At 44.7% G+C, this 143,462-nt stretch overlaps 7 protein-coding genes across 10 annotated transcripts in view; 3 read left to right on the top strand and 4 right to left on the bottom strand.

The window, feature by feature from the left end:
* The first annotated feature begins 19,160 nt into the window (after window positions 1-19,160).
* On the top strand, window positions 19,161-21,807 carry apof (apolipoprotein F). Its single transcript, XM_018725675.1, has 2 exons — window positions 19,161-19,207; window positions 19,845-21,807. Exon 2 carries the CDS (start codon window positions 19,882-19,884, stop codon window positions 21,124-21,126), a length of 1,245 nt encoding a protein of 414 aa, XP_018581191.1. The 5' UTR covers window positions 19,161-19,207; window positions 19,845-19,881; the 3' UTR covers window positions 21,127-21,807.
* A 1,724-nt stretch (window positions 21,808-23,531) lies between these two features.
* stat2 (signal transducer and activator of transcription 2) lies at window positions 23,532-39,983 on the top strand. 2 transcript variants are annotated; one of them, XM_018725673.1, is made up of 24 exons: window positions 23,532-23,766; window positions 24,302-24,433; window positions 24,787-24,934; window positions 25,374-25,469; window positions 26,127-26,219; window positions 27,231-27,309; window positions 27,842-27,921; window positions 29,145-29,296; window positions 31,531-31,689; window positions 31,772-31,861; window positions 33,020-33,079; window positions 33,697-33,717; window positions 33,981-34,074; window positions 34,292-34,339; window positions 34,800-34,883; window positions 35,032-35,130; window positions 35,382-35,517; window positions 35,621-35,673; window positions 36,122-36,216; window positions 36,441-36,580; window positions 36,687-36,875; window positions 37,056-37,110; window positions 37,968-38,068; window positions 39,522-39,983. In XM_018725673.1, coding segments are annotated over exons 1-24 (2,475 nt in total). In that variant the 5' UTR covers window positions 23,532-23,764; the 3' UTR covers window positions 39,791-39,983. The 2 variants fall into 2 exon arrangements, with proteins under 2 accessions (XP_018581189.1, XP_018581190.1); XM_018725674.1 differs by lacking the exons at window positions 23,532-23,766; window positions 24,302-24,433; window positions 24,787-24,934 and adding an exon at window positions 24,946-24,997.
* Window positions 39,984-41,610: 1,627 nt separating this feature from the next.
* Window positions 41,611-44,601, bottom strand: gpr84 (G protein-coupled receptor 84). The gene is made up of 2 exons (XM_018725824.2): window positions 44,159-44,601; window positions 41,611-43,350 (listed from the first exon to the last, which is right to left on the bottom strand). The coding sequence occupies exon 2, from the start codon at window positions 43,347-43,349 to the stop codon at window positions 42,162-42,164; it is 1,188 nt and encodes a 395-aa protein (XP_018581340.1). The 5' UTR covers window position 43,350; window positions 44,159-44,601; the 3' UTR covers window positions 41,611-42,161.
* A 2,192-nt stretch (window positions 44,602-46,793) lies between these two features.
* On the bottom strand, window positions 46,794-108,356 carry LOC108918501 (zinc finger protein 385A-like). Of its 3 annotated transcripts, XM_018725821.2 has the most exons (8): window positions 108,172-108,356; window positions 72,404-72,549; window positions 66,804-66,914; window positions 60,439-60,607; window positions 54,755-55,069; window positions 50,139-50,323; window positions 49,443-49,535; window positions 46,794-49,138 (listed from the first exon to the last, which is right to left on the bottom strand). In XM_018725821.2, the coding sequence occupies exons 1-8, from the start codon at window positions 108,182-108,184 to the stop codon at window positions 48,896-48,898; spliced, it is 1,275 nt and encodes a 424-aa protein (XP_018581337.1). In that variant the 5' UTR covers window positions 108,185-108,356; the 3' UTR covers window positions 46,794-48,895. The 3 variants fall into 3 exon arrangements, with proteins under 3 accessions (XP_018581337.1, XP_018581338.1, XP_018581339.1); XM_018725822.2 differs by lacking the exon at window positions 49,443-49,535; XM_018725823.1 differs by lacking the exons at window positions 72,404-72,549; window positions 108,172-108,356 and adding an exon at window positions 68,533-68,887.
* A 15,517-nt stretch (window positions 108,357-123,873) lies between these two features.
* LOC108918396 (neurogenic differentiation factor 4-like) lies at window positions 123,874-126,906 on the bottom strand. Its single transcript, XM_018725552.2, has 2 exons — window positions 126,768-126,906; window positions 123,874-124,984 (listed from the first exon to the last, which is right to left on the bottom strand). The coding sequence occupies exon 2, from the start codon at window positions 124,978-124,980 to the stop codon at window positions 123,943-123,945; it is 1,038 nt and encodes a 345-aa protein (XP_018581068.1). The 5' UTR covers window positions 124,981-124,984; window positions 126,768-126,906; the 3' UTR covers window positions 123,874-123,942.
* Window positions 126,907-135,567: 8,661 nt separating this feature from the next.
* On the bottom strand, window positions 135,568-138,881 carry endou (endonuclease, polyU-specific). Its single transcript, XM_018725411.2, has 7 exons — window positions 138,824-138,881; window positions 138,069-138,237; window positions 137,314-137,519; window positions 136,996-137,109; window positions 136,751-136,857; window positions 135,889-136,031; window positions 135,568-135,682 (listed from the first exon to the last, which is right to left on the bottom strand). The coding sequence occupies exons 1-7, from the start codon at window positions 138,879-138,881 to the stop codon at window positions 135,568-135,570; spliced, it is 912 nt and encodes a 303-aa protein (XP_018580927.1).
* Window positions 138,882-142,577: 3,696 nt separating this feature from the next.
* The window catches only part of tsfm (Ts translation elongation factor, mitochondrial), a 4,406-nt gene continuing 3,521 nt past the window's right edge, over window positions 142,578-143,462 (top strand). The window contains exons 1-2 of the mRNA XM_018725515.2: window positions 142,578-142,737; window positions 142,985-143,128. Coding sequence (XP_018581031.1) covers window positions 142,687-142,737; window positions 142,985-143,128 — 195 coding nt within the window. The 5' untranslated portion in view covers window positions 142,578-142,686. The remainder of the gene's footprint in view (window positions 142,738-142,984; window positions 143,129-143,462) is intronic.

The raw sequence follows: 143,462 nt of genomic DNA, 5'->3' as shown, positions 1-143,462 counted from the left end.
TGTTGGAGTGTAAGATGAGAAAAAGCATTTATGGAAGGTATGTGCACATTGCTGTCAATAGGTATCCATGGTATGGTACATATCACGTTCAGCGTCCCTCGGTGGTGCCAGTCAGATTCATCGCACAGCTTTCACTTGGTTTAGTCTCGTTTCCTTTTTAATTGTCCTGCAGAACTGCCTACTTGGTATATTTTTCAGAATGCTTTTGCTTACTGACCAGATCATGTGAGGAGACACTGGTACGCAAAGGACTCAGTTCCACGCTCCTGTCTCACAGACACCACAGCGATTCAGGCTGGAGTTCCCTGTCCCTACAGTTTAGGAACTTCAAAGTACGGTGAACAATTCACAGATCTTTCTGCTCTGTGCATCATTGCAAATGAAGGATCACTTACCGCTACTTCTCCTGCCCATAAGACCCACAAAGCTGTTGTAATCTAGGTCATTGTATCTCTTCAAGAAGTCCTGCGGACGGCTTTCGGCGCTCAGGCCGTCCTGCAAAGAGTTTGTGACAAGGCATCAGGCACTGTCCACATGTGATGTAGAGGCTGTCTGCTCCACATGGTCCAGCTGTGTCCATGTGCCAGACCTCCAGGACATTCTGCCAGCATAGACTACGCTGGGACAAAAGAAAAGTGATCGATTTACAAAAAAAAAAACGGTGCTCTTAGGATGCAGTGCTGGAGATGCCATAAATTAAAAGATAACAAACCTAAGTACGTAATTATTCTCCATAAAGATCAGGATGTCTCATGCAAGCAAAGGAATTTATGCAACCAGTTACTCCTTACTGGAGAATAATGCTGTTTTTTGGGTTCCCCTTTACTATGTATTTATATTTTTGTTTATATTTTGGTAATAACACACCTAGTGGTTGCTCATTTCATCAGGAATTGCATACAGCGTTAATACAGCATTAATACTCATTTGTACACGTTTTACCTCATACGATGATACATGCGGTTCCTGGTCTTCGAAACTAGACTGGCAGGATCGGAGAGTGACCTTGACGAAAAGGATCGCTAGGAGTAGAGTGCGCTTCATCCTCTCTGCTGGGAGAAAGAGCGACGGAGAGAAGAACAACAGCCAGGAGACACAGTCAGTAGAAATAACTGCAACCCTTCGAGATGATCGAGTTGCACAGGTCGTGTATAGCATGTCTTGGATTATACCCTCATAAGCAGTTCAAACAGGAATTCTTGGTAGCAAAATAAAGGGCGAATGCATTTCTTGCCAAAATTAGCCTTTATATAGGAGACATAATATTATAGCGCTGCTTATAATAAATATTTGTGACCGTGTTTGTTTGGCTATGAAACATTTTAACCCCGTCTGTGAGTCGCTGGAGGGGATTCTAAGTTTGAAAATGGCAAATATATGTTTTATATGATTTAAAATAGCTCTTTTTATCGTGAAAGATGACTTTCAGACAACTCTCTCTTTTACGGCATACTGATAGTGTTATTTTGTATAGCAGTGCGAAGATGCGCTTGGTTCCTCTGACTCGGTACCCCGCAGCATCTCAGTATTTCTCACTGCAAACATTTCGTTGAACAAAGAACTTGGGTAACAAAATAAAAGTACAAGATGGTTAACAAAGAGCATTTAAAAAAAAAAAAAAAAAAGTTTGTGTCTTTGTATACCAGTTGGTAGCGCAGGAATATATTTTGTCGCTGCTGCAGAGCGGCGTCGCAGAGCGGGGACTCCCTGAATGAGCACAGAAACAAGTGTCTTCTGTTTTTGAAAAATGAGAATGAAATGTGCCTGAAATGACACTTCCAGGTTTAAAACGTTCCTCCACTTGCCGCTGGAGAGCTGAACATGTCTGCGAAGCACACAACGTGACACTAACTTACTGTCATTAAATAACTGTACTTGGGAGTCACGCGTCCGCATCCAAGTCAAGTGTCTCTCCCTGCTGATGTAACGCACACACTGACTGTATTTTCCATGAGATATGTACACCGCTTCGGAGAAAAAGTGTCTGCTAAATGAATCAATGTAAATGTACCGATGATGGGAGTTTCTACAGAAGCGTGGACTAAGAGGGACTCTGTCGGTGTGCCGCCCGCTGCCCACGCGCGATCTTCACCCCTCTGGGCTAAGTCAGTGAGTGTCCACCATCATCACGTGGCCGGACCGCTAAGGACACTCACTGGTGGAGTAAGTGGCCACGCAGCGGTTCGTATTCGCTGGCAGAGATGATCAGCAAAAGACATGTTTCTGTGGAATCTTTCGTGGCCCAAAGTCTGTCCTCGTGCCCGTGTGCAGAAATTAATACATATGATATATACTGTATAGCGCGGGGCGCCGGGTACTGTAGTCTTTAGGACTGTGGTGTCACAGGTTGAAGGTTCGAATCAGTCTGGGCAAGGTATCTACTCCAAACTGACAGAGTGAGAATAACCAAGACTAGATAAATCGGAAAATCACTGTAAATTTCATTCATTCATTCATTCATTCATTCATTCATTCATTCTCTAATATACTAAGTTGCACTGACGGCCAGCTAAATAACGGTCATCAGGACAACACATTTTAAACATCAAGAAACTCCCCCAAAAAGCAGGTGCTTTGATTAAATCACATTCTGGTGATTACATCAAATGAGTAAATAAGTAAGAGGGGATCCAGGACATAAATAAGGGCACAACCGCACTAACAATGTAAAACAATGTTAAGAACGAGAATAATGTCTTACTGCTGTGAGTTTTTCAAGCAAGCTGTCGCCCAGATGAAGAACTTGAGCTCGGTTTCTTCCAGAAGGGCAGGGAAGCGGCGCTGACCTCCAGCTGTATGCTCGGGCCGCAGAGCAGCGCGTGCGTGCGTTAAATGAGGCTGCGGTGGCCGTTCGCTCCAACCACAGTCGTGCGCGTGGGTGTGTGTGTGTGTGTCTGTGTGTGTGTGTGTATGGGTTGGGGAGGGGGGTCTGCGGTTTCGCTCCAGCATCCTTCATCACTCCCATTTCCTCCTATTTTTTATTATATTACACACCCAACTGGCAAGAGGGTTTTACTTAACTATAGTAAAGGTGGTCTAATGAAAGGTGAAATAGAAGAGGAAGCCTTAGAACTATTATTGCTTTTATTAAAGTGTGACAACTGTACTGGGAGGGGGCGCGGGGGCGCGGTGGAGCAGTGGGGTGGACCGAGTCCTGCTCTCCGGTGGGTCTGGGGTTCGAGTGCTGCCGGGTTAGGCTCCGACTCCCCGCGACCCCGTATGGGGCAAGCGGTTCAGACCGTGTGTGTGTATGTGTGTGAACTCTACTGGTTTGGTGGGACAAGAGGACACAGACACAAGGATCTTCAAGGACGTTCAATTTTATTTTTGACTTGGTGAGCCATTGGGGAGAAGGTATTGAGAAGTGCAGGTGGAGAAGCATACTCGCTGGTCCTTCTCACCTACACTCTCCAGGTGTAACATGTAAAAGATTCTCTCACTGAGGGCAGAAGGGGCTGAAATAGATGAATCATGGTAACACGCTGTTAAAAAATCGTAACCAATGGTGGTCAGACACGTCAGTCTTGTTCTTTAGCTATTAGCTGTATCCGTGGCAGGTGAGCAAGAGGGGTGTTGAGCCATGTGTGTCAGTATCAGGTGTGGCGGCATGCCACGTAAAACTGTAGGCCTATTAAGAGAAGGTTAACAAAAGGTTGATAGCAATGTTTGTATAGGTGTGTGTGTGAGAGAGAATGTGTTTCACGAAAAAGGTATTCTGAGGTAGGAATGTGTGCATGTGTGAGTATTTTCCCCACTTTTCTCTCGTTGGACTTTCTGAACAAGAATTATTGATTATAATTCACATTATGAGAACCAACCCCATTTGATCTCTGAAGATAACCTTCATGCCAGCTTCCCAATAGCTTGACGTAGAAGCTTAAAAATAAACTTAAATATAAACTCTTCCGCTTAACTTTATGACAAGTGTATATGTATGTTTCTGTGCGTATGGGCATCCTTTATTACAATACCCACAGCACAACTGTGACACCAACACTCAAAATACCTGTGTTCAAATAAGCGGCAAAAGGAACCCCATCCCAGTACAGGCACACCGGTTGCCGCCTGCGGCAGAACAGCTGTTAACATTACCCAGCATTCCATATGCAGACCACAACTGTTTATGGTTCAGTACATCACTCCTTCACCTAATGGGCTCTTGAGTAGCATGGAACACTCCCCACTAAGAAAATGCCAGTGGGGGCCAATCCCCACAACAGTCCCAAAAGTAACCCTATGTCCAACTCTGTCCCTAGAAGCACCTCCAGTGGGAAGGAAAGGAGTCCCACGTGTCAGGGAAGGGTATAGGACAACATAGCTAGTGAGGAAAATTGAAAAAATTCTAAGAAATTCCTTAAATCCATGAGCACTTAATTTTCGAAAGAGGGATTTTCAGGCTCGTCAGACAAAGATGCTTAGGAAATTCGGTGAGTCGGAGTCGTGGAGTTGGAACCAATTATTGGATTACTGGAGTCAGAGTCGGTAAAAATGTACCGACTCCGACTAAATGGACCCTACATGCCGGCATATAAGTCGACCCCCACAAATTAGAGGTGTAATATAGGCCTACATTCACCGGATAAATCAACCCCCAAGATAATGTGCAATTTTTGGGCAGTGCTACGGAGTCGGAAGCAATTATTGGGTTACTGGAGTCGGAGTTCAAGTTTCAAGTTTATTGTCATAAATACAAGTACCATGTACATGTATCATGAAAATCTTCCTGAATGCTCCTCCTCAGAATATGGGCAAGGACAATAGAAATACTGCACAGATAAAACAATGACAAGGCAGCGTGTGGTGTAGGTGTCCTGGACTGCTGGTAGCTGTGTGCCGGTGATTCCCTGAGCTGTTTTGGCCACCTTCTGTAGGGCTTTCTTGTCTTGTATGGACAGTTGGAGTTGGAGTCGAAGGTTTTGTGTACCGATTCCACAGCCCTGGAAAAAAACAAAGCTTTGCTGGAGCTCACGGTTAATTCTTTTCTAACCATCGATCTAATTTCAGCTGGGTAGTTATCTTGGAAGCTGTGCTAACAATGTGAACTGCAGCATCCCTTAGCTGTGCTCACAGTCTGCATACCACAACTGTGATGTCACACTGCACAGAGTGTATTAACATTGTTTGAACCTTATTATCTTTTTTTCAAATTGCCTGCTTAATCTAATAAAATAACAACAACAGGAAATGAAAAAAGCATGCAGCGCTCATTAAGGATATCGGTCTTAATAAGGTCCGTCTTAAAACGTGTATTTTCAGGATCACCTAAAAGACTCAAAGGACAGGGTCAGTGTTTGTCCTTTCAGTCATCAGCTGTGCTCTCTCACAATACAGTGTGTGTGGGCTGCTTACTGGGGAGGTCAACTACCATTTTACTTCTGCCTCATTCACAATGCAGATTACTGTTGAAATGTGAAAATAGTTTTTTCACGATGAAAGCTGGATATGGGGGATTGAAACGTGTGTATATGTAAAGTATGCAAAGCTTATTCAAGGGTGATATTGGCCATGAGAAGGGAGACGGTGGAAGTATAAATGTGACTCTAAGGAGACCGTGGTCATCTATCAGCCAACAAAATGAAGCTGGAGCCCTCTGCATCTGAGCATTCTGATGATATTTTATGCTCTTGGCACTGCGTTGAGGTCCTAAGTACGTTAATCTCGTCTGTGAATCTGAAGGTTTTCATAAGATAATAAAATATCACGGCATCCGCAGTCCTTGAATTATTGGAAAACCAAGTAGTAATCATCTCATACAAAGTTATTTAATTTGGGAATTGAGGCTACAGGCATGTGTGTGTACTCCCTAAGTGCAAAGATTGCTTATGGTTTATTCATCCTCACTTAGGCTGCAGCGGTGGAACTCTGGAATTGTCCAAGAGCATGTAAAATAACCTTTACAAATGGTCATGTGAATGAGAGAACTTCTTAATTTCAGCGCCGCTTACGTGGTCATCATGGACATCGATATTTATAAGTACCGCAGAGCTGCTGTATTGCATTCTGTCCAGTTTAGACAGTTGCCATTGCCTTCATTTTTTGGTCAAAACGGTTTAAGCAATCATCCATTTTCAGCAACCATTTAGCTAAAGCTGCAGGGATCAAGAGTGAGTTCCTAGGAGTGGTACCCGGTACACTTTGGACACAAAGGCAGTTCATTAAAGGATACCTGCTTTCACAAATAAAGTCTCCATTACCCCACAAGGTGGGAGGAATGTGGGAGGAAACCCACGCAAACATGAGGAGAACAAGTCTGCACTGCCGAAGGAGACCTGGGGGAGACGTTTCTGAGTTTGTGAGATGGCATTGTTACTCACTAAATGACTACATTCGCCCGAACAACTGTATATTGATAAAATTACCATAATTTTTTTTCTAGCGTAACTTCTGTCTGCTATTGTTCCGAGAGAAAATGAAGTGAAGAATGTTTCCTCCAGAACCCCTTCCATCTAAACCGTAGATTTACAGAAGCTTAGACAGATGGCGATTTGAAAGGATTTAAATCAGGAGTGTCCAACGTGCAGCCCGAGGACTGCATGCGATCCATTTTTTCACATGATGTGGCCCACAAGAACATTTGTAAATTATGTACTATACCAACCATATAGCCTAAAGTCTATTGAATCACATGATAATAAGTTTATAGTTAGACACAATCTTGAGTACCCAGCATACGTCAATAAACTTTGACAAAATTGTATTAAAATTTTTCATTTTAGACATTAAACATCCAGTTTGTCACTTACCATGATTTTTACACACAGCCCTGAGACTAGTTAATGATAATATAATAATAATAATGACTGTTGCTCTTGGCCTAAAAAGGTTGAACACTCCTGCTTTGAATAATCAGAGCAGTTTACTTGAGGTCTCAGAACTGAGAGTGTGAAAATAAATGAAGAATTATGGGTGCAGTTCACCACACTACATTTGAAACAGAACTTTAGCCTCATTACTTGGGCTCAAGCAGTGATGTCTGTCAGTAAGAGACTTTCAGATACAAGCTGTAAATGTATGATCCAGCTTGCTTTAGTATACAGTATCTAAAGGTGAAACAGCACTGATCAATATTTGCCATCAAGGGGAGGTCTGAGGTCTTACTTTTCAGCTCAGTTTAAGGTCCAGCAGATTAACGCCTTAACGAATCTAAATTAAATGGTGATCCAGGAGAAACAGTACAAACAGGCATTGGTGGAGGGGCACAAGGGTGCTATTGCGGGTAGGAAGGAGTCCGCGTCCTCACGTGTGAATAAAGATCATTTGCATGTCCCAAATCATCAGCTCTTCCAGCTTCATTTCTTGGTCAATTGAATTTGTATACCTCAGTCTTTTGATTGAATACAGCGAGATCTCAGGCTTCTGAAGATTATGTTGCTCATTTAATAAACGGTGAATATATTTACGTACTTCCCCAATCTCTGGAGTCACACAGACATCCCGTTAATGTGAGAAACTTCCAGGGTGTGTTGAGGCTTTATATGAGCGCAACTTGTGTGTGTGGTTCCTATCATCAACTAGACACCGTGTCTTCTGTCATCCTCTGCGTTGCCATGGAGATCACCCTCTTGCCAGGGGTCCAGCAAACAGCAGACTTGTTGAGAGAGCGCTATCTGTAGCGGGAATTCTGTGAGCGGAGCAAAGTGTCTTCCGGTAACCCGCCTGGAAGCTGAGACTTATTTTACTGTGTCATTTTGCGAGAATGTGGGCTGAGCTTTTCGTCAAAGCTACGTGCTTTTATGACAAATGGATACGTATCCAACTTAAGTGTAGCTCCAGAGCCGATCTGAAGCTGTCTTTAGTGGTTTAATGGTAGCTTCGCATACCATTCACCACTGAACCCCATTGTTCACCACGTAAGTGCAAAAAACAGGAAAAAAAATTACGGAAACATTCTGTGCCGTTAAGACTTTTTTCCGACAAGTCTCTCGCTCGCCATTTTTAAAGCATACCATTTACCTATCCGCCTATAACATTTGTAAAGAAGCTCTTCTGCGTGACTGTGTGCTGATTACCCATATTGAAAAGTCACTTGAAGCAGTTCTAAGAGTATTGATATTCATCGTTGCAACGCAAAAGCGATTGGCTTTCTGAGAAAGAAATGATTCCGAAATGGAATAATCATCTCCGTGCCTCTCCACCTCATTAAATGGAAATCTGTGGGACACTCTTTCAAATTACCTATCAGGAAGTCATGGAGAACAGCAGAAATTTTCGAAACGACGATAAACCGTCACCCCAGCAATTTGCGGGAGCGCGAACGAGGCCGGCAGAAGCGTGGATGACGGGCGATGACAGGCAGAGGATGTGCCAGGAAGCGGGCAGAGAGCCGTTGGCTTTCGGAGGACAATACTGCAACCTTGGAGCCGGATAATGGAGGCTGCAGCCGAGCGGGAACGTTATGCATGTCTTTTTTGTTCTCGATCTACCATTATCTCTTGCAAGGACACCACTGAAAGGGGTTTTTAGCCATTCTGATTCTTGATACTGACCACCCCTGTCTCAGACATGCTAGTTTAGCCCACGAGTCTTCACAGAGTCTTAGGTACAAGTTTACAGCAAGCTGAGAGGTGTTTTCAGCCTGTTTTCGACGCCGAGATACCTTTCTGTACGTGCACGATGACGCTCGACAGCCTTACCGCGGTATTTAGCCGGCAGGATACGGTCAAGTCAGACGGCTACAGTGACGTCTCACATTCTGAAAAATTTAAGGGTGGTGTGGAAACAAAAGGTTTTGAAATGTGAACACGAATTAGGAAATACTGAGGAAAAAAGGAAATTTGATTGTAAGTTAATACAGTCTTATCTGACATTATTAGATTTCAAAAGTGAATGAACACAATTAGACAAGTTTATTTCCTCCCACGTTTAAGATCAACCCTGATCATTCACCAATAATAATAAATGCCTTTTTTACGCCCTCTGAGTGCACTGAGCATCTCTTCTGGTTCACTTCCCTCGGTTCTCAAGAGCTCTTCACCATGGTTACCCCCTTCTTGCATTTAGTCTGGAATCGTGGCAGCTCCTCACCTTATTTGCATTTACATTTGTAATTATTCATTTAGCAGATGCTTGCCTCCAAAGTGACATGCAAGTGAGGCTTGCCAGCACCAGCATATTTTCTTGTTTTCTTAATTGTCGCTTTAAATTGGTAAGAATGCGATGCGGTCGAGATTTTAGGAGAGCAGAGGTGTGCTTTTTTTCTTGTTTAATTTACTTGTAAATTTTAACGCTTGCGAAGGAGGAAATTGTGAAGAGAGGAAAAATGAAATTGCGATCAGCAGAAAAATTAGCTGTGGGCATCTTTTGGGTAAGTTACTATTTTTGATGAAACCAATGAACTACATTTGCTGAAAAAGCAGGTATTTTGAATCTGATCTGAAGCGGCAGTTTCCATGAAATATTTGTTTCCTGTATTCTCCACCTCCTGCTTTCCTGCTTTCACAACTAATAGAACTACAGTCAAAAGACCCCCCCCCCCCCACCTTCAGGTATAATAAATATTACTTAAAAAGTCTGACCATCTGCAAGAAAGGAACACTAGAATAAATAGCCACAGCGGATTACAGTGTTTTTTTTCCCCGTATCAGAGTAGGAACCCCTTGCGCTAAATTTGCTGAAATGAAACAGATTCTCTGCAAAATCCCCTTTATAACACCTCCTCATCTTCACTCATAATAAAAACTCTACATGCTCTGATTACACAAAATGAGCACACAGCAGCTTTGTGTATTTCAGCTCTTTTGCAGACAGAAAACTCCCTGAAAATACCACAGCTGGCATGTTAATCTGCGGCTGTGACGTAGCGCTGTTTGCTTTCACATCAGGCTATGTGCATTGTGTACGAAAACAACCCTTTAGCAGAAGACAGACACAGCTGTGGGCCAGAAATGGGCTGACGCAGTAGTCATCGAAAGAGTAATCGTAATACTTTCACAGTTGTCTTATACGTTCACGGAGACGAAATGCGATAACATTTTCCCAGCGGTACATCGACCATGACATTTCGAAAGCGGCCGTCAGCAAACAAATGAGGAAATTAAAAAATGATGAGAAAATAATGAAAGAAGCCCATAAAATAAAAGCGGCCTTGAGATGGAGCCTGAGCTAAACGCGGAATGAAAAGCTCGGAGTCTGTGGTGCCGTCTCTGGAATCTACCTGCTCTGCCGCCCTTTAATTAAGTGGCAACAACAGCCCGGAAAAGTCAAAAGGTGAAGGATAAAAAAACAGTTTCTCGCCGAGGAGAAATGCGTCTGCGCGTTTTTCTCAAACAATGCAGTATCTGTTTATTAGCCTCCGGAGCTCCCGAGCGCCCACGGGGCAACTCCCATCTACACCCAGCTAAACGGAGGGAGCGGAGCCAAGCGGAGTCGTTGCGCTTCCGCTCTTTCTGGTTGTTTCATTCTTTTTCTGCCACTCGCTTGTTTTAATAGCTGCCATTGCGTTGTCGGAACGTGATCCTCAGGCTGTAAATACTTGCCTTCCCTGCGGCAATCCATGAAGCTGTGCAGACCTTGCTTTCCGCTATTTAGTGGCGTGGAATACCTAGCTGAGATGATGCAAAATAACAGGGTATCTTCTGCAGTAGCACAAACACTAGATATAGTGAAACACACGCACACATTCTCGGAACCGCTTGTCCCATTTGGGGTCGTGTGGAGCCGGAGCCTAACCCAGCACCACGGGGTGTAGGACTGGAGGGGGAGGGATACACCCAGGACAGGATGCCAGTCTGTCACAAGGCACCCCAAGCAGGACTCGAACCCCAGACCCACCAGAAAACAGGACCCGGTCCAACCCATTGCACCACCATGCCCCCCCTTCTACATATACTAAAAGAAGTGGACAAAACATTGGGACAGCAATATGTTACTTACTTGCCTCAGTTCAGAAATTTAAACCATGAAGCAAAACACTGTCGCTTTTTAGATTGTTTATATTGTTAGTTGAGTTCCTGTCTGTTTCCTTACCGTAGGGAGAAGTCCAGCACAACACTTGGACAAGAAAGAGAAGTCATCAAAAGCAGCAAGACACTTTTCTTCTAGCATGACCTCAACCTTATTTGCAGTATCATTGTGAGAGAAAAACCAGTGTTAATTCCTTTATGCCTTTGTGGAAGAGTTGGAGTCAAGGTCCTCGTGAGGTTCTGCGAATTCATGTAGCTGTTGCATCAATCATAATTGAAGAGGGTTTAACAACAAACACAGCCAGCTCTGAATGTTTACTTGCCTTTGACGAGAACAACTTGAATAGTTTAGTTTTACTGTTCTGATACTAGAGGGGGTGCGGTGGCGCAGTGGGTTGGACCGCAGTCTTGCTCTCCGGTGGGTCTGGGGTTCGAGTCCCGCTTGGGGTGCCTTGTGACGGACTGGTGTCCCGTCCTGGGTATGTCCCCTTCCCCCTCCGGCCTTGCGCCCTGTGTTGCCGGGTAGGCTCCGTGACCCCGTGTGGGACAAGCGGTTCTGAAAATGTGTGTGTGTGTGTGTGTGTTCTGATACTACAACTTTGTCAGAAGAAATTCACCTTCTTAATCTGTATGAACGATAGATGGCTGTAGAGATTTTTTTCAATTCATCATGATTGTGTCCAGCCGCTGCACACTCTGTTTGGGCCCAAGTTTGTTCTGTATGACTCAGTCACACTTTGAAATGGATGGAATCGTAATACATTATTACATAGATAGATAGATGTGGAAAAACTCATAAGTCTGATGATTTTTCCTACCATATACTGGCAAAAAAGACATCAGTAATCAGTAAGAGATTTTTGTTTGAAAATATGAAAATGTCATTGAAATTTCGCTGAGAATTTTAAGTTAATACATAAACATTAGGAAGTTTTGTCAAATGTTGCATGATTTTATCGTGTGGCTGGCTTGTCTTGCAGATAATTCTGCTTAGGTTCCATGTGGAGGCATTTAGTTTTTCCGTGGACTTGTGTGGAAAAAAGCAAGCGCTTAGGAGATATCCTTCTGACCTATCTTTGTTCGAGCACAATCTGGAACAAAACAATTTTCTTTAAAATGTGAGGACTTCGGATTCAGAAGACGTATTTTGTTCTGTGGTCATTAGATGCGCTTGGCTGACTGGGCTGTCTTGGGAACATCAGCGTGAATTTGCGGCGTTGATGAGCGAATGTGTTTGACTTTGGCACGAGGAAGGGAAAGGCACAGCTTGTTTTCACACATGTTATCACATTAGTCTCGGAGCTGAGACATTTGGACTCTTCGCCATTATGTTCCTTCCCTACTGGCATTGGCCATTCTCACGGAGCAGGGTCTCATTCAAGCGTCAGTTTGCATATGCTCCGAGCCAACAGTGCTGACTCGTGCTGTGATGGTCCCAGCAGTGACTGATAGCACAGACTTAGTTAATTGTGCTAATGTGAATGTTTCTTTCCCAATACTAATGATCACATACGAGGTCTTAAAGACATACCCATCAAGACGGAGAAAGCACTGAGGTTAAGAGGATTCTGAGACACCATCTCATGATAAGTTCGGTTTGAGTCCTGTGCAATATGAAACATCAAATGGCTCAAATTGGAACCAGTGAAAGAAATCAGAATGGACACTGGCACCACTATAATACAGTATATCCTCGATTTATTGGACTAACTTGGGGGGAGAGAGTGTTCAATGTTACAGAATGTCCTTTCAGTCCAAATGTCTGTAAAATAATGTCTATATGAAATCAAAGGCACCCCAAGCGGGACTCAAACCCCAGACCCACCAAAGAGCAGGACCCGGCCAAGCCCGCAGCGCCACCGCACCCCCCATCTGTTAAATAACGCATGATAAATTCTGAAGCACAACACTAGCTATATTTCCTTGAGAAATTACAAATTTTACGATCTATTTTATATATCATGCATTATAAAATAAGAATAAATAATAATAAAATAGCCACCCTCTTAACAAAACGGTAGTCTGCAGAGAAGAGGAATACTCCTCTTCCAAGTTTATTGTCAGTTCTGGCTGATGTCATTTGCTGAAAGCGATATTTGTAATAATACAGTATACCGCTAATTTAATCCTGCAACAGAGTGATGTACGAGCTACATGTGCAGCATGACTGACAAAGTACACACATACTGACACATCAGCCAGACTGTTATGGGGAAGTACCAAAGTACTGACATATCAACCAGAAAATAATAGATAAGCACTGACATGTGAACCATGGAATTTTCACCATTAGATCTGAAATGCTGTAAATCAGGGACTGATATACTATAAGGGAAACCTGTATTTCAATAATGAAACATCTAAGTTGTAAATACTAACTTGCTTTTGCCCCATTTCCTCTGTGAATGCAGAACTCTGTCCTTACATTGTGTGAAAACAAAAAAAAAACACTGTTTTCTGAATAGATAATATAATAACATTAGTTATGCTGTGTAAGGTAGAAGGGGTGTGGTGGCGCAGTGGCGCAGTGGGTTGGGTTGGGTTGGGTTGGGTTGGGCCGGGACCTGCTCTGCGGTGGGTCTGGGGTTTGAGTCCCACTTGGGCTGCCTTGCGATGGACTGGTGTCCCGTCTTGGGTGTGTCCCCTCCCCCTCCAGCCTTATGCCCTGTGTTGCCAGGATAGGCTCTGGCTCCCTGTGACCCTGTATGGGACAAGCAGTTCAGAAAGTGTGTGTGTGACTGAGGTTTTGATTTTCATAAAAGTTCTTGGAAATAATATTTGATCTAGAATTGCAATAATAATTCAATCATGCAGCGTGTACAACAAAAACTGTTGCTCAACTGCAGTGCCATTTGGCAGCAGGGCTACTGTATAACTTTACTGTGTAAAGAAAGAGCCGAGGCATCCTGATGGGTGCGATGTGATGCGATGTGAATAGCCAAATCAGGTAATTAATAGAGTAGTGGTAATAATGGGGGGGGGTGTGGTGGCGCAGTGGGTTGGACCGGGTCCTGCTCTCCGGTGGGTCTGGGGTTCGAGTCCCGCTTGGGGTGCCTTGCGACGGACTGGCGTCCCGTCCTGGGTGTGTCCCCTCCCCCTCCGGCCTTACGCCCTGTGTTACCGGGTAGGCTCCGGTTCCCCGTGACCCTGTAAGGGACAAGCGGTTCTGAAAATGTGTGTGTGTGTGTGTGTGGTAATAATGGAGAGAAAATTTCAGATCATATTCCATTCATGGGGGCGTGGTGGTGCAGCAGGTTTGGCCAGGTCCAGCTCTCTGGCGGGTCTGGGGTTCGAGTCCTGCTTGGGGTGCCTTGTGATAGACTGGCGTTCCATCCTGGGTGTGTCCCCTCCAGCCTCACACCCTGTGTTGCTGGGTTAGACTCTGGCTCCCTGAAACCCTGCATGGGACAAGTGGCTTCAGCCGATGTGTGCGTTCCATCCATGCACTCATCTGTTTTCTGTTACTCTTACTCAGTCACGCAGAGGCTCAATGCGAGAAGAAAGACATGGACAAAATTAAAACAGGATTATTTAAGACCACAGAAATCAGGACCCTTTTGAAATGTATTACCTGAAATAGAACATTTGCTTGGCCAGCCAGTTCAGAAGATTAAGGTTGACAGTAGGTGCATAAAGAACAGCACCTCCTGCTGATGCAAGTGCACCAGTCCTTGCAACAGCAAATTGTTCCTAGAGCTTTCCACCTGAACCTGTAGTGCTCTGGACCTGATGGAATTCATCCATGGAATTAACACTGATTAGTATTTTAAACCACATTTATAAAGGAACCTTTTTCTTTCTTTCTTTCACTGACTGACTGAATGGTTGTCCAAGTCAGAAGCACTGTTCATTTCAAATTCAACAATCCCTACTTATGCTACATCTTTCACCAGAGTGATTGAAAAGCCTCAACTGGGAAAATGAAATATGTAATATATATATCTTATTGAAAATGTTATTAGAAAGGTCTTTCTATAAGGACACATTAGTTTTCTTCTAGCGGAGGCCATTCATCTAAACTAATTGCAACGAAAAAAAATGCCAAGGTCTTATTTATTATTATTAGAATGAATGTGAAACCTTTCCACGGTGGTCCAGAGAATAGATGCCTGCTAAGCAATTGATGAATGAAGCTGCTACAGACGTCATTAATTCATCACACCTTATTAACAACGTTATTCTGCAGTGTGGATGCAAAAAAACTCACAAACAAAAAAAAATTATGTAGAATATATAGCTGTGCGCATACAGATATACAGCATGCATAATGAAATGAGTCTTGACAGCGTTCCTTTATGCCAAATAAAGAAATGATTAAATAATGGAAAAGAACACAAAAGTTGGGGCTTGGAGAGACACTGTAAGCATTAGAGGAGGTGATGAGAAGAAGACATGCTGGGTGTCTCCCTGCTAATATATCCAGATATATAGTGTATGTCTTTCACAATCACTGCATTGCTGGAAACCCACAGAAACACAGTACAAATCATGGTGAGAGAAAGCCGGTTTTACATCGCAGGTTTCGCTTGTTGAGTCCTCAGTCTGCCGCACGTGTGCTCGTGTGCACGCCATGTCTTTTGACTCTAACCAGGCTTGAAAATCTTTAAAGCTCAAGAACAAAAAGACAAGACTGATGACCCAGAGCTCCCCTCCCTGCGACTGGCAAGCAGCATCCGTAACAGCGAGGCTGTCTCTGCTGGCTCAGCCGAGTTATTTCCCTAACGCGCTTTTCTCACATCCGTCTCCGGGGGCACCTTTACGCCAAAGTAATAAGTCAGAAAGAATGTTTGCATTTGCAGTCAAGCAGGGTTTGGCCATGTTCGCCTGATCAGGAACACATTTCCAACCGCGCTCCCCGGGATACGGTCCCCCCCTACGAGCACAATCATGTGTGGCTGTGATGAAGATCTTGTGCCTGGACTAACCTAATAAAACATACTCAGTTAGTCCTCACAAGGTATTGTAAATGTAAGACGCCCCATGTTGACAGGGGGTCAGAGGTGCGCAATCGTTCAGGTGTTCGTTGGCACCGAACCCAAAGGGGTCGAGTCACTTACCCTCGGCTCCTTCATTAGCTCCCGAGGCCCAGGAGAGGAAATTTTCGCGCCTCTTCCTATCCTGTTGTCCACGCCAGATGAAACTGAACCATGGCGGATTCTTATTTTTACACCCATCAGAGGTTCTCAACAAAGGGAAGCACAAAAGCGTCCCTTCTGACGCCGTGAGCAAAACTCGGCCGTTCGGAACGCCGCAGTTCAGTTTTCAGCTGATCTGGGAAGACGCGCGTGCATATTTGTGCTGGGATTTCTGATGGAAAGCCCACGAGAATCCACTAATCTAGCCTGCTTTATTAGTTTCTGAAATGAGTTTAACATCACAGCGTAATTTGTTTCACTGCCTGCAACAAGCCTCTCGGACAAGTTATTAAGATGATGCATTAGTCCAGAGACACGCCGAGGTAGGAGCCGTACAGATACAAAGTGTTTGTTTGTTCCATGTAGACCTTGCCCTCTGGTAAATAATTGTTGTTTCCCAAGTCTTGCTTAATGTTGCTCCATTTCTTTGTCAGTGCTCTTTAGCTGTGTGAGAACACTACAGTAATCCAAATCCCTGTGTGCTGTGATTTGCGGATCACTGGCTCGCTGCTTTGTGTTCCTTACACTTTCACCACTATTTTGACGGCACAGTAACCCTACAAGGGTAGTGTCCGTACCGTTACATACATTGTTTTGCTTTGCGTTTTGTGTTTCATATCCCTTTGAGGGATGGATTTAAAACACCAGACAGAAAGCGTTGATCCACATTGTTCCCGTACAATCGTACCATAAACGTAATGTAGAGATTATAGTGGTTATTGCTCTACTAGGACTCTTCCCGCAGTGCCTTTTGACCGTATGTGAACTCTGTAGGGATGGTCATTATTCTTCTATAAAATATTAAAATACACATAAAATCAAAATCTCAAATGTTAAAATAAACATAGAATGAATAAATGATCATGATTTACACCACCTGATTCTACTTACCTACTTGGTTTAATCAATGCAACTTGGGTTTCACTTATTTTTGCACCTGCACTACTACCATGTTTCTACGACACGCATGATTTCCTCTAAAGCAACATACGGAATTGGTCATTACACACCTCTTATGTCACATGAGAAAGACTGATTCTCATTAAATAACCATGTTGTGGTAAAACCAAAGGACACAAGGAGTTCGCATACTTTCGAGCAGCACTGTATGCTTTTTCTGACAGTGACTCCCAAGACAAGGGTGTTTGAGAAGTGAAAAAACAGAATAAAAAAACTGCAGCGTGGCAAGTATTGCACTTGTTGTGCGCTACCTTAACTTATCCAGGACATCAGTCAGTAAGAGCACAGTAACAGCCTTTTCTTTAGCACTGAAAGGAGTAACGCTTCTCCAGCCTTGAAGTGCCACCTCAATATCCTGAAATGTCTGGCCAGTATGTAGGAAGCCCGTACTAAGAAGCATATATGAAGCAAAGGTGCATTTCCTTTTCTCTCGCGCTACCCTCTGCTCCCCTTCCAAGGATCATCAAGCGGCTGCACAGCCTGGAAGGATCACACTGCTTCTGTGCTGCACTTTATCCCTCCCTCCCAGTTTCTCTCTCACCCGCATCTGAACTTCTCCAATCAATTACAGCTATTGTCTCCTGCCTCGGATCTCATTGTGGCCGCTTCTGTTAACCTGATTAATCCTCGCCATGAGACAACACCCAAAGAATGGAAGGAACTGGACCGCTGTCTTAACTAACTGCACTTTCTCAGCAGCTGCAGCGGCACATGGGCAGCTTCCCCATCGCTTCCTTTCCATGTATCTGCCGGACATTTGGCTCCTGGCGCTGGATTGGATCCACAGTGCTTCTGCCAATCTGCACATGAATTAGGAGGGCAGAGTGCCCTCTCGTGGTCTAAATCTTGGACGCGTTCGTTGGTCACGGGACCGAACGGATGGACACACGAGCAGTCGTCCATTTCCGTAGGGAGAAATAGCTTTTCAGGCATACGGCCCTTCAGTAAAACCTCGTGCGCCCCCACCTCCCTGAGTTTGTGTGTTTGTTTTCGGTAACCCCGGACTTTTGTGTCACTGCCTTTCCCTTTGCCCCCGTGTTGAAAAAGTGAACAAGTGCCCAGTCACTCAGCCTGAATGGAAACTAAGTGAGAGTACTCTCAGCGCTGAAAACAGAGGACACTTCCGAACACAAAGCACCTCGTACAACTCGAGCGAACGGGCCACTTGTTCCAACCTGCTTTCCTCTAAATGCTCTTAGTTTAAACCTTAGTCCCATTGGACCGAGAGTCGGCTGCACAAAACTGCTTATCCCTCTTAGAAGTTATGATAACAATACTTTGCGGATTTTTAAAAATTGGCACCCAAACACATTCTGTGACATGAGAATTTTGCCCAGGAAATATTTACTTTGTGCTTTTTGTATCGAGCGTGGAGTATTAATAGAGTCCATTCAATGACAGGAAATGTCCTTGTCCTGCACACAGCAGATATGTTGACAGTTTTTTGCCCAGCTTGCTATAAATTTCTGGGACACACTGCGGACGCTGCAGATGCCGAGGCGCAGACTGTTTAGGATGGAGCAGAACATCTTGGCCTAGATTACGCCAACGGACAACTCGGCTGAACGCTGGAAATGGCGTGAAACAGAAAGCGTAGCTCTTCTAGTTCCGGCAAACGCCAACTCGACAGTCCCGGTCAGAGGAAAGTTGTGATTTCTCCCGAGGTTCTGCTCAAGGACTCTGTGGTTCCTGCTTGTCTTGGAGAAGCTACACCAAACCAAAGTAGCGTGCGGTCCACCTCTCAAGACCTTTTGGTTGTGTTGCACATGATGGGTTGGATTGATGAAGCTGTTACCCTGGCTGGCCCCATCAGACAGTCCACTCCTGGCACGAGGAGAGACCGTTGCCAAGTATCTGGGTCAGAAACAAAGGCCCTGCTCCTCTCTGAGAAAGGGCCGAGTAGGGAGAGAGAGGAGAGAGAACACAGGAGAGAAGTGCAAGCAAACAAAACGGCTTTAGAAAACATGGTGCTTCTCCACGTGAATCAATATTCCAGGCCTGTCCTCCCTATTGAGCAATGAGGCCAACAAAAAAGGGGGAACAAGTTTGGGGATGGATGGTGGGCAAGGAAGGGGGGTCATTACAGGGTTAGAATCCCATTGGTGCCTGAGAGAGAACCAACCTCTATGTGTTTTCGTGTGAGTAACAGCCCTGTAACATACTGAAACAACCTGGCAGTGGACAACATCAGACTCTGGACACTGGACTGTGGTGAGTGTCAAAAAGGATCTATTTACTTAGATGGGACTTTGCTTCTGGGATTTTGATCACATTAATGCTACTGTCACTTCAGATTTTCAGATACAAACCAATAACTGAGAATGAGTTAACCTGGTGCTTGTACTTGGAAAAAATACTTGCACTAAATAACTTCTACTAGATACCACTTGAAGATGTCTTTGTCCTGCCATCTGGATACAGTTCCTACAGAGAAGTAGCCACCACTCTACAGAGGGTTTCACTAAAATGATGGCAGAAGAACAACAGTTGGGTCATGGAAGGAAAGCTTGGAAAGTTTCACATCCTATTAATTTTTTTACACTGAGTTTAGTAAAAATCAATCTAGAAAAAAAATCCTGGCATGCTGCACTACCGCAGATGGCCAAGTGTTTGCAGAACTAGAGGAACCACAAAAAGGGATGAGCTCGGGGAGCTGGCGACCCGCCAGTGGGAGGGAGGGCCTTTTGGATGTTTGTTGTATGTCTTGGATGCGCAAAAGCACAGTAGGCTCTATTTTACCCAAGAAACATCCATTGACGGCGAAAAGATTTTAACTCCTGACAAAATAAGGCATGAACGTGTCTAATATTACACTAAATACCCTGTTCTCATTTCATCTTGCGCTCAGAATCCTTGTGCTGCATTGGTGGGGAGCCTGCAAAGGTATGATGGACGCAAAACTCAAGTGGCTCATTGTTGCCCAGCTCTTGCTGACTGACTGCTGCCGCTCCCAGGTAGACGTTCCACGGGGTCTGGAAAGCACAGCGTCTCAGAACACACGTGTGAGAGAGGGTGGAAAAGGAGAGGATGCGTCACACCTCCCTGGACCTCCTCTGGAGCCTGGCTTTCCATCTGGGGCTGATGAGGCAAAGATTCAGTCCGCTCATCGCCTAGTAATGACTGTCGCAGGCCTGCTACAGGGGAAAATGCGACTTGCCCTGCAGGGTAATGCCAGCTGTGAAGACCTCCTGGCCGCTGCCACCCTTGAGAAGCCTTCTGCTCTTTTCCTCCGTGAGCTGCTGGGGCTCTCTTTGGTGCCTGTGCTGGTGGCTGAAAACTGCCCCCAAGAGGCCCAAACCCTGGTGCTGCAGCTCTTTGACCTGCTGGGTGTTGGAGACACTGAGGAGCTACTGTTGGACCTGGAGGACCTCATGGAGAGAAGCAGCCAGCCACGGGTCACCGGTGCCCCGGGGAGAGAGCGATCGCAGCACCACATCGAGGCCATCATGTTCAACATCCAGCAGCTGGCAAAAACAGGCGTGAGCAATGAGGAGACACGGGACATGGATCGTGGGACACAAGGGGGACACGGGGAGTGCCAAGGCTGGACTAGGGTGAATGGGACCTCACTGTTGGGGGAAGCAGTCGAGGAAGAAGGGGAAGTAGCAGAGGCCGTGCGTGTGTGTGAGAGTCTCGGAGCTCGCTGTGCTGGCGTGTCTCTTGGCGAGGCTTCTGGCCTGTACCGAGCGGTGCTGAGGAAGGGGAGCCGCATCGTACCCTGTGAGGACTCCGAATGCTGGATCCGGGAGTGCCAGGGAACAAGGGCTGGCCGTGCCCGTCGCAGCGCACAGAGGAACTGTGTCAACAAGAGAGAGGAGCGCATATACAGTGTGGTGGAATGGATCCCAGCTGTGAGCACCCTCTACAGCCTGGGGACCGCGGTCTACTACGCGTCAGTCAACTGCTCTGAGACAGCCAAGGAGAGGGCCATCCTGAGTGCCGTGGACCTAGGCACTGACGCTCTCATGGCCGTCACGGGAGGCACGGTGGGCGTGGCCGGCTATGCGCTGGGGGCCGGTGTGAAAACGGGCGTGAAAGCCGGAATCAAGTATCTCCTCAATAACATGAAGCATGAGGAGGACGTCATTGTAAACCAGAACATCTGGTCAGCGTCCATCTCTGTTGAGTAACATTTTCTGCACAGGTACTCTAAGTCACGAAAAAAGGGAGTTGCGTTTTTTTTTTGTCCACTTTTGGACTTGCTGATTGAAAACGCTCAATATTCTGAAAATCAAAGCAATTTCAGTTGCCTCTTGGTTCCTCACTCAAGTCAGAACTTTGTAAAGTAACAATTCATTCAACGAACAGTTATTTGTATTCAATTTTTAACAAGCATGGAAGGAAGAAATCCTGTTATGCTGTCAAGTTAAATTACAGTTTATAAGGAAGTGGACCTTATAAGCAAATATTCTGATTAATTTTAATCTTCGATTTTTGCGTAAACCAACTCATTGCACAATGCAACCCTGGGGACCTAAAAAGACTAGCAGATTGTGCAACGTGAGATTCAAATATGCAAGTCATCTTACATTTTAGCTGGCAGTGCTGCCATTTACGGATCGTGTAAAATATTTTAAAACAATGCATATCAGGAACAACAAAACATTGATGGGTATGCTGCAATCTTCCTGCTTACTCATGTTACTTCTGTCTACATCTATTAAAGTGCCGTACCTGCTGGTGGTACTTTCGCAAAACAAATTGCAAGCTTTTATATAAATGCAGGATATGACGACAGCTCTCCATTAAAAAATACTGCATGTAGTACTAATATTAAATTAATATTTAAAAGATAAATACATGTTAAATACTAAGCAACCACGTTTGATTTCGAAAACTTCAGTCGCAAGAAACAGAAATATTTGTTTTAGCCCCTAAGAAGGTGTATGTGTGTCTGTGTAATTGAACGTTGCATAAATTTCCAGCATGATTCCAAATTAACTGTACTGGGTAGTGACGGTGCTCTCTCTTTCCGACATTCAGGGACCTTTAGACTATTGCAAGAGTTTAGTATTGCACGCATGTCAGAATGTGATCCTGGTGTACTTTACTGAAGCTTTGTGATTTAAAATGAACACACCGTTTTGTTGACAGCGAATATTTGTCTAATTACATTCATTTAGCTGATGCTTTTCTCCAAAGCAACTTATACTGTTAGTCTACCTACCATTTCGTACCCATCTACACAGCTGGGTAATTTTACGGTAAGTACATTTCTCAGGGGTACTATAGCTGAAGGTGGGAATAAAACCTGCAACCTTAGGGTCCAAAGGCAAGAGCGCTATCCACTATGCTACCAGCTGCCTTACTGTACCTGTGCATACTGTATTAGCTTACCACAGTAAAGCAAACCATGCATGATGAGTAGATCACCTTTATTACTGTACAGTAGTACCAGAGATTAATCATATTTGTAGTTTATCCTTTTAAACTGATACACCACTACTTGCATAAAGAAAAAAAGGCTTCATCATTATTGTCAAATGTTATTTACTAGAGTTCACTGCTATATCTCTCCACTGTACGTATTCATTTTCAAACCTAATAACTGATCCATAAAATGAGAAACATGAACATTTATCGGATATATCAGTTTTACAAACACCACATTAAGATATATAGCCTACTACCACGTAATCCCAAAATAAATATAGTACTTTCCGAGTAAACCATTAACTGTGTATGTATCATAGCTGTGGAAAGGTGTGATTCTCTGTCTGTAGGCGGAATAATTTGCTTTTTCTCATTTTACACTGGTAAACGCAAATTGTATGTGCATAACAGTGTTATCAAATAAAACATCTGACGACTTTTGCCTCTGCAGAATTTTTTTTGTGTGTAACAGAAATGGCACCAATGTCAAACGTGTCAAGCCACGAAAAGCTAGAAAGAAGAAAAGGTAAACAATGAGACACGTGTCAAGTCCAAGTGACCCTTCGTCCGGCACCGTCTTCTCTGCGCGAGCCTGGGCGCGCGCCTTTCTTTCTACGCATCATCACACGACACGGCCCTGTCACTCCGGCTTAGAAGGTAAAATCGGTTAAGAAAGATTAACGATAACAGTAATAACGCAGATGAAGATATAAAAGTCCGAAGACAGCGTGCAATCATCGTTTTTAGCTAACAGTTGTGAATTTCGCGATCTCTTTTTTCCGATTCGCCTGACATACTGATACTTCCCGAGCGTCACTTTCGCCACGTCACTCCTAGGAAATCGGCCTCTACGAGTCGAAAGTTTCTAAACACGCTGTTCTCTCAAGTACTCACTCCCTCTGCTGAACGGACGTCACGTCGACGTCCCGCCTCGCTCTCCGATTGACAAGTAACTCGTCCACTCATAGTGACAACGTTGCGGCGCGATTAACCAATGATCATCCAGAAACTGCAAGCGCTGAGGAAAAGCCGAGGCTCATGTAGAATCCATGTTGGCTCAAATGAAGTCTTTAATAACGGCTTTAAACCCTGCATCAGTGAAACAAAATGGTGTCGATATAAGGCGAGCAAATTGGAATATGGGCGGGATATGCTGAGGATGGAGAGCCAATAAAACTATAGATCAGCCCGGTTACCAAAAACTGCAGCGAAGGGAGTGAAGCTAATAGAAGTGCAATGTCTTCTTCAAAAGTAGCAGGGAGGTGTTGACGGTCAAGCTCAGGTACAGGTTCAGTCTGTTTTGTGCGGGCATGTCAAAAATAGCGACACGGTTTTAGCTACAAAAAGCGTCACCGAGAAACAGTTCACTAGAGAGAAGAAGGCGGCCATATTTTCATGTAAGTTTATTGTTGTTCATCGCGCCTACTAGTATTTGCGCTCACTCAGCGACGTGTCAGCGCTTATTTTTTTTTTTATTTTGCAGTTTTGGACCCCGTGTGTGTAGACCTGTTTTCGTGTTAGCTCGCGTGCCATCCATTGTTGCGAGCGGCTGCGGTATAATCATGTCCGCGTGACGCACTGTCTGTGTCTGTGTTTGTCTCGCGCTCTCCGCGTGCGCGTCACTGTTGTGGCCCAGGCGCGACGAAACCTGTCGGCCCTGCGGTCCTCCCTCTGTGTTCTGTCCCCCTTACCCGTGTGTTTGTGTGTGTTGACAGATCATGATGACATGTGATGTTTGGCTTAACCCGGCCTTTGGAATGCGTGTGTTTGTGCACGTGCCCTCGCTCGGGTCCCTCCCTGTTCCTTCTTTTGCGCGCACTGTCACTGTGTGTGCGCGTATTGTTCTCGGTGATCGTCGCTTCTTTGGAGAAAAGCGTCTGCTAAATGAATAAATCATAATTGTAAATGACTCTGTGTGTGTGTGTGCGCTAGGATGAGCCAGTGGGAGCGGCTGCAGCAGCTGGACTCCGTGTACCTGCAGAAGGTGGACGAGCTGTACAGCCAGGAGGAGCTGCCCATGGACGTGCGACACTACCTGGCGCACTGGATAGAGAGCCAGGACTGGTGAGGAGGACAAAACAAGGCTGTGCTCCACATGGCCCACGAATTGGCTTCACACCCAAAACATATCTCTGTATTGTGATTTCGCACTTTACATTTTCGGTGTTTAGTCCCGTAAAGCTGCTGTGCAACGATGTTTACCAAAAAAAAAGTGCTGTGTACATATAAAAACTAAGTTCTGGTGGGCAATTTGCAGAATTGATCAAAGACATCTGAATATTTGTACTTAACCCATGTGAACACTGCAAGCCTTTACTCGCATCCAGTTGCTGTTGTATGGCATTTCCTAGTTACAGCACCTCTGTGTGTGTGTGTGTGTCTCTCTCTCTCTCTCTGTCTGTCTGTCTGTCTGTCAGGGCGCGAGCGTCACAAGACATGTCTGTGGCTAGCATTCTTTTCCAGGTCCTCCTGGAAGAACTGGACAAGCAACACAGCCGTTTTGTGCAGGAGGGCAAGACCTTCCTGCAGCAATGCAAATTCCGCCGCTTCAAGCACAACTTCCAGGTCCGCTCACAAACGTCTCCCGGAATGCCGCGGTCACCCTAGCCGGACAGGAACAGAGCTGCTGTAGGGGATACAAATTCGCAACGCCGAGTCAAATTTTAAAAACGTGAAGTACATTTATTCATTTAACAGACACTTTGCTCCAAAGCGGCGTACATCTCATAGAAAATACATGTGCATTACATTAACGGAAGGAGACACTTAGATGCAATTGCATGATTCCAAGGTACAGTTGGTTTATTTCCAGCATATGAACAATTCCTAATCGCATTATTTTTTTTGAAACATTTACATTACATAAGTAACTGTGTGAAGGTTTATGTTTAACAGTTGTGATCTCAAAGTTATAGAGCGTGAGCATTTACACATTAGTAAAGTACATGATGTTACTGTCACTTCACTGCCCTCTTTGAAGCATATTTGGTATGACTTTTCACAGAGGTACCAGGAGCAGCCTCACAATTTAGCCAACATTATCCTGTGGTTCATGATGAAAGAGAGAGACATCCTGCAGTCTGCTCAGCTGGCTGAACAGGTGAGGAGGTGGTGGCGGTGGCAAAGCTGTGCCGCAGTGCACTGCTCTGAACTCTGTTAACTGTTCCCTGCGGCATAGAAGACAAATCACTTTCTTGTCCTTGCTTAGACTCCTTACTGTGGTACCCAGCATGTGCCCTGGCACAGTGCAGTCCAAGTACCTTGCTTAGTGGTACTACAACTGGATTGTGTCCAAAGACAGCAGCTCTAACCGTGATGCTACCAGCTGTCCCAGTCGAGGGTAGTCTTAGAGTTTAGAAGTTATATAACTATGACCACTAAATCAAGTGTCAACCAGCATCTATACACCAGTACTGGCTCTGCTGCACGAACGCTCCAAGTCCTCTTTAACAGCAATAATGAACCTGACCGTCATCAGCCAGGTGTGGCCAAAAATTCCAAAGGTGAATGTGGCCACGGTGTGTCCCGCATGACATGTTTATTCATTCTGCACTGAACCTAGCTGATCATAAAAGCTTGTTACCTGGGTGATTTTTTTTTTTTTTTGCCTGTCCCAACGATCCCTTTGCTTTATTGTAGGTAACAATGTGTTTGCACTCTTTGTTTCCTGCCTTACTGATTGGTGGCCACCTGTATTTGCGGCTGAGTTGGGAGACGTGGCTCATGCATCTAAAGATACGTTCCCTCTTGATCCCAGGTGCAGCTGCTCCAGGTCACACAAAACACCGTCGAAACGGACAACCAGAGAAATATCGGAAGCCTGATGTCCAACCTTAGGACCAAAGTGCAGGTGGGCCACACCGCTGATCATCAGGGTTGTGCCATTTTTCGTTCACTTCATTGAAAGTATACCTGTCTCTCACCTAATGGGGTTAATTAGTTCTGTGAAATCACCTTGTTAGGAAAATTCCCATAAATATTATTTCTGATTTATCTTTGGATTTTTTTTTTTTTTTCTTTTTGATGTAACTGTCTCTACCTTTTCAGTCTTTCCCACTGCCTAACGCACTTCATTTTCAACCTTTAAAGGAGACATTTTGATAAGTCGACATGGATATTTATGATATGAAGAAATAAAGTTCATGACCATCCCCTATGTATTTGTTTTGTAATCATTTGATGTGTCATATCCATTAATATTTATTCACTGAGCATACACTTTTTTTCCAAAGCGACTTACAATGAATACATGACTTAACTTAATAAATGACTTACCTTTACATTTATTCATTTACCGGGTGCTTTTCTCCAAAGTTGTATTGTTCTCCGAGATGAACATCAAAGTGCATTACACAACAGGAAGAGAAATCTGGATGCAGACTTGTAGTGCTAGATAATATTGCCTACAGTCAGTCACTTATTTATACACCTATGTAACTCACACACTCATACAATGGGCAATTTATATATGCTATGATTATTTCCAGGGTCATTTAGAGGTCAATCCACTAGATTTAGAAAGAAAATAGACTGACACCACTGAGGAACAAAAATGTTTTAAAGCACTAAGTGTGTACCTGCATGTTAAAACAGGATGTGAGGATGCTCTGCTGTGTATTAATATGGTATACCCAATAGTGATGTCCTTAAAAGGCGTGAATGCGTTTAATCCAACTTCAAAAATGTTAGCATCGTTATTTTTGGAATGTTTATATATGTATCGTCTTGGAATAATGAGTAATTTTAAAAGGACAATTTTGTAATTAAGATTGTTGTTATTCATAAAGACAGATTCACATGAAGTTTCACATTTACTTTTGACTATAACCATGTATTCTGTAAATGCGTGTCTGGTCTGCAGGGGATGGAGCACAACATCAAATCCTTAGAGGAGCAGCAAGACGAGTTTGACTTCAAATATCAGACACGCATGATGGAAGGTGGTGAATCACTCTTCCCTTTTCCAAATTAGTTTTTGTCACCTTTGTCCAGACTTAGAGTACTGCTCTCCCTCTCTCTGTGTATGTGAAAGGTAAATGACCTCACAGTTTCCACAGTTCACTAATTGTTGGTTTTGTTGTGTAAAGTAATACCTTTGCTATTTATGCTTATATTACTAAACCAACATTTGTATAAACTTTGCTTTAAATTCATTAATAAATTTAGTGTTTTTTTATTTTTATTATAAATTGTGAAATTTTTTTATGTGCTCCAGAGACAAGTTGCAATGGCTGCCACATAATTATTGTCACTGTTACGACGCTCTCTGCTGAATGTTACGGAGAAATGACTGCTAGACAGTTAAGCGTTAAATTAATACACACAATAAATGCATTATCTTAGAAGATAATTGGCCATGACATTTTAGTTGTTTCAGATGCATTCTGTGCAGGAAGTGTCCAGCCATGAGCTTTGGAAAAGGCTGCCTGTCATCCAGCGGACATGTGACTGTGGTGCTCACTGTCCCCACAGGGAATATAAATGCAGAGCAACATGCTCAGCAAATGAAGATCCTACAGCACCTGCTCAACAGACTCAACAGCTCCAGGAAGGTGAGATCTCAGGTCATGTATCTCTCTCAAAACAAGTCCTTGGTCACAGGACTACCATTTTCTACAAAATTTCTGCACAAAGATTCTTAATTTGAGTTCAGTCAGCTTGGAAGGTCTTTTATTAGCTAGGACTAAATTGCAGTGCATAGTTCAGTTTTGTGTGTGTGTGTGTGTGTGTGTGTGTGTGTGTGTGTGTGTGTGTGTGTGTGAGATATATATACATATACACATACATACTACATAGCCAAAAGTATGTGGACACCTGACCATCATACCTTTGAGGTTGTTGGACATCCTGTTCCGAAGCCATGGACGTTAATATGGAGTTGCCTTCGGCTATGACGGTCTCCACTCTTTTGGGAAGGCTTTCCACAAAATTTTGCAGTGTGTCTTTGGGAATTTGTGCCCATTCAGCCAAAAGAGCATTTGTGAGGTTAGGCGCTGATGTTAGACAAGAAGACCTGGCTCAGATTCTGTGTTGCAGTTCATCCCAACGATGTTCAGTAGGGCTGAGGTCAGGACTCTGTGCAGACCACTCAAGTTCCTCCCCACCAAACTTGTTAAACCAGGTCTTCGTGGACCTGGATTTGTACACAAAGGGCACAGTCATGCTGGAACAGAAAAGGGCCTTCCGCATACTTGCCACAAAGTTGGAAGCACACAATTGTCTAAAATGTCTTTGTATGCTGTAGCATTGATAGTACTCTTCACTGGAACTAAAGTACTTAGCCCCAACCCTCAAAAACAGCCCCAGACCATCATCCTTCCTCCACCAAACTTTACAGTAGGCATTATGCATTCTGATAGGTAGTGTTCTCCTGGCATCTGGCAAACCCAAATTCGTCCATCAGACTGCTAGATAATGAAGTGTGATTCATCACTCCACAGAACACATTTCCACTACTTCAGTCCAGTGGTGGCATGCTTTAAACCGCTCCAGGCATTTGGGCAAATGAGTGAACCTGCAAACATGCGGAAACAAGCAGAATGACACAAAATAAGTAGGATAAGTTATAGCAAAAATTATGCGTAGTTAAAAAAGGTAGAAACCTCAAAACATCACAGGAGAGAAAGCAAAACTCCTAAAATCTCCTAAGCTGGTAAAGGGGGAAAATGTCAGGGGCTCCTGGGCCACCAGCATCTTCCAGGGGTTTAACCTGCTATAACTGTCTGTCTTTGTTTCTCTCTCTCGCCTCTTTCTTTCTTTGGATCTGTCTGATTAGTTGCTGATGTCTGACTTGACGGAGGTGCTGGGCCTGGCTGAGCAGCTGCTCACAGTTTTGGTCAACGTGGAATTGCCAGAGTGGAAAAGGAGGCAGCAGAAATTCTGCATTGGAGCCAGAGAGGATGTCCAGTTGCAGTTGCTGGAGAGCTGGTACATTACACCCCCCACAGTGTGCTGCAATTTATTTTTATATGGGTCAGCAGGTATTTTAGTTCTGATAGCTGTTTCATCATAATCTGAAAGTTGCGGGTTTGAGTACTTTAGTGCGGGAACAGCTAACAGTGTAGTGGATAGAGCTGTTGTCTTTGAATCCAAAGTTGAAGGTCAAATCCTGCCTCCTGCTGGAGTACAGACGTGTTGCTTGACGACGGGGATATGGTCTGAGAAATGCGTTAGGCGATTTTGTTGTCGTTTGAACATCGTAGTGTACTTATACAAACCTAGATGCTTTAGCCTCCATGCAGGTAAGCTTGTTTTACAGTAAACTTTTTATACGTAGAAAGAGTACACTAGTAAGTACAGTATAGTAAATGCATGAACCAGTAACATAGGTGTTTATCAATTTCAAGTATGATGTATTGTACATAACTGTATGTGCTATACGGGCAGTCTCTGCCTTACAAACGTCTGACTTGCGTACAACCCGTAGTTACGAACCACCCCCTTACTGACTGGAAGGGTTTTTTTTTTTTTTTTTTTTTTTTTTTTTTTTTTGGCTCACCCTTAAGTAACAATCAAATGAAAACTTCATAGTGAAGCCTATTATATAAAAAAAAAAATCAGTTGCTGTACATACAATGGTTTGTAATAACAAACGGGCGTTACTTTGCCGCACGCATCAAGCATTGCGCGACTGTAGCGGTTTGTCAGCTCGTGGGTGTGTGAGCTCAAGGTAGGACAAAAACTTTGTTCTTTACAGTTGGACTGTTACGCCCACGACCTCGCCCCGAACGTCCACACTTGCCCGAAATCAGAGCAGCAGGGTATTAAGAAGCCGCACCTGCACACCCTGATTGCGGAATTTCATTTAGAGAAACCCATCTTTCCAGCGTTTTCAAGCGAATCATTGACCGCCTACCCAGCTGTCCTTCCTTCTCCCCGTTCCCGACACTTGCATTACATCCTCGACTACAACATCGGATTCTCTCCAAGACCCACGTTTGTGCATCGACCGACCCACACCTGTCCCCGACCACAAATCTTGCCTGCTCCCTTGTGTACCAACTCTAAAAATCTGGCGATTGGGTCCGCACACGCACCTGAGTCTCCTGCCCGCTCAGTATAAGACGGACCACATTGCTGTTAAGTGTCTCGTGTGTTACTGTATTTGGCTTTCATTTTTTTTTTTTACCCTCCTAACCATAGCACCAAACTGTAAATATGATGCAAGTGCTGCTGATGCATCAAAGGAAAGGAAAATGAGCACGATTGAACCTAGAATGGAAATTAAAAAAAAAAAGGTGAAATGCCAATGAAGATTGAAAAAGCGATTGAAGTTTCTTTATTGTTTTCATACCTACCGACACACAACATTCTCTCTCCTCCTCCCTCTCTATTATATATATTTTATATAGATATATAAACAGTGTAGTTACATTTAAAGCTGTATTATGTTAGATGTTTGTGTATCGAAGTTTCTTTAATGTTTTGTATGTATAGAAAGTTACACAATATACTATATTCTAAGACAAATATTTGACTTTTTTTTTTTTTTTTTTTTTTTAGATACCAGCCGCACCTAACAGTTCTGACTTGCATAAAAATCCGGCGTAAAGACAGACTTAGGAACGGAACTCATTCGTAATTTGGGCACTGCCTGTACTTTTATACGACTGGCAGTGTGTAGGTTTGTTTACACCAGCACTACCACAAACACGAGTAACACGTTGCGCTGTGACGTCGCTAGCCGATGAGAATTTTTCAGCTCAATATAACCTTATGGGACCAGCATCGTATACGCAGTCAGTCGTTAAGCGGCGCATGACCGTACACTTGAGCAATGTACTTGCACTAAATTGCTCCAGTAAGCTTTCCAGGCTGTATAAATCAGTAAAGAAATGTAGGTACGTTAACAGTGGAGTTGTTTTAGAGAAAAATTTGCTGAATGAATAAATGTAACTGTGCTCTTGACCAGTGTACTTTCCCTGAATGGATACGGTAAGAATACTCTGCTGTACAAGTAGGTACATAATTGTCATGTATTGTACAGACTGAACACTAAATTTCCTTGGTCAAATTTCTTAGTAACATGAGAAGTAATAATGATACTTGAAGTTTTGTTGTGATGCATTTTGTACAGTTTATGTGTACGTGTTCGTGTGCGTTTCACGTCTCACGCCTGAAGGTTGTCCATTTTCACCATGGTGCCTTATGTTTGGATACAGGTTCACCAGTGAGGCAGAATGCCTCTTCCAGGTGAGGAAGTTCCTGAAGAAGGTAGAGGAACTCACAGCGAAGGTGTCCTATGAGAACGACCCCTTTAAGATACAGAAACCAGCTCTGCAGAACAAGGTGGACTCCCTGCTCACCACGTTGCTGAAGAGGTAGAACACAGGAGTACTTACTCCTCACGATGAAGCTTTAATGATTCCCCCCCGACCTGACACGTGTCTCTTGTTTTTCCAGTGCTTTGGTCGTGGAGAGCCAGCCCTCCATGCCACAGGGGAGGGGGCCACTGGTACTGCGTACCAATGTGCAGTTCTCTGTTAAAATCCGGTGGGTTTCGTTGTTCGCAGCAAGGTCTTGCACACATCATGCCGCTTCGTTGACTTGGTTTCATATAGTCCAACTTGGTTAAGTGCCTGAGGATACTTTTATGTGAAGTAACGTTCACTATTCCTGTGTAGTAAATGAATGTATTACAGGTTATATTCTGGAAAAATTTCTCAAGAAATACTGAAGTTTGTTCTTTTGATGTCCTTCATGTCCATGCACACCATCATGATCACCTTCACACGTAGAAGTAAACCTTAAACATGTACCAAGTAAAATGTGAATATGTAGTAAAATGTAAACGTGCAGCAAGGTACTTGTCCTCAACCAATTGAAATACAATCGTTTATCTTCAGACAATAGGTTTACGTGCAATTATAGTTTGGCATATCATTTATATTACATTTATTCATTTAGCAAACACTTTTTTCCAAAAAATGATGTATATCTATAGAAAAAAAAGCAATGTGTGCATTATGTTAGCAGGAAGAGATACTTATATTTATTCACTTAATAGATGCTTTTCTCCAAAGAAACTCACAATGGATAATATGTCATGCTACTATCCCATACACCTTATTCACCATGGAACACACTTGCTCTGTGGCACTCGCACACTATGGGGGAAACCTGAACAGCACGTTTTTGGACTGTGGGAGGAAACCCACACAGACACAGGGAGAACGTGCAAACTCCGCACAGACTCAACAAGCTTCGAACCCACGTTCTCTCGCACCATACGGGTGCTGTGAGACAACAGTGCTGCTAGGCTGCCCAGCCACAGAGCTCTGCTTCTAAAGTACAGTTAGTGTTTTACTCTCCATCATATAACCCAATGTACATCACCCAAGTAGCTGCATGAAACTTTATCCGAAATATCACTCACCTAGGGGCAGATGATAGTATAGTGGTTAGAGCTTCTACCTTTGGGTCCAAAAGTTGCAGGTTTGATCCCCATCTTTCCCTGTAGTACCCTTGAGCAAGGTACTTATTCTGAACTGCTCTGGTAAAATTACACAGTTGTCTAAGGGGTAAATAATTGTAAGTTGCTTTGGAGAAAAGCGTCAGCTAAATTTAAGTATCTTTTTTTTATTATTATTATTAAAAAATTCACAGAAATGTGCAGCGTATGACAAAATTTGTATTTATTTTTTCTTGTAGGCTCCTTGTTAAAGTGCCCGAGCTGAACCACGTAATGAAAGTCACAGTTTCCATGGATAGGTACCTATGTGTAACTGGCTCTGTCACACTCTCTCTATATCTTCTCCTGTTACTGTAAGGCTTGTCTTATCTAAACAACTGCACTGTGCAACTCATTTACTGGCATTTAGGCTTACATTCATCACACATCACCCATTTCTGACCTGGTAGTGTTTGTACATTAGCATTCATTCACTTGACAGGCTGCATTCCTCTAAAATGATGTACAGTGACTACTATGCAGTGTGTAACTGGCACTCTTTTCCACAGTGAGTTACAGTGCTAGATATACTACAGTAAACTTGCCGCAGTCATACACCCATCTATACAGCACAGCGATGTAACACACACACACACACACACACACACACACATTGTTGGACAGTTCAGAGTTAAAATTCCAGCTGAAACATGCGGAGGAAACCCGTGTGAACACAGGGAGGACATGCAGACTCCACGTAGAGAGAGCAGGGTTCGAAACCATAACCAGTCGTGCACCCCACGGCACTGTGAGACATCAGCACTATCTTCTGCCATGCATTTCAGTTTTGAATCCTCTGTCATTAGGCTGAATATGTGGTTTTGATTGTACGGTGTGTACATTCTGTGAGCTGAAATTGTTTCTTTGCCTCTTTTAGCGACGCCCCGCAGATTAAAGGGTGAGCATGCCATTCATCTGTTGCTGTCATGACTAGTTAAAGCAAAACAGCAAATAATCTGCATGTATTACTCAGGAAAAGAGGTATTTGTTTGCGAAGTAATGTCAGTATGGTACTAGCCTTGTTTAAATGATAGGAAATGAAAACATGAGGCATGCAAAACATTGTACAAGCTTTCTGCATTATTGTACTTCTCATTGTATCTAAGCACACAGTGAAGCACTAAAATGTAGTTTCGGTGATTAACATGTCGTACACTCTAGGTATCGAAGATTCAATGTGTTGGGCAACAGCACCAAGGCCCTGAACATGATAGAAAGCAATAATGGTGGCATGGTGGCTGATTTCAGACATCTGGTGAGTTTTTATTTTATTTTTTATTTTTTTTTTATTATTAAATATAGCCTGGGGTGGGTTTTGTGCCCGTGCATTCCAGATTTCTTTAAAGGACCTACTAATTTGTAGGACTGCATTCACTGGTTGGTTGAAGATTCGTACGTAATTAATCAGAATCAGCTTTTCGGTCTTTCTGTGCAACGCTCTCTCCTTTTTGTTCCCATCTTTCTTACCCCAGACTCTGAAGGAAAAGAAAGCAGGAGGCGGGGGCAAAGGAGTGAATGATGTGAGTTGTGGTACCCATTTTGACACAAACTGCATAAATTGTACATCCACACACTGCCTCTATACACTGTACATCACATCTGTACACACTGCGTTAAAATTGTTGAAATATAGCTGGTTAGAATTTTTTTTTTTTTTTTTTTTTTTCCTTCCAATTTTCAAACTAGTCTTAGTTTTAAGAAGTAGGCTTAACTGTGCTGCTGGTAGTGTAGTGGTTAGAGCTAGTGCCTTTAAACCCAACGCTGGTAGGTTTCGAATCTGACGTGTAATTTGCTCCATTAAAAATGACCCAGCTGTATAAATGAGTAATAACTGTAAGTATCTCAATATTGTGAACTGCTTTGGAGAAAAGTCTCGGCTAAATGAATAAATGTAAATTGTGACGGCGCTATTTGAACTCGTCGTGTTTTAATGGAGAAGTGGATTGTGTGGTTTCCTCACGACATTTTAATGTGCCGCAGCTCTCGCTTTGTGTGACCGAGGAGCTACACGTCATGTGCTTTGAGACAGTGTTCGTTCTGCATGGGTTGTCTGTCAGTCTGCAGGTGGGTCTTCCTGTCTTTCTGTGCTCCCTTGCTAATCCCAATATTCTATTTTTGAGCGATAGTTGTGCAGTCTAACTGAAATAATGAACAAAAAAAAAACAAGGTTAGGTTCCAAGAAATGTAATAGTGCATCTGCCCCTGTATGCAGACGACCTCGCTTCCAGTGGTCATCACCTCCGGTACCAGCCAACAGCAGAGTGCCTGGGCCTCAATACTGTGGTTCAACATGCTGTGCACAGACGCTGGGGTATGAGGTCACTACAGAGCATTTCTGCATGACATGCAAATTACATGCCACATTTTAACTGACTGGCCGCCAGTCTGAGTGGTAACTAATTTGTAGTGGTAAGAAAACAGCTCATCAGGTGCTGATTCATTACTACACATTGGACATGCGTTGTGTATCGCAGGTCGTGAGATGAGCCCTGTTTTAATTTGGACCCCCCCCCCCCCCCCCCCTTTTTTTTTTTAACTGTCTGTGTTGTTTGTCTTTTTCAGAATGTTAACTTTTTTGCCAACTCTCCAATGGCTACTTGGCCTCAACTGGCAGAGATGCTCAGCTGGCAGTTCCTGTCCATCACAGACAGGGGACTTAACTCTGACCAGCTCCACATGATCGCCCAGAAGCTTTTCGGTTAGTGGACACGAAGGGATAAATGTATATACTGATAGCTTACCATCTGGATGATAGTCCTTCCAGATATATCATTAAGCTAATGTTCCCCCCCATTTCATAGGTCAACAGCAAAACTATGACTCTTGCCGAATTTCTTGGAGCAAATTTTCTAAGGTGAGGTGTTTTTTTTTCCACTGATATTTTGTGCAGTGTCTTCCTTTTAGTTTCTACTATGTTTTTAGTTAAAGTCTAAATCTCAAAATACGCTTGCATCTAATCTACATGACAGATGTGTTATTTGACTGTGCAGACCTTTTTGTGTTCAGTTAGTGTTAGCCTGCAACATGTGCTATTCTGCAGCTTCCTCAATAAAAATTATTGCCTAAGTGATGCAAACTATCCTAGCATTTTCTGAATTGTTGGGGCACCGCAGCAATCTGGGCAAGTTGTTTACATGCATAGAGCGAGGTGCTTTCTTTTATCCTTGAGTGATATAAACACTCTTCTAAATGTTTGTAAAGATATGGGTAATTCCAGTTTTTAAACAATAAGACAATCTCTTAGTACATGAACGTAAGCGGAAATGCCATTTTGTCACACTTTATCCAACCTTGTTTTCCAGGAGAACGTCCCCAACACAAACTTCTCCTTTTATGTTTGGTTTGATGGGATCCTTATGCTCGTGAAGAACTATCTTGAGAACCTCTGGAATGACGGGTATTAACTACATCAGTGCTACATTACATTTGTTATGCTTTGTTGGGAAATTTCTTGACAATAAAGCGGTCAGGTGATGGTAGTTATTTTCGAAGTTAAAATTAGATCTCAAATGCAAAAAATACTCTTCCTTCTTGGTGAGATGAAGCAAAAAAACTTGAGGCCATTAGGCTTTCTGTGATTTGCTGTTGTAAGGTGCCTCATCACTGACTCTTGTTTTCCAGCTATATTATGGGTTTTGTGAGCAAAGGCAAGGAGAAATCGCTCCTGAAAAAGATGCAATCGGGGACTTTCCTACTGAGGTTCAGTGAGAGCATAAGAGATGGTGGCATCACCTTTTCCTGGATTGAGTACTTTGATGATGGTGAGTCTACAGTGTGGTGGATGCCTTGGTGCTCAAGAACCTAATGACTTCAAAAGTTGCAGTAACCCTCTGCTGCATCTGAATGCTGGCTCCTCTAAATTCTCAGGGAAGCCCAACGTACGTTCAGTGCAGCCTTTCACCAAGGTGGACCTCACCCAGATCCCCTTCTCTGAGATAATCCACAATTTCCAAATTTTGGAGGCAGAAAATGTCCCAGAAAACCCCCTCAAGTTCCTCTACCCTAACATCCCCAAAGATGACGCCTTTGGGAAATACTACACAGTGAAGAGTGGAGGTGAGGAATTGGGGACCAGAATCTCATTCTGCTAATGCCGCAGGGTGTTTTCTGTGTGGCTGTGCCACCCTTCAGTTTTTTCACTTATCTTCTCTCATATTTTTGCTGATATATAAATTACAAAGTACATATGCTGGAAATAATATTTTTTTTTTTTCTCTCTTTCCCTATTTCTTACAGCCAAAAACCCATATTTAGAATACATCAAAACCAAGCTGGTCTTTGTTTCTAAAGAGTAAGTGTGTGTTGCATTGGATTTGTTTATGCCTGCATTAAGTTTTGTAATAACAGAGTTACAAGTGTTTTGCAGTCAGGGATGTTTAATACTGTATGTGTGATGGTTGTGATGTTATGTGCTGCTGACTGCAAGAAAGCAAAACGGGCAGTTATATTCCTGTCTTGACATAGCTGTAACTGTGTGCTAGTTAAACCAGAAAGGAACTAAATTAGTCATTCACCGCTTAATGACATTTCGCTTAATGACTGACCACATATACGACGGTGGTCCCATAAGATTGCAATGGAGCTGAAAAATTCTTATCGACTAGCGACGGAACTGCCGTAACGTCGTAGCGCAACGTGTTATCCGCGTGTTCGTGGTGGTGCTGGTGTAAACAAAACCTGCTGCTCTGCCAGTCGTATAAAAGTATAGCACATACAATTATGTACAGTGCATAATACTTGACAATGATGATAAACACTTGTGTTACTGGTTTATGTATTTACTGTACTGTACTTTTTATCGTTATTTTAGTACTCTTTCTACTTCTAAAAAAAGTTTACTGTTTTACAGTAAATCTGTGAATACCTTATCAGTCGTATTTTCTTTTTTTTTTTTTTTTTATATTGTCCAAAAAAGGAGATTTGAGACCATCTCAAACGACGTTTCCAGAGATTTTCTTGCAGTCGGTCTTTATTCTTGTTCATTTTTGGGTTAAGCGGAGTGCTTGGATATATTTGGGATTTTCTCCAGAGAGCGGATGCCTTCTGTGTACATGTGTATTTGAGCAGGTATTGTCACTTAGTTTGCACAGCTCCATCTGGACCATGGAGTGCTGGGTGTAATCAGATCTTTATCATTGGTTGCTTTAGGAACACATTGGAACCTAAGGCTACTATGAATTTGCTAGATGAACCTGAGGTCGAGCTGCCAGTGAACGGTCTGTGTGACGTGCATGGCGAAGAGCCAGCTGGTGAGTCTCTTGTACCCCTGGCAGCCAGAGCCATCTCTACAGATGCCTTCCAACACCTCTGGGCACACCGTGTTTTCTCTTTCATGCTGAGTTGTTTCTCTGTCATTTACCTTAGTAGGGGAAAGCGCTTGTTATCTTTCTCATTATCTAATCATTGCTATTGTATAGCATGACCGCATATTATTCTTAAATGTCCTTATGGCTCAATTCATGATAAGTGTTTATAAATGCAAGGGGGCGTGGTGGTGCAGTGGCGCAGTGGGTTGGACCGGGTCCTGCTCTCTGGTGGGTCTGAGGTTCGAGTCCCGCTTGGGGTGCCTTGCGTCGGACTGGCGTCCCGTCCTGGGTGTGTCCCCCTCCCCCTCTGGCCTTACGCCCTGTGTTGCTGGGTAGGCTCTGGTTCCCCGTGACCCCGTATGGGACAGGCGGTTCAGAAAGTGTGTGTGTGTTTACAAATGCAGTAATAAGACATGTCAGCACACTATTTAGACTTCCAATGTGTATTGTTGTGTTGTAGTCTTCCTGGCTTGGGTGTTTGTGTCATCTTCACACTTTGCCTCTACTAACTTTGAGGGAAGAAAGCTGATTCTGTTAATGATGTTCAGGAGCATGTTCATTAACAAACTTTCTGTGGTAGCAGTAAGCATGAATGCGCAACATGGCCTTTTCAAATAAGTCAGGTGCTTTAGTTATTGCACTAGTGTGCCTTCTGTTGTTCACTTTGCAAAGCTTCACAGTTTAGAATGAGAAAGAGTGCATGTCTGGGTGTCTGTGCAACTCAATGTGGACTGGTTGGAGCTCTAGTAAGCAGAAGTGCGCAGTGCTTCAAATCTGAAGGATGGAACAGTGGCACAGCGAGTAGCGCTGCTGTCTCACAGCTCCTGAGTGAGATGAGAGAATGGGTTTGATCCCCGCTCGGTCTGTGGAGTTTGCATGTTCTCCCTGTGTTTGTGTGGGTTTCCTCTGGGTGCTCTTGTTTCTTCCCACAGTCCAAAGACATGCAGTTCAGGTTCCCCCATAGTGTGTGAGTGACAGAGAGAGTGTGTTCCACTGATGTATGGATGACTGACCGAGTGTAAGTAGTGTATCTAGCAGTGTAAGTCACCACGGTGGATAAGGTGTTTGGGCTGATAACATGACATAATATGCAACAGAAGTTGCTTTGGAGAAGTGCATCTGCTAAGTGAATAAATGTAAATGAAGGGTGGAATGATCCTTATGTGGACTAAAAGCAGGATTCTTACCACTGCAGCACAAGCGGTACCTGAACGCCACATGGTTACAGAGTAGGATCGTGCCTCACCCCACATCCTTCTTTGCTGTGTCCTTTCAGATGGTTTAGAGTGGGCCTCTTGTCCTGCCTTTCTTTTGTGTGTGAAACATTAGTGATCCTTTTAGGTGTGAGGCCGTGTGCTCTGTCTCATGCCTTCTCTATCTGTTCTTTTTACCTCAGCCCCAGATGTGCTGGTACCCTCTGATGAGTTAATGAGGGAGTCTCTGCTTCTCGATCCTGGATCTGTGGAGATGCTCTGCTCTGACCTGCCCCCTGACTTTCCGTCATCTACTGAGGAGCTGGAAAAAAGTCTGCAGATGTACCTCAGTGGTGACCCCATGATCCCTGCCAGTGACTTCACGTGTCTAGACCAACCGCCCAATTTGGGTGCTTTCACCTCTGACCTTTCCCCACATGGCCACACTGTCCATATGCCTCTTTACTCCTGAGCTGGTGCTTGTGAACTGTGCCAAGAGCTGCCAGGTTGGGTAGCGGGGGGCTTTGCTCCACACTCTGCTGCTTAACTCAGTTTTACTGTACAGTGACAGTGCAGCCCATGTGTAGCGCATGTATCATGGCTGTGGAACCTGGCACTTCTGAATGGCCACAGACAACCACAGCAGTCTCTTAAGAAGGCCTCTCAAGAATCATATGTACTCAATTCATTGCGTTTTCTTCAGCTGAATTACTTTGTCTATTTTCTGACCAGTAATGTCAAGTGATAGCCCTGTGAAGTGTTCGTATAGTTTAGCAATGGGTTCATCTGAAGGTTACACTTCTACCCTGACCCCATTCGCACAGCCGCGTCCTTAAATGGCCCAGTGTACCGCTCAAAGGTACATGAGCAGGACTCCTTCGAAATGAAAACTGGCAAGCTTTTGATTGCACCCTGCCTGAGGTGCCGATTGTTCTGATGATTTAAAATAAAGGCCATGTTTAGGATAGGTTTGCACGACTTCATCTTGAACATTTTACAGAAGCGCCCTAAAATCGCGATACTCGCTATCAACTTTGAATCCGTGGAGGTGTCAGCGTAAACACAGAGCTCATCAGTCCAATGTACTCGTGCTGTAACCGCAGTCTGGCTTCTTGCATCAGCAGCACTCCTCTTCACTGCACTTGAAACAATAATAGCAGCATGATTCACAAGTACAGACACATCTACTGCATATTCAGTACTTTGCTCTTGTAGAGGGGGGGAAGAAAAAAAAAAAACATTGATTTTACCAGGAGTCTGAAAGGCAGGCTATAACTCACTTTGGAGAATCTTTCCCAGTAGAGAAGGTCATGTTTTAACTCAAGTTATGTGTGTTCTGCCGCTGTCCCCTCACCCTCAGTGTTTTTTGGTCTTAACGTGTTTTTAACTACTGAAGGTGAAAGTAAACCATGCGGATGAAAAATGAATTATGGATTGTGTCTGATTGGAAGTGAACACCTTATACTTCATCCTCCTCTCAGTGTTTTACACCGATGCAGAAGACTGGAAGGTTTTTGTCCTGCCCTACTTTTTAGTAAATTTGTGCTGTTTGGAACAAGGATTAATCTCCCTGGGAACAGATTATGTGCACTGACAGATTTGATGTTTTTTGGGTGTCTTTTTCTATTAATACACTTTACAATTAGTTCGGCAATGTTAGTATAGTCTGTGAGTGTACTGTATTTAAAAAAAAAAAAAAAAAAAAATTATGGCTTAACATCTGCCAATCTCAACATGGCAAATGTCACCCAGTTTTGTGAAGCCCATTTCTTTCCTGGGGTAGCCAATAAACTTCTCTCATATTTAAACTTATTTTGGTCTTTGCTCTTAAATGTGTGAAAATGTTTTCGAGTGAGAAGAGATGTCTATGCCGTCGTATGATTCACGTGCACAGGGTACAGTCCTGACTCTGTCCGCATGCCCCCCCCCCTTTAGTATGTAATGTGTACGCGAACACTGAAACGGAACAAGGAAGGAAGTCGCTGTGCTTGATGTGGTGCAATAGTCAAAATTTCAGTGAGTTGCTACATAAAGTCTTGTGCAAGGAATTTTTACTGCTGAAGGATGTACGTTTTTTCACTAATTATGGAATTTAAAATGAGTAAACTTTAACAATATGAGAAGTCATCTGTTAGATGATGGGTTTTCTTTGATAGAGAATCAGTCCAGATTTTTTTAGGTTTTGTAGTAAAAATATATTTATTGATGAAACTTTTACACAATGGGACAATAAAACTGTACAAAAGCGTAGTTTTTTTTTTTTTTTTTTTTTTTTTTTTTTTCCCCCCCCTCTCCCCATTTTCATGTCTTTTTCAGTTCCTTCTAAAGCAAAAAAGCGTAGCTCAGGTCTGATCATGGAAGGCAAGGTTGATAATCATATATGGTGACCTGGGCCAAGATGTCAAGAATTCTCCCATGTCTTTAGATTCCTATCTGCTCAAACCCAGACAATAGTTTAATATTAATACTTAAGTTGCTATTACTACCTGGGCTGCTGTTTTTCATCTCTGTCAATGAGGTTCCTCTGCTAAGAGCAGGAAACATTTGGAAGATAGATGGAGAAATGAGCCGCTGCAGGCTGACAATATACATTTTCAAACAAAAATTGCAGTTCCAGCTTTTAAACATCAAGTGGCTTGTAAAGGTACTGTATGCTGTCTCCTGACCATAATCATAAGACATAATTTTTCACTAATTTTGCTTAAATTCATAATGAATGGTTAGTTTTTAAACAACTTTGGTGTACACCTCCTACCTTTTTTTTTTCCTTTTTTTATTAGTTTTTTATTAGGCTACACACTTGAAACAGACCTAGACTTTGCCTGGAAGACACCGGAAGATTCTCATCGCCTACAAAGTGCTGTTACTGGCCACAAAGCGCGTGTCAGCAGGGCGCGGTAGGCCTGGCTGAACTGGCGGTTCATGGCGGCGTATAGCACGGGATTGATGCAGCTGTTGAGCCAGGTGAGGTTGGCGCAGAGCATGTGCACAACTTGCGGAGCGCGGTTGCCTCGGTCTAAGATGTTGAGCAGGATAAAGGGGACAAAGCAGCAGGTGAAGCAGACAAAGACGATGAAGCACATCCTGGTGACACGGGCGAACTCCCCATCGTCGTTCGGCGACCCAGTTGGCCCAGCTTCGAGTTTCCCTCCTTGTGATGTGGCCCTGGGACCTGGTTTTGAGATGGGATCAGAGCTATGATTGGCCTGGGGCTTCTTGGGGAGCTGGTTCTGGGCTTGTGTGATGGACCCCTCGCTGGGGCCGCTGATCTCGCTGCTGTGCGTCACCGTGCCACTGACAACACCGCTGTCACCCTCTGTGGTGTCCTCGCCACCCGCCGGCTTCTTGCGCGATGAGCGCCGGCTGAGCCTGTACTTCTGAAGTGCCCCGGCCGCCACCCTCACCCGCCGGTAAATGAGAAGGTAGAAGAGGCCCACGCAGCCGAGGCCGAGGAAGAAGTACAGGAAGAGGAGCACGGTCGTGTAGGGACGCCCACGGCTGCGGTGGAAACTGCAGGTGCACACTTGCGGGGTGAAGACGTAGAAAGGCCAGAGCGGGCCAAAGCTGGCGAGCCCCACGGCCCAAGTGGCGGATAGGAGCAGGGCCAGGCCGAGACCCGAGAAGACGCGCTGGAAGAGCGCCCGCTTCGCGATGAGGATGTAGCGGCCGGCGGCAATCAGGCAGAGGGTGAGGATTGACACCGAATTGGAGAGGAAGAGCAGCAGGCCGAAGACCCGGCACCAGCTGGCCCCACCGCGCCAGCGCAGGTACAGGTAGGAGTCAACGCTGACCGGCTGTAGGACGCTGCAGTACAACAGGTCCGCTACGGCCAGGTTCACGATGAGCACGTTGAAGGGGGTTCGCAGGCGGCGGTCGGCGACGAAGGCCAGCATGGTCAGGATGTTTCCCACCGTCCCCACCAGAGTCACCAGGGAGCCCCACAGCACGCCGAAGTAGCGGTACTCCACCACCGAGGGGTTATAGCAGGAGAACGTGGCGTTCTCCTCACCATCGCTGATGTTCATGAACATCCTGTTGGAGAAAAAGTGTGTCTAAGTCGGGGTGGCACGCACACCTTTGTCATCTTTTGGTTCTACCAGAAATCGTTCTCTGAGGCGGTGGCCAACGAGCGTGGACGAGAAGTCACGGCCGGCTCTCGGCGGCACAACCGCACCTTGACACTCGAGCAAAAGTAGGTCGCAGGCTGTCAGACGAATCTTTCTTTTTTAATGGTCAAAGCGGTGACCTCCTGTCACCCAACGAGTGCAAAAATGTGTCATTTTAATCCCGTTTTCATTCGTACGCGACACGGACCAACGTGCTGCAGCCATTCAATTTCAGTGTTTTCTGAGGCGCTAAAGCTGCGCGTTTACTGTAACTTCTGACAGTTTTTTACAAACCGAGTGAACGTGCGAGAGCAGAAAAGACAGTTCGAAGCAGGGTGAAGCAAATCTGCGAACGCTCCAATTAAATCCGTAAAATACGCGTTTTAAAACTATCTCCATTTACACCACTAATTTATTTTATTTTATTTCACCAAACTGGGCAATTTAATACCAGGTGTCTTCTCAGTTTGTGCCGCTTTGACCAGGTGCGTCGGCCGAACGATAAAATGACCGTGTAATGATGCAACTCATACTGGTACGTGAAGTTATTATATTTGCATCGTACACTGGTTGATGTAACAGTACCTTAAAGCCAAAGGAAATATCTCGGGCCACTAAGACAATGGATAAGTGCATAAACAAATTTGATGCTGACTCTGCTTTCCCAGGGTCAGTGAAGTACAAAGGATGATTAAAGCTTAACGGGTGAGTTGCGATGAGAGTGAGGAGTTTACCTGCTTCTCTTCTTTCTCGCTGGCTGCCGTCGCTCTGTGCTCCGGGGGACTGTCGCTCACGTTCGGTCCTCAGCTTTAGAAAACCCGTCGGCCGACGTCATCGGATGAGCTCGTCTGCGTCGGCGTGAGCGCTGCGCCCTAACGTTCTATTCCTGTTGCTTAATTTTGGAGGATTTCAGACAGTCTGGTGCTCATTTCTCCAGCAGGAAAGGCAATGTGTAACAGAAGGGGGAAGGAGCTCTGTGACAAGAGGGAAGTTGCCTTTTTTTTTTTTTTTTTTTCTGTCATATACAGTGAACTTGGAGATTCTTCAGTTGGTTTTATGTAGATCTCATAATTTTTTTGCTCATTATATAATTTCCACTAAAATTAATAGCCCAAGTAGTTCATTCAATTATGTGGACATTACACTTTTTTTGAAGCCTCATATTAATCCATTACCCCACACACACACACACACGTCTATAACCGCTCATCCCAAGCAGGGGATGCAGACCAGCAAACCGGAACCTCACTCAACAACACAGGGTACAGGGCCGAGGACACACCCAGGACGGGACGCCGGTCCATTAGAAGGCACCCCACGGAGGATTTGAACCCCAGACCCACCACGGAGCAGGCCCTAGCCAAACCCCCCGCACCACTGTGTCCCCCTACTCTGCTGCTGTTCATTTTCAAATGGTTGTTGCTAATTGGTGTTGCTTTCCGTTAACATGATCAGAACAAAGGGTTTTGCTACAGAATAGTGTAATAAAATGAGATTGAAGCAGATACTCCCGACTCAAATCTTCATCATTCTTGCGCCACCCCTGGTCTGGTGTTCACCTTCTGCACAGAGAGTAACACTCCGTACCTCAGCACCTCTCGCATGATGTTGCACATCAGGCCTTGGGATCCAAAGTTTTAACTCTTAAAGCCTGTTTTTCAGTCATTTATTTCAGTTCCTGAGGTCGTCGGTGTCCGGGCTAGACGTGCAAACCACAGGGGTTTCACCTTGGTACAGAATTGTTCTAAAAACATAAGACTGAACTAAACATGATCTAAATGTTTTCTCTGAGTTAAATACATTTGATGTATTTCGCCCATTTAAAAATGCTTATAACGTACACAGTATCGATTGAGGAATCTTCATTGCTACGAAGGCTGTACCATGTCACAGGCTGAACAACAGACAAGAAGTAAGAGATGGAGGAAACAGAACATGAAAGTTCCTATTGACCCAGTCAGAGAAAGAACCGCAGACCTCTCAGGTAAATAATGAAGAACTAAACGCCGTCAGTTTTGAAATGATTTATTTCCTCGTTTTGAAATCATAAAGAAGGAAGCGCTAGAGATTTTAATAATTCCTTTACAGTATACACAATCAATAGTTACTTATTACCAAGGTAGTCTCATGTTGCATTTTATACCAATAGTCATTCAGTTAAGTTTTTACTTTTAATTTACATTTATTTTTTTTTAAATCCTTTATTTACTTTATTGCAATAACGAAGAACTGCCTCTTAGTTTATGTTATGTATTGCTACAATTCGGCAAATTTCCCCTGTAAGAATTTCAGAAAAGCTTTGTTGGCATTACTAAATTCTACAAGCTTTGCCTTAGAAGATATATAATATTTCTATATATATATTGGGCGGTCCAGGTGGACTAAGTAAGGCTTACACATCGGTCGGACCAAATTCTGCTTTCTTTACGCGTCCTTGTGCGTGTTGACTTTGAACTGTTAAAATCAGGTTAGAATCCATCGCTTCACACCTTCATGGAGCTTGACAGTCCATAAAGAAATCAAGGTCAAGTATTCTGAGGTTACAGTAACGGTGCTTCTCCTTGTCGAAGTCTACAAAAATGCTCACGGTAAGTTCGATTTCTTCCTGTTTTCTTTCCAATCTTGCGATACGCTCATCCACATGGCCGTGCATAATTCTAGCTGAGGCCTGGAGGGCATGCTGCTCGAGAGGAGCCGTGGCTGTGAATGTTAATTATCCTGAACGAGCGGAAATGGCGTCCGCAATGACGGAGTCGCCAGGCTCCCTCACTCTCGCTGCGTGGCCACGCAAGAGCGTGACAAATGAGTGCGTTACAAAACACGGTGTACGCGGATCTCGCTTTCTGCATCTATTTCCATCACTTCCCCAAACAAGCATTTCAACTGGCTTGTGCGAGTCGACGGCCTCGGGAACTGCCGTCCCGTAAGCCGCGAAACTCTCGAGCGCACGAAATTACCTCTACGCATCAGCGACTTCGTGAATTTTGATTTATTATTTAAATGCAAAAATACGTGGATGCAAATTATTTTGTCGTTCTGCGAAATTACGATGTCGTTTATGTGTTTTTTTTTAAGGCTGTCTCAGCATCATTCTGACTCCCACTGTTTCTTAGTGCGTGGAGCAATTCGACAATCTAAAAAAGCCTAAAATGGTAATCGGGTTTTTCCGGATTTGTGCCGACCCAGCTAGGAAAGTACCGTGTGCGCACATCTACGCTGGGTTGGCATTGGGGGCAAAGCTGTGACTCCAAGTCGAGCACCTTTCCTGAATCGAGGGGTTGGGACGGCGTCTGGGACGTCCCCTTCGGAGAGCATCAGCAGGCAAATACCACAGTATTGCGCAATACACCCTGTAAGACTTCAGACTGAATGATTTCTGACTCTGGTGACTTAAACAGACATGTTGCTTCTACCAGGCAGGAGGAATCAGCCTCTTCGTGTTACAGCTTCAAGACAGATGGCCTTTGTTACAGTTTGAGTGTGGTGAAAGTGCACCTTCAACCTAGTTTCATTTACGCGACGGTCTGTTCAGCAATAACTGACAAGCATGGAAGAGCCACAGTGCTGCAGTCTGAATCATATACAAGACAAGACAACAAGATGGTATTACTTTGTGAACATATTCCCAAGCAAATGTTTCATTTCTCAACAGAGTGCACAATAAGGCTGCAGAGCTGTAATGGACCTCGACCTCCTCTCACTGCTTTTCTTTTTCCTTTCAACATTTCATTCGTACGGGTCGCTCGTATTAACAGTTCTAACCGTTATCTTTGCTCGTTCCTCCATTCCGGGAGCTACGAATGTCATCTACCTTCAGAAATGTGCTTCATTGTTTTTTTGTTCAGTACTCATATTTAAATTGTTTAGAATCTGACAGCAAAACCACCAGATGGAAAATTACCATAATACCATAGATATGATCATCAACAGAATTAAAAAGAGATTCATGGCTTTAGAGTGAAGAAGGATATCAAAATTAGACGACGGAACTCACGGATCTTTCAGACGGAGTTCTGCGGACTCTGCTGATCTTTTTACGCGTCTTTATTCATCTCCTTCTGGCTTATTGTGTGTTTCTCAGCGGCGCTCCTGATATTGCTCTTCCACAACATTGTGGGAAGGAAGGTCACTCATGCTGAAGACCACGTTGGGAAAATCACACGTTGCAGGAAAAAGCTAGACCTCAAATCCCGCGCCGCACGAAAACGGTTAACGCCTGGGACCCCACTGCACGTAACGCCATCCGATCGCCGGGAATCACGGGAACTGTTCTTCGGCTTCTGTCCCTAAGATCCTCAGACATGAAACAATCACCCAACAATCGTTGAGGAAGCAGCGCTGTGAGCAGTCATCCCAGGAGATCACCTTCAGACCAGCCACGGGGGGCGCCAACGTCTATAGACTATAAATGCACGTGTGACCTTTTCAGAGTTTTCCGTTACACCGAATCTGCTCGCTGCTTCGCTCCCGCGAGAGCTCACGCTTGTCGGCGTAAGCGGCTATTCATCATACAAAGTCATCTTTCGGCCTTCTAGTCGAGCAGAGAGACAGACGGGGCGGTCCAGCGCCTTGTAAAGCGTGGGTTCTCTGACAGAGCCGCGAAGTTCTCAAGGGCCAAAGCGAGACGCTGAACAGTTTGATTCCGGGCATTTCCGTTATTTGTTACATTTGCGTGTAACCGACCGATCGTATCGATTAAACGCAGCGAGCGTCTCCTCCTCCCGATGGTTCCCTCCCGCCTGAGGCCCGGGTGTGCAGGGGGCCCTCGGCCGAAACCTCCTTTCTCATGACTACGCAGTGCCATCGCTCGCCACGTTATTACTCATGGGGCACCTGTACTACTCTTCCCCCCCGTTCTGATCTAGCACCCAAGGGATTTTGTGCAATGCTCCTCTCGTTGTACCGCGCCGCATCTTGGAGGCCAAAGCTGTACTCGGGCACAAAATGACATGAGCCACGATCACTTGAAGCAGCTACCTCACATACCGTACCTAACGTGATTTTTCTGGGTGTCGGACTGCACGGGGTGAGAATCCACAACACCAGAACGACAGGAATACCCACGTGAACTGTGGCATGATACAGTACAGAACAGTAAGCGGCCATCGGCGTTGTGTCTACTGGATCTACTGAGCTACACGACTGGTCAAATATACAGTATGACTGGTTTTTCCTCTATTTGCTACAACGATGATCTCAGAGTGAGCAGAAGTGACACAAAGCATAGACATTTACAAGGAGTCCCACCAGCGTTCGTATTGCACCTTTCCCTTTCCCCTCCCCCGTACTCTGTCCGTCAGTCACTAAGAGGGAGAGGGAGAGCATGGGGGTCTTCTCATGGGTGACTTCTTCCTCGTCACTCATTTGGGTATTTCTGACTTATTTCATGTTTTTTTTTTTTTTAAAGATGTACTCCTTCACAGTGTGCTTTTGGAAGTTCCTTGCCCAGCTGCTCCCAGCTGGAGGGTATGTCAGTAAGGAGAGAAGAGGATTGGCCCGTGGGAGGTGCGGATGGGCCCAGGAGCGGGTCTTAGGAGGGTGTGGCTGAGCGGTGGACCCTGGAGCAGGTGGTGGTGCGGATGAGGACCCGCTGCACGCAGAGCCAGCTGGTTCGATGACGCTGCAGCCGCCATCGCTGCGGCGACCGCCAGCGGGCTGGGAAGAAGGCTGGCGCCCAGAGCTTTGGAGAGGTCCTTAGGGAAGGACAGCGAAGACTGAAGGACATGGTCGGAGCCAGAAAAAAAGGAAGAGAGATGGTTAGTGATGATGCTGATCTGTGATCTGGTGGTGATCTCTTAACATTTAGCGAGCGCCCCAGTGAAACGCCCCAGTCGGAATATAATTGGATCCTGCCAAAACGAGCCGATGTTACTGTCCACTTTAATGACGGCCACTAAACGAACCGTAAACGTGGAACACGTCTATTGCGCTCAAATCTTTGCACCTTTAATCATCCTAAAGAGCCTGGGGTGAAAGTCAGACCGAGGGGCCTGTTCGGAACAGGGAGCAGACAGGTACCGTGATGTCGGAGTTCCGATGCTTCTTGTGCCGACTGAGCAGGGGGTTGGGCTTCCCAGCAACCCCATCCCGGTGCCTTCGGCTCGAGATGTGCTGGAGATCGAGAAGCAGAGCGTTTACGGAACCGGGTCGCGCGCTTTGACGCGCGATCGGCTCTCGCCGTGGGGTCGGCTAACGGGGAACCCTCGTTTCCCAGAGCGGCTGCTCTCCCGCGAAAGCCGCCTCTCTCGCATGCGGAGAGCCGCTTTATTTGCTCGCAAGCATTTTTCCGCGTGTTTACAAACGTGAATTATCGGCACAAACGCTGTGGTGGGAAACTTCAGGAAATCAGTTTGCGAGTTGGCTCGATGTTTTCTTTTTCACCGCTGCGGATGTTTAGGTTAGGCAGCGAGGGGCAGACTGGTGACAAAGGGCTGGATTACGGCTGGTTCTGAGTGATCGGGTACAGCTCCTGGCCCATGCTCATACGCGGTTAGGAGCGACGTTGGTTAAAACAACACACTTTAACATGCAAGTGCCAGCTGGGCTAAAGGAAGGCAAAGGTGGTCAGCCTTGCTGCAGCTATGTGTGTCTCCCTGCAGGAGCAGGTGATGGGTTGTCTGCTCAGTGAGGAGTGGTCCTTCGCCCAGGGTAGAGCTAGAGCAACTCTGCTTCTACTGACCTTGCACCCCTGAAGTGCCCTCACGAGTCTCTCACCTGTTTGAGCTGCAGTTCAGAGTTCACACGCACATTGCAAATCTCACAGTGGAAGGTGCGTTCCTGAGTGTTGGGGTCCACAGAACCCCCTCCCTGCTCTGTGCTCAGTTTGGGCCCCAAGCGAGGGTACGCCTTGATGGGTCCAAGGCCACTCCGGGCCTCCAGGATGGTTTTGTGTTTGGTTCCTGCGGTGCACATGAAGACACTCTGATGAAATCGACGGGGTTCCAGTCCTTAACGCCAGTGACTGTATTGAAAAGGTCAGATGATTATGAAATTACCTGAACTTTTCAACTCATGAAAATTGTGGCTTCTCTTCAGAGCTTTGTAGTCACCCAGAAAGAAGTCATTTTAATGTTATCAGTTCCAAGATAGTGAAATTTGCCTTCAGTGGCAGTTCACATTTTTTATTATTATTAGTATTAGGTACTTTTCTCCAAAGAAATATACAATCACTCAATACAGTATTCAGTAACAAAAAGCTTTAGATGCAGAAACATGACTGTCAAAGCACACCTTGTTTTTTTGCTGCTAACGTTTTCCTGGTGCACATTTCTCAAGTAGTTGCCTATAGAAGTGATATTCACACATCAAATACATGCAAATCATAGCAGATTGTATTAAAATTAATATATGTATCTGTTGGGAGATTGGGAAGAGATTAATTTCGAGACTCTTCTTAAATGCAAGGAGGGATTCAGCAATTCTGAGGAAAAGAGGGTCAAAACTGAGCATCAACAAGCTTTTGATTTCAGTGTGTGTGTAGTTCTAACTACTGGACCTGGCCCGCTGCCCGAGTATATTGCTCTTTATTACTGCTAAGCTCTTAATGTCTCTTAAATGAGCAGCTCATCAAATCAATAGTATAATTAAGAATTAGTAAAGTAAATTTTCAGCGATGGACTGGTGTCTATTTCAGGGTCTACCCCACCTCAGCCTTTGGCCCAGTGATTCCAGGATAGGCTCCAGGCCACCATGACCCTAACCAAGACAGGCGGTTAATGCAAATGAGTAGAGTAGAGTTAATTTTCTGTAAATTTTCTCAAGGAATATTTGTTATCCTGAGGGTAGAAGAAATTTGTGTCAAGAGGGTTTGTGGTTATAGAATATACCATTTAATTCAATCATCTTGAACCGTAAAACAATAAATTCTTATTAATCATAAAATAATGATTCATCTGAATAAACCTTTGTAAGCGATTAGTGTAAAAAATACACGTATTCACTGTAACCCCTAATCACCCACATTGTATTTTACATGACGTTTATGCTTTTTTATCTCATACATTGTATTTGTATGAGCAGGAGAAGAAGCATAAAACTAATTACCTGTCTTTTCATCATTTTAGGTACTCCACCACTAAAACTAATTATAGCGAGCCCTCAAGTAATCCATTTACTTTCAATAATAGGTCATTAAATGCAAGGGCCTTCCTGGACTAGATGTCTCTGCTGTAGTCAAATAGACAGATGACACATTATATTGTGTTCTAACTGTTCTACCAAAGGGAAATGAGTGTCTCTGCACCCTGACACTGTTCCACCATGAAACAGCCAAGGTGATTCTTACTGCCATCAGCAAATAAATGGAGTGTAAAATGTAATTGTCCCATTGGGTCCAGTGTCAGCTTGGAAAGCGCTGTTTTCACACTGACCACTAGGGGGCGGTACTGTGGCACACAGTATGTCCAGTGCACTGCATTTTCTGGCCACCTTTTTTTATTGAACACTAGATTGAGAAAGTCACTTGCTAAGATTTTTTATTATAAAAAAATTAAGAAAAAGATTATAGTATATATTCCCTTAGCTGTTTTCAGCTTTGGCTCCATTATATATTACCTTCATTACGTTCAATCTGCTTTAACGGCAGCAATTTCGTGGTGTTCTGAATGGAGAGACCATTCTGCGCATCAACACTTAGAGCAGTTAAAGCATGGATGTGAACGTAAGGGTTTAAGAATCAGTTCTAAGTTTAAGCTCTAATTACAGGCAAACTCTGGGCAACTTGGCCATCGCTAACTGAATTTTTTAATAAACTAATGTCACAATTTTTCTGCTGTAGTGGAGCCAGTATGACACATAAAACAGGAATTTGTTTTTAACCAGTGTCAGGCTCATAAAAACACAACGATAAAAACACAATAAATGACTGGTTTCATATTGCCTAATCACGGGTTCATGCCCGCCTGGGTGTGTAATTGACAGAGACGCATGAGAAATGAACGGCAGCTGAGTGGTGTCCTGGACCTTACAAGCGGCAATAATTGCCCCTTCTGTCCGCGCAGAAACTCTGGCTTTTCGGACGTCCCAGAGCGACAGGTTGGGTTTCGAACAAAATAGAGGCTCGCAGACATTCGCAATGGGGCGAAACAGCACCTAAGAGTTGTGGAAATGAAAATTGCCTACACATTTTTGTCCTTTCAGTGCTCGTGTATTTTGGTGGCAGAACCTCTGATCACGAGTTTTTTTTCCGGTTTGTCTAATACCGATCAGATGCCCCCCACCCCTACAACTCACTTCTTTTTACCCCGCTCCCTCTCGCCACCCACCTCAAGCTCTTGCGCAACATATGATTTCATGCTCCTATTTTTGGAGGGATTGTTCATTTCAGATTTTTCAGAGGGTGAAGGATAAGTGATTGAAATTAGTTCCAGACTCTCCTCTTTATAGAACATCATTGGGATCCAACAAAATCTTTTAACAATAACTTGCCTCGAGGCAGTGGCTCATATGTTCATACTATCTGATGCAAATTCACCCTGTACACCGTGAAGTGCAGTTTTTGTGTGTAACATATGCTTTATTACACCTGTGTTTGCTACATCTGGAAATCTTTGTCTGAAAAACCGGTTTCAGAAGGTTAACATGCAATTTGAGTTGTTTGGCCCCATTGCGTGTGTGTTTCCTTTTTACACCAGTTGGTATGTTTGTGAGTAAGGTGTAAAAGTTGCTCATGTTAATTTAGAATACATTGCTCTTGAAATGCAAAAACCTTCAGATAGTCTTTTATTACCTTTTGTCATCCACAACTGCTGTTGTATAGTGAGACCCTCCCAATGTAACATACACACACACACTCATCATCATCATCATCTGAAACCGCTTGTCCCATGCAGGGTCACGGGGAGCCAGAGCCTAACCTGGCAGCACAGGGCGTAAGGCTGGAGGGGGAGGGGACACACCTAGGACGGGACACCAGTCCATCGCAAGGCACCCCAAGCGGGACGCGAACCCAAGCCCCCCCGGAGAGCAGGACCCGGTCAAACCTACTGCGCCACCACGCTCCCCTCCAAGCTAATATAATAACTGGAGAATATACAGTATTAAATGTGAAAAAAGTACATGTAGAAATACACACACACACATTTTCTGAACCGCTTGTCCCATACAGGGTTGCGGGAAATAAGATCTGCATTTTCACTTCTGCTCATTTTTACATAGCGCTGTACTCAAGTGACCCAGAGCTCTGAAGAACAGACTGCACACAGCTGTTACAAGTGACAGTGAAAAGGAAGCAAAAAGACAACAAACAGAGAGCTCAGCCTGTTAATGCACTGATCTGAAATTAAGCATCTGGCAACTGAGGAAAGGAAAACAAAAAAACTCCCAGGCTGTGCAACTGGGAGAGAAATAAATCTCTGAGTGCTCAAATACCAGCAGATGCCCAGCCCTCCTGGGAACTCGGTTGTAATACACAGTGTCAGCTGCTTCTATAGCTAAGAAGTCCAGTCGAGCTGAACAATGCACAACTGGCATCACTGTGGACAGGAGGCATAATACAACAGTCCAGTATTTGGCATAAGAACTTCCCTCCCGTCAGATGTGTATCGAAACATTTTGCTGAACAAGGCCAGGAGAATGTACCCATCGTCCGCTAGATTCATACCACCACATAAGGCAAAAGCACGGCTGGGAAAACTTGAACACAGCCAGAACATCAGCATCGGAGCTTTCCTCATTAAAGAAGCAAACAGCCCTATGAGTGTACTCCGGCGCTTGTGATCTGAGTAAGAGCTATTGGATGCATGAATAATGCAGCCCAGTCTATACCTTTGAGGGATTAAAGGCTCCTCTGTCTTGCAGAAAGGAATACCGTCCACCCTCGGTGATGTGCAAGTCATAAATCAAAGGAGGGATTGCCGTGTCATTTGAGTTATGCCCGCCGATGTCAACACGTACACTCTGAAAAATTAATCACTGCATCTTTTTCCTTGCCGATTACAATGTACTGTATCGCTGCCCTTTCCCAGCCTTTCCTGGAGCATACGTTGCTGTCATAAATCTTTCAAAGGCTAATTTTTTTTTGACATCATGCACAGATCATGCCAGCCTCTCAGTTCGCTACAGGCCGTTGGTCATTAACCTAGCAACATACACATTTCACCTAGTGAAGAGCTGAGCATCACACTCACACTTACCCCAGTGAAGTACCCAAGATGATACTCTTACATCCCCCCAAAGCAGCACCCAACACCATGGGCACACTGCCCCTCCTTGAGTACCCAGCATCATGCACTCACTTGCCATGTTGGTGAACACTTTGCCGCATAATGAAGTAGTCAGTACCGCAAACGCACACTTGCTCTGGCGGACTACAAAGCATTGCTGAGGCTCACCTTTGTTGTGCGCCTCTAGCTGCGAGAGGGAGTTTACAGCCACTTTGCACAGTGAGCAGTACAGCAGCTTCTTAGCCTTGTCCTCTTCCGATTCGGAGGGACTTGGAGCCGGGGAGGGGGCCCCTGGGGGTCCCTGAATGGGCTGAGGGGTTCCACATCCTGTGGAAGAGGATGAGGAGGAAGAAGAGGTGGTGGAGGAAGGGGTAGGGAGGGGACAGGGAGGGACAACGGTGACGTCTGGGGTCGTAGGTCCGGTTAGAGGAAGGAGCCCAGAGGCCAAAGGCAGCCCGTTGGACGGATGGGGTTGGGCCTCATCTGCAAGAAGCAAAAAAGGGAAATGAATCATGCTATCAACAGAAGACAAGAGAGGGCATCACCGTTTCCTGTTATGCTCATGGGGGACAGAGTTAATCTTCTTGCATCCTGCAATCTGATGTTAAGTCAGAGCAGGAGGATGAAATGTGCGCACAGCCAAGGGCGCCTTGCAGACGTGTATGGAAGCAATGTCCCAATATGTTTTTTTCCCCCTTGAACAACTTAGTCGGTCATTCCAGTGAGTCATTCCTGAAGCGCAAAGTGCAGAGTAATGCGGTATACCGCTTTTGATTTCTGCAGGAAGTGGCATCAGCTTTGTGGCAGAGCTGTTACACTCAATGGTGCAGATTTATCTTAGATAGTGTTCCTGACAGGAGTTCCTCAGCACTGAGACTTTATTCACTTCTCGACGTTGCTTTGGGACGGAAAATGTGTTATTTTAAGCAGCATAAGAAAGAAAAGGAGCATGATTTTATTTATTCATACGCGACCAAACCCGAAATCAAAGCAGCTCTCGGCTTCGCGAGAGCAGAGAACGGCGTCGCTGCGGAGACCTTGCGATCTTATGCGATGCTCGCGGCACGTGTCGCAGGTTGAGGTGCGCGAGGCACCCGAATCGGGAAGGAAATTATTTCCAAGTTCTGTCTGTCGGCTTCATTTAAACCGAAATCTCTGTGGACAAAGAGAAAACTCACCAGACCGCAGCTTCAAGTGTTTCTAGAATGAAGAACTATTTTCTGTCAGCTTGGGAGCCCTAAAATACTTCGGTATATGTACACGAGAGTCCATCCATCCATCCATCCATCCATCCATCCATCGTCAACAACCGCTTGTCCCGGTTATAGGTAATGGAAAATCTGACACATATTTGTGTCTTTGCACTGTCAGCACTTCACTGAAACGAGCGGAGGCGTAACAACAAAAGCAAAAGCACATGGAATGGTTTTTGGGTGACTTTTCCACTTTTAGAGGAGTAAAAAGCAAACGCTTTGCCTGAATGCCGTTCAAAAGCCAGGCTGGTGGGGGAACCTGCGCTTTCCAGGCCAAACGAGGTCTCGCGATGGTGGATTTTTCCTGCATGTTCCTTTCCTGCATGTCACAGAAGATGTGCGCTGGAGGCTCACCGACCGTTTCACATTGACGGGTTCAGGAGCTTGAAAAACCCCACTGGATGAAAGCGGTGGGAACCAGAAGCAGATACGTGAACAGACCCTTCCCTACATCTTGGTCTCGCTGGCATAGGTCGGCAATGGCAGCGGTAACGCCTGGGGAACGGGGGGCCTTGAGAAGGAAAAGGGCCAAAAGTGTGAACGCGCACACAATTCCCCAAGCTCATTTATACAGACACACACACACACACGCTCGGATTTTTGATGCGAATAAGCCATATGGCTTGAGTTAAGCCACCAAGGGATGGGAGTGGCAGGACCGGGAGAGGCAAAAGGGGATGAGAATTTGACCTTCGAACACATCGCTGTGGGAACCGTACAACATACACGGGAGGGAGTGAACTCAACAACTTCTGCAATATTTGTCCCCCTTTAACCTCATATACTGCAGAAACGTAGGCCTCTTCGGTGTACTCATTGTCATCACGAATCCCCAAGACAGCAGGATAACGGTCTTCGATGTGCGGAACATTTTTCACCCTGTCATGTTGCCTAATTTCAAACAAGTATTTCTCAGGGGAAGCGGCTGACGTACATGGGATCGCTTAGCCGGCGTGCAAGCGGCAACCGGCACCCTGTTTCAGCCACAAACGTAAAACTGAAACGGCTCAGATACCATTGCAGTTCAGCTGCCAGCATTATGCGAACTAGCGTTTAATGTCTGATGAAATAACAAACCACGCCGAATGCCGTGTGTTAATGGTATGCCTGACCGAGCTAATCTAATATTGATGGCCTTCACCCGAAACCACGGTGTCAACACTTTATTGTGAATATAAAGAGTATCATCTTTTATGGCTCTCGGGGGTGGCCGCCTTCTTCTTTTAGCTCTGCGATTGATCGTATGTTCGGTCTGAAATGGACCGCGGCGATTAGAGCGGTTCGGATGTGTGATGTGTTGGGATAAACAAGCACAAAGCAGCATCTCTCCAGTGTTTCGAAGGGTTCAACGGTGGGGATAATCCAGAACGCAGGAGCTCCGCCCCCCCGTCCTCCGCGACCCTCCGTTGCCTCCGCCGGCACCCCCAGCGGCACTCGTGTGCGGAGTTAGCGGTTAACAAGCTGTGCAACCTGACGCCGGCGGATCGCGGCTGTGACGGGCAGCTGATTAATTATGGAGCGCGGTGTCCGCTCTCTTCGGCCCCCGGCCTCGGCCGATCGCCAGGTTATGACAGCTTGCAAAACAATGCCTGCAAACGGAGGAGTTCTGAATAAATAGCAGGTACGGAGCTTGTCATTAAATGAAAAGTACCAAATTAGCAGGCTGTCCTTGAAACATGCGCTTAATGTCACGACGGCAAAAACTGTGCCGAGGAGCTCATCGGACCCGTGCTGCATTTCACCGTCTTCCGCTTCTCTGTGGAACTAAATTAAGACATTTTCACGATCTGAGATAACGATAATTTACAGGAAAAATTCGAGCTAATTTTGCATAAATTCATTGCTGTTGTTTCCCCCCCCCCCCCATCAGTTTAACGCAAATCTGTTCGTAAAAATGACATTAATTCTTAACTCTGTATAGCCTGTTATTGGATGGAGCTTGTTTGCTTTGCTACACATTACCAGCCGTTACCCTCCGGTGCTCATGTTGTCATTTTATGGCCCTTTTACAACATGTGAAACCACTTTTTACACATTACCCAGGCAGGACCGCGTGCTAATGTGCGTCAGTGCACACTGACTTGAGGCAGGCATCAGTCAAAGAGACTGCGGTTACGCTTAACACAGGGACCAGCTCTGCTGCACCACCCAGTTTAGGCCAGTGTCACAACCCCCTCCCCCCGAGTCCCCTTCCATTGGGCCCCTTCCCTCATGGATCTGTTTACTCCTGGAAGACTTGCGGTGTTTTTCTTCAGAGTGATACTCGGTCTCATTTCATTTACTGCCAACAGTTCAGAGAAGTTACTTTGTTGGATTCCAGCACTGAAACAAAGTGGGTATAAGTAGGGTGTTAGCGGGTCCAGATTTTAGTTGACGGCAACACAGTCGCAGGTCTGCCTCTTCATCCGGACCGAAAGCATCCTTGGATCAGTAGTTTAAGAATCTAAACAAAGCATTAGATTCCACATGAAGCATGGGAATACTTCTCACTCCTAAGCCCCCGGCCATGGCTTTGGCTCGATAAGAAGGCCATGTAATTCTATCAGCTCTGCGTTACATGACCGACTGGAGCCTGCACTGTTGAACCTCTACCCTACACCCCATCCCCTCCCTTCATTCCACTCAATGGTCTTTTTCATGAAGACTCATTCCAGATGTGAGCAAGGTCACTGGCTTCCAAAGGCCTGTCAGATCTGTGAAAGTTTTGCTTTAGAGCTGGTTTTACAGAAAGACAAAGAGTACAAGGCTCAGATGTACAAACAACAGTGCGAGACCACGAAAAAGAAACTCGGGCCGGCGAAGGCGTTGCTTCGCTCATATCGGGTTTCGTATCGGGACGGACATATGTTACATCTGGCATGAAACTGCTTCTTCCATTCAGAATTCTTTCAGACTGACATCACTGCTCAGCTGGATTCCATACAACTGCAAAGTCTATATGAGCCAAAAACATGGAGTAATTCTTCAGCGCTAATGATTCTTGACACTTGGGCAAACTGAAGACAAACAAACCAATCATTTAATATCAGATGGATGCATTGCCATATCGGACACATCTCTGAGCGAAAAAGCCTTAATCGCAACCACATCCTGTTTCCTGCAGTCACTAAATTCTTGTCAGCGCAGTTTGAGCAATGGAAGTTTTTACCGAGATTGAGTTGAGTTGTGTTGAAGAGAGCGGGGCGGCGCTCAGAGAGCACTGAAAAATTAATCGAGTTGTCTGGGAGTTTGGTAAGCAAATCCTCACGGGTTGCCTGTGACAAGCTACTGCTTCGCCACTATGGATCCCGCTCCGTGAACCCTCATTCTCGTATCGGTGCCTTTCTTGCGCACTGGGCCCCTGCGGTCCGAGAGATGGTTGGAAAGAGATGGGGGACGACACTAGCTGGCATCACCAGGAACCCCTGCAGCATCCTCCATGCTCCCTGTCAGCCCACATAACTATCTGCCACCGTTTTTTTGGCTGCTGTCCATTCAGACCAGTTCTATCAGTTATATCACTGCTCAGTACCAGCTGTGTCAGTCGTATCAGTGTGCCGTTTCCGGGCCCCTACTCTGACTTTCTTCTGTTCTCCATCGTCCCCTGTAGTGTTGTTTCGCCTGTTTCTCTGTCCACTAATTCAGTATTTGCCCAGCAAAAAAGATCTTGTGTGCCCCAGTATTTTTTAGATTTTCATTTGAGCACCACAAGCCCTTGGAAAAGATCCCGATAAGGACAAAGACGGGGATGTCCAGGCTACCAGTCGTATGGCTGGCTCTGTAGAGGACAAGAGCCTAGTACCAGCTGACACACACATGTACGTGGAGGACATTGGACCCATTCCTGTGAAAGATCAATAGGAATCACCAACTGAAAGTTCAAACTGTGTCATCAAGAGCTGTGAAGGACAAGGTGGGTGCAGTCAACAGGCCGCCCATGTTGTGCCCTCTGTCCATGACTATTACCCTGCGATCAATATTTATGGAGTTGTATGTAGATATATAGTTATATTTTTCCCATACACAACACCCAATAACTTAATAGCCCTTCACCGACTGAACACAGCACAAGGAGTTTTTTGGATTTCTTGCTTATTCTCCTCTGGTGTGTGTGTCAGACGTCGGTCCTTTGCGGTAATGACGGCAACAATGGCAACGTGTTGTAGTAATTAGAAAAAATTTAACAGCGTTCTTGTTTTAGATGGCGGCCAACTTCAATATAGCTTAAATTAAACATTTACAAGTTTGGCTAGAGCGGTACTCTGCAAAAAGTGTTTACCAAAATACCAAGAAATATTGCTTTTCTAAATGCAACATAAAGATTGATGCACTGACTTCTCTCTTCCTTTTTAAAATTCTAACATATTTCAACAGTTTTACGTGAGTTTTGTATGTTTGGCCAACTAATAGTCGAAATAGTTACAGCATTTGTCTTTCATTTAGAAAATCAAACAACTTTTCAATCCTTTTGTTATTATTTTTCGAGTTTTACACAGATATTTCAAGCCCGGCGTACAAAACGCGACTAGAATGTACTACAGAAAACAACAGGATGTGGTTTTTTTTCTAAAGGAGTCACGTGCTGCTTTGCCAATGAAATGATGAGTCATGCACGCTCACCTTGTTTGCTGGGGTCAGCATCCGAGGTGGCTGGTGATGGTCCTGGGGTGGAAGGGGAAGCCGTGGGGGGAGGGGGCTTGTCGCTCTCCTGAGGGCGACCCTTGGAGGTCTCAATGCCTTTGACTCTCCTGGCATGCCGGTTGCCTTTGTAGTGAGCCTCGGCCTGACTCTGCCCGCAGTGGAGGGAGGGGGAGGGTAGGGAATGGAGAACGGGACGCACTGGTCAGGTTGCCACAGGAACAAGTGACAAGCAGCGGGCAAAGTGCACAAAACAGACAGATCCGGTAGAAACCCCAAGCGTGGCCATGCAGCATTTGGAGGCAGAGATGCGCGCTGCACCCCGACATTGCTGGAGTACCCTGAGAGAACCTGCAGCGCCGATCAGGATCTGGAATCCTCCAGGGAGAGAGAGTCCGCTGCACTCAGCCACCACTTGGATGATGAAAAGCACAGCTGATTGGCCTCTTGCCCAGACACTGACCTTATTCCAGCCACGAAATGCAGCAGGTATCGCAGTGGTCAGAGCCGCTGCCTTCGAATCCCATCTCCCGCTGTAGCAACATCGAGTAAGACACTTACCCTGAATCGCTGTGGTAAAAATGACCCGGCCGTGTACATGGATAAATCATTGCGAGTTACTTTGGAGAAAAGTCACAGTTAAATAAGCACATTTAAATGTAAAACATTTGACTCAGAGCTTCTTAACCTTTTCTAGGGCAACACGCCCCTTTGAAAACACTGATGGAAGCTAAGGACCACTCCTAAAAAAGAACATCCAATTAATTAAGAGGAAATATTACACAGAATTTATTCCACCGAAACTTGATTAATTTCCAACAGAATTATGTCACAGAATAGTAATAGCATAGAAATATTTTGCATTTGATTTATTTTTTTTTATTTTCTTAAATTAGTGTGATTTTCAAGGCCCGTCTACAATTCACAGACTCCCAAAGCCCATCCGCCTACCCCCAAGGAATCCCCGCACCCCGAGTTCAGAAGCCCGCGCTAGAGAGATGAAAACTAAAGCTGTTCTTCAAGGCTGAGGAGCAGCCCGGTTTTACTAATGACACCAGTGAACACGAGGGACACATTCTGTCTTAAGCAAGGAGCCATTTGTCCTATAGGCCGTACAAAGCTGCCTATAGCGACACGGCTCAGCAGTCGGACACCAGAGATCTTATTAGCATGAGCTGAAAGACAAGTCTTAGCAACAGAACACCGCGTCACCTGCCTGCTTGTTTAAACTCCATGAGGGAACTAGGCTCCCCTGCCACACCGCGCCCGCCCAAGTGTGGTACATTATTAATAAGCGGTTGGTGTAACTCTATCCGGCCAAAAAATTCCAGTGTTGCCTTTCAGCTGATGCTGAAAGAGAGACAGATTGTCCGACACAAACACTCTGACTTGATTATTCATTCAGTATGCAGTTTCTGGATGTACATAGCATCAGATGGCAGGCCTGCAGGCTATCCATTGATATGTGCAAAGTGTGTTTGTTTTAGGGGTGCGGTGGCGCAGTGGGTTGGACCGCAGTCCTGCTATCCTGTGGGTCTGGGGTTCGAGTCCCGCTTGGGGTGCCTTGCGACGGACTGGCGTCCCGTCCTGGGTGTGTCCCCTCCCCCTCTGGCCTTGCGCCCTGTGTTACCGGGTAGGCTCCGGTTCCCCGTGACCCCGTATGGGACAAGCGGTTCTGAAAATGTGTGTGTGTGTGTGTGTGTGTGTGTGTGTGTGTGTGTGTGTGTGTGTGTGTGTGTGTGTGTGTGTGTGTGTGTGTGTGTGTGTGTGTGTGTGTGTGTGTGTTTGTTTTATTTCACCTTCACCCGTAACCCCCTGTTTGCTGAAAAGCGAATACATGAATTCTTGTTAAAATATTTAAAATCAAGAGGGAAGATCTTGAAACTACTTTCTCGATCTTATGCAAGGCGCGGAAGTGTTAAAAACGTAGCAAACTAGGATATGACCCAACGGATGGGATATTTTTGAAAACATTACCGCGGCAAAGAGGGTGCTCGCGGAGAGATTGCCGCTTCTAAAATGAAGGTGTTGGGTTTCCATTTGTCAGCATACAATCCATTTCAGATCACCGAGCGGCATAAGCCCCTCCAACACATAAGCAGGCTGAACGAGAGGGCTGCTGCGGCAGAGATTACCACTAAGCAAGAGGGCCACGGTGACACCTGCATCTGCTTTAGCTCTCTGAGCAAATGAAGCGGCACAAAATTAACAGGGCAGATTTCACATGTCAAGCAGCTGTAGCTCTATATATATAAACCTCACTCCTGCAGACCCTTCTCCTCATGGTAGGGCAGCTGCTCCAAAGTCTGCATATTAAAAAGGCGAAAAGAAGTTTGAAAGCTGTAATTCAATAACGGCAGTGTGATCTGAGGACGATTTGAAATGTAGATGGGAAGATCTTTCCGGGGTAGTCGTTTAAACAGCAGAGCCTTCTCGGAGCTCAGCATGGTGTCATGGGAGATCATTGAAGTTTATGATGATGGTGCTTAGATAGATGTCATTATGTAAATGCGACGGGGATATTTTGGAGCGAAGGGCATCATTCCCACTGAGGATGGGGAGGCCATGACAGGAGGATTGCCAAAGCAGGCAGCAGAACATAGGTGAAAGGAAATGGTATGGAACACGGTTCGGTACGGCGTTCTGCACTGCGACACGGAGCTCCATCTCAGCGTGTCTGACCGGTTCTGAAAACAGGATTATTTTCTGGTGAGGCGAGCAGCGTTTTGATCTGGATTAGAGAGAAACGGGGAGCGGATGGGCAGATAAGAGGAATGTGGACGAAATGGGAAAGACATTGGAAAGTAAGAGAGAAAAAGGCTGCCAAAGAATGTAAGGATTGAAAGGAGGGAGGGAGGGAGGGAAAATGCTAGGAGATGAGGAATGGGGAAAGATATGCAGGAGCACAAATGAAGGAAGGAGAGACAGATAAGAGCGAAAGAGCTGGGAGGGAGGAAATTTTCATTTAATTCATTTGTCCTCTTGCATAGCTCTCCAACACGGGGGGCTCTTTGGCTCTTTGATGTTTCACAGCAGAGCAAAGGAAAAACGCGGAAAAAGAGAAGGGACCGGCACGACGGAGAAGCGCTCGGTTTCCAGACGGTTGAGCGGCTACGGGAGAGCGGGCCGGGCCGACGGCACTGCGGCAGCGCCACGCTGTGCTCCGATGCGGCGGAGGCCACGCTGTGACGTCAGTCCTGCAGCACGGCGGGGTTACGCCACCCCAACAGCCTGCACACGCCTGGGAAGGACCAGCTCCGCCGCTCTCGCGAAGTAGAAACCGATCGCGCTTCATTTCGTCCATTAAACGACAGCCCTCGCAAGCTAGAAGCTCATATATCTTTCATGGGCTGCTTTCTTGCGGCAGATTCCCGCAGAAAAATGGGCAGAGCAGTTCTAGGGCTTTGTCGCGTCATGAGGGTGTTCACGCGTGATCATAAGTTGCCCCACCCTTGACATGCAACACGAAAGCTTCTGAGATTAGACTCAGCCCGTTACCCTAATGTGTAATTGATGGCTACAGGAGCCAGTCGTGCAACTGGGTGAGGCAGATGTGCTGTGATAGGACTGCTGGGTAGTTTTATTTTGCGATTTTATTCCAAGTGCCTCTCCTTTTAGTGCTTTTTGGTGCTGGTCCTCTGCTGAGATGTTGCTGTTCTGGTGATTATTGCTACAAAATCTGCACAAAAAAGCTGTTTGAACATTCTTATTTCAAATCTGGAGAGATTTTGGTGGCTAGAGTCTACCCGACTACATAAGCTTCGGGCATCTGGTTTTCTCAGAGCGAATGAGTGAGGGGTTTTGGAATGCTCCTCCTTTAGCATCCTCAATATTATGTATGGATGTCTGCTCAGTTCAAAGGCAATGGAGTGAGAAGAAAATAGAGTGGAAGGGTTGTTTAAATGAGAGGATGTCTGTAATACGTTTGACTTTCCCTTCCTGGGAGAGAACACAGATGTCAAAGGTGTTGTACTGCCAGCCTTTTAGCTCCAGAGAAGAAAGATGAAACCAAAAAATGGAATGAGATGTATAGATCACGTAATCAATAAATCCAAAAAAACGAAAACAAGTTTGGACTATTTTGGTTATACGCTCTTCTGCTTAGTGTGACTTAATGAACTGGACATTTATTCTGAGGCCAAAATGAGCAACATCCAAAACGTCATTTTGATTCTGTACCATGGATCTCAACCTCTTTGCTGAGACATTCTCCCTTTTTAAGAATCCCTTGCCGAGTGCAGAGCTTCTCCTGCAGGCTTGCGTTTGGGCTTTGAAATCGGTTATCTCAAGCCATTCTTAATGGTTTTATGCCCCGGTGAGGTCACTTGGTGAGGGTATGTTGGCTTTCCACTACTATGTCTTTATGTGATGGTGCTGCCGAAAACAAGAAAAGCTGGCTCTGCAGCCAGGGGCAACACCCGGCCGAAATATAACCCTGCGCTAACACAAATCTGCCATCGTGTTTTCCCAGATGAGGAATGAAGAGAGACGTCTGTTTAGGGGACTGGTAACATCTGAAGGCCTGGTAAAGAGCGGGCAGCTGTTGCGAAGTTCCAGACACCCAAACCCCCTCGCTCCAGCCCCGAGGCAGGGTGAAGCATTTAGTGCTTTATTAGACGGCATGTGTCAATGCCTACAGACATGCTTGTGTGTCAAACTTGTTTGCCTGCAGGATGACAGACTGGGAAATGAACGAATTTGTTTCCTGTGGAAAAAACCGACAACCATGCGTTAGTACCAGAGCTACTTCTTATGCATTTATGCTCTGGGGAAAAAAAAAAAAAAAGAAAAAACCTTGGCTATGCAACATTTATTGGTGTAGAACAGTTTCTCTGTGCCTCTCTTCATTCCCTCCCCCTCTCTCTCCTTCTTTCCCCCTCCATTCCCCCTTCTCTCTCGCTCTCTTTCACTTTCTCTCCCTCAACCTCCCCCACTCTCCCTCCCTTCCTCTCGCAATCCTCCTTAGCCAGGTGGGTATCATTTTCACTCCCACCACCTCTTCCTGCAGATAGTCACATGCACCACATGGCCACCGCTCCGCTCAGCTCACTGTAACAGTGGTACTGTGCTCCAGAGCATCGCATTTTCTCCACAGTCGTAGCCCGTCCTTAGTTTTAGTACATGCCGCCCCCAGAGCTGAAAGTGCATAAATGTGGATTATGATCAGCATAATCCGCAAATATTGTTAACAAGCAGTACGCGTAAGAGCGTACTTACTCAGTCCATGATACACATAACATGCAGGGGCTCCTATAATATTATCCTGTTTGTGTACAATAACATATATTGCTTGCTTTTTTCATCTGTAAAGCTCCACAGGCCTAGTTTGATGTTTCGTGTCTGCTAATTCTTTCCACAGCTAGACAATGTCGTAAGTAAAATATTGGCACACGACTCTGGAACCGTTTTGTGATCGTCCAAGAGCTTAATCAACTTTCCATGGTGATGAAACAAACAGTTTTTTTGGCAGTCCCCAAAGTCATTCACCCTTGTAGTTAATCAGACAAGGAACTGACACACTTTTGGACACGAGTGCCAAGTGTTTCAATGAAAGGCCACCTAGGTAAACACACTGTGCCCTTTGACAGGGACACCCGAGACTCTTCGGCGAATCTGCTTCATCGGCAGGCAGAGCCTCGGCGAGGCCCCCGAAGCCAACCTCAACCGCCTCGCACACATCCGTAAACCGCCATCCACTTCACCGTGCACCACACACACCGCTGACACCGTAGACGACGTGCACAACGTCACAGATGCCAGTTCGCTCTGGCTCTAATCTGAAAACAGAACATTTTTCCAACACAAACCAAGAAATTGAAAAAACACAAATACATAAAATGTGATAGCAACCGAAAAACTTTGTCCCTTTTTAAAAAGGGCATTTTATGTTATGGTGTCATCGCCGCAATGTCCATTTCCATGGTTTACCATCCTAATGGGGACATTGCGCTCCGCGGCCCGTTGGACAGTCCTCGGCCTTTTTACTGGAGGGAGCGAGCACGTGCGGTCAACTGGTTGGGCCGTGTGGTTAGTTATCTGCAGCAGCTGGGGGTGCCAGTGCCCATTCCCAGCAAGTCACACCCACAGCCAGTTACCCACAAGGAAAGCAAAACATTTAGTCACCACACATCACATGCAAACACACACATACATATGGGCATCTCTGCATAAGCATGATCAAGCCACCCTGCTTCAGGGTCCTGTGTGGGTCAGGGAATGTGGTCCTGTCAGGCCCTGTGACTAAGGTAAACAACTCCCAGTCTACTTCTTTAGCTTCCTCGAGTAAAACCTAGCATCCCTTTTGCTCACAAACAGGTGAAAGAAGATACATGAAGACAGGCACATACCTCTGAATTGAAGCGGATTTGGCAGACGTTACAGGAGATGACTGGCCGCTTTGTCTTCACCAGCGGTATCCCAAAAGTGTGGTTGATCACAGCCTTCTGGACTGGATCCATCTATCGAGAGAAAGGCACACACCAACACATACAACTGTCAAAAGTTGAGAGGCAAGCTGTATCAGGTGTGGAGAGCCCTGCTCAACACGCGTGACCCCGATCCAAGCACTCCGTCCATTAACAACACTCGGTATCCTCTTCGGTTGACATCTTCCAACGATGCAAGAGCGCAGCTCCTGACGGAAGCTCGTGCTCCGCGGCCCGTTGGACAATCCTCGGCCTTGCTGCCGGAGGGAACGAGCGCGTGCGGTCAACTGGCTGGGCCGTGTGGTTGGTCATCTGCAGCAGCTGGGGGTGCCAGTGCCCATTCCCAGCAAGTCAGTGTGACAACCAGGCGAGCAGACTCAACACTGGGCCATATGAGCTCTCAGGGAAAACACACCGACAACACACAACACGCCGTCATCCTTTGTTAGATGCACCACTTTGGTAAATAGCTGCATGCATGTCATGTCAAATTCAAAAGTACATGGAAAGAATTATTACTGGAAAAGGGGAGCACTGCTCTAAATACATTTATATCTAAGCTGCCGAGCACATCTTTCGCAGCCAGTGGGTTGACCTTTGACCCTGCGTTTTTATTATTAGATTTATTATTAGATTGGCGGGTGCGGTGCTTACAAAACCGAAAAGAGAAGTTAGAAGAAACGGATTAAAAGCAAACTTGGTGAAAAATCAGCGTAAGGAGAAGTAGACTTAAATGTTTTAGATGAAGCAAATACGTAAAATGTTTCCGGATCGGGTTCGGTTTATTCCCGTTGCCCGATTTGCCGTTTTTTTTTCTGTCGAGAGGAAAAAAGATTTTCTCTATTCCCTGCTTCCAGCACAAGCTTGCAAAGCTCTGACGGTAACAAGAAATCCATAACCGTACATAAAACCACAGTTTTGAGTCCATTAGTATGAGCACATTTTAAATCCTCCCGCACACGGTGCACCCACATCCTCCTGTGGATCCTCACACACACACTGTAGACCCCCTTTTCCTCTGGGGCCTCAAACACACAATTCCGCCACATCTGCACCTCCTCTGCCTCTCACCTCACAGCACTACAGCTGGAACAGCTGCTCCCTCAGCCCCCACATTGCAGTGTGTGCCACACTCAGCTAGAGACAATTCCAATGTCAAACTGATGCCAGACTGACCATGCGTGACCTCCTCTCACACGCACGGTGGGGTTCGACCGCAAAAGCTGCTTCCGTCAGATCCTGCGTTTTCCACCACCTTCATCCAGAGTCCTCAACTCCAGCTCCTACAGACATTCTGCGGACCTCTGCGCCGGCACTCCAGAAACACCTGCCAGTGTCCGATGGAGACGCACCCAGAAGAGCCCTGAAAAATCCACACGGCAAAGCCCTTCACGGCCGCGGTTGCGCTTTCCTCTAAGCCCTGCCTACATCAGTCAGTTTCCCCTTATCGGCCAAGCCTGCGTTGCTTCAGCACGCTGAATTCCGGCTCTGCCAAAGTTCCGCTCTGCCTACCAAAGCTGAATTCCAGCCTCCGAGGACAGTCCGGTGACTTATTGTGCACTCGAAAACACCTCCTCACCCTGCCGAACCTCCGGCGAGCCCCCGCATCTCCTCGACCGCAGCTCCCACCGCGGCCGGTGTTTTCACTCACCTCCTTCTCGGTGGTGTCTGCTCGATCTCTGAGCTGCATCAGCCCCCGCCTGCTTCCGCTTCTGTCCGTGAACCTGTGTGCTCACCTGCACTTCTGGCGTTTTGCTCTTTCCTCTGCCTGTGTGGGCCACTGTCTGCCCACTTGCTGTACTGTGCTGCTGCTCTTTCCTCCTCACGAGCTCTTCTACTCAACTTGACTGGCTCTGTATAACAGAGTATGTCTGTAAATCTGCCTTCATCTCCTTTACACCCTCTCTCTCTCTGTGTTTGCGGCTGCGTTGTGTCACCCTCTCTAAACTCAGAGATCTCTATTTATAACCAAGTCATTGAAGACGTGGAGACTTGCATTCCTTCTCTTTCCCTCCTCTTTGAAACTTGACTGTGCTGCTTCATCTGCCCTCTTCTGTCTCCTCTCTCTCCTTCTTCCCCACCCTCTCCCGCATCTCTCCCTCTCTCTGTGCTCCCTGTCCTTTTAACGACAACTTCTCTTGTCTGCCTACAGCGGTGTCATTGTTCTTTTTACCTCCTTGCTGCCTTCCTTCTCTGATACCACCTCATTTGATTTTCCATCCAGTTCATTTCGTCTTTCCACCCCGCTGCCGGCCAAACGCTGCACACAGCACCTGACAGCCGGCGGTTTTCCACTATAAATCCAGCTGTGTGCAGCTGTCTGATAATGGTGATCAGTGAGTTGTAAAAATAAATCTATGGATATCTAAATGACATTTACAGGTGAAAACCTTGGTGTCGTATAAATGTCAGCGTAAATGACAAAATCACACCGAAAGGGCAAATACAGTAAAGTCATATTGAACAAGAATAACACAACCATGTGTACTACGCCTTCGGTCGATACAAGAGTGGCAAAGTGCATCTGCGCGTGTCCAAGCGCCGTGGCAGGATTGAAAGTGTCGTTGCGTAAAGTGGTATAAATTATGATGTGGATGCAACACCGAGGACTGCCCATTGTGAAGAGTCAGGCAGAAGAAGAGCAGAGTCATACAGATGGAGTGCGAGGCAGCATCTTTCCAAGAAGACATAGGGTCGTATCAAGAGAAGGGGTAGGGTCGGTGTAAAATTTAAGACCAGACACATTGTCCTTCTGAAATCCAGGCTTAGCGGCATGCAGATCCACGGCTGCACCAAAAACGATGTATCTAAAGTTCGAGGCTCAAGACCATCTCCTGAGCACATTCATGCTGGTGGACCACAAAGGCCAGTTGTGTGGAGGGGGCCCATCAGGCTTCACTTTGTACCAACAACACTGTCATTGTGTAGGGACAGCTGGTAGTGTAGTGTAGTGGACAGAGCTGCTACCTATGCAATGCAGAAGTCATAGGTTCAAACCTCATCCCCAGCTGCACTACCCTTGAGTAAGATACTTACTCTAATTGCTCCAGTGAAATTTCCCAGCTGTATCATGGATAAAAACAAGTGGTATGATATGTAAGTAGTTTAACACTGTAGGTTGCTTTCAAGAAGCGTGTCAGCTAAATGAAGAAGCGTAAAAGGGATCCCAACTGGCTTCTGCTTCAAGAACCAGACTCTCACTGTATGTGCTCAGAATTAGCATAAACATGGAGCAGCTCCCCACCGTGGCTCTTTAACAAATAATGGTGAAAAAGGGAACAAATAACCTTTCATAGGCAGTCCGCCACTGCGGAGTGCAGTACAGGACCTGCGGGACAGATACTTCCGTGCGTGGAACTGCACGGTATAATGAGCGGCTTGGATTCATCTTCTCAGCAAAACCTCAGCTACTGTACACTTCCAAAAAAAGAACAAATGAAATTCTAGCTTGAGCCCTTGAGGAGATGTCAGGAGCCTGCCGTCAAGCACCGGTGCCACAAACAGCAAAACGTTGTCCAATTACACTACAATTTACCGTAAAGAACAATGCTCAGGGGTAAACGGCATCCAAGGGGGAAGGTTTTCCCAAAACTTGTTTGCATATTTCATTCCGCATAAAACTTCTCTGGTAATAAAGCCTGAAGAGGGGGGATTCAGAGACCAAAATAACTGTTGTGATTTAAGACTCTGATGGTGTGTTTCACCTGCAGCTGAGGATCCCCGCTCTGTTCTATTCATCTGCATCGCACCCCCACCGCCGGAACGTCACCCATTCACGTGGGCTGGCGCATTTTCCCCACCTGCCCGAACACACACTTGCGTGAATGTGCATGCCTGAGGCATGTGGATTCTGCGCCGCCGTGAATCCACCTGCGTCACACCCTGTGTACGCTGCGTGAGCGCATCGTGTGTGAAATGAAAGCGTCACACGCCGCCACTGCTCTCTGTCCTAGCTGGTGTCCTTCATTTCTTCCCACAAGACCTCTACCATGTCTCCCTCTGTCGACCACTTGTAAAACAACACCTGTCACATTCCCTTTCTGACTGGCACTTTGCACTGTGGGAATGGGGAGTTGCTGCCGACTATAAATGACCCTGTTGTGGCATAGGTTAAGGGCACCGGGTCAGGGATTGTGGGTCTCGTGTTATATCCTTGTAGCCTTTTCTAGGTCCTCTGGGACTTCTCAAAAGCGAGTTGCAAAGGGCTGCCCTGCCCTATGACAGTTTGTCGACATTCGCGTGATGCAAAGTGGAAATAATGCGGAAAAAGAAAAATGCTGAATCTACGACTTGCTCGCCATGTCCCTAATAAAATGATCATCCATAACTCATGGGACTGTAGAAACGTAAAGAAGGCCTTTCTTCCAGAACACAGCGAAAGATGGTGACATCACTATAAAAGATTGGCTCAGCCGGCGGATATAAGGAGTGTGTGTGACGCCGGGTGCTGTAAGGGGACATGGGTTCAGTCCCTGTCCAGTCTGCGTGGAGTTCACGTGGGTTTCCTTCCACCGTCTGAAGACTTGCTCTTCAAGCGGACTGTTGACTCTACACAACCCATGGTGTGTAAGAGGGTGTGTTGCTCTCTTGCCTCTAGGTAGCATATTGTAGCGTATCTGCCGTTGTAAGTCACCTTGGGTGAAAAGTGTCCACTAAGTTCTTCATTGTAAGTTGTTTTGGAGAAAAGCGTCTGATAATTGTTTCCCTTTAACAGTTTCATAATGAATATAGAGGTTTGTTCTTTCATCCCTACTGGTACATCCTATCATCCTGAGGAGCTGGTGAAATATTGACTCCCCATAGCCAGTGGGTAAGAGCTGATACCACTTCCAAACTTCTTGGAGCTTGGAAACATTAGACACACCCTGCAGGGTTCCTCTGTGGATTTTTTTTTGGTATTTGGCAGTGTCTCGCTCAGACATCAACCACACAGTTCTGTCTAACCCTGGGGAGACTTGGTCATATGATTACTACAACGACAGCTGGGAATCTTTTACTTATACCTCTGAATATTTGCATGTTTGTTTTTTCCATTCTTCTAAATTCCTTGTTTTGTCTAGGTGCAACACATGAAATATTGGTTAGTACTGCTATCTATGCCTTCAACACACACAGGTTCAAACCCCACTTCCTGCTATAGTACCGATGAGCAAGATATTTAACCCAAATTTATTCAGCGTTACAGTGGAGGAAATTGTCTAGATGGGTAAATGATTGGAAGTTGTGTTGGGGGAGCATCAGCTAAACAAATAAATGTATTTCTTTCATTGTTTATCTGTTTCTTCAGATTCAGGGTGTGGACGAGAGCAAAGATTTCTTTCGTTGTCTAAAAAAGGGGGTTATTTATATGTTAGATTCCACTTCTATATATGTCACCATGTTATCCCCTGTAAATGTCCAAAACAGAATGATAAAAAAGAGGTCAGTGAGCTGATTCTGGCGAAGGTCTGTTACAAGGGGAAGCAATGGAGTTCTCAAAACTAACCCTAAACCCTGTCTCTCACCGAAGCCAATGAGCTCACCGTACTGAAGTTGTGTAAGAGCCCAACACTGTGGGGGGGCGGAGTCTCCAGGGGGAACTGCAGGAAGGGTTTTATATCCAAGTGGGGCTGGATCACGGCAGGGGTCCGCAGGAATGCTGGGACGACCCCAGTCCTGTTGATGCTGCCTGCAAACAAAGTGGGAAGACGATGGAAAGTTTAAAGGAAGTTTCATAAATGTATTGATTACAATTGCTTTGGACCTACTAGATGCGGACAATCTAATTCTGACCATTATATTTTGGGGAAAAGGAATAGAAAACACGAAGCCAGTTATCCACTTATTATCCATAGCTGCTTTTCCCAAGGCAAAGTTGCCATGGTCCAGATACTCATTGGACAGTATACCAGTCTATCACAAAGTTATCCGTTTAGACATAATTTATAGTAGGTGTTTTATGTTTTTAACTAGAAACTGTTGTTTTTTTCTAAGACAAATATTGTATTTACTCATTGGGACAGCACCAGCTGTGACAAAGGGTCCTAGCAGAGGGACTGAGAGATCAGGGCAAAGTATTTTGTGTGGAAATGTCAGATGAACCTGAGTTGCTACTTGTCTAGTCATCATATGTTTGTAGGTCCTCTGGCAAAGAGGTTTACAGCGAGGCCTACGATGTACTTTTGTGTGAATCAGAGTGATTCCGTGCTCAGGTCGCCTACGTGTTTCACAGTTAAAGAATTGGATACACTGGATAGATTCCTTGATCCCAGGACCAGGAAGAGCTATTCACACACACACACACACACACAAAACATCTTGTCACAGTTTTCACTTGCTGACCTTTTGGATCTGGAAGCTCAGTGATGGATGTCAACACCAAATTGCACACATTTTCCCCTATTACACAAATACCGAATAAATACAGTCATAAAAATTTCCCAGCGCAGCACGTCTTCTGCCTTGTCGGTGCGTGTGGTTCTCATTCTGACTCGGAGCATGTCTCTCCTCCTCTTCCCTTTGCTGCTGCGATCGGGGCTAAGTCTCCGAGACAGGCTGCACTTAAAGATTCAGCTGTGGCAAGCAGCAAGGCTAAGCTGCTTAAGCCTCACAGCTGGATGGCTGTAGATAGGAGCCTCACCCCAATACGAGGTCTTTCTTCGGTCATTGCTTTTCTCCGTCTATATATTTCACACTCTCCTCTCTCCCCATCTCCGCCTTCTGCCTCCTTCTATGCGCCTCCGAGACTTCCCTCCTTCTCCTCCGGCATGCTCCCTCTGTCTTTATTGTGACGTCGACAGCGCGCTTAAAACCCAAGTATTCTTGTGCAAAATTTTCCGTTTCCTGGATTATTGCTGTTGATGTGCCGGGCAGCAGAAGACAGATCTCTGAGCAGCCATTCTTTTTGTCACCGGAGGGGGGTGGGAATGTGTTTGAGTGAGATTATACGCAGCCGTCAGTTCACCTGTGGTGAGAACGACCTGAATGGTCCCGTGTGGCATCGTTTGTGACCGAGCACAAGAAGGGAGCTGGAAATGGAGGAGGTGGGTGGGAGTTTTGGTGCCGCATAGACCGAGCGCCCCAGTTATGGACTGTCCCGGCCCACCACTGTCTGCTCTTCTTTGTGCCTGGATCCATCTGACAGCAATGTGTGTCTATTTTCAAATCAACTCCTGATCAAGACCTTGGCCACTTTTGTTCTCCTTGAGCTGTCTGTCATTTTTCTACCACTTCAGCTTTTTACTCTGTTTCATCTGGCAACCAAGAGTTTCAACCCTTGCATAAGCTTTTTTTTTCTGAAAACTTTGCTGTATTTCAAAGTCAAAAAGTGCCATTGAGCCAGAATTGTTTTATGTTTCTTGGTGAGTACCCTGAGGTCTCTGGTCTCTCACTTCTTTTCGTTCAAGTGAATTTGCTAATCGGCATATAGTTTGATAGGTTATTCATAAGTGTGATTCACGTGGTCTGTCCATGGATGTCATCGAAAGGAGGAGGGAGGAGAAGAGGAAGGGAGAGGACAGCCACCCAGTCCACAGCATGCTTCAGTGCATCTTTTGGGGGCGTTTTGTAACATGGGTCTTCCGGATCTCCTTCTTCACTAGTGAGGCGGTGAAGCACATCAGCAGCCGGTTTAGATCAGCATGCAGCAGCTTCTGCTCCCCCACGCTCCTCAGCCCCCCCCCGCCGCCTATAATTACTTCATTAAATGAAAGCACGCTCTGGGGCCTCATTCATGCTGTAAATCAGCCTGTCCAAGGGGCTGCACTAGGAGCAGGTGAGGCGTTCCTACATCGGAGAGCACTGTCTTGCCACGGGGGGCATTGCTGTCACCAAGGTTTCACAGAAGACGTGTTTGCCTTTAATCACAATGGCCCTTAACCCCTGTCCTATCCACATTAGCGAGCGCAGCCATCAATCTCAGCAGTGCAAACAAGGGCTCAATTATCAAAGCCCTAACAAACGAACGTGTGCTTAATGAAAGCAGTGAGTGTTTGAGTAAAAAGAGCAATATTTTGAGAAATACCAAAATCCAGTGAAAAGGGGAATGTTCACACGTCATCTGAAACCACTTGTCCCAAGCGGGGTTGCGGGGAGCTGAACCCTAGACCAGCAGCACGGGGTGTAGGGCTGGAGGGGGAGGGGACGCGCCCAGGATGGGACGCCAGTCTGTTGGCAGGCACCCCAAGCAGGACTTGAACCCCAGACCCACCGGAGAGCAGGACCCGGTCAAATCCACTGCATCACTGCAGCACTGCACCCCCCCAAGGGGAATTTTTTCCCAGCCAAATTACAGAATAATAGCAGATAGTGTCAACATCTCAGTAAGGGTGCAGGTCCGCTTCTGTAGTCTCAGTTTTTTGCAAGGGCAAAGCTGTGCTTTTGCCTCTGCCTGTATCACCTGTCCTCCACTCTGCCTCTGCTTCTGCAGACCTGGAACCCTGGGCGAGCATGATAGATAGAGCGATCTGAGGTGGGGGTTGATTGTGAGGAAGCAGGAGCTGCAATTTGGTAGTCACTAAGGCCTGCGATATGCACGGAATCCTGCACCACGTACTGGGCTGTAATCTGAACTCCTAAACAGCTCGCTACGCCTGCAGTGTGGCAACACAGCTCACTGACTTGTTACTGGAGATAGGAACCCATCTGTAACCTGACTGTGCCACTGAGCTGGGTGGTTCTGGACAGGCGTGGCATGAAACTAGGGGGAGCATCATGCAGGATATGGGCCGCTTTTGCTAGGAGAAAAAGAGATAGAAAACAGGAAAAGAGAAGATATGAGAAAACAGGAAAGCAGGTAGAACTGGAAGAGAGATCGCTTTTGAAAAGACAACAACCAAGGTACCCAGGTTAAAGGAGAAGAGAGAAGAAGGACAGGAAAGACCATTACTAACTCTGAGTGATGGGGAATGAAAGAATGAATAACAGACCAATCTGCCATCTGAAAAGATTCAGTTCAAGTATATTCATTGCAGATCCATTAAATTGCCACATCCCACGACTCTCACTTTAAATCTCTGCAATCCTATTTCACAGCCTGGCACAAAAACAATCTGCTGCCTGTTCCTGTTCTAATGTATATATTTACATTTGTCCCTGCAGTAACTGATTTGAAATACCTGAGAACTCCCTGCTGTACTTCAAATACAAAGGTCTCTATACAACTGCAAATCATCACCTGAGAAACATGAACAATTTCACCTGTAAATACTGCAGCTTCAGGCACAAATCTTCTTAGCAGTTTTGAAATACACTATTGATTGGACCTCACGGGCATGAATGTGTTAAAAGCCGTTAAGTCCCCATAAATCCTGCCAACCTTCCTTCTTTTCTCATCCCTTCATAGACTTGGCATCCCATTTCCCTTGTGCGTTTCCTCTTTCCTTTTTTAATGCAAATATTTTGCGTGGACAAGATCGATTAAGACTTAATAGCTTATTGGATTTTATGGAGATCATGGAGGTGAACACAGGAGTGTATTGACTCCTCCATTTGCTTCTCTCTGCACCTCCACGCTGGAGCTTAACCCCCCATAGCTATGACCCCCGGTTCTTAAATCTTCACAGCATGAAAAAAATGTTCTCCAAACAGAATGTAATGAGCTAGGCTAGACCTTGCCCATGAGCTCCTTCTACACTTTTTTATGAGGGAAGTAAACAAATACAGTATAGTCATAAGATGTATGATGGTGTTTTTGGGACATACTGCAACCTCAACAAAAATTACACTTCCAAACATGGGTTGTGGATACATTTTGTCTGGCCTAACATGAATATATTCTTCAAATTAGTGAATGGATAAAGTATGTTACCCATAGGATATTTAGAATGGAAAAACAACACCAAAGAAAACCCAATGTGCAGTGTACACTACATCTGGTCAGCAGGCACAAGACCCAGCCTACACAACGCAACACAATGTTTGGGCTGGATTTCTATGAGTATCTCTCAAAGAGAAGGTCTTCAGCAAATTAGGCGTTTTGAAGTTCTGTACACTTGGTGCTTAAATTCTAGTTGACTGTGTCTCAGTCATTAGTTAGTGTGAATGTGTGTTCAGATAAAAGTTTGCATTTGTCCTTTACCTGCATTGTCAGAGACTAAGGCTGAACAAAGGGAAAAGGGAAGGGAGCTGGAGCAAGTGAGAAAAATGAACAAATGTAATGGCACTTGAAAGCTCCTGAAATTTGTACACATGCAGCTGATGCCCGAATTCTTGTCCATTGTCTGTTGACACAGTGATTTGTTGACCTTCTCACTGGTTAACTAACACAGCAACCCAAACTAGTACATTAGCTGACTTGCTGATCAAATCATCAACGATTATGTAAAAATGACTGTCTGTAATAGAATGTTTGATACATTGAAAAATTAAAATTGGGCTGTTGGTCTGATTTTAATGGCAGCTTAAGAAATTCTGACTAGCAGCCAGATTTATTATCCTCTTATGATGTTGACGGAACTAACTGTCAGCAATCTGTCTGTCCGTCCTGACTTAACCTGCTTTTTTCCCTTACAAGGCAAAGAGGGATGTAAAATGTGTCGATGTAACCGAAACGTCTGTCTGCACAAGAAACGTGATATGGAATATCGCCATTTCTCATCTGCACAAAAGAGGGATCTATCTTTCCCTGAGGTATTTTAATTGAGAAATCAGATAGGGGCTTATAGCAACCTGGGCTGAGCTGTGAGATTAGCCTCAAAAGTCAAAATATAAACCAAATAATATAACTTTTAACTTTGCTGTTGTTGACTTTAAGATCTTAACGGCTGTCTTAGAATCCGAATGGCACCTTCAAGATACCGATCTTGTAAGTGATCTTATATTTTTAAAAAATTTTTTCATTCTATATTTTTTAGAAGATCTTCTCCATATAGTATGTTTTTAACATGCACGCACTTTCATTACAGCTGCAGTAAAGAGCAAAATTAGCCAGTGTGAAAGGCCTAAACCAGATACTATATTGCTATTTAAAATCATTAAAGTCAAAGTGAACTTTATTGTCATTCCCACAATATGTTTAGGACAGACATAGGAGTGAAGTGAAATGCGAAATGCTGAATTTGTGCAACCTGTCAAATAAACGTATTCATAAAAAGGTTGTACTGTGCTTTCAGGGTCAACATTTTTCATCAAAATGACTACGGCCAATAATGTGACTTGCTTTCATAGGGGGGTCAAGCTGGAAGAACACTGCTTTTGTGCTATGTCATCTAGCCGGTTTATCCGCAAGAGCCTTCTGACATCTCCACCTTCATCTAAACTGACTGCAAACTTCTTTTAGACATTCAAAGGCTGTCTGTCATCTTGTCAAACACGCAACTACCTTTGGACCCACCATTCATTCTGCATTTTCATCAAATGTACTATACCCTCCAGGAGCTGACCGGATCTGCTGCAAAGCAGGTCCTCTTAAATGCCTGGAGGCCTGGTGTCATCAAGTTTCGCTCCTGTGACTCACCTTCAGTGACCATCACATTAGTTCTCTACAAAATCTGATGTTAGTTCCTCTGCCTCTCAGTTTCTATTGCAGTTCACCTTGTAATTCTACTATTCTCCTGTGCCGTGCAACATGCCTGCGGGGGCACATTCGAACAGAAAATCACTGCCTCTGACAAACTTGGTATCTTCCTTGTATGCAGGACCCCAGGCAGTGTTTGCTGACTGAAAGCCTTGCTGACAGACAAATCAGAGGATTAAATATAAATGAAATGATCATCCTCTCACTCAAAAGTCTCACCTCCTCCTGTTTGATCCACCACCTTCCCAGGGCTCACGAAGATAGCTGATTTATTAACGATAATCTGCTAAACGTTCACTCCCTCAAGGCGAACCCCTCCTGCTGTTAAGCTCAGAAGTAGCATGTCTTGCATTTAGCCTTTAAATACATCTTAAGAGCATCAAAGAACAGCCAAACACAACCCAAACATATGAGATACTTGTTTTTATTTTTTGGTCACTTATTTGTCACACTGTTCAATTGGTGAAGGATCAAATTTGGATGAATGGAACTGTGGCCCCCAAAACTCTATTTTTTTTTTATTGTAGATAGAGTGAAATATAATCAAATGCAGAAAGCCCTCATACTAAACATGCTACTGTGGATAATGTTTTTACAAAGTGTATTATGAAAAGCGTTTTTCTATTGTTCTGTGTCACAACTACGTTGCTGTTCCAAGTCTGCTTAATGTTTTAGATTTGATAGGGAAATTTCAAAATCTCAAGATGAACATCGCCTGGGATAGAGGCATCTGCCAAAAAAAGAATAACAGTGAAGGTATCTATTCCAAGTTTACTTATGTAACCAAGAAAACCATTACCACCCAGGAATTTGTTTTGTGCATCAAATAGTCAGTTATTCATTCTTTCAGAGACAGCAATAAGATACACCAGTATTCCTTAATGTAAAATCATACGGATCAATGCTACAAATGCAATAAGAGAGTCTCTGACTCTCAGTAACACTCTGAAATGAAAATAACCCTTTGCAGGTTGAGTAGTGAATCTGAAGACCTTCTAAATAATTGGAAGGTAAACTTTTGACTTTATAAGCGCTGTGATTCTCTCTAATTGCCGTTCATAGTCTCTAATGCTCACCTCAGAATCCAATGTTTATACCTAAACTGAGGTGCAACCCAGCAAGCCAGAGATAATGAGTATAGTGTGGTGGGTTTCCGGGATTTGATTGCAAGTCAAGACCAATGAGGTTGCTCACTCATCCACTCATTCAGTGAATGTAAGTATGTGTCATGCTTAATCCCCATGTGGACCTCACCTGGCTCGTGCACACCAAAATGAAACCTAGACCACATGGGGAGGTTCTTCAAAGCCACCAAGGATCTGTACAACTAGGGTGTTGTGATGCAGTACCTTCTGAACCCAATGGAGAGGGAGGCGTTTTCAGAAATATTAAATACAGTACATATACATTAGGGAACAAAAGCAGTTCATTAAAGCATCTGAAGCTACTCTTCATCTTTGTTTGATATCTGAAACACAATAATGCTGTTGTGTAGTCTACCTTGTGTCCCATTCATTCCCTTTTACTAACAAACACAGTGGCATTCCAATGACACCCCTATTATCCAAACTATCCTAGTGCTCATCCATTACCTGCAGTCAGTTTTATATTTTTCTTCAGGCCTTTTTGCTGAATCATGTTTTTTAAACCTCATTCAGTGAGAACAAGTAAATTCAACATGCCACAGTAAAGCAGTGGCCATTGTTTCCTTTGTGGTCTTTCTAATGCCATCCCTTGAGGCCAAACGATTCCACAGGTATCAGGTTCACAAATATTCAGTCACGCTGAGTAGTATAGGCTTATAGCAGAAAACGGGTAACAATGCCTGGATTAACTTTAGTTCAACATGCTTGAGAGTTGTGCACCGCTTCAATCATTATGAGTGGCCACTACTATTTCTTTTTAACTGAAAAAGCATGCTGTGCTTGGGGAAAATGTGGATTGTTTGCTTGTTGGTTTCCAGGTGGTCGTTCTATTATTTCCCAGGAGTCCAACAGATAAAGCTTATTTTCACACCCGGTTCATTTGCTGTGGCCCAAATCCCAGTTTGATTCTGAGAAAAAATGATTTTGTTGGGTAAATTGGGTGCTGCTGCTTTTCAACTCAAATTTGTTGGATTTGGATCACTGGATGTACCATGTTGCAGACCCAGGGGAGCAGGTAGTGCAGTGGTTGGTGTTGCAACCTTTGAACTAGAAGGGGGCTGGTTTAAATTCTACTACTTGCTGTAACACTCTTGAGCGCAGTGTCGTTTCTAAAGTGTTCCAGTAAAAAAACTGCTGTACAAATATGTAAATAGCATAAGAGCTTAAAACTGGAAGTTGCTTTGAAGAAAAGCATCAGCTAAACGGAGAAATGAACTAAACATGTTTATTTTATATCAGCAGGGCAGCAAATTGTGATAATGGAGCACTGACAACTTTAGAGATCAACAGCGTTGTTCTTTTTACTGTTGCTATGCCCAACCAGCTATTTTGGACCAAAGAAATTGTTTACTGACGTCGGCTATCTCTGCAAAACAAGTTTGTATGTTACCAGAAAGCAGAACCTCGTATTTTTTTCACTTTTTGTTTTTCATTTAAAGTTGTCATTAAGTAGCGCATTTTCACATTAAATGAACCCAAGACCACCCTATTAACTTACGTACATTTACATTTATTCATTTAGCAGATGCTTTTCTCCAAAGCGACGTACATCTCAGAGAAAATTACAACTGCTGTGATTTCTTGCTGTGCTACTGGGTACAAATTATTCTCTCACAAAGGTTAAACTAACCAAGCTTTAGTGTCAAATGCACTGGTGTCCAGAAGACATTTAAAGGCCAGAGTAGCAGAGAAGAGAGAAGTAAAGAGTTTTGTGTGAATTAAAGAACACCAACTCCCCTCAGACACGGCCGTTGTAAACCAAATTCATAAATTCATACGAATTTTGAGTTGAATGAAAGGAACGTTATACCAGCTCCCTTAACTTGCGAGGTGTCCTTGCCTCTCTGTCAATGTTTCAGGGATCTTAGAGTAGCACTGAGGATGGAGGGAAGTTGTAACTTCTTATGACTCCACCTGACATCATGTTGTCAGTCTCAAGCCTCCAGGATCCTCTTTCCCTCTATACAAGTACACATGTGCCATTTCTCTTTCCTCCCCTTTTGGTCTTTCACTTATTTGCTCATCCATGTTCCACCATATTTGACCCTGTTCCACCCATTTTCTAGCTGGTGACTTTTAACAGTAAGACCATGATCATTTTATCAGTGTGTACATGACTAAATTCATTTTCTGTACAAGTCTTGCAACAGCTGCTTGGAATCACCCACATTTTTTCTGAACCGCTTGTCCCATTGGGGGTCGTAGGGAGCCGGAGCCGGAGCCTAACCCGTCAACACAGGGAAGAAGGCTGGAGGGGGGAGGGGACACACCCAGGACGGGACGCCAGTCCGTTGCAAGGCACCCCAAGCGGGACTCAAACCCCAGACCCACCGGAGAGCAGGACCTGGTCCAACCCACTGCACCACCACGCCACCACGCCCCCCTGGGTACACCCTGCCATTATAATTTTAATCTGCCTCTAGATGAACAAAACTTGAGAAAATGACTGAAATCTTTCCTTTCAGCATAAACCATTCAGTTGACAAAACAACAAGGGCCTTTATCATCCTTTCTGAAAGTCTTTGCCATTTTAATGCAAATGAAAAACGTTTCATTTCCTCCACTCCTTCCTTGTATGACTAGTCTTCACACTCTGTTTCACATCTATCCCTTATATGCTGTTGTAATGAAGACTTTGAAATACAGCACTTTAACCTGTAGTCCTTTTTTGTTCTAGCCATATGTCAAGCCCTCTCTATCTTTAAATTGGTGCACTATGGCCTCAGGGAACATAAAGGTCAAGAGTGACTACTGCCCTCTTAGGACACTATGATTAATGCTTGCTGCATATGTTTAATAGAGCACTGCAATGAAGTGGAACTACAATGGATTTCAGCTGTGTTACAGTTATTTTAAAGCACTCACATTATGCTCTTTAGATGATCAATAGCATGACACTGATTAACATATTACAGCAAAATGATCCAAGCAGTCTTGCTGTATCTCTTCAACATTTTCATACGTTTAAACCCTTTCCACAGTTTATTAACTAATTCTCTTGTGGCCATAATATATGCTGTGCATGGATGCAGTTGCAGGAGCATATTGTACACACACATAGCAGTAATCCAGGCTAATGTGTGTCTCTGAAACACAGGTCTTAAGTATAGTCTTTCTGAACTCCTGTACTTTGGAAAAAAAAAACCCTCAGGGGCACATAGAAGGGTGATGTGGACCAATGTACAATGTGTGTGCACCTTTGTTAGTGCTTGGGTAGAACAACGAGTAGCGCTGTTGGGTGGTGTGAGAGGATGTGGGTTCGATTCCTGCTCAGCTTGTGTGGCGTTTGCATGTTCTCCCTGTGTCTGTGTGAGTTTCCTCTGGGTGCTCTGGTTTCCTCCCACAGTCCAAAGACATGCAGTTCAGGTTCACCCAGTGTGTGAGTGACACAGAGAGAGTGTGTTCCACTGATGTATGGATGAGTGACCCAGTGTAAGTAGTGTATCTAGCAGTGTAAGTCACCTGGGTGAATAAGGTGTGTGGGCTCATAACACTACATAGAGTTTTTTGGAAGTTGCTTTGGAGAAAAGCATCTGCTAAATAAATAAATGTATATCTTTGACTGTGGGAGTGTGCTATTTGTGTATGTTCATGAGTGCATGTTTGTCTCTAAGTGTGTGATTATATTTCCATACCTGTGTCTGAGTGTCTTTCATGGATACATGGAAGTCCTGCAGAGAAACACTTTGCATCAAATGACACTGGAAGCAACATAGGGCTTCTGCATTCAAGACATGGCAAAGAAGGCAGAACCAAGAACAGTTTCTGTTGTTGCTTACGTTTATATTTCATAACTACAACATTTATCGTTTTATCTGCTGCTTACAGATCAGCCTGTAGAGCCATTGCAGAGTTCACAAGTACGGAAACCTGACCTTAAAACCAATGCCTGTGAAAAGTTGTCATCCTCATATTCAAGCAATGACTGATAGTGGTAATCCATTTGTGTATTTGTATGTTTTTTCAACTGAAGTGTCTTACAAGAAGAAAAAGTTTAGATGAAAAAGTTGCTAAATCAGTACTTTGCACTTTCTCCATAGGGTAATAGAGGCTCCGTCTCCAACAAAGGAGCAGTGCCTTGTTCTTGGTCCCCGTCCAAAGGTGCAGCCCATGGGGATTTTCTGGGGTGGGGCTTAGTGGACTAAGGTCTGTGTGTGCTGGAGAGGTATGGGTGCATCAAGTTGACTGAGGGCGGGGGACTCATGTATTGTGGTTATTTCTTTTCTCTGTGGATCTCTCTTCCTGCACCAAGCCCCGATTGAGGCTGGCATGCCATCAACATGCAGGGAAGCCGCCGCTTCGTTTGGGAGCTGCTGACGGATGGCCGATACGATCTGAGTAATTGGTGCTCAGCGGAGACAGAGACAAAGGCCTGCACAGTCTGCCTGCACCAGGAGTGGAGGGCGAAGGAAGAGATGAAAGGTTTCTGTAGGTACTTTTGGAGAAAGGTTCAAGGTCAGGGGCTACTGGGTCTCCTAATCCATTATTCTGGTGCATTTGTCTGTGTTGAAGGACGTTGCGCGTGTGTGTGTGTTCCTTTAATATTATGTACTGTCCTATCTAGACTGCTGTATGGGACAACAGGTAACACTGCAGCCTCACAGCTCCTTCGCTGTGGTTTCAGGCCTGGTTCGATCCTCTCTCGCTCGCTGTGAAGTTTACATGTTCTCACCATGTTCATCTGCGTTTCTTCACACACTCGAGAAACATATGTAGAAGAAGTCAGCGATTAACCACTTCCGTATCGTTCCCTACGGTGGCACGAGTGGTTGCCCACAGTCAGTGTCGGCACACAACAAACCCTACGTTTAGTGTCCTGTAAAGCCCAGAGTGACGACATAATCATAAAGCATTCAATAGAGCAAAAAAAGAAAACTGAATATGAGTACATTCAGTGTAAGACAAACTACCTGACTCATGAATCAAAACAGCTGCAATTCAGTACAGACGCAAACTATGTGTTCCGGCTCTGTTCGTACAGCTTGTGTCAAGTAAAAGACATATCGTCTCCGGATTCTCCCTCTCTTAGTTATTCTTAAACAACTGGCTCTCTCCTGCACTCATTTTCAACCTGTCTCATTCATAAAACAACAACGCCCATTTCCCAAACCTTTCCCCAAACCCTCTCAATTATTTCCCTGATTTCGTCCCTCGCCTACGCTTCACCGTGCACCGCTCTCCGTACCTCGCTGCTCTTAGTCTCTTCTCCGTTTTTCTTTTTTTCCTCATTCTTTCTCTCTCTTTGTCTTTCTCTCTCTCTCTCTCTCTTTCTCGCTCTGCGGTAAAGGATGATTGTGAAAACTGCACGCCACAGAGGAGATGATTATCTTGATCCCACGTGCCTTGCATCCCAAATCAGCAACCCTCCCAACCATTCTTCAACCCCCAGTTCACATCCCCATTTCTGGCTGCGCTACAATGAATCTCGTAAACACACAAAGGCGCCCGTACCATGCCGTAAATGTGCTTCTAGAAGCTCAGTGGATTCAGTACCATTCACTCTCACCAAAACCAGCAGTAAACAAAAATCTATACCACGCTCGGGCCTGTTTTAATCATGCATGCTAAAACTTAAACACAACGCACATTTCTCCACCTCCTAAAAAATGAGAAGAAGCATTCAGGTCATATCTCACACACCGAAAACGATGACGACTATACATCCAAATAAACAGCCGAGACAAACAAACAAACATATCAACAGTTTGACACGTTTAGGGATCCAGCTTTGTTTTCTTATTTCGGTTCACTGACTGTCTAATGGGGCCTGCGGACCTATTTATTCATTTATTCATTTATTCAACTAACGTGCCAGCGCAGGTGCTGAGTTGGCAAGCAGACACAGCATTGTTTTGTGTCATGAAATGTTAATAACTTGAAAAAGCAGCAAGCAAACATTTCTAGTTTCATTAAATGAGGACGCAACACCGGACCTGCAGCAAAGCAGAAGACAGCAAAAAATGCAGAAGCTCAAGCCAAGGCGATGTGTTTCCCCCCAGTATATTTTAGTCATAACGGTTGGCAATCAGGAACGTGGTTAAGGCGCTGGGCTTCAGAACCTAAAGCTATAAGATTATGCAGTATATAAAAATTGGACCCGTCCCGGGTGTGTCCCATCCTCCTCCGGCCTTACGCCCTGTGTTGCCGGGTAAGCTCCGGTTCCCCGTGACCCCGTATGGGACAAGCGGTTCAGAAAATGTGTGTGTGTGTGTAAAAATTGGAAGAAATTATTTAAAATAAAGTGGTTACACTAAAAAATAAGCCACAGGTACTGAAGTCAGAAGAGCCCTGCAACACTGGCAGTATAACCATAGTTACACAGTGAGGTCTTCCAGAAGGCATCGCCCTCATTTTCTCAGTATTTCAGAAAAAATAGCAGGTACAATAATCACACAAGACATCTAAATTAGCAGCTGACTTGCCAGTAAAACAAAAAGAAATTCCAAGAAAAATCAGTTTCAGGTCAATAAGGGTTGATTTAGCTTAAATGTGTCCTGTGATGTTAAGTGGACTGGAAAGCATTAGGGTGTCTGGATGAATGCACTAAAGAGATGACCACTCAGTGGAGATTAATCTGCGGTACAGGTAACTAGGTCTTTAATTGAAGGACTGCAGACTTCGAAACTGATAGTCAAGGACATCATACTTTGTAAATTAAATTAAAACACTTGGCTCCGTTTGTGATTTACAGGAAAATCCAGGGGCGAAAGGAAAGCGGAATACAATGGAGAACTGTTTTAAGTGTTAAGCACTGATTGATTTACACTCAATAAATTGCAGACAAACATTCTCCTTTGGAAAGATTAAGCTTATATGTATCTAAAACACTAGGGGGTGTGGTGGCGCAGTGGGTTGGACCACAGTCCTGCTCTCCGGTGGGTCTGGGGTTCGAGTCCCGCTTGGGGTGCCTTGCGACGGACTGGCGTCCCATCCTGGGTGTGTCCCCTTCCCCCTCCGGCCTTACGCCCTGTGTTACCGGGTAGGCTCCGGTTCCCCGTGACCCCGTCTGGGACAAGCGGTTCTGAAAATGTGTGTGTGTGTGTGTGTGTGTGTGTGTGTGTGTGTGTGTGTGTGTGTGTATCTAAAACAGAGGGGTGCGGTGGGTTGGACCAGGTCCTGCTCTCCGGTGGGTCTGGGGTTCGAGGACTGCTTGGGGTGCCTTGCGACGGATTGGCGTCCTGTCCTGGGTGTGTCCCCTCCCCCTCCAGCCTTGCGCCCTGTGTTGCTGGGTTATGCTCCGGCTCCCCGCGACCCCGTATGGGACAAACGGTTCAGAAGGTGTGTGTGTGTGTGTGTGTGTGTGTGTGTGTGTGTGTGTGTGTGTGTGTGTGTGTGTGTGTGTGTGTGTGTGAGAGTGGGTTTTCTCCCTAAGTGCAAACACACTTGTTTCAAGTGATTACTATAAATTGCTCATAATGTGTGTTTGTGGCAGAGTCGGTTGCTGTGATATACAGATGAGTGATTGACTGTATCTATAGTAGTGTATCTATATCACTGTAAGTCACCTTGGCTGAATAGGAGGGTCTCTGCTAAATAGTATGCATCGCAAGTCACTTTTAAGAAAAGTTTCTAGCAAATGAATGAATAAATATACAGTAGACTTTTGCCAGCTCCAGCAGACTGCAAACTATGTTTTCAAACAGTGACACAATTCCTGCTCTTTGCACTGTTTCCAGGAAGTCTGAAATCTCTAGTGACGGAACAGGGTTTTCGAATCAGCTTTACTGCGGCGCTCTGTCTAGTTGAAGGCGGTTCCACAGGGAGCATGATTAGCGAAATTCATTCACGCGGAGGAATTATAGGGTAAGCCTCAAATGTCGACAGAAGGAGAAAAAGGTCAAATGGAAATGAACGAGCTCACTTCGTAAATAGGAGCTTGCTGGGATATGTAGTGTGTCTCTGAGGTCCCAGAAACTTATTGCCATAAAAACTGGCATTTAGAACACAGCCACAACAAATTACTTAAGTTGATTAAACCCCTGTTTTATCTCCAGTCATTTTTACGTGCCGGATTACGGCTGATGTTCTCACAGCGTAAACAAGCTTGCGCAGATCTCCTATGTTTTCTAGTTCTAAATGTCACAGTTTGTAAGAGATGTAAAAGAGGGCTGTCTTAAGTACAATAGGCAGTAAAAGGGCATTTGCTCCGTATTATGGTCTTTTCAATCAGTCTATGAAGCAAATGTTCAGAACGTGCTTTACGCTGTTAAATTGGCCAAGCTGCCTTCCTTCCTCATCACGCTGAATGAAACGCATCGTGTCGCCCTTCTGTCGTTCCCCCTTTCATCTCCTGCAAAAATTTCCCTGGCGCTGCTTCTCACTCTCAGTTCCATTTCTAGTATGATATTAATTAGTGAAGAGGACTCCCTGCTGAACACTAAACACAGACAAAGTCTCCTCTGCCCTTTTTCAGTATATGAATTTGCATCATCCGGGTTTGTACTAAATGAATGATATATTCACTGTCAACCAGTGAAGTCCCTTTGATTTGAAGTGAACCTCAGACATTACTATTTAACAATAAATGAACACACAGAAACCAAGATGAGGAAATTTTAACAACTCTGTATCCATCTCACTTCTGTATTACTTTTCTCTCCTCTCTCTGTGCGTGTATGTTCGTTTCCCAGTGGACACCAAAGCGCTTATTTTAGGATGTTGCTTAGAAATTAATGAAATGTGAATTTCAACATGTATAATTTAGAGGTCTCCCACACTGTTTTTTCTTCTTAAGAAATGCAAATAGGGGTATTCCTGCCAGGGTGTGAGATCTTCAGCCGGTGTCTGTCGTAATGTCACATGGCATTGTTCCAGTGTGCTGCATTCACGATTGCTGGTGCGCAACGTGTACGTTCTAGGAGCGCTTGGGTTTGTGCTAAGCCTTTATCCAACCGCTACTCTGGCATTGTATTTGCTTGTTTGTTTATTTTATATTAAAAAAAGAAAAATGGTAGGAGGGTATCAGGATTTGTCTATTCTGTGCTTTATGCACCTAATTGAACGATGAACCTCGGTGCAGCTATGTCTCTTTCTCCCAATGTAATGCATAAATTGTACTTTTGCTGAGATTTACGTCGCTTTGGACAAAAGCGTCTGCTAAATGAAGAAATGTAATGTTTCACCAGGACCCTCAGACCAGAAGTAAATGCGCCACAGTGCAGCTTAGCGTCCCACTGTCTCTCCTGCTTGCCTCCACTCCTCCATCCCTATCATTCACAGCCAGCTCTCTTTATCTTCCTCCCCACTCTCTGTATCTCTCCCCATGTCTTTGACAGTGGTAGCGCAGGGCAGTGAGATGGAAAATCCAGTGATTGTTCCTGTCAAAAATAGTGAGGCAAGGAAGGGAGAAAAGACAGGAAAAAAGCAATGTATACAGAGGGAGCAGAGGAAAAAAGGAGCAATAATTATAGATTTCAAATAATATATATTTTTTTAAAATTAACAACTTACTACAGATTTATTGCTTAGCTAATGCTTTCATGGAAAACAATTTTCAGGATCTATCCCATACAGCTTATTATTTTTGGGTGCAGTAATAATAGCGGGAAAGGGAATTCAAATTGGTCACCATCAGTTTACATGTTTTTACTGCACAACATGTTGTTCTAAAGAAGGTTAATTGCTGTGCTGGCTAAATATTTTGGTTAGAGGTACCCATCTCTGTCTGAGGTCAACAGTTTTTGATGTTTAAACAATTGTATTTGAACACTGCTCAGTCTATGCCTCTAATGTGCCTATTGGTGAATCTTTATGCACATGAGTACATAGCACTGCATGCCCATGGCAGAATAAGACACAGGAACAATTTCTGCACAATATGCTCTTACTTAGATGTACTGGCAATAGTGGCTCTTTGTCCAGTCATTGTGCTTTTTTTTTTTTTTTTATTAAATTACAAAATGTGAGCTTGGACATTCAGCTACAGCTGAAGAAATCAAGAACCAGAAAGAATTCTGGTTACATTCAGGTTAGACACTTCGAGGGGCTATCATTTTCTGGTGTGAAATAGAGTGCTGAGGAAGGTCAAAAGCAAGTGAAATATCAATGCATCTATGAATGTATGCCGTTTTTTTTGCTTTTGAACTGTATTAGTTTGCCATCATTGTGCCACTCCAGTTGTATGAATATAGTCTGAAAATGTATTCCAGTCAGTTCACATGGGAAAAACAGAGTGATGACTTGGGGACTGGGGGCCATGTGTAGACGGGGAACTAGAGCAGGATATAACATCTAGCAAGATTGAAGAAAATAAGGTTAATAAGCTAGAGGTAAGGAGTTGTTGGGAGCAGGTAGTGGCATAATTAAAGGCTATTCAAACGCTGGGTATTTACACAAAGGCAGCTGCGTGAGGCTCAATGAACTTGAAAAAAATTTGAGTTGGCTGGTCACTCTAGTCATCAGTAGGAGCCACTTGACCATTAATTATGGTCAAATGTTGGCTCTTTTGAGCTGCATTTTAGGTCCATTCAGCATTCTACCAGATCATCAGGAGATTTCACACACACACACACACACACACACACGCTGTCTGAAGCCGCTTGTCCCGAGCAGTGTCGTGGTGAGCCAGAGCCTAACATGACAGCACAAGGTGAAAGGCTGGAAGGAGGAGGGGTCACACCCAGGATGGGATGCCAGTCTGCCCAGGCGAAGTCAGTAGTCTCTAAATCCTTCCCACCCTGTCTCTTATCACACCAAGAAGGTGGGCATTCTGTAGATGCGCATTATCCAAAGAAGACCTAGATGCTCCGCTTGAAATGAGTGTTTGTTGGAAGTGACTCATCTTTACTGGAGGTTCAGCTTTAATCAACCAAAGAGGGGTTAATCATAGGATGTGAAAGCAGCTGCCCCACACCTGATCTCAGTACACTAAAAAACATGTGCTGTTTATGTCTCCTTCTGTGGAAGAGGCAGCTGCCAATGCCTCATCTAGTTCTCAGGGGCTGTATTATCTCTCGTCCAATCTGCACAGGGCCCGGGTCTAAGAATCCCACAGAGTCCTGTCTGCAGGAGTGGAGGGGAGATAAAACATGTATCAAAAATACAACCATGGTGCCATATCTGGGGTCTCCTGGTGCTCTCTGTATTGGCCTTAATGTGTCTGTGGTGAATCATGATAATGTAGGCAAGGGAGAGGTTTGGTTCTGAGCGGGAATGACAAGAGAAATGAAAGAATCACACTGAGAGAAAAAATAAAAAACAAAAATAACAGCAAGCCATTTCCAAGCCATACAGGTGAGCTCCGGTGTGACATTGACAGCTCCACGAGAAAATGGTATTTGTGGGGGAAAATCACAGGCTACCCTTTAGGGCAAAACCTGACAGAATAAACAGAGGCATGTGGATGAGGGGAGGTCTATTATATGGCTGAGATGCATGCGAGATGAAGAGTAATGAGGGGTGGTACCTACAGCAGCCCTGTAATACAATGAAAACTGATCACCTAGCAGACAAGCAGCTCATTGGAAAGCAGCTCATTCAAAGAAATACAAAGCACTGAAAGAAGATGTATTTTGTACTTGAACGTCTTGTTTGCTTCTTGGGAATGCTTGTCATTAATTGACATGTTATCATTAATTGGTCTGGATGAATAAAGATTCAGGAGGGACGTTTCTAGGTAACAAGGCTATTTTAGTATGGTGTGATCCCCTTTCAGGATGCCCAGCCAAAGGAAAAAACAAAATCTTTTCCTCTCTTATTTGCCTCTCTATTTGAAATAAATTATACATTAGAGATTATCACGGGATTAAAATTCTGATGTTTTGGCAACCGCTCTCCTCATTCCACCGTCTATTTAACAATGATAAATACGTGGTTAAAAACACGAGTCCGAGTATTTTACACAATCTCTGTAAAAGTAGAAAGGAAAATATAACATTTGCAATTCATTTCAAAGATGCTCTGAACAACTTAGAGCTCAAGAACAAATAATTTATATCCCTTACATCAATTACATGTGCATAGATACTTTATTATAGCATAAATCTAAAGTTAACTGATGTTCAGTTGATATATTATCAGTCTTGTTTTCTGTCATAGAGAGGCTTAATGGCTTTTTTTTCATAAGTGCTTAAAACAAATCTATCAGTTCATAACAGAGCACAGCCCATTAGAATAGAAGTCTGAGTTCATATTTAGTACTGAAGGCAGCAGAATTAGTGTAGATTATGAATTAAAATGCAAGGATCGGGTCAACAAGCCATTATGCAGGCTTAAATAGCTTCGAAGGCGAAATGAATGCAAAATAAGGGTTGTTTTTAAAGCCCGGCTGTGCCTGCATCATTTCACCCCCCTGAACAAACACATTATGACTATAAACTAGTTAGATTTTGAGAATTCGCTGTGGAGCTGCCTGTCCTTTGTAAGAATGAACAGATCACACGCCTGGTTACCTTGGGGATCTTACAGAAGTTCCTGGTCACCCTAAAAAAGGAGAAAGAACAGCCACATGTTTGTAGGTCATAGCAGAACCCAGGCTAGTTTTCGACAGCTAATTTCCTGGCTGCTCTCCGTGGGGATGACAGGTGTGCATACCAGGTGCTTGTTAGAGATCCACCAACTAAAATTCGGGCCGACTTCCAGAAGTCATGCTTGGTAACACTCATCATTCAAATCCTGGCTGGTGTTTTAAGGCACATTTGAGGTTCAGTCCACAAAGGCTCCTCAGTCACCTTAAAATGATTTCACTTTGTAAGACATCACCACCTCTGTGTTTCACTGCTGATCATTCCTGATTTGTATCCACTCAACAAAGTTAACTCCCTCATGCCTTCTGCAAGTGCAGACTGGCTGTGTGATACATTTATTTATACGCTTATGTCATAGAGGCTCCAGTCAGGATCCTGTTTCCAGTTTGTTGATGGCTCAGAGGAACATTTTGTCACTGGTGTCCTATTCCATAACCTTTCCCCCCAAAGTACATAATTTTTTAGTTCTTATTTTTTTTTCCCCAGATCCTCCTTAGCTCAGCAATGATATAAAACCAAGAAACTACATTCTTGCTTTTTAAATGGAACAGTCCCTATGGGTCAGTTCTCTGTCAACTTACAAGAGGAACAGCTCTTTCGGATATGCCCACAACATTGTACTGGGAAGAAAGTGACAAAAAAGGCAAAAGTTCATTGTCTTCCAATTTGATCTGTCTGTATAAATGTTGACTTGTTCCATAGTCCAGATGTTTGTAATAGAGCTCCTCAACTTCAGGACCAATTGCACCTACCTATCCAGGAGGTCATTCTTTACAAACAGTTTCTGTTCCTAGCCTTGGAAAAAGGAGCCGAAAGCCTTTGGACACACAGTTTTGCCATTTTGTATGAAAAAGTACATCAACAATGCTGCAGCAGACTCCTTAATGTGTAACTAGATTCAAGAGTATTGACTGAGGAAAACCAATGTCCAAGAACAAGCATGATGTTCATGACCAAGCAAGGTTTTTACAACATAGTGCAGATATAGTGCATATACTGATATGTAGAGTATAAAGATGAGATTAAACCTTCATAACTTGTCAGCAGATGGGTATTCACCTCCAAACCACAGTGAAATATTGTGAATGTGATCTTTATCTCCAAATTCTTCTTCTGCCAATTTCATTTTCATTCTCACTCTGTTTTTCTTTTTATGTGCTTTTGCTGCCCTAATGTCTGAAGTACAAATGTGCACAAACAGTTGCAGGATCAGGTGAACAAGAGAGTGCAAACAGGCCCTGGAGCTATGTTGCCCCAGGTCCACTAGGCTGGAGAGCAAGTCATTGACAAGCAGCCTTTCACTGGACAATGTGTCTGGCACTCCTGTTTGTCTTTCCCTTTGATTGTGTGCATCGCAGTATGGACTATGAAACACCTGCTGCGGGTCTTAGCAGGAGAATAATGGAGGGCAGCTGGCACAGATAATCCTGCTCTCTGCCCATAATGACAAGCTGAAACCTGATCCCTTTACCTCCCAGGCCATGGCCCAATTGAGATTAAAAAAGGATGTGCACAGTGACAATAGATGGGACACGGTACCTTTACTGGGGGTAGGACATCACCAAAATTGGAGACAGAGAGAGTTGAACTAGGTCCAGTGGCCTCAGGAACAAATTTACGAAATGTTTCAAGACACCGGTGTGCTTAAACGCCATGGTGTGCCTCAGACTCATCATCTCACTGGTTTCTCTCTCTCTCAGGACAGTGTTTTCATGTACATTCGTCAAGTTCAGAACTGTGGCTTTAAGCCTTCTAATGGCTTCCATCCAAGGGTATGGGTTCCACCTGGTTCAAAATTTCCACTGATGTGCAGTATCTTAATTGTGCTATAAATATTGATCCTTGGTCATTTTCAAGTCCACTCAATGATAGGTCTGGCTAAAGTGCACCAGGTGTGACGATCCAACTGCTGGACAGGGGATATCATATTCACCTGCATATAGAGGTAATACAGCATAGCAAGAAAATGATGTTGCACGTTTTTTTAAACCTTTTTTGGCAATCTTCCTATTTTTATTTGTAACGCTTAATTTGTTTGTCTAGTTAATTGTTCCATATCTGTCTCCATTTTGACTGATTCTCCATTTAGTTTGATGTGTTTTGTCATGGTTTGTTTTTATTTTTTGTTGTAAGTTACATTTTGTCCATCCCTTTCACATGTTGGTCCATTGAGTATGACTTTATTTCCCATTTAATAATCTTAGAAGTGTATATATGACATTCCTTTTGTAACGTATGGGTATGCTGATGAAGGCTTCCCACCAAAAAGCCTTCCATCCCAAAAAGTAAAAACCTTATTAGGTTAGCTTGAGTGGGCTCTCTAATTTTTGCTAACAAATTAACATTTTTTAAAATGGAATCTATCACATTCCTGAGGGGATTATTAGAATTGTAAGGAATTTTTGTAATCCCTCTAAGCTATATTTTTCACACTAGTTCAACAGGGCAAAAAAAGCTGTGAATGCTTAGTTAAACGTCAGATATCTGTAGGAGAATTATGGACCTGAGCATCACTGGGTTTTGCACTTCACTCCTTTGGCACATGTTACCCTTATTTATTCAAAAATAAAGGTCTTATGCCTTCAGAACCTGAGGTGTATAAAGAGTCTATGAGGAATCACCTGCTCAAAAAGTCTTCCGATGGCACAAAATGCAGGATGCAACGTTCCAAATGAGAGGCCAGAGATACTGCCGTCATTACACAGGTAGGCGTGGACATAAATTTGCAGGAAACCAGCGGTGCATATCGGGCATAAGACCCTATTAGCACTGCAGCACAGCCGGCCGGTAAACCACAAAGTGCCACACATTCACTTCCCCCAGCCAAACACTTATAGCCAATTCATTAATGTCCATTATACCCACCACTGACAATCCACTGAGCCCGCTGAAAGTCACATCAACACAAGCCGTATGGCCCGCGGTTTGTGACAAAGCGCAGCATCACTCAAGCTTTGCAATCCAATCATGGGAGGTAGAGCTGCTGGACAGGCCTTTGTTGACAGCATGGCCATGTGGGTCCAGTTTCAGAGGTCAAATGGGTAACGATAAATCCCTTATAGCTGCAGTTATCTGCAACATGATAGCAGTGAAATAAGGAAGCTCTAAGAGGCCCAATGACAAGCGAGGATGACATCACAATGCACAATAAATACAGCTCGGCCCACAAATAAATGGACGTCATTACGCTGAAGTAAATACTCATCTCGAGCCAATTTGGTGGAGAATCAGAAGAAAAAGACCGACAAACAATTGCCCTTGTTTGATCTGATTCTAACAGAGCTGCTGTAACATCACAATGCGAAATCGCACCACAGAACAGCCGGTCAATACCTTTTCTAATCAACTGCACAGAGCCCAGAAAATAAACCAGAAAAGCTACTTTATGAAAAAGCGGCTCGAGCTTAAATAAATAAAACAGCCTCAGCGTTGAATTTTAAATGTCCATTAAAAATTTACTGCAGGTTAGAGGAAAGACATTTCCCATTTCCTTCATCTTTGAAAGCAAAGTAGACAAACTTGCCCCAATTCACATGCGCAGGTGGATGCGGAGGAAAGACCACTTTACTCAAAAAGTAAATCCTTGGAAGAAAACAGAGTATTTCAGGGTACAAATATGCTGAGGAAAGGAAATGCTGCACTGCTTTAAATTTGCTCAGCTATACAGAGGGAAAAGTGGAATTTGAAAAATTGCTGCGTCACTCTGGAATGGGCAGACAAAAGAGGAGACAAAATGTTTTTGCAGCACTTATGGAGCCTATTTCACTCTAGCGTTTAAAGGATGCGGGAGGGAGGCTAGAAGCTACGGACTGTTGCGAGTTTCTATTCGCAAAGCACGGCGATACCTGCATATTTCAACTGGGAAAAAAAAATGTTGTTTATGAGAAAGATGATGACTTCTTTAATTGGGGGCAGACACGTCAGCAAGAAGGAAAGCATCTCGAAGCTTTAACCACGTGAAGCTGCCAAAGCTGTCAAGGTCAAGAGGAGACTGATAAGTTTGAGGAGCGTTGTTCCTTTACGCCACTCCTTGGCGGTCAAAGTGAGCGAAAAGCCTCAGGAGGTGGAGATCTGAGCCGCTGGCCGGCGGAGAGCCATAAACCATCGCTGTGTCATTCGGGTGTCTGAGAAGGGCACTGGAGGAAAAGCAGCTGAAGGGCAAACTCTCCAGAATGCAAATGCAGTCAAAATGAAGAAATTCATGACTTGGATCTAAAAGTAATAATAAGCGACCGTTCGAACAAATACGTCCAATCACTTAACGCTGGTCTGTCTTTGACTCGTGCCTTGAAGGTGAATTAATTCACGGTCTGTTAAAAGGGACATTGCCTCTAACTAGCGGAGCACGTGCCGCACCGATATCGCTGTTAACCATTTCACGCCCACATCTGATGTTTGTATTTACCGCTATTTTACCTGTGGAAGCTCTGAGAAGTATGACACAACCAAAGCAAAACCAGCTGCGGTCTTTTAGCCGCAGGTCATCCCCCCATGAAGCAAGGAAGATAACAACATGAACAAGGAATTCTCAGTTGGGTCTTTCGCCTGAAATTTCATGGCACGCCAGCAATCCAAAGACGATATTTAAAATATAGGTCTTCCTTTACCGCATCCTGCGTATGGACCGGACAAGCGTTTGTCAGATGGACATTAAAGAGTCGTTCCATGCGGTCTTACAGACGCCGCTCTGTTCATCATTAAAGCACCCCTGTTTGGCAACAACATCGCATTCGTTTACAACGTGCAATTACTCTGGAGGGAAGACGTCAGACCTTAAATGGTCCATGATGCTCAATTAACTCATCCTATTTCACAGACCAGACTACCTCCTGTGATCTGTGCTAAAGACAGCACAGAACTATATGCTTGTCAGACTGCGAGGCTAATTCCGGGGAAAAGACACAGCTATTGCTCCTGCGTCACACTTTGTAAGCGTAGCAGCCGGCAGTCGTCTCATCGCTGCTTTACTGTCACGCGCAGGAGGCTCAGAATCTCCTTCACAGCACTCCCCATGATGTACGGAGCAGACAGAAGGAGCAGAGCAGGCTATACGCACCGAACAGAGAGGATGCGCACGCACGCACACGCACGAGATAGAAGACACGCATATTCTAAGGAAAATGTGTCCTTACGCTGTATACAGAGAACACAGCTGGAAGAAAGAATACACACATACATAGTACACTCTAGACAACACATACACGCAAAGAGACCTGACATTACGCAGAAAATGGGTAAATAGCATGCAAAATCAAAAAGAAACTTCTGTAAATTCAACAGAAATGCGCGCAATCCGCGCATTCATAGAGGAAACGCAAGTAACGTGAGTCAAGACACGATAGATGTTTGCGCGGTGCGAATTGCGTGAAATAGGAAACGCGCCGCATCCAGTAGGAGCGGTGCGCACGGGAGAGAGAAATTTCGCGCAGAGTAGCACGCAGAGCGAACACGTGAAGAGGAACGCTGCGCACGTACGGACGCTGCGGGAGAAACGGCAGACACGCAGATGCCGAGTGCGGCTGCATTCGAAACAGACCGCCGGCACACGCAACAGAGGGTGGAAAACAATACAGGAGGAGGGCATCACCCAGCAATGCCTGTTACAAAGAGCGGTGGAGGGAAAGAGAGAAAAGGAGACATTTATCGCAGCTCCGTCAGGCCTGACTGGACGCAAAGTCAATTACGCCCCCATTGCGGCTGTGACAGCGCACAAGAGCCGCGAGCAGAGAGTCGGCACAATGGGGCACCATATCCCGTGCCACAGCCTCTCGGTACCAGCTTCTGTATCTAGCGCGGCCCGGCACTGCGGTAGGGTTAGTATGGATTATTCCTGTGCATCTGTAGGATGCAGGTAGGATCAGGATCTCTCGGATCGCAAAGGGAACCCGTTTCACTCCCCGGCGTCATCCTATGATTGTGGAAAATGGCCCAGTGATACAATGCAGGCACACATCCCTGGATGTGGAGCATTCCCTCCTTGGAACGGTGTGCTCACGTGCACGCCGGGTGTCGAGGGATGAGCGCAACCAGAACAAACTTCAATCAGCACCTCGGTGTAATAGAGAAGTAATAAAGACACGTTGCCCAGGGGCCAGGTGTTCCTACTTTTCCCGTGTTCCGTCTAGGAGCTAGGCACACAGCAGGTCACTAAAGGCAGTTACGCAGCGTATGGAAATCATGTAGCAACAAGGGTTAGACTTGCTTCCTAATACATTTCCACATAGCCTAACCGGGCTCCGTACACTTGCAAGCCACAGTGACCTTGCATGTCAAAGTGCTAGGCTGTTAGGTTAAGATGACCTGACAGCGAATGAAGTCCACCTGTGGGATCAGTCTATGCAGATGAATGGATCTCATAGCATCCTTGGCCGATGACGAAGGATTGCAAGTCATCCGCGTATATTGCAAACATCTGGTCTCTATGGTCCGGTAGCAAATGGTTCCAGGTTGTACAACTTACCCAAAATCATCCTGAAACTTTTCTGTTCTCCTTCCTTGTTAGCGTTCCCTCAGTCCCTTTCTTACAAGCTTTGCCCGTTCGCACTTTTTCACCCAATTTTTTCCTTCCCCTCAAGCAAATGACGACTCCAGGTCTTCATCGAACGTCCTCCCTTTTCGGAGCGATCGGAGACCGTAAAAACAAAACTTTAAAAATCAAAGTTCCCGCTCTCGGCAGGCCTCGCCTCGCTGCCCGTTATAGGTGCGTGTGAGAGAAGGTGCCTTCCCGCTCACCGCTCTTCTGCCCCTGCTGGGATGGAATGGGCTGTCTTAGGTATGGGGGATCGGAGGAAAGTTGTGAGGGTTACAGCGGATATCAGTCTTCAAGCCAAGCAAGCGATAAACCAGATATAGATTGGAAAAGAAAAGAAAAGGAAAAAAAGGAACTAATTGAGGCAAAATATATTTTGAGTGAGAAGGAAGGTTTGAGAGGGGACTAGCCGAAATGCCTGAGAAACATTGGCAGGCTGGTTCGAGCCTCGCTCCCTCGCTCCCCCTCTCTCTCTCCTTGTTTTTTAGGGTTGGGTATAACCTAAAGGCACCTTACATGCCTGCGCTCTGATTGGTGGCAGCAGTAGCCAATCGGAGACCCCGGCGCTGCATGTTATTCTGCAGAGGTAAAGTCATGAAGCCAATCTCATCCATTCTTCCCCTCACTTGCTCATCTCTCGGTCCTTCACTTATCCCCTCTCTGTCACTCTCTCCATCCTTTTGCAATAGAAGCGTATAAGTGTTAGAACTGTCATTTTTTTTAGGGTTTTATTCAATCCTGTGACCCCACCCCCACCACCACCACCACTACCACCATTGCCCACCCCCCCGTTGAATTCCATGATAGGGGTTAGTTTATCATTTAACAGCATTCACTCACCATCTCTGCTCTTAGCTCCCTTTCGCGTCTTTGCGTGCGCGCCGGACGCATATTCTCACAGTCCCTTTCGTTCTTTGGACGATGGGTTTTCAAAAGAGGCGTAATGAGGAAAGCGGAAGGGGGGAGAAGAAAAAAGGGAGACGGAATGGAAAGCGACAGAGCAGGGGAAGCAGAAGGAGGGGGAGATTAAATTGGAACTGACAGAGGGATGAAGAGGGTCAGAGTGACGGGGAGGAGGCTGGAAGCTGGAAGACAGGCGAGGCATTTCGTTGGGGGGGTCGGTGGGGGGGGGTGTGCACGGTTCACTGAAGAGGCTGAACCAAAACACTGAAAAATAGTGTGTCGTATTGAGCACAAGGTTATGCACCGAACCCCCCGTCCCCATGCAACCCTCATTTAACCAAATAAGTTTTTAAAAAAATTCCAGTTCGGAACGGATAAAGACAGGCAGACAGCCAGATTGTTACGGAGGCACGAGCAGAAAAAGGCAAAGCTTAGCGGAGCTGTCAAAAAATTAATAACCTCCGGCCAGATTGCTGCAAACACACACATACGCTGAGGGCTGCAGAAAGATTCCTTTTCTTTCATTCCTGCGATATTTCCTGCCTTTTGCTCGCCTTTTTCTCTCTCTCTCACCCATTTCCTCCAAGCCGTCCCCCTCCCCTCTTGTTTCGGGTTTTTGCGGCGTGAGTCAATGAGCAGTGAAGAGAATATTAAAGAAGCTCGTTGACTCTTTGCATCCTTTGGAAGACAGCTGTAGCACTGCGCGCATGTACAATAACGGGCTCATGCGAAAAACTGCAGCTGGAAATAAGGTAACACACACGCACCCTCAAATCCATAACACACGTACATAAACGATGAGACAGATGCGCATTTATTCGTGAGGGAAAAAAAACAACGAGAACAATAGAATTGGAGCGTGTGGCTTTTCATCACATTGAATTCTCGCTTTAATTTACCTTGAAATTCTCATGTTTTTCCATCGCGCCCTTTTAGTTTCTCATTCGGCAGGACCTTTGACAAACTGTCAAAATTCAGGGGATTTTTGTCCCAGTGTTGAACATTCCCATCTCCATCTCTGCCAACAGTCGCCAAGGTGTACAGAAATGGTGCGCAGGTGCGCCCAGGTTGGACGGGGGGTCCGGACCCCCCGCCTACGTCCGCTGTTTCGGAACGCAGCTTAGTGCCTGTGTCAGCGGTAGGTACGGAGGGGTTGGGTTTCCTCATTAGTCGCCTTGGTATCAATAATTCAGGCCCAGGTCGTGTTGTGCTCAATGGCCCAGGCGCTAATGGGCTGTCCTGGCTGGGAGGGCTGGGCCCAGCAGGACTTTAATGGATGTCATGATGAGAGGGTGAAATCGGACCTTCGGGATCTTCTGTCACACACTGGCGGAGAATCGAGTGCGAGCGGAGAGGAGGAAGGAGAGGCCCGGGTGCGGGCACATGGCCGAGTGGGAACGGAAGGCCGGCGTCGGGGGAGAAGACAAGGGACGGGCCGTGGGGTCGGCGTGGACTCGGAGGTGAATAGAGACGTGGGAGATCGCAAGAGGAGATAAGGACCAGGGAGGGGGAAGGAAACATGTAATGAAGACGAAGAGAAAACAAACAAACCCAACGCGGTTCCGTTGTTCAAGCAATAAGAGAGCTTTCTGAAGAACCAACGCTGTTTTTCTGTGTGTTTTGCAAAAAATAGGAGAGTAATCCATCTTCCGTACCCTAAAGCCAACATTGGCCCTGGAGCAAAGGCCTTTCATTCCTCCAGACTTGGAGTTGCTGACATGATCTTTGACCACATTCTTTGGTCTTTTACATTGCAGGGAGTCAGTGAACCTGTGTATTTGTACAATACAACAGTCTAGTTTGTTCTGGGTTTTGGTGTTTTTTCAACGAGGGTTTGGATTGTTTGCAAAGGGGAGTCCAAAAAACATCACCGTTTGGACCTGCTGCAGCTTTCAGTCTACGAATGAGGCGATGACTCTCAGTCCGTTGCTCTGGCGATGCCTGCTTCTCTGCCCAGTCATTTATTAAGAAAACATGACTGAGAATTTCTGTGGATTTTTGGACAACAGCGAACATAACACACACACACACACTTTCAGAACCGCTTGTCCCATACAGGGTCGCGGGGAACCGGAGCCTACCCGGCAACACAGGGCGTGAGGCCAGAGGGGGAGGGGACACACCCAGGACGGGACGCCAGTCCATCGCAAGGCACCCCAAGCAGGACTCGAACCCCAGACCCCCCGGAGAGCAGGACTGCGGTCCAACCCACTGTGCCACAGCACCCCCCAGCGAATATAACATAATTCAGAAAAGCATCGCATACCGAGTTGTCCCTATGCCTGTTTGAAGTCTGCAGATTTTTTTAAACTTGTTTCTGAACAACAGAAAGTTTAAAAATTTATGAAAGTATGCTCTGTGTCTTCATAGCTGCTTACAAGACATCTTTAGATATTCTTAGATGTATACTCCAAAGAACTGCTATGGGATTGGGTCAGCACTAACTGAAAATGGATGGGTGGATGGTGCAAGAGAATGTGGGTTCGATCCCCACTCAGTCTGTGTGGAGTTTGCATGTTCTCCTCATGTCTGGTTTCCTCCCACACTCCAAAGACATGGTGTTCAGGTTCACCCAGAGAGAGTGTGTTCTGCTGATGTATGGATGAGTGAACCAGTGTAAGTAGTGTATGTCACCTTGGTGAATAAGGTGTGTGGGCTCATAACATGACATAGAGTTCATTGGAAGTTGCTTTGGAGAAAGTATCTGCTAAGTACACCTTCCAAACCACTTGTCCCATATGGGGGTCGCAGGGAGCTGGAGCCTAACCCAGCAACTCAGGGCATAAGGAACACACCCAGGACGGGATGCCAGTCTGTCGCAAGGTACCCCAAGGAGGACTCGAACCCCAGACCCACAGGACAGCAGGACCCCGTCCAACCCACTGTGCCACCGTGCCGCCACACCCCCTCTTGTCTGCTAAGTCAACAAATGTAAATGGATAGATGGGTACTTGAAGGAGGTCTAGTTCATATGTACACTAGATGTAAGTTTTTTCAAAATCCATTTTTTATCTCTAAAAATTTATTGCCAAGACCCTAGTATGACAGTGAATGTCCATCAGGTTTAGCTTTTGATATAAAATATTAATGTATGCAACAGCCTACTCTGGTCATATTGATGAAGCAGGCACAGAACTGAGCCCAGGGGCTCTAATGCACGCGATGCACAATGCAAGTAAAATATTTGTCAACAGGCAGTATGAACTCTGAATCTCTTAACATTTTTTACCTGGATTTACTAAAGCAAAATGTACGAAACATCAAGGTACATCAATACTCACAGGTCCACAGACCACACTTCCAGAAATAATTTCACAGGTATTTGTAAGTTACTCAGTTGTTATTGATTTTAACAATTTAAATTGCCAGCATTATAACGGATTCTCGGCCAGGGAGCACGCGAAGGGAAGCAGGCTTAAAATCTCTAGTGTAGTACATTTTTTTGAGCGGCGGTAAATACAGTAACTTACTAAAACGGGAGGGGATTTGTGTCTGTCATGTAATCAGCGGTTTTACCACAGTAACTGTTTATGCAGAGAAAATTGTAACTCATACTGCAAAAAAGTACTTCAACCAGCAGGAAATCGGACACGTATGCAGTTTGGGATTTTATTGCCAAAACTTGCATTTCGGTTCTCGTCACATAGTGAGTGTACATTCACTACATTAATTACGCTAAACCCCTTTTTTAACGGTTGCCAAAATTAAGCGAAAAGCAATCAAAATTATTTTAAATATAACATGTCTAAGGGTTTTACTGAAACACTAATTTATGTTTCTTTTGCTGATGTTTTTCTCCAAAGCAACTTACCATGTTAAGCCATGTACAGCTATTTACCCATTTATACAGTTGGGTAATTTAACCTGAGCAATTTAGGGTAAGTACCATATGCAAGGGTACTGCAGCAGGAGGTGAGATTCAAACTAACAATCTTCGGATCCAAGGGCAACAGATTCAACCACCACACTAACAGTTTACTCACTTATGTAAAAATCTACGTATTCAAGCATGCATATTCATATACATAGTATACAGTATATTTCATTAATTTAGGTTATTCATAACGTTTCTTTATCACATAAATGCATGTAACATATGCACATATGCATATGTTCTTTTATATATGCACATTCAGATATGTAAACACTCAAAGAATGTAAAATTATGAACAAAGAATTCTGGTTTTTATTGCTGCAAGAGCAGGTCAGGTGGACTGTGAGTTCAGTAATCCGATTCCGCTCTCTCCACAGCAGCTGGAGGTCACAGCCCCCTGTTCCGGAAGAACCATGCTGCTTCATTGGTTTAAGGTTCAGGAGTTATCGTAACCTCTGTCTCAGAGAGCGCAGGCGCCTCATCCCAGCTCAGATGGGGGGGCTGGTTGAGAAGAGGGTGATCAGACTTCTACCAACATTAACATAAACCTCAGCTCACACACACACACAGACACACAGACAGACACACACACACACACACACACACACACACACACACACACACACACACACACCGTCTAAACCGCTTGTCCCATTTGGGGTCGCGGGGAGCTGGGGCCTAACCCGGCAACACAGGGCCTAAGGCTGGAGGGGGAGGGGACACACCCAGGACGGGACGCCAGTCCGTCGCAAGGCACCCCAAGCGGGACTCGAACCCCAGACCCACCAGAGAGCAGGACCCGGTCCAACCCACTGCACCGCCGCACCCCCCTATGAGATGTTAAAGCAGATGTGTCCAACATACAGCCCGCTGTTTCACGTAATGTGGCCTACAACAGGAGGCTGCGGTGGTGCAGCAGGCTTTGCCGGGTCCTGCTCTCTGGTGGGTCTGGAGTTTGAGTCCTGCTTGGGGTGCCTTGTGATGGACTGGCATCCCATCCTGGGTGTGTCCCCTCCCCCTCCAGCCCCACACCCTGTGCTGCCAGGTTGGGCTCCAGCTTGCCGCGACCCCACTTGGGTCAAACGGTTTCACTCAATGTGTGTGTGTGTGTGTGTGGCCTGCGAGAACATCCGTAAAATGGTCAACGCCTGATGCACCTGCCATGAATACCATACATTCTACTGACTCATGATAATATGGCTAAACACACCACAACTATAGAAAATAAATAATAATTTCTGAGTTACCTTAGACATTTAAGATTCAGTATGTTCTTTACAATATCGGATTTACTTTTTTTTGTTCATTTTTACACTTGCGACCCTCTGACCAGTTCGCGATGACCGCGGCCCTTGGCCAGAAAATGTTGGACACCCCTGTGTCAAAGCATTTTTTTTTAAAAGTGACTTTCTGTTTAAATGGAGATTTGCAGGTACCCTCTCGTGGACAAAATGAGGCAGTGTAGCACCTTCACATGACTGCAACCTAGAGTGGAAACCGCTGATGGCCTACAGGTAAACTGTAAGAACAGAGTTAAAAATAAGCATCTAAAAATCTCAACACACTACGCAACTGGAATAAAATAAGGCTTCCAGAATTACGTACCAACATATTTTATACAAAAGTAGGAGTGGTGGGGAAACCTGGCCGACCTCCGTTTTACTCCCAGCTACATACTCTAGTTATTGACCTATTGCTTATAATTTTTTCAGTTAATTAACGCAATAAATTGGAGGAAGGGATCAGTACAGCAGGAATTGAGAGTCGCGGTAAATTTTTTCTCTGTGCAGGTTGCCTTAATGTTCAATGGAGACGGAGGGATGCCTTCTTACGTTGCGTCCTTGCTCACACGCGCATTCTCGTGCACGCGTATACACGCACACACACATACCGCGGTAACACAACACTGTCACACTTGTGAGAGTGAATGAAATTGTCACTAGCGTGGCAGACCGATTCCTCAGCTGTCGTTCCAAAGTACGGATAAATCTTATTTCACAGGCGAAGAGGCAGAAACCTATCGGATATACGGACCGACGTGATATATTTTAAGTTAATCGCGTCTAGTTCGATGTGTTCTTCGGCAGAAGTCACGCCGCAGCAGTTATTTTTGGCGCAAGAGTGAATGTCATCTAGTTCGGTACTTGTTTTTGTGACGTGGCCCCGGTTGATTTGTTTCGGTACACAGCGGAGGCATCGTATGATGGACAGGGTGTCATTAACGGGGACCAGATCCAGGAACTCCCTCCAATATGTGGTGAAAATCCCATCATTTTCACTACCACCGACGTTGCACGTGATGTTTATGGAAAGCGTGGGTTTCGACCTCATCGTCCCTTCTCATTTCTCTTCCCTTTCGCACCTCACTTCCTTCTTTTCGCGTCATTTTCGCAAACGGTAACGCATCGCCTTTGTCAAGCCGCATATTATTTTTGGCCACGGCGGCAGTTTCGTACGAGCGGACGGCGACGCCTCGGCCTTGCTGAGCTCCTCTACCTCTCGCTTTCGGCTCCGGTGTCTCTGACACCATGCTGCAGAATTTCGAGGCTACTCGGAAAGGGCAAAGGGGAAGTGGGTGGGTAGCCGTACAGCTCGTCTTCCACCAGCGTTTCATCTATATATACCACTAACTATCTTTCCACTGTCAACACACAAAAGCACCGATTCCGCGGGATCTCTCATTTCACGGTGCAAACCTATTGAATAAGTTACTGTGCAAAAAACCGAGCGTTTCGGTCCTCGCTGCTCACGTGCAAATAGAAAATTTGTGCCTGCTTGAAGAATGGATGAAATGTATAGGAGAGTTTAGTATCTTCCCGGAGAAATACGTGAACCTGCAGATGTCCCGGAGCCTCCGTTTGTGTGTGGAATATAAAAGTTGACCGACAGTCCCTCGCACATCTCTGCCAGTTTTATACCTGAGGTGGAACATCACTGCTCCCCATGAGACTCCGCACTAACTCTGCACTCTGGTCTGACCTTAATCACAACGGAGAAGTTTGTTTCTTTGGTAGTCTGCCTCTAATGCACGCATGCACGCACACGCTGGCTGAACCGCTTGTCCCATTTGGGGTCGTGGGGAGCCAGAGCCTAACCCAGGGTGTATGGTTGGCGGGGGAGGGGACACACCCAGGACAGGACGCCCGTCCGTCACAAAGTACCCCAAGCAGAACTCGAACCCCAGACCTACCGGAGAGCAGGACCAGGTCCAACCCACTGTGCCATTGCACCCCCACTGATTTTAATGGATTATTATTATTATTATTATTATTATTATTATTATTATTATTATTATTATTATTATATGGGGGGGGGGGGGCGAGGGCATGGTGGCGCAGTGGGTTGGACCAGGTTGTGTTCTCCGACAGGCCCTGAGTTGCCGGGTTAGGCTTCAGTTCCCCACGACCCCATATGGGACAAGCGGTTCAGAAAGTGTGTGTATTATTATTATTATTATTATTATTATTATTATTATTGCTGCTGTTGATTTCACTGAAGCAGTTTGGGTATTTTTGTTAAATGCACAAAGGGGGTGCAGTGGCACAGTGGGTTGGATCAGGTCCTGCTCTCCAGTGGGTCTGGGGTTCGAGTCCTGCTTGGGGTGCCTTGCAATGGACTGGTGTCCTGTCCTGGGTGTGTCCCCTTCGGCCTTACGCCCTGTGTTACCGGGTTAGGCTCTGGCGACCCCGTATGGGACAAGCGGTTCTGAAAATGTGTGTGTGTGTGTGTGTGTGTGTGTGTGTGTGTGTTAAATGCACAAAACCACAGGGCCATTCCTGGGACTTAAACCTATGACCACTTTGTCAAATGTTGTTTTGGTTAACTGGCTTCTACTACGATTCCACCTGCCCTATATGTTACAGAAAGAAATAACCCAATGAAATGAGACCTATGTCCGGTCACAACGATGTCTGAAAAGTGGTGCATTTCGCCGTATTCTGCTTCTTGATCATTTTTCCTCCCAGAAATCAATATCCTTCTACTTTAGTTTCTTTTTACTTTCTCAAAGTTGCAGCAGTTTCACAGGTTTGCGTCACAGCGGCTGCGTCGAAGCACAAGGGGGCCGGGTGTCAGTAATCAAATGATCTCGAAATATTCAAGATACAAAGACATAACAGTGTGACTGGGTCTATAGGCATTTGGTGTCACTCGTTTTTTCACACCGTCTGCTATTTGTCCATAGACCCAATTCAACCACTATTCACACTTGCTGCTGAATTGCTGTTTAAGAGCCAAACAAAGTCTCTGACAGAACAATATTCTTGCATCACTGTACATTTTTCATCGTTTTAACGTAGATATCACAACTCCCTTCAAATGTGCATTAATATTTTAAGCATTGCATTTGGTAGCAATTAAATGATCATTATTCTTATTTTAAACTGTTATTATTTTACTGCGACTTTGCCCATTGCCATGGGCAAGTTTTACTTTTTTTGGTGGGGGGATTTCTTACATTAATTTCAAAGCTGCATTTTAGAGTACCTATATACTTACCAATGTTTTTACCAATGATGTTACGTGAGCACCAGTTCTACACTTGTTTATTTTTATAGTACCACGTGTCTTGGGGGGGAAACATGTTGGCCTGACGTGCGGTAATAAAAAAACTCTCCCTAATACACCATTTGAAGCTCGGATGATGTCATATGAAGTAGAGAAGTACACAGTGCACTGGACAAAACTGATTTTTCCTACTGTAAGGTGTGAATGGAGTTATGAGCTCCTCAAGGGGGTGCTGGGAAAAGGCAGAAGCGATTTTGAATGAAACCTTGCAGACAAACCAGTTTCAACAGTAAAAACGGTAGTAACTGAAAGCAAGCGAAATCAACAGACAACTTTGGCAACTCTGGGAAACAAATAAATGTTTGTTCTCCATACCTGAGCTCCACATTGTCCACTGTCTTCTCTCACTCTCCTTTCCTCCCAGACTGTTCCCAACACCTTAAATCTGTGAATATTCCCGGAATGAGAGCGCGGCGTCTTGTAAGGGACAAAGATGGAGAGTGTATGGCCCCCCGGTGAATCCTGAATCAGTGCGAACCGCTGTGGACGCACACGCTCAGTCGTGCACACAAACCGCACATGAACACACGCACAAATGTACAGGGAAGGTGGGAGAGCAGAGAGCGAGAGGGCTGGAAAAGAGACACGTGTCCAGAGAAACATGAGGGCACTCCCCCCCCAGCACTCTATCACTGTATCCCACTTGAGCCTTCAAGCCCTGGGAGAAGAAGAAACAAGTGCGAAAGATTCCAGTAGCTAATTCTGCTTCCTCGGATGAGGAATTTAATATGTGAGGACAACTGCGTGGACGGCCGGGGGTGCTGGGGCGCGGGAGGACGCTTGAGTGTAAAGTGCAGAATGCAGAACGAAATGGCCAGGGAGAGGAGGAGAAGGAGGAGGACTGTGATGTCCTTTGGTAACAATGATACAGGGAGCTCCGCACTCACCACATTACTCCTGACCGATGTCAATCTTCGAGTCGCACGCTGCGAGAAACGACAAAGTTGTGCCAATAGCTGCGTAGCAAGCGTCTCAGGCTGCCATCTGAATGAGCGCAGAGGAGTGGAAGCCGGATCAAGTGAAGAGAAAGTTGCTGACTGACAAACAGCACTTACGGACCCCGCTAATGACCCGCAATCAGTGCTGAGATGACAACGTCTCATGTAACATGCGCAAGGGCAGACATCCACGCAGCCGTCTTCAAGGCGACTCGCTGAACCTGAGAAACAGCTTGCTGGGCAAGGAAAGCACAGAGTGGCCCAGAGGTCCTCCGGCAGTCGTGATAGGAAAGAACTTGTCAATACAGCAGCAAACAGGGACAAATACTCTACAAAAATAATGTACCGGATAGGTGACCTTTAAGAAGGCAGATTTAATTAAAGAGTACATTTAGTAGCTGAACCGGGCAGCACGGGTGCACAACGAGTAGTGCTGCTGTCTCACGGTGCCTGGGTGGTGCGAGAGGACGTGGGTTCGATCCCCGCTCGGTCTATGTGGGGTTTGCATGTTTTCTCCCACAGTCTAAAGACAGGCTGTTCGGGTTCCCCCATAGTTTATGAGTGAGAGTGTGTGTTCCACTGTTGCATGGATGAGTGACCCATTGTAAGTAGCGTATCTAGCAGTGTAAGTCACCACGGTGAATAAGGTGTGTGGGCTAGTAACACTACATAGAGTTCATTGGAAGTCACTTTGGAGAAAAGCATCTGCTAAATAAATAAATGTAAATGAAGTGAAAGGTGAAGAATAGCATGTACTTTGTCCCACATCAGCATCATGATCTACTAACCCAGTGATCCTGCTGGTTGTTCAGGTTCTTTGAGCGAAGCATTCATTCGTTCTTTGATTTGTTCTGGTTAACCTGCTTCTCCTAATGGAGGGTCCTGGGGGGAGCAAACCCTACACCGGTCTATAGGTAACAAAGCAGGGTGCACCTTGGGTGGGGCGCCAACCCATTGCAGGACATCATTAAAGGTGAACCTGGACTGCTTCTCTGAAATGTCCAGCTGTATGAAGGATGTAAACTGTAACTGGAGCTGAGAAACTAAATATTATCTGTAATTCACCACATTTCTGACTAATGGAAAGTTCGGGGTACTTCACTTTCGGCGTGAAATCTGTGGGACTTGGTCACTGGAATTACCATTGGGACGTTTTCCTTGTGGCGTTGGGGTATTGGCGGGATGCTGCGAGCAGCACAGGCAGGACAGCAGAGGCCCCTGGGAGTTTATCTCTAATATACAGATTGTTGCCGGGGGTGGGAGGTGGCCTAATGCTTCACTCCTGAACCTCTATTTAAAACTGCATCGACTGCATTGCACCATATCTTTGCAGTGTGATAATTGCGTCACGATTCTTCATACAGATGGGTCCTCATTATGGATGTTTGTGCAAGATGATGTTTGGAGAACTGTGAGGAGCACATGATAGCCCCCTAGCCGTAGCGCGGGAGCGTTCCCCTCCCCAGTGAGCACATAACAAAGGGGTCTTCGCAAGAAACGAGCAGCAAACATTCAAGAGCTTCTCGGAGAAGAGTAGCAAGCCACTGGGATGTGAGCTACATATTACATAACATTCATCTATGCGCGTGTGTGCCGCAGCCTAGTGCACGCTGTGTGACTGCGCCGTGTGTCATAGCGGGAGCGAAAAGCGTCAGATGTTCCGTCTTCATTCCAGACCAAAAGATGCCGTTGAAGCGGAAAAGATGATGAACAACTTTGTGAGCCCTGTGTCATTTTTCTAGCGCGCTCGTCATTTCTGGCATTTCCCCCGTGGCGTAATTTTGCGAAAGATCCTTCGCCCCCCCTCCTAACTGCATTTCTTAATTTCTCAACGCACTTATGCATTTGCAAACATATCTCGTCTGCGCAAACACAAAGACTGCTTTTGACGGACCTCAAATAGAGAATTATAGCCGTTTTGTGAGTTGGACAGGTATGGGGTAAACAGCGTAACGAAAGAGGAATTTCACTAGGTCCTCCTCATCCCGACTAAGCTGAAGCACAATCACACACAAGCACAGGGCATTTATGTGCACACACACACACACGCACATAGATTCACAGCACTAGAAACACATATACATGTGTACACACACAAATCAATGTCAGCTGGTCACCCCCCCCCCCCCCCCCCCCAACAACTGGCCATCTATCCAGCTGGCTCCTAAAAGGACAGGGAGGGGACAGGGAGCAAAGAAGAGGTAACAGTTTGGAGCAGTAAGCACATTGCATCAACTCAAGGCGCTGGGGTAGAGTTACAAGGAGCACTCTCCTTCTCCCTCGCTCTCATTCCCCGATATAAAGTTCACGCCATTAAAATTGTCATAATAAATACCTGTGTTTGCGTTCTCTTATTTCACTTCTCTGAGTACTAGTGAGTGGTACGTTATCTATCCACGCATTCACCACTCGAGCGTGTAAGTGCGTCTTCGGAGAGCGGAGCGGAAATAGAAACAGTCTTCGAACCGGCACCGTTTCAGAGAAACTTTAAAAACTGTTTCAACCTGAAAAACACCTAAAAGACTCAAGCTCAAAAATTAATGATGCAAATTGATACTGAACAAAACAAAGAGCTCTGCTTGAGTTCCACAATGCCAAAGCATGTTTAATAAGAACAATGTATTGCAAACAAAATAAATAACTGTGTTGTTATAGAGGCCAGAAGAGTGAACTTGAAATAATAATGAAATCACTGAGCAACAGTTCGTGAAATGATGCCGTACACAATATCCTGCTGTATCAGTTGGTACAGCACGGTAAAGCTGACAACTGAACGTTACGAGCTGCCTGGTACAAAGGTGAGAGCTGACTAAAGCGTTCAAAGATATTTTTAAGTTTCTGAACAATAATTATGGAACATAGTTTTAATTGCAGTACAAACAAATATGATTTAAAGACCTTTTGGATGAAATGTTGACACCAAAGTGGATTTTGGCTTGTTTATTGATCTTACCCCTTGTCTGGATGATACTGTATCAGAGGTATTGGATGATGTTTCATGGATCAAAATGACATTAGTCTTGCTCTGCCATCTAGTGGAAAAATTGAAGATGAACACCTTCTAGTGACCTTAAGTCCAACCTTACTCACTGTCCTTGACTGTTTGTCTAAGTCAGGATCACCAAAGCCCATCCCAGAAGCACGGGGCACTGAGCCGGTCACAGTATACCCTAGATAGGGTGCCAGTCCATCACGGGGGGGGGCTACTCACACACACACACACACACAGCAATTTAGAGTCACCAACATACTGTACACGAAATACAAGTTGGACTTTGGGAGGAAGGACTAAGCACCTGGAGGAAACCCATGTGAACTTGGGGAGAACATGCCAGCTGGAAAGACTGAGCTGGATTTAAATCAAGGAGGATGTAGTGGCGGGGTGGGTTCGGGTGGTGCCTCTTGTGTGGTGGGTCTGGGGTTCGAGTCCTGCTTGGAGTATCTTGCGACAGACTGGTGTCCCGTCCTGGGTGTGTCCCCCCCCACCCCCTTTGGTGCCGTACCCTGTGTTGTCGGGTTAGGCTCTGGCTCACCGTGACCCCCCTTAGAACAAACAGTTGTTGACGATGGATGGATCCAAACCTACAGATCAGACCGTACTATTCATAACAGGACCATTAGTTTATTTGAGAATGGTTTTAAGTAACCACCAAGAATGGACTCTTCAGACTCTTCTTCTGAAGTAAGAAATGTGTTAGTTGGTGCGGTGTAGCCAGCTCAGATGGTCCTTGTTTACGTATGACATTTCACACACCATTAAATTCGCAGTTGCAATGTCATGATATATGTAACGGAAAGACTGTTATGCTGTAGGTGTATAGCGGTGCGGCACGAGGTAGTGTAGCGATCAAAGCTGTTTCTGCTTCAAATCTTAACTATTTAGCTTTTAGGTATGCGTCCGCACCGGATTCGCACAGAAAGAATATTCTTTTGCCTGCGTTTGTTTGACTACATTTCTACCTCCTCTTACAAACACAAGTAGGACCCGGAGTCTGTTCAAATCTGATTGCTTGCAAGTCCACCCATCAAGTGACAATCAATAAAAGTTTAATAGCACAGCATAATTCTTCAGTTTATTAACTGTTAAAATATGAGAAAATATACAAATAATAAATTATAGATATGGTGTAAGTCTTAATAATTCTATTTTCATCAACACCTCATACAGTCTCAGCACTCCTTTACACTGGACACATCAGGAATACGACGGCACACCATGGACAGAAAGCCACTTTATATTATTTTATTAAATATTTATTCTGCTTTATACATGTAACAATACAAATGCTTATCCTGTACAGGCGATGGCACAGAAGAGTACAACGGTGGAGTATCAGACATATTTATTGTCTGTCTGTTGGTGCTCTACTTACTGTCTGTGTATTTGTTGTTTATTATATACTTTATTACTACAGTCTGCAGGAGACTTTCATAGGTCACCGTCTACATGTACTACATACACAAGGCAAGAAACTTGAAACTAGAGAAGGGAGAGTGAGTTGCAGTGTAATCGAGGACTGCATGGTGAGAACATATTAAAAAGAGTTTCGCCTTAAATTCCTAATACTGTACGTGATTCATGGTGAACTTTAACAAAACTGGCCAACAATTACAGGAGCACATTTGTCCGTATCACTCTCAGTTTCCATAATAATAATAAAAATTGATTATAAAAACATACCTGTATTAATTCCCTGTACAAGATGTTTCTCTTCAGCTCCAAGATGCTGCACCCCCCCCCCCCCCCCACTGTCGTTCCATCCAACTGTAGAAAGCGGAAACGCGCTCCATTTGTGCTCTGTTACAGGGTCATTTTCAGAAAACATAACAGCGAAAAAATGGGACTTAAAATTATATTAACAAACCAGGAAATGTTTGCATCGTTGAAAATCTGCAACTCAGTTTATAGCACAGAGGATCGAGTGCTATCTTTCGATAAAGATAAATAGAAGATTTTCATGAGAAGGCAACACGTCCATCTTTCAAATCTGTTTTCTTACATTAATAAAGGCCGATGTTAAACCTCGACCACATACTCTTCATTTTTTCTGAGCTATTTGAAAAGGATCATGTTGTAGACAGACACTGCTGGTTTACTGGAGCGTCTTCATGGAGGCACAGTGTGTCGTCAGACTATGTCAGCTGTCTCCACTCCTCCTGGTCTTTCTTTCATGTGTTGACAACTCTCTAACTGACTTAAGAACATGAAGTGACCTTGGGGATCCGTTTGCACATTAGTCTCTACATATAACCGGCTTAACTGTCAGGCATTCGCTTGTGGACGTGTCAATCTTTCATTTCAGTTATTGATAGGAAATTGACACAGTGGCATTTTATTACTTTACATAAACACTCAGCCATTTTATTTATTTAACAACTTTAACTGGACATTCAGGTACAGTTTTTTTTTTTTTAAGTCTGGCTTTCATTCTGTCACAAACATGGTGCAGAAAATATCTTTTCTGGTTGAGATATATGCAGTATTGCCGATAATTAAATTATTCATAAGGCATAGCCGTTCCGCACACAAAAGGGTTCGTTTGTCCGTAAAATCACCGAGCAGGCAAATCCACGTTCCGAGGAGCTCAAATTACCATTATGTCTTATGGAAAAATAGCTGGATGGCGCTCAGGAAATATGTACCTGTGAGCAAATTGCCCTGCTGATGGTGGTCAACGGATGCCTGCTTGGTTCCACTACCGCGGCGGCCTTTATTAGCTACTAATGAGCCCTGGCGGAGAGCTGTCTTTATCCCCAGAAATGTATGAACTTCTTTAGACCTCCAAAATGAAGCTGTTCCGCACACACCTCCAAACTGTAGTAGTTCCTTGGGTGTGAAAGCAGAGAAGAGCACATACTTCCCCCACCCCCGCCCCCACACAAACCATTGACCCTAGACAGATGGCTCTCATGCCCCTCCCAGCACCAACTGTTGCCCTAGTAACATCTGCTACACACCACGTAGCTCCCAGGGCAGGAGGAGACGACTGGATGGAGCGAGGAATTGAGCAGCGATGGCAAGAAAGAACCAGGAGAGTAACTAAAGATGGAATGAGGACGGGAATGTGGACGTGAGCCTGCTCCTGTCACTGTAAAGGAGCTTCTTTAGTTTTTGAACAGCAACAGAGAAAGGTTATGTCACGTGATTTAAAAATCTGTGCTATTTTGTTTACTTTGGTGATGTGAAACAACACTGATTATTTATTGAAACTATAAACTGACACTATGAATTCACTATAAAAAGTCATTATATAAGTAGAAAGTGTGTGTTAATTAATTGCACAATATAAAAAAATTGTTGTTTTTTGCATTTTGCATTCACTTCTGTTAAATTAAACTTACTTTTGGTATTAGTTTGTACTATATGTCAATTTTTAGAAAAATATTCCACATGTTTGAAATCAGCTAATTTTGGCAAATTTTAGCACTGGGATCCAAGCACCAAATATTCCAGTAACTTTTAGGATGTGATCCTTTCCTGACTGTTTTTGGTACTTTCTAGAATGTTCTGATGCTTTCTAAAACCTTCCAGCGGCTGTAAAGGAACAAGCTAAAACTGAAACTCTAGAAGCGCTAGTGGTATTTTTGTAATCAGTAAACTTTAACTATTCATAATCAATGCAAGAAATTGACAAATCAATTAAATTTTAAAAATTTTGCTGTGTTGTGTTATGAACTAAATCTGCAACGGATGGATGGATGGATGGATGGATGGATATAAGCCATGCTCACACTCATTGCTATTCACCTAAGCAGACTGCTTCAGACATAGTGTAGACACAACCTGGACTGCACTGAACTCATTGAAATTGAATCACACATACAATCCTGTCTGTCAGAATGACATCTTGCTGTATTACAGACTTTGAAAAAAATGTGTTGATGCATAAAATATATTTTTTTCACTAAGGAAGTGATTTAATCCAAATTATGCCTATAATAAACCTCTTTACAAATGTGTGTACATTTTGGGAGTGAGAGGATGAGAGAGAGAGAGTGATTTTGTGTGTGTGCGTGCGTGCGCGTGAGTTTCAGATCGAGGGTGGGGGATTAGCAGTCCCCTCTCTACTCATTCCCCTCTCTGTCCTGGATTAATGTCTAATGCAAAGCTTTGGAGAACAAGCTCTGATCAGTGCCCGAATTGTCCTTTATCCCCTTGCAAAAGAGCAAGTTTGGAAGACAGTGTTTTCCTGCTGCTCTGCAAAGATGCCAGAAATATTAACTGCCTGCAGAGTTTATCATGTCCTTTCTGTCCCAGCAGTGTACTGGAATTTTTACGCCAAAGGTTACACGAGGTCCTGCAGCAGACTCAGAACCCGGTGATTAAAGTACAACATCCGCACATTAAATTTTATCACCCTACCGTAAAGCCTTCGTTTAGTACCTCGGAGCAGAAACTACATAAATGCACCTTGTAACAATCTTCATCTGTCATTGCTGTCGTTTTCTTTGCTTTTACGCAGAAATCGTGATGGCAACTTGAAAGTAAAACCAAAAGGTGAACTGAGAACGTGTTTTTCATGCGCTATATGTTTGTTATTTACCTGCAAATATTTATACTTTGGAATGATCCGCACGATATGTGAGCAGACTTGTGTAAAGTGCCTGTGTTCAGTTAAAAAATGATGGAAGTATATTGGTTCTCTGTAGTCGAGACAGCAGCTCCATCCATGGATGTCCTTTGTAGAACGGAGCTCTTTTCTGTGAATGGTCCCTTGATGAGAGGCGTCTTCTCGCTTGCGGTGCGGCGTCATGTGATCCGGCGTACGTTGGCTCCAACCGTGGCCCGAGTCCTGTGGCGCGGCAGATGGACGGTTGGACGGACAGATGTCGCCAACCAGAAGCTCACAATACAGCCCATCTGTTCTTCCGAGACCCGGTCCGTCGCTCTGACTTCCTTCGCCGTGCCCGTTTTCTCAGACGTTCTGTTCTCCATCTAAATACGTCCTTTCAGGTTTCGCTCATTCCTCACGCTGGCTGGTGCCTCCGTGTGTCTGCCCTCCAGAATGGGTGCCCCCCCCCCCCCCCCCCCCCCTTATTCTTTTATATCCTTTGTTTCGTACTACAACAAGTGCGTAAAACCCACAGGATTAAAGTAATCCACATAAAAACAAGTGACTTTACTTTTGTCCCAAACAGTAATCAGCTCTACCGTAATGATAACAGGCATATTTTCAAAAGCATTTGTCAACAGCGTCATTGAACGGAAGTATTTACACATAAGTACGCGCGCCGTTACTGTCGCCAGATGAGCACTCCAGTTCCAAACTTGAAGAAGGCGGCACGGTGGCGCAGCGGGTCGCGCTGGTTCCTCACGGCTTCCGGGATCAGACGTAGGTCCGAATCCGGCTCGGTCTGCGTGCGTTTTTTACGACCTTCTCGCGTCTATATGGGTTTCCTCCAGGTACGCCGGTTCGCTCCCGCAGTCCGAAGAGGTGTTCCAGGTGAACCGTGACCCTAATCGCCCACGGGACGAGTGAGAGTGATTGTGCGTGTGACACGGCCCTGCTGCGGAGATGGCCGAAAGGTTGCAGGGAATTTAGGGCATCTCCCATCAAAATTGCCTTGGACAAAAACATTTAGTAAATTCTAGTCAGTTGCAGCTGCTACCAGTATTCTAAGGCAGTTTAGAGAGAAGAGTCTACTAGAAGAAGACACGTAAATATTCCAGCACAGGTCGTCTGTCGCGCAGCCTCTGCGTATGCATGCAGAAATGGTGCGTACCCCCGAGCACGGTAGTTGCGGCAGGCTTTGTAGCACGCTGCAAATTGTAATAAAGGTGAAACAAGCCTTTTGTTGGCCTTCTCTCTTTCTCGCTCGGCTCTTGTGTCGCTTACTTTCCCACACGGGCAGCGACAGAGCTGTCAGTCTGCGCGCTGTGCTACACTCCCCCCGATCCACCTCTCTTTCTTTGTATGCCTCCCTCCGAAAGACCCTCATCTGCCCCCTCCATCACTCCTTCCTCAATAAAGTAGGTGTGGAGAAAGGGGGATGAGGGCAAACATGAGAGTGTTCGGGTCCCATCAGTAGCTCTTTAATCCTTGATCGCTAAGTATTTCGAACGCAAAAGGCCGAGCTCCGGAACACCTCCACGCGACCACTATTCAACATTCATGGATGTTGTGACATTCGAGCTTTTGCTACAACCATGATTTAGAAAACACCATTTTGCACATTTTCCGCACTTGATATAACCGGTATTATTTTTATTTAAAAAATAAAATCCAGGTTTATTTACATCTTAGAAATTTTGCTATGTATTTAAAAAGGTGGTGTGTGCAACACCGGGTCTTCCTGGCTATGTCTCGTACTATAAGTACGTTCCCTTCAAAGCATATTCCCCTGTATATCACTGTAGCACCTGCTGTTCCCATTTTCATCCATGTCTCATATGCTGCTTATTTTTTTACAGTTAAACACTGAAATTTTTTTCATTGCTGATTTTTTTTTTATCTGAAGCACAGCGGATGACACGATTCAATCTGTATTTCCTGGCCATGTGTTGCTGTCCGGGTCATTGCTACGCGAAGTTTACTTGCGTGAGAGTTTCACTTTTAAAGCATCTGCCACAAGCTCAAATGAAAATATAGATAAAGGCGGTATATTAATATTAAGACCGTAGTGTAGTAGTTAAAGCTGCTGCCTTTGAACCCAAAAATCACAGGTTTGAATCCCACCTCCAGCTGTAGCACCCTTGCGCAAAGTACTTACCCTAAATAGCTCCAGTAAAAATGACCGAGCTGTGTAAATAATTGTGAGTAGCTTAATATTGCAAGTTGCTTTAAGGAAAAGTGTCACCTAGACTGAAATGTGTAAATATATGACACTCGCAGCAGTAGACCATCGTGGGAAACTGTAGTCAGCAGTCTTCCAGTAAGCTCTTTTGCCATGAAATGGACTATCCGCTCAAAAACTTTTATTCAGGTGCACTAAAATCACACCACAGTCAAGGACTCAGGACCAACGCTACAAAATAAAAAAAAAAAAAAAAAAGAATTATGTTGATATTGTCCGGTACCCCCTGTATTTCATGTAGCCTCTCTGCGGAGGAGCACACTCTCCTCTCTCCAGGCTCTTCCAGTTCCTACGAGTGTGTTACCCCGGTGTTAACCCCAGTTTCAAAGCAGGGGATTATTACAACACAGACACTGATTAAAGCCTTCCAGCCTTCTGCAGTCTGCAGTCTGAATCACAATGCTTTATCCCCAAATCCAGCCCTTATACAGCTCTGAATCTTTCATCTGCTTCTGGGTGCTGCTGTGTGGCCGGTGGATTACTTCATCTAAATGACAAAAGCAGAGAGGATTAGGTGGTACCGAGAAGCTCTGCCAATCCACCTCGCTTTATTTTATTATTCTTTAAACAATTTGTTTTAACTCTTTGAGATATTCTTGAAATTTTCACAAACGCCGAACGTGCGTCGAGAATATGTCAAAAGCATATCGGCGAAGCGGGATGGATGGGCAGCGGGCGCAGCGGGCTCTGAGAAAAGCTCTCCGTTCGTACCGGGGAGCGAGAGAGCAACAGTCTGCAATTTGGGGAAAAAAGTGTTGCTTTCTGACACTTCTTACCTCTCTCAGCTTTTCCGGTGGGCCTTTATGTGTTCGTGAGCTGAGGGCGTACAGATTGAGTAATTCGAGGAAAGTACCTTGCTCGAGGGTAATACAGCAGGAGGTGAGGTACGTTTCAATAAATTAGGAGAATAATCTGACAGTATTTACGTTACTTTCAACAGTGCGTTATAATAAATGTTCTATAAATTCACAGAATCAGAAGTGAAAGGTGTGCTATGAAGGAAAACATCACAAGAGAAAATTTGGCGTAATGCTACCCTGTGTATAGCATTTTCAGTAAAGGGAAATTCACCAAAATTAAATAAAATTAACTTCCAAAGTAAGCAATGCTCACTGCAATTGTTGACCATCACAATCTTTTATTTTATTACGTATGTATGATTATCATTTTAATGAATGTAACAAGGTGTGGGGTGTGGTGGTGCGGCAGGTTTGGCCTGCGCCTGCTCTCTGGCGGGTCTGGGGTTTGAGTCCCGCTTGGGGTGCCTTGCGACGGACTGGCATCCTGTCCTGGTTGTGTCCCCTCCCCCTACGCCCTGTGTTGCTGGGTTAGGCTCTGGCTCCCTGCTTGGGACAAGTGCTTTCAGACTCTGTGTGTGTATGTGTGTGTGTGTGTGTATAGGTGGTAAATCTCTTAGTGGGGGGTATGGTGGAGCAGTGGATTTGGCCAGGGGCCTACTCCCTTGTGGGTCTGGGGTTTGAGTCCTGCCTGGGGTGCTTTGCAGTGGATTGGCGTCCTGTGCAGGGTGCGTCCCCTCCCCCTTCAGCCTTACGCCCTGTGTTGCCGGGTTAGGCTCCGGTTTGCCGCAACCACGCTTGAGACAAGCGGTTTCAGACAGTGTGTGTGTTTATCTGTAGTTCTTAGACCCCTTTCCTCGCAATGAAAGAACATGGGTTCAAGTCCCTGTACCCTGAAAAGCAAGCAAGGTCATTCCCTGAATCGCTCCAGTAAAGACAACCCTTCCGTATAAATTAGAATAGCGCGTCTGGCATTTTTCAGTTCGCCTGCTAAATAAAAGTTAATAATCATCTTTCCTGTATTTCCTTTCCATCCTTTTTCTTCTGCCTTTTTTTCTCACATTTCTTTATTTTACAATGTGAGCTCTGATTGATATTACATTTTTCAGTAACTTTTCTTCAAAGCAACCAACAATTACCATGCAGTATTAAACACCTTTATCCAAGGTACATTGTAATGCCAGATATACTACGCTAAACTCCCAACAATCAATACACTAGAGTGATGTAACACGCATACACACGGTGGGCAAGTCAGAGTCACTAACACAACCGAAACACACTGAGAATATGCAAGCGTCACGCAGACCGCAAGGGGATTGAACCCACATCCAATTGCACATCCTGCTTGCTGTAAGACACCGGCGGTGCCCTTAGTGCCTATTGTTGCACTATGGTACACAAGCAGACCATTTTGAACTCCGTGTTCAGAAAGGGTCTTTGCGGTCTCCATCCAAATCTCTCCTTGATGTAATGCGCTCATAGTTTTTTCTCTGAGATGTTTATCACCTTGGTAAAAATGTGCGCTAAAGGATAAATGTAACTGTTACATTTTAAAACATAACCGTGCCATCTGAAGTTTTCCGAGTATCATTTCAGTGAGATCCTCTCCAAAAAATGAAGCAGAGACGCAGCAGTCTTAGAGACATCATTTTCCTCCCCGCTTGCCTGTCTGTCGCCACAGTCAGGGATCATTCCAGTGCTGAGGGGGAGCCCGTTACACACCCCATTAGCCCCCTCTCTGCATCTCCCTCCCGTTTCGCCCCAGCTGTCCGTCAGGCAGCCCTTCGGCTCATGTGTCCCCGCTGTTCGCCCAGCTGTCTCGCCTCTCCGAGCAAGCAGCCCCAAAACAATTGGGTTCAAAGGTCAAGAGAAAGAACAGGCTGTGCTCATAATAGGACAGGGATGCTCACAAGTGCAGTTCCCACTTTGGTCCCAGTCCCTCTACTCACCTATAGGGCAAAGAAAGGCAGCTTGAGAAGCCAGTCGCGAGTAGGCCTTAGCAAGGCAGCACTGGCCTCTTAAAGTAGGACCACCTTATCGTGTCACTCGTTCCGCTTACTTTGCTTGCTGCAAGCCTGTGCTCTTTGTGTTCTGCTCACAACTTGTGTGTCTTTATATATCAGTTCCAAAAATCAAGTGTATTGTCACTGATTGCCCTTCTTTGGTCTAAACAGAGATGCAGACTCGTGCTGGGCAGGTGGTGGGCTCTCTAATATACCGTGAATTATACTGTGGAAGAGAGAGTTCATGCTAAACCGTGTGACAATCCCAAACTGCTAGGTCACTGATACCGTTTGTTAAATAGCCTTACTAAGTGAAATGTTTTTACACCGTCTATGGCTTTTGCGGTTTGACCTTGGCTATTTCACACAAAGAGAGAAAATGTGAAGTGTCACGTTCACCTGTTTCTCCGTGGCCGTGTTCCCATGCGTGCCATTGAGAACTCTGAGAGAGAGCAGACGGAGCCCTTTGGCAGAGCCTTGACTAATCATTGACATTTGCCCTAATGGTTTTTCACTAGCTTATGTTCAGTGCTCTCAACAAACCTGAGCGCCAGACGATGCTCTCATAATAAGTATCGTTAAACCCCAAAGCTTTGTTTACATCAAGGATGTCATTGTGTCATAAATGGAATTTTTGCATTTGCAATCCTCTTAAAATGTTTCCATGCAACTCTTGGTAGCATCTGTTAAATATCTGGTACAAACTTTTCTTCATACAGGAGCACTGTTTTATTCACTGAACAGATAAGTTGTTGTCCCAGATAAAATTTGTGTTTGTTCGCATTTTATAGTAACGATTGAATTGAGCAAGCTGTTGTTTGATGTTTAATTACAGAATTATTAGATGTAATCTTTTCGACGTATAGCATCATTATGACAACATGGACGACAATCGTGCATGTAAAAAAGTACAAATTTTCGTTAAAAATTTATTTAATTCAAAAACATATTTTATCTCAACCTACTCCTTGACGAAATTTTCACAAAAACAAATGGCGAGCCATGTATTGCAGTATTTTGTAACGAAAAATGAACAACTGACCTTTAAATTTTGGCAAGAATGAAAGAGAATTAGACAACCGGATAGTCTGATGATTTAGTTCCGAGACATTTGTCTTTTTATCTGAGGTTGCATAGTTTGAAAAGTATTGCTTAGTATAGGTTACTCTGATGTTAATGGAGCATCAATTTGTCACCAAAGCACAGCGATCACATTGTATGCCGGAGTTGTTCACTTAATCTGTAGCACTCTTAGATCTTTTGTTCCAACATGAAGTCTGAGGACACTCTGGGACACTAATGTAATTTTTACAGTTTGTCTCTTGGGTTCCTTGTTCGTTAATTATCACATGCATTGCCAAGTGGTTTTGTCAGATTCATCTGCCGACTGTCCTCCGAGATTCCTGCTCCTTTCTCCCAATGCCAGTCCTCCGAACCACTCTCACTGCCCGCGGTTTAAGCGGCTTAGAGATGTAAATACTGGGGCTGAACAAAAGAGGCTTAAAACCAAAATCATTTTCTTTGCTGTGCTCGGGTGAGTGTTTGTGCGGTTCTCCTCCTCCCTCTCTGGAGGGTTACAGTCCAGGGATGCCCCTTCTCACCAAGTCTCTGTCATCTGGGAATACAGAGCTAATATAAAAAAATAGGACTTTGAAAAAGACCTCTTTCGAAGCTGCCATCTGAGGAGCATAGTGTTTTGTCACGTCTTAGAGGGACCCCAATTTCTCACCTTTTCTACACAGTCAGACAGCAGCTGATGTCCACATTGGTTCTCATCTCCTAAAAATTTAAATCGAATGGCAACAGTGGTGAACAGGCAGAACTGTTTTGAATTTACCAGCAATTTGCAGCCTAAGCCATACCTTTTCAATCAAAGTATCAGTTCTTAAAAATGATACGCTATGTATATTTAGTCAGTTTAAATTTTAAAACAACGGCGTATGCCACAAAATGTACAGTGGAAAACGAGGACAAATGTTTCAGCCTGTAAGTGCAAGACATTTACAAATCAACCAGTTCAAATAATATAAATAGGCAAATAAGGTACTGAAAATAAACAAAAATGTAAAACATTAAGTTAAATAGTTTAAATCTGTTGTAATGGTAGAAATGCTCAAAGAAAAAAAACATCCCAAAAGGAACTAAAAACAAGATTATTTCAAATAAATATAAATACTTGATAAATAAATGCACATTAAACAAAAATACAATTCCCTGTATTTTTTTTATCCAATCCTTGTTGGTCATAGGGAAATCAATTATGAATTGTCCTCATATTCAGTGTAACATTCTAAATATTCATATTCATTGCCAAAAATTGATGGCTGTACATACTGTGTGTGAAGCCCTTCCGTGATCAGTTTTCTCAATAACTAGAACCTGAGCCTTTCTGAGACGACCATAAGTAAATAAAACACTAACAATAACAGGAAGAAATCCATGACGTTCATTTCAGTCTCGCCAGATCGGTCAGTGCTGCCACAGATGATGAAAAGTTTCGTACTGAAGGAGGCCTACGGCCGACCCCCTCTCCTTCCTACAGACCTATTCTCACAGGCTGAAACTGGTCCCTGCCTGTGGCGTGACCATGTGGGACGAACCAAAGGAGTCAAAATTCATATCCAGGGGCACGTCGTAATGGGATGCTTGGAAGAGTGCTTGGCCCTGGGGGAAGACAGGCTGCTGGTGATGGGAGGGAAGGTAGCGAGCAGCATGAGTCTGCCGTGCCACGTGGTTCTTCTCTGAACCCTGCGGAGAGGGCTCCTGTTTCAGGGACAAACTACTGCTGATACTGAGGGGTGGAGTGAGGGGACCGTCATAAGGAGGAGTACTTCCATTGCACTCATTTGGGGAGGTGCTCTCATATGCTGCCCCCTTGAAGCCCTTCAAGTGCAGAAGGTGACTGGCCTCTAAGGAGCCGTAGGGGGGGCTGGGCAGGCCTGGAGAGGGATAACTGAAGGTTTGTCCTTGTGGACCCACCCCCAGTGGGCTAGTTAGTCCACCCTTGTCATTTACCTTCTCCAGCAGAAAATGAGATGACCCAAGCTGTAGACAACCAGCCACAAGGTTGCTAGTGGGCTGCGAGAGGCCTTTGCACAACATCTCCACGAAGCTCTGGCTGTCAATTGATTGCCCACCTTCCAGCACCTCCGACAACGCCCAGATGTAGTTGCGAGCCAGGCGCAGGGTCTCAATCTTGGAGAGCTTCTGGGTCTTGGAGTAGCAGGGCATAACACTGCGCAGGTTGTCCAGAGCGTCATTCAAGCCATGCATGCGCGATCGCTCCCTGGCATTAGCCTTCACCCGGCGAGCACGGAACCTCTCCAGTCGAGCTTTGGTCAACCTTTTCTTTTTGGGCCCACGTCGCTTAGGACCCTTCCCACCTTCCTCTTCCTCTTCATCATCCTCCATGTCCTCACTCCCCAACTCCTCTCCAGCTCTGCTGCTGCTGCTGCCGCCATTCCCTGACTCGTACGGTTTCACCTCATGGAGTCGGTCTTGATCCTGGGAGTTCATATCTTCATCCACCCAAATCAGGGAGCTCATGAGGTCCTTGATGTCGCCTGGCTTCCCATAAGGCCTGGTCATTGTTCTGCAAGCAAGGGAAACACAGTCAGAAAAGAATCTAAAATGTGTTTTAAATAAGCTATTTTTTGTAAAACTGGGCAACTTGGACAGCAGACATAATGGTAATATGATTTTAGGCATTTTGAAGATATTTTCCTTTTGGTTAAGGATAGTTTCAATGAACAGAGATGAATTTAATACACAAATCCAAGGCTCTACTTCAGAAGACATAGCATATTTCTACCAGAAAATCTGCCTGAAAGCTAGATTCAAAGCTTCAGATGTAAATTATTCTTTTCAATCAGTCATTTTCCATTTGGACTCAGTATGCTCGTCCAGAAAAAGTAAAATAAAAGCTGCATGTACCACGCAAAGCTTTCTTTTTATAGGAATTACTGATCCTCTAGTTACTGCTAAAAGCCAAAAATTACATTAAGCTCCTATTTCACTTTTAAAACCCCATCCAATTTATTTTTTATCTGAGGTCTGTGGAAAACACCCTTTGACGTCATCTAACCCCAAACATCGTCTATCCCAAAAGGAAAAATTGGCTTGAGTCACAAGAGTCGCACAATTGTGCACAACTATTTATCACCACTGTGAATTTTTTTCAAGCTCTTCTGATTTTGTATTTGTGACTTGCCTTAATCAGAATATAGTGGAGGTGAATTGTGTCTGTCCTAGTTATGTATATATAGCTGCCATATGTCATTATGTGTCTATCCTTTTGTGTAATTGCACATGGCATGTTCTGAAAGGGGTAAACATAATTTTCACACATTCCTCATATTAATTGTATAATATCGTTACACGGTCTTTTAAATGAGCATAAATAAAGTTTAATAGTTTAATAGTTTTTATTTAAATAAAAGTAATTCGAAACAGGTAAAAGTGGAAAGAGCAGGAGACGGGAAAATAAATCCTTGTTTCAGCACTGTGTCCTGGACAGCTCCCAGAAGCGCATCAGTTCTAAATAAATCAGTTCTAAATTCTTCTGATCAGTTCTGAGTCCACCTGGACCGCAAACTTTACCCACTCATCGAAGTAAACATGGTTATGTCCTTGTCACACAACACTAAAAAGCTAAATTTTTAAAGCATATTTCTCCCCCCCCCAAACTGTAAGTACAAATGGACCTAAGGACATAACGTTTTAGTGGTTTGACTTGAAAATCTTAACTAGTTACTGATATAACAGTTTTATCTGAAACGCCAAAACTTGAGCTGAAACTTGTAAGATTCCATCGGCGTCAAGACAATGTATATGGATTAAAAAAACGACCGAATTCATTGATCCAAATTGAAGATATGTGTGGTTTATTCCTTTTCCCCATTGTCTATCAGCCCAGTAGTTTTGTAATGTCTTACAGTCCTGACCTGGTAAGGTTATTATATTGTACATCAATTTTAAATAGTGGTAACAGTGAAGAGAAGCATGATTCCAAAATTATGTGTATTTCAGAAAAAGCTAGTCGCTAGAGCAACAGCCCGGGTTTTCCATAATTGTATTAAATCCGTTAACAATTGGAAAAAAAAACGCATCAAACAAGAAATACTTCGGAGACCCTAAAGACAACGCATTATTATTATTATCATTATTATTTATTTTTATTATTATGACTGACAGCTTCAACAAGAGAGTTTTAACTTACGGAATTCTGACACTGAAGTAATATGTACGTATGTAAAAGGTAAAGAGAAAAACGAATGAATGACTGCTGTCACATGATTATATACTAGCACACGCGTCACTGCAATATTACGCAATATTTCACTGGGTTTTGATTTAAAATAAGTTATGATAAATACCTTGCAGTTCCTGCTGTTTCTCGCTTTTCCTAGTTTCAGTGTGATGTCAGACTGAGCTCTGGCAGAGTCCTCCCGAAACAGCGAAAACTGCAGCGATGCGCTCTCGTCTCGAGCGGCGCGTCCTCACGCTGCTCACTTTCTCCCGAAGTTCCCACCGTCCCGCTGTTTGTATCCGCCACTCTCTCACCTCGCGCCCCCAGCGGCCGCCGTGCTGACCCCGCCCCTGCCCACGTGATCGCGCCGGTGGCTCGCGCGGCCGGACCGCGGCGAACTGAGGAAGCTTGTTGAGCGCGCGCGCGTGTGCGAAAGACAGAGTCCTCGTACCTTGTGTGTGTGTGTGTGCACGCGCGCGTGTCCTGTCACATTTCATTCCGAGCTCTCGTCGGATGACAATCAGCCATTTGCCTGCACTTTTCGACAAAAAAAGAGACGAACGAACACGGTTTCGTACGGACGCTGATCGGCAGCGCTCACGTCAGAACGGTTAATTAAACAACGACCTGCTAATTTCAGTGCACTGACGACTCTGTGGAGACTCTCATAATGCCATGAACTCTGACATGAGTTCTCGGACGGGTGTCTGTGCGCACGATATACAGGTAGTAGTGTAGGTGTATTTGTAGGCCCTGCACCTGACCGAACTGAGGTGTGTCACCTGCTGCACTGACTGGAGAGGTGCTGGAACCCCTCACACAGACACACACACACACACACATTCCCCACGACCACAGAGCGCTCTCCAGCAAATATACAGTACAGGCGTTTTACACCAAAAGGCGACAGAAAGAAGAGGACCATGTTAGGAAAACGACGCAAAGAAATTCGATGGAGTCCTTTTCCTTTCGAAATTCGTGTAACCTGATCGTGTTTCTATGATTTGTTTAAGTGTGTGATGTGCTTTTGCAAAAAAAAAAAAAACCTTCAAAGTATTTTGTAATTTTAAAACAATACCAAAGTGATTTGTTGTACCTTATGAACACGTCAGATATAAAAACAGCAGCACGGCGCGCGCGCTTCCTTACGCAGACGAGTCATTCATTGTGCTCGTGCGACGCGACCAGCTCGCGCGTGTGGAGCGCACGTGCCCGCGCGAGGATCCCGTTGTCCGCGCGTGGATCACATCTGCCGGCACCTCTCTGTGTGTGCGGTCAAAACAAACACAGATACACACGACCAATTTAAATCCTCTATTTCCTTTTTTTTTTCCCTCATTAGTTTCCAAAAATCTTCAGAATCGCAGAAAATGCGCTCTGGTAAAATTCTGCAAAGTTTTCAAGTGAGTCAAAGAGCAACAAATAACGGGAGACGCGCCGAACGTGTCCCTCCTCATATTAGCGCTTCCTAACATTTTGGAGCCTCCGCGGCAGACCGTTACACCCGTGATAATGAGGAATACATTTTAATAGAATTTTACTTTGTATAAAATTTCCATAAAGTAGGATAACGTTTATAGCACAGACAGCAAAAACGCGATACGGAAATGTCCTTCAAACTATAACATGCAGAGTTCCCAGTGTTGTCTGAAATTTCTTCTTCTTCTTCTTTGTATTATTATTATTATTATTATTATTATTATTGTATAATACATTCATGTACGTATTATTGTTATCACACAATGATTACTTCAACTTTTTTCCTTTATTTTGGATTTTAACTTTTGCATTGAATGTTTACTTGTTTCACTGGTAAAGTTAAAATATATATATATATGCCTATTTACTTTCATTTAGCAAACTGATGCTACTTATTTTGACACATTTTAAAGCACAGCTCAACTGTACCAAAGACCTGGCAATTTCATATTTCAGATTTTATGGAGACTTTTTTTTGTCTTTTGTGTTTTGCACTCTTTTTTAGCACTGAGACCCCCATTAGTAAGTGAACAGATGGGTTAGTTAAAGAGAGAGAAAGAGGCTGAGAATGAGGAGCTGTGCATCTGTTGCTCAGGGCTGGACTACCTGACTGACACACAGGGAGTACTCTTTTACCCTTTTTTTACTCTGTTTGCATGTGCTAGAGGACATGGAGAAAATAATGATGTTGGGGTCTTATATCTGCAGTTTGCTCTACAGCAACACTGCCAAAGGGATCGGACTTACAGGCAAGTCACTTGTAGGAGGCCATTCCACCAAAAGATCTCAAAGCGCTGAAGCTCTTCTTACCTGAAACAATGTTTGTGTCTTTCTAGCATCGCCTTTAAAATGCATTTTCACTCTAATAAAACATGATCTTCTAGGGGCTCTAAAATGAGTGTACTCTTATTTACTCATTAAAAACCTTCCTTTACACTGTGTTTATTATACTGATTCTATTTCAGTGGTGGCAACTGTGCTGCAAGAGAACCAGGTGGTGTTTCAAACACTGAAAGGAGAATGTCTAGTATACAAAACATTTTTAAACTTAAAAAAAAAAAACCTTTTCTAATGTATTGTGCTGTATTTTTTAGTATTTTTTAAGCGAAGACATTTCATATTTGAATGCAGGTGCAACTGATCTCCTTTCTGAAATCCAAATATTAAAAATGGGTTCTTTGTCCATGTACAAGTAATTGCATATTCCATCAGAATGAAACTGCCAATTTAGTTCTCCAGGGTAACTTTGGAACGGTGGAAAAAGTGAACTGTGTTAACTTGGGGTGGAGTATTCCAATGTGGTACACAGCACAGTGATGTGTGTTTGTTCCAGAAGGAAGAGAGTTACTTATATAATTGCCCATCAAACAGTTTACATGATCTCTTCATGTTCACTGTAGCTGAACCATTTTCCTGATACCCCCAGGAGTCTGGATGCAGCCTCTAACAGTAGTCAAACCCCAGAGAGATGTCTCATTCAGTCTTTTCATTCATCGGGGCCTGGACTGAAATCTCAAACGTTCATTCATAAGAAGGAAAAAAAATTAAGAACTTAAAAGGCCAAAGGACTGCAATAATTTCCATTGAGCCTAATTCTCGGTTTGTTTGTGTAGTTTGTTTGTCACATGGCTTTTCTGCATTTATGTTCGGAAATAAAATCTTCCCAAGAGCGGTGTGGGTCCTGCGACTCCCAACATTCCCTGGGGCTAGGTATGAGATGAGGGGGGTTCAAATTCATTTGCAGCTTTGGCAGATGGGTCCCTGTTTCACACACACACACACACACACACACACACACACACACACACACTCAGAAAAACATACATATTCTGTTAGCCCTGAGTGATGTACCACTTTTTCTCAAGCTAGATGCGGTCACGGGTCCCACTGGAGTTTAGGTTTTTGCATCAGAGAGGAACAACAATTAGAGCATTACTGACTTCAGACTTGAAGTGGGAGAAAAAAATCATTTCAATATGAATGATGTAATTGTTGTTGTTCTGAAATGTCCTTTTATCGCTTTCTGACATCTGCCTGAACTAATAGATTATATAAAATTATTTTATACTGCATACAGTATCTAGAAACAGGTGATCTTGTTTATTCTGTTCCATCTCTTAGACGGTTGTTCACCTCAGTTTTCAGTTAGGAAGTAGGATGGGTTTACCTCTTGGACAGTGACCTTGGGAGCGGCAGACAACGCCACCGTGGTGTGTGCAGACCACCCGTGGCCCTTGCTTCTCTGCAATGTCAGCTACCATTTGCATGTATAATTGTTTGCATTCAAAATATGATATTATTAAATAAGATATGAAGCATCCCTGGCTTCATCAATGTCTGTATTGCAAAAAATGTTTTTTGGTTTGCTTTTGTTCTGATGGTGTTAAGAATCATTCACAGCGTTAAAGTGAGTTGATATAAAATCCCCGAAATGATGGAAGGATGTGTGTCTTACTCTTTGTGCGTCCCTGTGTGTGTGTTTAACTGAAAAATCCTATTGCACAGAGAGACATATAACCCAAACATGAGGCGGCAGAGTTGGTCTCCGCAGGCTCGGAGGGGACCCAGGTTTTTTTAGCAGTTGCTCAGCGAAGCTGAAGAAAGGAGCAGAGAGCTCTGCCCTGTGGGAGGGACAGAAGAGAACTCTGCATCCTCTACCTCCAAGAGCGAAAAGGCATGGAGCATCGTGGGGTGTGGACAAAAAACAGAGCTGGAGTAGAGGGGCGATTTTTATCCAGAGTAATGTGCTATTCAGAGAATGCAGATTCCACACAGCTTAGTGTTTCTGGATCCAAATTTGTGAGAAGAAGGAAATCATATAAAATCCCAGGAGGGCTCCTCCTGTTGTCTCCTTGAGCAAGATGCACACTCTCAATTGCTGCAGCAAAACATGTAGATTTTAAGTAGGTAAGTCCAAAATTGTAGGATAAGAAAATCGGTTTGGATAAAAGCATAGAGTAAAACATAAAATAAGAAGATGAATAATAAACTTTCAAAGATTTCAAAATGCAACTCCTCATTATCAAACCCTAACACACGCCGAACACGTGAGCTTCCAGATTTTGCCACTCATCCAATTAAGAAATGTGCCGTCGAATTAACAACGATCTCCCAGTCGCTGGCTTGTCTTGTAACTATCATATTCAGCATATGTTTGTCAAGGGAAGGAGAGTCTGTCAGGCCCAGACTGGTAGCTTAAAGGGAGGGAGACCAGACGTGTGAATGAAGCCGCGTTTAATCACAGGGTGCCGCCTAACCGAAAGCGCCGGATTGTCCATTAAAACGCCGTGCACCTGCAGCCGAGCCAGCAGCCTGCTGCGCTTTAAACGGGACACAGTGTGGACGAGGGGGGGCGTGTGTCACAGAGGGGGGACCATGTGGTTTAGCAGGGATCTGAACACTTGGTCATATTATAACTGTGTTTATATAACAAGTTTATTACTCACTAACAACACAGAAGTTTCAATCTGTATTATACAAATCTGGTATCGTACCGAAATGGTGACTCTCCACTGAACCCATATGGCGGTATAAAATATGATCCCTAGACTGTTGAAATGAACAATGATAGACGCTCCACTCAACGTGCTTACTACAGTATTCAGGTGGACGCTACGCTGTGCTGGAGCACAGATTTTTCAGCAAAGTGCGCTTCCCGTGGAGCGCGCTGGTCCATCGGTTACAGGAGAGTCTGTGCCACACTTTGGCTGTCAGGGGAGATTCATCCTGGGGCTCAGGTCATCTTAGATGTCAGAAGTGCACGCATGGAGTTCCAGACCTGAAAAACATCCCCGCAGACTTAGTTGCCCTAAATCCCCGATGTTTCTGTTTTCATGCTTTTCAGACTTTGGGGTGGGGGGAGGATGGGGAGTCCATCTGTCAAGCTGGCTGTCCTAGGAGAGACTACAATACCCCAGGGAGAAGAGAGAGGGAGAGAGATTTACATCTATGGATAATTATGGAAATGAAATGCTCCAAATCACAAAAAAAACTGTACGTATTTGTCGAGCAGTAAGGAGAAAAGCATATGTGAACGAATCACCTTTACGTGAGCAGTACGGTGATGGACCGTTCTTTTGGGTACGGCCATTTATGTTGAAGATCATCACTCAGCACAGGTAATACTTCGTATAACGGAGGCGGAATTTGAGTACCGATACGTCATACTCTTTTATTTCCGTCCGCGGACACCGAAGCGCATTTCCTTATTTTTAACTTGCATTTTGATAAAGTTGGCGTTGCCCGTTTCCCTTAGCACACGCTCTGCCGCACGTATTTTCCCTCCTCAGTTTCTCCTGTTCCTTTTTCTTTGCTGCCCAGGGGCTTTGGCGCACTTCGTTTTCTGGACTTAAAAAGCAGCTGTGAAATGCTGGCGTACGAGAAACAAGGGTTTTATTTTAATTTTCGGCGAGCCAAGAAAGAAAGGGCAGGGGCACAAGAGGGAAGGGAGTAGCCTCAGGTTCCGCAGCCCCTCTTTGGCCTGGCACATGTGTGGAGGCCCCTCCTCTGGGCACAAGGGAACTTTAGCACGGCGGTTTGTCCCACCGTGCCCCCCTGCGGTGCCCACTGATTGGACTGCTGCCTCGGGCGTTACGCCCAGCAGTTCATTGTTTCTTGCGCGCTGGTTGCCACCCATTAAAGCCGTGTTAACACATGTGCAGCTGGAGACGCTGCCGGTTATCACCATGACACCACCAACGGAGAGGTATAATATAATTAAAAATAAATCGGGTGGCAGAAAGATTTGGGAGGATCAGTCAATTTGAAGCACATTTGGCATAATTTGATTAGAGACTGTGTGAGAGCCCCTGGGAATATTACAGGCTATCTTCCCCCCATTTCCTTTAATATGATTCTATATCATCCAATAAAGAAGAACGAAAAGAAAAATGCATTTTTCCAATTTGTGACAACGCTATGTCAAGCATCGGTTTATCACCCGGATTTGAAACAAAAGGCCTGTCTGTAGAGAGCCGTGTGTTTACCGATCAAGCAAAACACATCGGTTCACTTTACGCTGTCACACAAATTGCCAGAATGAAGAAAGAATGAAGAACACACAAACAAAAAAAAAAAAATAAAATTGGTGTGGGTATCTGGATTTGTCTGTGTCTTATGCACCTGCTTGAACGATGAACCTCGGTGCAGCAAGTGGTAGGGAACGAATTAGGTTTGCTTGAGACTTTCATGTCTCCTTCTCTTAATGTAATGCATAAATTGTACTTTTGCTGAGATGTACGTCGCTTTGGACGAAAGCGTCTGCTAAATGAATAAATGTAAATGTACATTTTTTTTACAGGGGAAATGAGGGCGTGTGTTCTCTGGCGAAATATTTGTACTTTTGTGTTTCACGGTATATTGGAAATTATCGGTTTAATCTTCGGTAACTGAAAGGACGAACGCCGAACCTTCCTATCCGGACTATCATATAAGGACTGTTGAGACGGCTTGTTGATCGGAGCGGGTCGAGGTGCTGCGGGGCCAAAGAACGGGGGGGTTTCAGCAGACCGCTCGGCGGTTTGTGGGACCGCACACCTCCCTTTTCTTCCTGGCAGAAGAGCAGCCAAAGTGTCGTTAGTCTCACAGCGGGCGCCACTTGTGCCCATTGTCCCCATTGTCCCCACACTCGAGGCCCATAAACGGTGATTTCAAGGCCCATTGAGCGCACGAATGATTGTGTGCAAATTCCATGGGGGTTCGGTGAGGTGCGCAAAAGGAGGGCTAATAGTTAAATCTGATCAGCCTCAGCACTAATTAACTTCCTCTTGAAAGCTTTGTTACAATAATCGCGGAGAAGATTGATAGCTGCTACACAGCTGGTGTTACCCTTTGGTAGCAATTACAAAAATAATACATTACACATAACGGTAATTGTAAAAAAAAGTAATTGTGTAAAATGGTAATTGAGTCAAACTTATTTTTATATATAAAGGCACTTATGATATTAATTCGCTCATAGGTACTTCAATTTTTGATCAACTACAACAATTAAATTCTTTAAAAATTCATGGTTTTACCTGTAATCCAGGGAAGAGGAGCAACAGGCATGAAAAAAAACTGGATGGAATTACTAGCAGTAAAAGGACTTTGGACGCTTTTGGTTGACTAATAATTTTGCGCTGCTTTTTTTCCTGCATAAAATGTGTTTTTATATGGGTTTTGTATTAACAAATTTAATTCAGAGATTTCAAGCCTTATTGCTGGGAAATGACAAATAGGAAATAAATAGTTTAGCAGAGGAAAAGGGGGTGTGGTGGCACAGTGGGTTTGGCCTGTGCCTGCTTTCTGGTGGATCTGGGGTTCAAGTCCCGCTTGGAGTACCTTGTAACAAACTGGTATCCTGTCCTGGGTGTGCCCCCCCGGCACCCTGTGTTGCTGGGCTAGGCCCCAGTTCACCGCAACCCTGTTTGGGGCAAGCAGTTTCAGACACTGTGTGTGTGTAGTTCATCACCATTAGAGGCTCAAGAACATTATTATTACTAAACCATATACATCTCTGAAGTGCCGAGGAATTCTGTTTTTGTTTACTGCCCAGGTGAAATACTCACAATCCAACCAACTTCAACAACCACATGTCCCAAGCAGGGTCGCAGCAAGTCAGAGCCTATCCCGGAGACAGTGGGCACAAAGTTGAAGGGGTACAGGGCACACCCTGGATGGGACACCAGCCCATTGCAGGGCCACAACTAGGGACTTAGGCACAGAGCAAAGCAAAGGTACAAGAACAGCTGTAGGACAAGCACTTTGCTCAAGGTCATAACACCCCAAGGCAGGGATCGAACCAGCAACCTCCAAATCCAAAGGCAGCCAGTCCAACCACAATGCCACCAGCTGCCCTCCTTGCAACTCTACCTCTTCTATTATTTACCCTGAATGCAAGAAAGTTGTGAAAATTTTAATCATTGCATGATACGGAACTTTTATAATTAACAGTTAGATATAGAATGGGCTGCCAGACGATTTATAAATGTTTGAGTATCATTTGGGGAGGTGTGGTGACGCAGTGGGTTGGACCACAGTCCTGCTCTCCGGTGGGTCTGGGGTTCGAGTCCTGCTTGGGGTGCCTTGCGACGGACTGGCGTCCCGTCCTGGGTGTGTCCCCTACCCTTCTGGCCTTATGCCCTGTGTTGCCGGGTTAGGCTCCGGGCTCCCCGCGTCCCCCAGGCAGGTCAGAAATGTGTGAGTATCATTTGTTATTCATTTATTGATTTTTATTGATTTCTGAGCAGCATTCCACTTGCTGATAATGAATAATGGTGAAAAAAGATTTGGAAATAGGTTAATGAGAAAAAAGAGTTGTGATGCAGAAAGCCACAGCTAATGGAGAGAAAGAGAAGACCAATGCAGGCAGAGAGAACATTTCACAGGACTGAACTGCAACACTTTTCCTGCTCCCATCTGAACCGGCGATCGGCTCCATTTACGACGGTGAGAGAGAGCCTCGTGTCTCATGGGGTGGCAGGGTAGGCCGAGCCAATGAACTTCTTCCCGTCCCCATATGATGAGTTGTCCCAGGTGTAGGTCTGAATGCTCAGCGCTTTTCCCCCCAGGCTGAGACGGCACCTGGAAATGGAAAGACCCTTACACAGGACACACACACACACCGTATGCGGTGAATACAACACATGCAGCCTGCCTGGGGAATACATATCAGGCGCCCTACATGAAGAATACAGCATCCATCGCAAGGGTACAGACTGTAACTCCCAAATAATGAATGAATACCTCGAAAAAAATGGAGTTAGCAAGAAGCTGCGAAGAGTCCTCACCTCTTTCCGGGGCGAGTGATGTAACAAAGGCTGTAAAGGGCAAAGTCAAACTCCGGGCTGCTGCCGACGAAAGCTGAGCCGACCTGCTTGAAGTAGCCGTCCCAGTTGAACTGCATGCCCAGGATGTCTGGGTAAGATGTCCACTGGAAGGCGCAAAAAGCAGACCGAAACACGAGGGGCTATGTATTTAAAAGGATCACGACCAAGAAGTTCACGACCGTAGTTTCATTCAGATGCCGCAAGAGGGAAGTCTTGGATCAGTATTAGCTACTTTTGCTATCAATTATTTTAAAGGACAGATGGTGTGCCTGGTGCCCTGTTACGCATTGTTTTGCACATCCGCCCCTCTGCACCGGTGATCACAACTAACTATCAAACATCTTACAGCATTTTAACTCAAAATGTAAAGTTACAACAATAAATATATTGAAGTGACAATGCACCTTTAATATCAAATACATATATAGTAAAAAAAGTCAAGATACATAGTGATCACTTTCCACAAATATGGAAATTACAGGTAAATATTTTTATAGAATACTAGTACATTCACTTATTTAGCAGACACTTTCTCCAAAGCGACCTCCAATGAACTCTATGTAGTGTTATGAGCCCACACACCTTATTCACCATGGTGACTTACACTGCTAGATACACTACTTACACTGGGTCACTCATCCATACATCAGTGAAACACACTCGCTCTGTGTCACTCACACACTATGGGGGAACCTGAACTGCATGTCTTTGGACTGTGGGAGGAAACCAGAGCACCCGGAGGAAACCCACGCAGACACGGGGAGAACATGCAAACTCCACACAGACTGAGCGACACACAGACTGCAAGTCCGTTTCAACTTACAGGCCCATCGAAGCTGTGGCTGTAATAGTTGAGTTCCCCATTCTTCTCCTGCTGGTAAAACCGAATCCAGTTGTGAAAGCCAGACACCTTGCCTCCTTTAATCTCCCCTACGGACAAAAGGACATAGACAGTGGAAACCATGTCATAGTCAAACACTCAAAAGCATAGATTAGGGTGTCATCTTCCCCTGGCTTTCGGAAAGGTTCATACTACGCAAATCTGAAACATCAAACTCAAGGACTCACCAAGAAAGGTGTGCTCAAAACCACTCGAGTCCATCTTGCCTTTGCTGCGGGTATACAGTCCGAACCACATCATCTTCAGATCCTGAATGAGCTCAGACTGAGATCCGTAGAGACCTGAAGGTGACGAAGTACGTCATGCTGCTTGCCACACTGGAGCAGATTTATAGTACACCAAACAATAGACTACTGGCACTGCCTTCTGCACACGCTGTGTTACTGCTCTGGTGCACCACTCTGGATCACATTTCTATTAACTACACCACTTCTATTCAGGAATACTGACTAGAGCCCTTCCAGTCCTAAAGCAAGGTTGGATACCTTTCCTTAGCATGAATGTAGAGAGCTCCCGGCCGATTCCGGTGTTGGAGATGGTCTCCTGGAGGAACTTGTCCTGCTCGGCAAGCTGTGCCGAGGAGAAGTTCTCAGCCTGTCCGGTCTGCTTCTGGTAGTTATCCAACAGAGCAAGCAAGGCCGAGAATGTAGGCTTGGAGAACAGGGAGGCTTCATCTACGTACTTGAAAAGTCTGGTAGATACAAGAAAACACTGACTGGTCGATGGCCTTTGACTATTTCCATTTAGATGGTAAAGTGAGAAACGAAGAAATTTGTACTTGACGTTTGTCCATTGGTTAGTGAATCAAAAATGGTAATAACACATTCAGCTACATCGCAGTGAAGTATATGCATTTTTATGTGTCATTTGAACATACACAGTATTCAGGATAACATAAAGGAGAGTTCTGTAGGGTCTGGATTTTGCTAAATGAGTTCAAGATAAATGATCTCTTTGAACTTACCATCACTGTCCCTACAGCCATCTGAGATTAAAAATCTTCTACTGCCTACAGAAATGTTTACAGCCTACATGTGAAGCAAGTGTTGACAACATAAGCAGTACTTCACAGTTATCATTTTGATATTTCGGATTAATTTCAATAACTCCCGCGCGATTGCACTTTCTTTCAGCGAAATGCAGGACAAGTGGAGCCGATTGGCAATGACAGAAGACGGCAGCACAAAGGGGATTCAACAAGGTGAGGACGGGGCACTTCCAAAATCAGGAGAGGTCTTACGGACGAGAGGACAGGTCCTTCTGAGTATTGGTCTCGGAGTCGGGCACCAGGATCTGGGGGTCAATCACCAGTTCGGAGGAGGAGGCCTTGTTGATGTCCAGTTCATAAAGCAGTTCGGACAAATCCTTTATCTCTGAGTCGGAAATGGTCTGCCGGGTTCCTGGAGGAGCTTCAGGCAAACCAGAAAGAAGAACTGAGCTCGTACCGTGGGCTTGTTCCAACAGCACCGGATCCTCCCGGCTAAAATTTACTCACTATACGTGAGGGAGTAAATAGGAAATTGCCTTTGAATTCCAAAATAGGCAACATTTTCTCCTTGTTTAGCTCCATAAGTTTCAATTTCAGGATTTTCAGATTTTGCTGAGAAATATTTTTTATTTGTTGAATACACGACTTAAGACAATTTGAGACTTACTTTGTTTACTGTGATACACTGATGATGACTTTCATGCCATAATTCTGAGTGAGCTTCATTTCAACTCAGGTGAAAAAGTATGTCTTTTCACACGGTTCTTTATTGCCTTGGCAGTACTCCCGTTTTGACAAAACATAAACAGAGGAACGCTGCAGAAACACCAGCTTTCTTCACTGAAAAGTGAAATTTTACCTGATTCTAGAGCAGACAGAATCAAGGAATCATTGACATACATGTGCAGTGTCTTGATGCTAAGAAAAGTACTAAGACAGAGGTAGAGATTGGAGTGAATGTCGCAGATGACGAGTTGCTCTTAGTGCTTATTCAAGCATTTACTTACCACTGCGCCCCTGCGCTAACAGAGACACTCCGAGGGACAGGAGCAGAATGAGTTTCATGGCTGGTCAGCAGAACTCGGAAGGAATATAATTCAATACTTGAGTTCAGTTTTATATTCTAGTCTGTTGATCTGGCCAATCAAAACTCAGAGAGTCCAGAAGTGCCCCTTTTCTGTGAGTGATCCTCCAATAAACTGGATGCACGGTTGAGGTCTAATTAGATTTTTTTTCTCTTGACTGCTTCGTCAGTTAAAATTATTGTTATGTCTTTAAATATCTGACGTTATTGTTTTGGCGTCCTGTCCTGGGCGTCCCGTCCCCCCTCCAGCCTTACACCCTGTGTTGCCGGGTTAGGCGCTGGTTCACCCCGACCCCGAATGGGACAAGCGGTTCAGACAGACAATGCTATCATTTCAGGATCTAAATGATTAGAAATGTAAACATCGGGACAACAAACACAAGTTCCTTGGAATTCGGTGACTTGCAAAGAACATATCCATGCGTTCTCAAGAAAGACGCTGAGAACGTGTGGGTAGGTATCAGCACATGACAACTCTAAAGTGTTTCAGCCAAGGACATGTCAGAAGGTACTTTACAGTTTACGATGTCATTATTATTATTTTATTTTTTATAGAGCGCTCTTCTCACTCAGTGACATAGAGCGCTTCAACACAGACATAAGGCAAGAAAAACAGATACAAACAAAGAAGACGGTCAACTAATGGCTACCATAATGAAGAACTTATTATAGAGCTACAAGTATACCTACTGGCCACCGGGGAAAGGAACAAAAACTCCCAACTGAAAGTTGAAGGAGAAAAAACCTCTGGGGGTCCACGGGCCAGTGGTTGCCCACCCCTCCTGGGCATTCTAGAAAATAACAATTTGTAAGCCAGTGTTTAACAAGTAATTATACATACATTTTCAGAACCGCTTGTCCCATACGGGGACACGGGGAACCGGAGCCTACCCGGCAACACAGGGCGGAAGGGGACACACCCAGGACGGGACGCCAGTCCATCGCAAGGCACCCCAAGCGGGACTCGAACCCCAGACCCAGTGGAGAGCAGGACTGTGGTCCAACCCACTGCGCCACCGCACCCCCCACAAGTAATTATAATGTTGGTAAATGTCATTATAGGATGTTCTTCTGTTTTTCTTTTATACTGGCTCTTGTGGTTTCATGTTAAGACTAATATAAACAGTTTTCAAGAAATACGTGTTCGTGTGGAACTCAGAGAAGTTTGCTTTAGTTTCAGAAGTCGACTGATAGTGCAGACGTGGGCAGACAGTGGGAAAGTGTACACCTGCTCAGCACATTTGGTTTCACTGGGGTAAAAATATCAAGCCAAGCTATTTGAAAATACCCATAATTGTGTCATATGTAAAGGAACACTGTGTTGATGGGGGGGAAATAATGGAATAATTGTATTTCCTTAAGAAAAGAACATTCTTTTTAAGGAAATTGTATTTCCTTAAGAAAGATTTTTTTCCTTTTCGTGTACTGCTTGTGTTATGGAGGGTTGCGGTGATCTAGAGCCTACCCCAGAAACACAGGGTGCAAGGTTTGCTGACTGTGAATGGGAAGAACCCTTAAATCAATTAGCATGGCTGTATCAGGAGATGATTTTTTTGGCTTAGTAAAAGAAATGCTAATTTCTTATGCGTTTTTGTTCATGTGTGACATTGAATGAAATAAAATATTCTACATAGCACGCAAATTATTAAGGAATTCAGCGAGCGTGATAACTTTGTTCATGTCCTGGAAAGCACTTTAACGTAAGGGAATTATCTGCATCCAGTCAGGCTTTGTTGGGTTTAAAAAACTGAAATATTTTACTCTTAATTTACATCGAATTTAACTATTTTAATATCATGTAGTACTTATTGCCTTGGCAAACATTTTCTACAATACTGTATTTTTTGTTGTTTCTTACTGGCCTGCAACACAGGCTGCAATAATTAATGGAAAAACAAATTAAATCTCTTAAGCAGATTTGTTACTAATAATATATTAGCCTTTTGATAAGTCCTACACACAATGACTATATGTGTTTGCTTTCACTGGTGGATTTTGTAAAAATTAATTATAATATAGTGAAAAAATAGCAACTCCATTTCATTAACAGTGAGTTCAAAGACAGGGTATAATAAGATTAGTAGAAAAAACCAACTACATTCAATACAAATGATGACTTAAAAAAAAAAACGTGTACATGCCTGTTTCGCTTAGAAACTTTAAACTTTGTTGTGAACAGGACTGAGGAATATAATTGAGCAGTTCCTTTTCTGTAAAAAGTATAGCCTTACATTAACAATTATGCGATGCTCAGAAGCACTAGATCTGGCCACCTGTTGTATTTCACATGGTTTTCCTTGTTTTACCATGCTGTAAATATTGCATATCAAAGACCCTGGGAAATTATCTCCACCGAGTACAGCTCAAACACCCCAGCAAAACAAACAGCACCAAAAACACAGATCTCTGCTCCTTCACAATACGCCTTGCGCTTGATGCCACTACATCATCATGAGAATCTTACCTAATGACAGAACTTTACAAATAAAAGCGAAAAAATGCTTGCACAGTAATTTCCCTTTTATGCCAGTAATACCATTCGACATGATGAAAAGTGTATAACGCTGAGCTGAAGTGTTATTCTGTTATATAATGCAGAATTGTTGCCGTTTACATATACAGGTGGTCACCGATTTACGATGGGGTTACGTTCGGCGAAACCCATCGTAAGTCGAAAATATCGTAAGTCGAAAATTAATTTAATTTATGCATTTAACACACCTAATACACACCTCTGCTTAACAGACTGGGAGGTGCGGATCACCGTCGCTGCCCAGCATCGCGAGACAGTATCACATCACATGTCACTTGCCCCGGGAAAAAAATCAAAATTCAAAATACGGTTTTTACAAAATGTCTATCGCCAGCTCGCCATCGTAAAGTCGAAAAAATTGTAAGTCGAACTATCATAAATCGAGGACTACCTGTATGCCAAAAATGATCATCCTATTTAGCCAACACTTTTCACAGTGTAGTTGAAATTTTACTCTAGCAATTTTTTTTTTGCATTTTCCATTCAGTTTTGTTAACTTAAACATACTTTCGGCATTAGTTAGTACTATATGTCAGGTTTTAGAAAAATATTCCCCATTTTCAAAATTCACAAATTTTGGCCAATTGTGGCACTAGATTCCGAGGACCGAATATTCCAGTACCCTTTAGGATCTGATGCTTTCTAGAATGTTCTTCTCCCTTCTAGAATCTTCAAATGGCTGCAAAGTACCAAGAACTAGTGGTATTTTTGTAATCAGTAAACTTTAACTAATCATAAGCAATGAGAGGTGGTGTGGTGGTGCAGTGGGTTGAACGGGGTCCTGCTCTCTGGTGGGTCTGGGGTTCAAGTCCTGCTTGGGGTGCCTTGTGACAGTCTGGCGTCTCATCCTGGGTGTGTCCCCTCCCACCAGAAAGCAGGACCCAGTCCAACCCACTGCCCCCCGTGCCCACAACAGGGTATTCTTTTTGCACAATTCAGGGTAAGCACCTTGATCAAAGGTCCTAGCAGTAAAGATCTGAACTGCTGAACCAATCAGATTGTTAGCTGAGTCCTGAAAACTACACCTGACATGCAATGTGCAGCATGTTACATGTCTTCCCGTAGAGATATGAACCTCCTGACCTGTGGGCGGCGCTGTCGAGCCAAACACACCATGCGCGTACAGAGACGAGTCCCAGAAGAAGAGGATGTCCGGCCGGTGAAGTTTGACCTCCGGCGGTTCCCGTAGACGGCGGGTGTCAATGACATTCGCGTGGAAACTGAGTCCGGTGGCGTAACACGCGGCTCCAGTTATGGCTTTATTATATTCCGTGCTGAGATGCGTGAGATCACATATTACACAGGTAACTTTGTCGTACGCGTGCTGCTGTAATTTGGTGCAAAAGTGATTTCCCTTCCCGAGGACTAGCATGAGGCATGGCCATTTTATGATGATGATCATGATGGTGCTAATGAATCATGTTATGTTGTAAAGTTGAGTTTTATAACACACACGTAACGTTTCTTAAGACTTGTACTGATCGGCAGAGAAGCCGGGTCTTTGTCAAACTTTGTCTGATTGCTTGTTCCACTTGTGTGTGTTTTGCTCAGGTTCACCTCCGGTCGGTTCACACAACCAGTCCCCATCATCTAGCTGCTGAGAAGTCCCTCCTGCTGCAGCTGCGCAAGAGCACCGGCTACACGTTCGCCAACTGCAAGAAGGCCCTGGAAAAATTCGACAACGATGTCAAACAGGTTAGCAGAATTTTTACGCTCTGACAAGCGGTTGGAGAAAGGCTCCAAAACATCTTCGTTACTGTCGCTGTTATAATTAAGCTGATGCTTTATCGCAATAAATGTATAGCCTACTTGTTTATGCAGCAGGGCAGGGCCAGGGTGTTTTCGTGTATCAGTTCAGGGCGAATACCTTCATCGAGGGGTCCTGCAGCACGATTCACATTCATTGAAACCTTCAGCATCCAAGTCCACGTCCTATATTTACATTTATTCGTTTAGAAGCTGCTTCCCCCCCCCCAAAGCGATGTGCATCTCACAGAAAATACTTTGTGTTCATTACATTAGCAAGAAG

This window comes from Scleropages formosus, chromosome 22, assembly GCF_900964775.1.
Source record: "Scleropages formosus chromosome 22, fSclFor1.1, whole genome shotgun sequence".
Classification (NCBI taxonomy): Eukaryota; Metazoa; Chordata; class Actinopteri; order Osteoglossiformes; family Osteoglossidae; genus Scleropages; species Scleropages formosus.
Note: the sequence above shows the minus strand (reverse complement) of the source record. Positions and strands in the feature narration are given on the sequence as shown.

Excerpts from the sequence above, each read along its gene's own strand:
- LOC108918501 (XM_018725821.2), bottom strand. Across the intron at positions 55,070-60,438 it reads TGCTGACCCCAGCAAACAAG|ATGAGGCCCAACCCCATCCG; the intron begins GTGAGCGTGCAT and ends TGCTTCTTGCAG. Across the intron at positions 49,139-49,442 it reads ATCGGAACTCCGACATCACG|TCTTCGCTGTCCTTCCCTAA; the intron begins GTACCTGTCTGC and ends CATGTCCTTCAG.
- LOC108918396 (XM_018725552.2), bottom strand. The coding sequence starts at position 124,980 with ATGACCAGGCCTTATGGGAAGCCAGGCGACATCAAGGACCTCATGAGC.
- endou (XM_018725411.2), bottom strand. The coding sequence starts at position 138,881 with ATGAAACTCATTCTGCTCCTGTCCCTCGGAGTGTCTCTGTTAGCGCAG. Across the intron at positions 137,520-138,068 it reads AAGGACCTGTCCTCTCGTCC|ACTTTTCAAGTACGTAGATG; the intron begins GTAAGACCTCTC and ends TGTATCTACCAG. Across the intron at positions 137,110-137,313 it reads TACATTCATGCTAAGGAAAG|GTCTCTACGGATCTCAGTCT; the intron begins GTATCCAACCTT and ends CGTCACCTTCAG.
- gpr84 (XM_018725824.2), bottom strand. The coding sequence starts at position 43,349 with ATGTTCATGAACATCAGCGATGGTGAGGAGAACGCCACGTTCTCCTGC.
- apof (XM_018725675.1), top strand. The coding sequence starts at position 19,882 with ATGATGGACGCAAAACTCAAGTGGCTCATTGTTGCCCAGCTCTTGCTG.
- stat2 (XM_018725673.1), top strand. Across the intron at positions 24,935-25,373 it reads GCTTCAAGCACAACTTCCAG|AGGTACCAGGAGCAGCCTCA; the intron begins GTCCGCTCACAA and ends GACTTTTCACAG. Across the intron at positions 33,718-33,980 it reads GACGCCCCGCAGATTAAAGG|GTATCGAAGATTCAATGTGT; the intron begins GTGAGCATGCCA and ends CGTACACTCTAG.